General features: G+C 50.2%; 1 protein-coding gene and 1 long non-coding RNA gene across 13 annotated transcripts; one reads left to right on the top strand and one right to left on the bottom strand.

Moving 5' to 3' along the window:
* The first annotated feature begins 54,208 nt into the window (after positions 1 to 54,208).
* Positions 54,209 to 94,418, top strand: LOC308471843 (olfactory receptor 13H1-like). 12 transcript variants are annotated; one of them, XM_080996129.1, is made up of 3 exons: positions 54,209 to 54,387; positions 57,929 to 58,004; positions 92,503 to 94,418. In XM_080996129.1, the coding sequence occupies exons 1-3, from the start codon at positions 54,235 to 54,237 to the stop codon at positions 93,438 to 93,440; spliced, it is 1,167 nt and encodes a 388-aa protein (XP_080852255.1). In that variant the 5' UTR covers positions 54,209 to 54,234; the 3' UTR covers positions 93,441 to 94,418. The 12 variants fall into 12 exon arrangements, 3 of the variants coding, with proteins under 3 accessions (XP_080852255.1, XP_080852256.1, XP_080852257.1); XR_013983174.1 differs by lacking the exon at positions 92,503 to 94,418 and adding an exon at positions 79,313 to 79,557 and having other exon boundaries at positions 54,326 to 54,387; XR_013983175.1 differs by lacking the exon at positions 92,503 to 94,418 and adding an exon at positions 72,228 to 72,245 and having other exon boundaries at positions 54,327 to 54,387.
* A 2,974-nt stretch (positions 94,419 to 97,392) lies between these two features.
* Positions 97,393 to 98,164, bottom strand: LOC308469264. The gene is made up of 2 exons (XR_013982069.1): positions 97,822 to 98,164; positions 97,393 to 97,786 (listed from the first exon to the last, which is right to left on the bottom strand). It is a non-coding gene; the product is annotated as an uncharacterized lncRNA (long non-coding RNA).
* Positions 98,165 to 142,627: the final 44,463 nt, after the last annotated feature.

Below are 142,627 nucleotides of genomic sequence, written 5' to 3' on the forward strand. Positions count from 1 at the left end.
AGACCCACAGGGGGCTTGGAGGCCGGGAGCGTTTTACTCCAGGAAGCTCAGCAAGTCTGAACGGAACTACACCATCTGGGACAGGGAGTTGCTGGCCATTCATGCAGCATTCAAAGCGTGGAGGCACTTCCTGATCGGCGCCAAGCACACGGTGCAGGTCTGCACGGACCACAAGAATCTGGAGCACTGGCGCACGGCACAGTTCCTGAACCAGAGGCAGATACGTTGGGCTGAGTTCTTTGCGAACTTCGACTTCCGAATAGAGTATGTCCCGGGGGACACCAACATCATGGCGGATGCTCTCTCCCGTAAGCCACAGTATCTGGAGGAGGCAACGCCAGCGGCCGCCATGCACATCTTCGCACCGACAGTGTGGGCGTGCGCTGCGGCAACAGTTGACCTGGAGGCGGTGCGACGAGCGTTGCAGGATGACTCCTTCGCGCAAGCAAAGATGGCAGAGGTGCACAGGGGCACGGCAGCGACCGACGAGTTCCAGCTGCGAGATGGATTGCTCATCCGTAAAGGGGCCATCTACGTGCCGGGAGACGAACTTCGCGCCAAGGTACTGCAGCAGCTGCACGACGCGCCCACTGCCGGGCACTTTGGCAAGGGGAAGACGGTGGAATTAGTCGCCAGAGACTTCTGGTGGCCCGGAATGAGAGGGGAAGTCGCGGACTACGTGGCGAGGTGTGACACCTGCCAGAGGGCCAAACCAGTGCACAGACCGCCGGCCGGACTGCTGGAACCGCTGCAAACTCCGTTCGAGCCATGGGAGAGAGTGGCCCTGGACTTTGTCACGGATGTGCCCAGCTCGAGGGGCAAGACGGCTGTGCTGGTGGTGGTGGACTTGTTCTCCAAGATGGCACATTTCATTCCGTGTGCGAAGGTGGCCACGGCGGAACAAACCGCCAAACTGTTCATAGACCACGTGTTCAAGGTTCACGGTCTGCCGCGGTCTATTCTGTCCGACCGAGGGCGACAGTTCATCTCGAACTTCTGGCAGAAGCTGATGGGCTTCCTGAACGTCAAGATCAACCTGGCGTCGGCTAGACACCCGCAGACCAACGGGCAAGCGGAGCGAGTCAATGCCATCATGCAGCAGTACCTGAGATGTTATGCGAATCAACAGCCTGCGACGTGGGTGGATTACCTGCCTCTCGCCGAGTTCGCCTACAACAACACGAAGCACGTGTCCACGGGGGTCACGCCGTTCTTCGCCAACAACGGGAGGCACCCCAGAACCTTCCCGGGACTGGAAAGAATGGGGGAGGGGGAGCCGCAGACAGCAGATGCGTTCGCGTCGGAGTTGCAGGAGGTCCACGATCAGCTGCGGCGGCACCTGGAGCTGGCTAAACACGCATACAAGGTACAAGCGGACAAACACAGAAGGGTTGGCGAAGAGATCCATGTGGGAGACTGGGTCTGGTTAGCAGCCCACGCAGTGCCGGCCAGGTCGTTGGCGAAGAAGAAACTAGGGCATAAACAACTGGGGCCCTACCAAGTCGAAGAGCAGGTCAACACGGTGGCTTTCAGGCTGGCGCTTCCGGAGTGTTCCAGGATGCATCCGGTGTTCCACAGATCGGTGCTCACTCCCTACAAGGCACCTCACAGGTTTCAGGAACCAGGAACGGCACCGAGTCCGCTCCGAGAGAGAACCGGGCAAGGGGGAGTGGCACAGGAGGAGCGCATCAACGAAGTCACGGAGATTTTGGACTCCAGATGGGGGGAAGAGGGGGTAGAATACTTTCTCGCCAAGGAGGGCACCCCGGCCAGTGCCAACAGCTGGGTGCCGGGCTACGCTTTAGACGAACCTCTGCTCAAAGAAGAGTTTCATGCCCTCTTCCCACATAGGCCCATGCCAGCAGACTTTTTCGACGACTGGCTTTTCACGCCCACGCTTTCAGCCAGCACGTTCCGGGGGTTCGACTCGGACGAGGAACCGACACGAGACGACCGTTCCCCGGAGGGGTCACCCTCGGGATCTGCTTCAGAACCCTCGTATTGGTGGGATGATCGACCAGAGGAGCAGTTCCGCAGAAAGTGGCTGGAGGGTCCAGGACGAGCAACGTCTCCAGAAGGAAGCGAGGGAGAGACGGACATGGACGTTTTCGGGGACGACCCGGGTTTCGAGCACGGTGGCACAGAGATGGAAGCGGAGGTGACCGTCGTCGACGAGAGCAGGGAGGAAGAACCGGAAGACTTCAAATGGAGGCCCGCCACAGGGAGCGAACTGTATCCGACATTCGTCCCCCGGACACGGCAGCACCCAGCTCCCGCACCGGAAGGAGGGGAGGGGGGAAGAGGGGGCTTCGAGGGGGGGATGGATGTCAGGGGTTCAGGAGCAGAGGCAAGGGCAAGGGAGGAAACAGAGAGCGAGGGGGAGGAGGCAGAAGAAAAGATGAGTGATGACGACGACCCGAGATCTCCGAGTCTTTCCAGTGAATCAGAAGATTCACAGAAAGGAGCACCAGTGGCCAGGGCAAGGGGGGAGCCTAGGGGGACACCCCAGGAAGATAGAGCCAGAGGGGACTCAGAGGGGAGCAGTTGGAAATCAGGACCAGCGTCACCGCCAGAGAGCAGGGAAGAGGAAGGGCGCCAGGGATCAAGCGCTGGCAGCTCACAACAGGGGGGAGGGCACGAGTCAGGAGTGGCCACACCTCCATCGGGGAGCGAAGAAACGGTCAGACGGAAGGTGGAAGGTTGGGCGCGCGCGCCAAGTTCAAATGCACAGGAAGGTGGCGCAGTAGGCAGCCTGGAAAGGGAGCCAGGTCCTAAAGCCCGGCGCAAGGAGACAGGAGGGTCCGGGGGGTCGGCGTCAGAGGAATCCCGGAAGGAAGAGACCCCGGGGGGCAGAGGGACCCAGAGAAGAACAGTCAGGCGGAAAAGGTGGAGCAGGGCTAGGATATTAAGTTGGTGTACAAGGGGCGGAGACTCAGACGGAGCTTCGCCGATCTAACCATGAGACGTAGAGTTGCACGCAGCAGCTTGAGAATGGAAACTGTAACTCAATAAAGACTTTTATTTAATGATCGCTGGTGTCAGGGGTTCAGGAGCAGAGGCACAGGAAAGGGAGGAAATAGAGAGCGAGGGGGAGGAGTCCGAAGGAAATGTTAGCGATGACAGCGGTCCGAGGTCTCTGAGTCTTTCCAGCGAATCGGAAGATTCACAGAAAGGGGCTCCCATGGTCAGAGCAAGGGGGGTGCCAAGGGGGACACCCCAGGAAGAAGGGGCCAGAGGGGACTCAGAGAGCAGCAGTTGGAAATCAGGACCAGGGTCCACACCAGAGTGCATTAGGGGGGAGGAGTCCCAGGCATCGGGATCAGGCGGCGCACTTCCAGTGGGAGGACATGAGTCAGGATTGGCCACGCCTCCATCGGGGAGCGAGGAAACGGTCGAGAGGAAGGTTGAAGGCTGGGCGCGCGCGCGCCAAGTTCAAATGTACAGGAGGGCGGCGCAGTTGGCAGCCCGGATAGGGAGCCAGGTCCCAAAGCCCGCCGAAAAGAGGGGGAGGAGTCAGGGGGGTCAACGTCAGCGTCAGAAGAATCCAGGAAGGAAGGGACCCCGGGGGGTAGCAGGACCCAGAGGAGAAAGGAGAGACGGAAGAGGTGGAGTAAGGCTAGAATCTTAAACTGGTGTACAGGGGGCGGAGACTCAGATGGAGCTTCGCCGATCTAACCATGAGACGTAGAGTTGCACGCAGCAGCTTGAGAATGGGAACTGTAACTCAATAAAGGCTTTTGTTTAATGATCGCTGGCTAGCGTGATCCTCTGTGAGCTAGGATCTGGAAGCAGCTCTGACAACACCAATTTGAAATGAGCCCAATCAGAGCTTTATCTTCTTCTTTTTATGTAGCTGGAAGCCAAAAGACCTTTTTGCTTTGGTTGGGGGTGATTCTGGTGCACACCCAGAAAACCCCATGCGAATTGAAATAAGCACAATCAAAGCTTATTTGTCTTCTTTCTACGCGTATGGAAGCAAAAAGACAATGTTGTGTTATTTTGGTCTCATTACACATACTTTGAGATTTCTGGGTCAATGTGCATTAACACCAAAGAACATGACTTGAAATAAAGATTCTTCGTTCTATGTAGCTGGTACCCAAAAGAACCTACTTAGCTTTGTTTAGCCTTATTACAATTCGCTTTGCTATTTGTGAGTGAATGAACACCGAAAGAACAATCCAAGCTTATTCGTCCTCTATCTATTGAGATGGAACCAAAACACCTACGCTTGGTTTGGTCTGATAATAAACATGTCGCTCTGCGATTTTTGGGTGAATGTGCATTCTAACCCCAAAAACACCAATTTGAAATAAGCCCAATCAGAGCTTTATTATCTTCTTTTTATGTAGTTGGAAGCCAAAACACCTTTTGCTTTGGTTGGGGGTGATTCTGGTGCACACCCAAAAAACACCATTCGAATAGAAATAAGCACAATCAAAGCTTATTCGTCTACTTTCTACACGTATGGAAGTGAAAAGACGGTGTTGTGTTATTTTGGTCTCCTTACACACACCTTGCGATTTCTGGGTCAATGTGCATTAACACCAAAGAACACGAAATAAGCAAAATGCAAGATTCTTCTTTCTATGTTGCTGCAACCCAAAACAACCTGTTTGGCTTTGTTTAGGCTTATTACATTTGTGGGGGACTGAACACCGAAAGAACAATGCAAGCTTATTCGTCCTCTTTCTATTGAGATGGAACCAAAACACCTATGCTTGGTTTGGGCTGATAATAAACATGTCACTCTGCGATTTTTGGGTGAGTGTGCATTCTAACCCCAAAAACACCAATTTGAAATGAGCCCAATCAGAGCTTTATCTTCTTCTTTTTATGTAGCTGGAAGCCAAAAGACCTTTTTGCTTTGGTTGGGGGTGATTCTGGTGCACACCCAGAAAACCCCATGCGAATTGAAATAAGCACAATCAAAGCTTATTTGTCTTCTTTCTACGCGTATGGAAGCAAAAAGACAATGTTGTGTTATTTTGGTCTCATTACACACACTTTGAGATTTCTGGGTCAATGTGCATTAACACCAAAGAACACAACTTGAAATAAAGATTCTTCGTTCTATGTAGCTGGTACCCAAAATAACCTATTTAGCTTTGTTTAGCCTTATTACAATTCGCTTTGCTATTTGTGAGTGAATGAACACCGAAAGAACAATCCAAGCTTATTCGTCCTCTATCTATTGAGATGGAACCAAAACACCTACGCTTGGTTTGGTCTGATAATAAACATGTCGCTCTGCGATTTTTGGGTGAATGTGCATTCTAACCCCAAAAAGACCAATTTGAAATAAGTCCAATCAGAGCTTTATTATCTTCTTTTTATGTAGTTGGAAGCCAAAACACCTTTTGCTTTGGTTGGGGATGATTCTGGTGCACACCCAAGAAACACCATTCGAATAGAAATAAGCACAATCAAAGCTTTCTACACGTATGGAAACGAAAAGACGGTGTTGTGTTATTTTGGTCTCAATACACACACTTTGAGATTTCTGAGTCAATGTGCATTAACACCAAAGAACACGAAATAAGCAAAATCCAAGATTCTTCTTTCTATGTTGTTGCAACCCAAAACAACCTGTTTGGCTTTGTTTAGGCTTATTACACCTTGCTTTGCTATTTGTGGGGGACTGAACACCGAAAGAACAATGCAAGCTTATTCGTCCTCTTTCTATTGAGATGGAACCAAAACACCTATGCTTGGTTTGGGCTGATAATAAACATGTCACTGTGATTTTTGGGTGATTGTGCATTCTAACCCCAAAAAAACCTGTCAGGGCTGCCTCAAGTCTCAGCTCACAAAAGACCAGCGCCTTTCTTTTCTTATATACAAAAGTGTTTATTGCAGTTCATTGTTTGCTTCAGATCCGAGGCGCGCAGCCCTACGTCTGCTACGCTTAGACCGCTGCAGTCCCTTCTGAATCTGTCCCTGCCTTGCACCAGTTTAAGAGGCTTGCGCTGCTCCACCTCTTTCTCTCTTTCCTTTTCCGCAGGGTCTTTCTGCCCGCTGGGGTTTCGCCCCTCCTGGATTCCTCCGACGCGGAATCAGACTGCTCTTGCCCCCTCCTGCGGGCTTTGGGACCTGGCCCCTCCTCCGGGCTCCCTGTACTTCCGCGCGCCTCTACATTTGAACTTGGCGCGCGCCCCCAACCTCTAAATTTCCTTTTGACAGCTACGCTACTCCCTTCACTACTCCCCTCCCCTTCCGGGAGGGTGGCTTGCTCCGACCTCCCTCCTTTCTCTACTGCCGGAGCCGCCTCCCCTGATACACTGGAACCTCCACCCCCTTCGCTGCACTCTGGCGGGGAGACTGGTCCTGACGCCCAGCTGCCACTTTGGGATCCCCCGCTGGCCCCCTGCTCCTGACAAGTCCCCCCTGGGGCTCCCCTGGCCTTGACCACCGGCGCCCCCTTCTGGGAATCCTCTGATTCGCTGGAAAGACTCATGGAATCTCTTGAGTCATTGTCATCCTCTTCCTCGCTGTCCTGGGATTCATCCCCATCGCTCTCCATCTCCTGCCTACCCTGTGCCTCTGTCCCTGAACCCCTGACATCCATCCCCCCCTCGAAGCCCCCCCTTCCCCCCTCCCGATGCTCGGGCGCAGGTTCCGGGAGCTCCGTTGTAGCGGGGGTAGATGCTGGATACAGTTCGTCGACGTCGATCTCCTCTGCTTCCAGTTCAGTGTATGAGTGCTCGAAACCGGGGTCCTCCCCCAACACATCCAAACCCTTCCCTCCCCCTGTTACTTCAGGCGATGCTGCTTGCCAAGGCCCCCTTCGCCACCCCACTTCCGGTTGATCGTCCCACCAATAAGAGCGGTCCGTGTCCACCCCCGAGCACGATCCCCTTGGAGGGCTCGATTCCGGCGTGGTCTCCTCTGCGGAGGAGAACCCCCGGAAGGTGCTGCCTGAAAGTGTGGGCGTAAAAAGCCAGTCGTCAAAATACTCCGCTGGCATGGGCCTGTGTGGGAAGAGTGCAAGGAACTCGTCTTTAAGAAGAGGTTCCTCCAGAGCATACTATGGCACCCAACTGTTGGCGCTGGCCGGGGTACCTTCCCTGGCGAGGAGGTATTCCACTCCCTCCTCGCCCCATCTCGAGTCCAGAATTTCCGTGACCTCGTTGAGTGTCGGGGTCCTCGGTGACTTCCCCCCCCTGGTGACTTTCTACATGGGTCTGGTGCCGTCCCTGGCTCCTGAAATCTGTGTGGGGCCTTGTAGGGTGTAAGCACCGACCTATGAAAGACCGGGTGCATTCGGGAACCTTCTGGGAGGGTCAACCGAAAAGCTACGGGATTGATCCTGCCCTCAACTTGGTATGGCCCTAGCTGTTTGTGTCCTAGCTTCTTCTTAGCTAACGACTTGGCCGGCACCGCCTGGGCTGCTAACCATACCCAGTCCCCCACCTGGATGTCTTCTCCTGCCCTCCTGTGCCTGTCTGCCTGCACTTTGTAGGCGTGTTTAGCTAGTTCCAAGTGCCGTCGCAGCTCCTCGTGGACCTCCTGCAATTCTGCTGCTAAATGCTCAGCTCCCTGCGACTCCCCCTGCGTCGTTGTCTCCAACGCCGGGAAGGTTCTGGGATGTCGCCCATTGTTGGCGAAGAACGGTGTCACCCCCGTTGACGCGTGCTTCGTGTTGTTGTAGGCAAACTCGGCCATCGGCAAGTAGTCCACCCAAGTTGCAGGCTTTTGATTGGCGTAACATCGCAGGTACTGCTGCATGATGGCGTTGACCCTCTCCGCTTGGCCATTGGTTTGCGGGTGTCTCGCCGACGCTAAGTTGATTTTGACATTCAGGATGCCCAGAAGCTTCTGCCAGAAACTGGAAATGAATTGGCGACCCCGGTCGGACAGGATGGACCGCGGTAAGCCGTGCACCCGGAACACGTGGTCTATGAACAACTTGGCGGTCTGTTCCGCTGTTGCCACCTTCGCGCAAGGAATGAAGTGCGCCATCTTGGTGAACAGATCTACAACCACAAGCACCGCCGTCTTGCCCCGCGAACTGGGCAGATCAGTAACAAAGTCCAGCGCCACCCTTTCCCACGGCTGTAGTGGCGTCTCCAGCAGTTCCAGCAATCCCGCTGGGTTCTTGTGCACTGGCTTGGACCTCTGACAAGTGTCACACCTGGCGACGTAATCCGCGACCTCTCCCCGCATCTGGGACCACCAAAAGTCTCTGGCTACTAAGTCCGCCGTCTTTTCTTTGCCGAAGTGACCCGCGCTGGGTGCGTCGTGTAACTGCTGTAAAACCTTCGCGCGGAGATCGTCTCCCGGCACGTAGAGAGCACCTTTGCGGGTCAGCAGGCCGTCGCGTATCTGGAATTCGCCGTCCTTTGCTGTCCCTTTTCGCACCTCCTCCATCTTGGATTGTGCGAACGGATCCGTCTGTAGCGCGCGTCATACCGCGTCCAGGTCCACGGCGGCGGAAGCGCATGCCCACGCTTGCGGTGCTAAAATGTGCCTGGCTGCCACTGGTGCCGCTTCCTCGAGATACTGCGGTTTCCTGGAGAGCGCATCCGCTATGACGTTGTTGTCTCCCGGGATATACTCTATCCGGAAATCGAAATCCGCAAAGAACTCCGCCCATCTCATGTGCCTCTGGCTCTGGAGCTTCGCCGTGCGCCAATACTCTAGGTTCTTGTGGTCCGTGCGGACCTGCACGGTGTGCTTGGCTCCGATGAGGAAGTGCCGCCACGCCTTGAAAGCCGCGTGGATGGCCAACAACTCCCTGTCCCAGATGGTGTAGTTCTGTTCCGACTTGCTGAGCTTCCGGGAATAGAAAGCGCAGGGCCTCCAGTTCCCTTGCGGATCTTCCTGCAAGAGGACGGCCCCCACTGCTCTGTCAGATGCGTCAGTCTCAACCCGCATGGGCCTGCCGGGATTCACGTGTAGCAGCTGGTCTTCGGACGCGAAGAGACTCTTAAGTCTCCTGAAGGACTGCTCCGCCTGGTCCGTCCAGGTGAACTTTTTCTTCTTGGAACTGAGGGTGTCCGTGATAGCTGCCGTCTCTTTCGCGAAACCCCTGATGAACTTGCGGTAAAAGTTGGCGAAGCCGACGAACCTCTGGACCTCCTTTCGATTGCGCGGGCTATTCCAGTCCAACACCGCGCGGACTTTGGCGCTGTCCATGGCTAGTCCCTCGTCGGACAGCCGGTAGCCCAGGAAATCCACCTCCGTCACGTTGAACTGGCACTTCTCCAGCTTGGCGTAGAGTCTGTGCTCCCGTAGCCTCTGCAGGACCTCCTTTACGTCTCTCTCGCGAGTCTCCTGCGATTCTGAGAAGATCAGAATGTCGTCGAGGAAGCATACGCACTTCTTGTAGAGGAGTCCTGCTAGCACGTGGTGCATGAATGCTTGGAAACAGTGGGAGCCATTTTGGAGACCAAATGGCATAACTCTGTATTCATAGGTGCCCAGCGGCGTGAACATGGCCGTCTTCCACTCGTCACCTTCCCTCATGCGTATTAGATTGTATGCTCCGCGTAGATCCAACTTGGTGAAGATCCTCCCCTTCCTCACCGTCGCGAGCAGGTCGTCAATCTTGGGCATGGGGAAGGCCTTGGGCTTTGTCATCGAGTTGATGGCCCTATAGTCCACAATGAGCCTTTTTGGGGGCGTGTCCTTCTTCTTCACGAAAAACACAGGACTGCCCCCCACGGCCTTGGATTCTCGGATGAATCCCCGCTTCAAATTGTGATCTATGAACTCCCTGAGTTTCTGCATCTCATCTTCAGACATGGAATACAGCTTCGCAGTCGGTAGCGTCGCCCCTGGTAAGAGGTCAATTGCACAGTCGTAGGGCCGGTGGGGTGGTAATTGGTCAGCTTCCTTTTCGCAGAAGACCTCCAAAAACCCCTTGTACTTGTGGGGCACTGCCTGCACCATGCCTAGATGCAACTGTTGCCCTTCCTCCTGGCCCTCCTCCTCCTGGCCGGTCTGGATGCAATGTTGTGCGCAGTAGGACGAGCCAAAGGTGAGCTGCCGCTGGTACCACGCTAATGATGGGCTGTGTCTATCCAACCAACTCATGCCTAACACTATAGGCGTGTCTGACAGTTGGGTGACATTGAAACTGATGACCTCGCGATGATTCCCAATTTTCAGCAGCATGGATTAAACCACTTGCCCACCCAGCAACTTCCTGCCATCTACCGTGACGACGTTCAGAGGCAGCGTGGCTGGTAGTAGCGCTATGCGATGCTGCTTGATGAACTGCATCCCCACGAAGTCTGCGTTGCTCCCTGAGTCAATCGTAATGGGGACTTCCAGGGTGAGTCCATTAGGTAGCTGGAGAGTAGCAGTGAGCTGCACCACTGGCTTGGGTGGTAAGGGGTCTGTAGGCTGCAAAAGCGCTGGGGACTGCTTCACTGACTTGCCTGGTGGAGCCCCAGCATCTCTGCTTCCAGCCAGGCATTCTCGTTTCCCTGAAACTGTTCTCCTTGGAACGCTTCCCCTGTTACTGTTGCTAAGGCTGCAGTGTGCTTCTGAAGCCTCTGGGGACACTCTTTAGCCATGTGCTGTGCACTGTCACAGATGTAACACTTCCTGGTCCCTCTAGGAGGCTTCGCCTTGACTGCTCCGGACGCTGAGGCTCCGGCAGCTGGCTGAGCCTTTGCACCACCCAGCTCCATTGGTTCCTCCCCTCCCTTCAGCATAGGCGAGGGATTTGTACGTCCCAGGTCCCTGGGAAGAAAAGGAGGCGCTCTAGCTGGTGGGCGGACGTGACGCCCCTCCTCACTGTGCCAAGGGCGTTCTTCGTGGCGCACCCCTATCGTGAGTGCCCTCTGCACGACGTCTGCTAGGGTTTGAGGTCTGTCTCCCCTAGCCAGCTCATCTTTTACTGAGCCATGAAGCCCCTCCCAGAACAAGTCTCTCACTGCCAGGGAGCCCTTTTCCCAGCCCAGCACATTCAGCAATGCAAAAAAGCGAGAATGGTACTGACGCACTGTAGCCTTGCCCTGCCGCAATCCATGCATCTCCTGGCGCGCCACATCAACGTAGATTGGAAGCAACGGTAGATTGGAAGCAAGCGTCCATGGCTTTGATAAATTCGTCAGAGTCCCTGCGGGCAAGACCATCTTCGCGCCACAAATTGCGTAACCAGGTTCTAGCTTCCCCATGCAAATGGGACACAATAAAGCCTACTTTCTCCTCCTCATCTTTGAAGTCTTTTCTAAGCAAATGCAGCGCGTATACGACGTCTGCTCTGAAATTGGGATAATGCTTCAGGTTCCCATCGAAGTGGGCTACTAAATTGCCCCCCCTTCGTCCGAGTCCGATTCCCTCTGATCTGGACCCCGGGAACCCCTGTTTGCACGCCTGATCCCACCTGGCTTGCAGATCCTGGCATCGCGCTTCTGCCTCGGCAACTGTCTTCTGAGAGACCCGTACTGCAACGGAGAGTTCAGCGACTGCGTTTTGCAGGGTCGTTATCTGCTCCTCAGTAGTCATGTCTGCCAAACTTCGTGAGCTTTGCAAAAAAAAAATTTTTTTGCGGTTTTTGAGAGGGGACTTACTGTCAAGGCTGCCTCAAGTCTCAGCTCCCAAAAGACCAACGCCTATCTCTTCTTATATACAAAAGTGTTTATTGCAGTTCATTGTTTGCTTCACATCCGAGGCGCGCAGCCCTACGTCTGCTAGGCTTATACCGCTGAAGTCCCCTATGAATCCGTCCCTCCCCTGCACCAGTTTAAGAGGCTTGCGCTGCTCCACCTCTTTCTCTCTTTCCTTTTCCGCAGGGTCTTTCTGCCCGCTGGGGTTTCGCCCCTCCTGGATTCCTCTGACGCGGAATCAGACTGCTCTTGCCCCCTCCTGCGGGCTTTGGGACCTGGCCCCTCCTCCGGGCTCCCTGTACTTCCGCGCGCCTCTACATTTGAACTTGGCGCGCGCGCCCAACCTCTAACCTTCCTTTTGACAGCTACACTACTCCCTTCACTACTCCCCTCCCCTTCCGGGAGGGTGGCTTGCTCCGACCTCCCTCCTTTCTCTGCTGCCGGAGCCGCTTCCCCTGATACACTGAAACCTCCACCCCCTTCGCTGCACTCTGGCGGGGAGGCTGGTCCTGACGCCCAGCTGCCACTTTGGGATCCCCCGCTGGCCCCCTGCTCCTGACACGTCCCCCCTGGGGCTCCCCTGGCCTTGACCACCAGCGCCCCCTTCTGGGAATCCTCTGATTCGCTGGAAAGACTCATGGAATCTCTTGAGTCATTGTCATCCTCTTCCTCGCTGTCCTGGGATTCATCCCCATCGCTCTCCATCTCCTGCCTACCCTGTGCCTCTGTCCCTGAACCCCTGACAATGTCACTATGATTTTTGGGTGAATGTGCATTCTAACCCCAAAAACACCAATTTGAAATGAGCCCAATCAGAGCTTTATCTTCTTCTTTTTATGTAGCTGGAAGCCAAAAGACCTTTTTGCTTTGGTTGGGGGTGATTCTGGTGCACACCCATAAAACCCCATGCGAATTGAAATAAGCACAATCAAATGTTATTTGTCCTCTTTCTAGTCATAGGGAAGCGAAAAGACAATGTTGTGTTATTTTGGTCTCATTACACACACTTTGAGATTTCTGGGTCAATGTGCATTAACACCAAAGAACACGAAATAAGCAAAATGCAAGATTCTATGTTGCTGCAACCCAAAACAACCTGTTTGGCTTTGTTTTGGCTTAATACACTTTGCTTGGCTATTTGTGGGGGACTGAACACCGAAAGAACAATGCAAGCTTATTCGTCCTCTTTCTATTGAGATGGAACCAAAACACCTATGCTTGGTTTGGGCTGATAATAAACATGTCACTCTGCGATTTTTGGGTCAATGTGCATTCTAACCCCAAAAACACCACTATGAAATAAGCCCAATCAGAGCTTTATCATCTTCTTTTTATGTAGATGGAACCCAAAAGACCTTTTTGCTTTGGTTGGGGGTGATTCTGGTGCACACCCATAAAACCCCATGCGAATTGAAATAAGCACAATCAAAGCTTATTTGTCTTCTTTCTACGCATACGGAAGCGAAAAGAAAATGTTGTGTTATTTTGGTCTCCTTACAAACACTTTGCGATTTCTGGGTCAATGTGCATTAACACCAAAGAACACGAAATAAGCAAAATGCAAGATTCTTCTTTCTATGTTGCTGCAACCCAAAACAACCTGTTTGGCTTTGTTTTGGTTTATTACACTTTGCTTGGCTTTTGTGGGGGACTGAACACCGAAAGAGAAATGCAAGCTTATTCGTCCTCTTTCTATTGAGATGGAACAAAAACACCTATGCTTGGATTGGTCTGATATTAAACATGTCTGCGATTTTTGGGTGAATGTGCATTCTAACCCCCAAAACACCATTTTGAAATAAGCTTAATCAGAGCTTTATCAGCTTCTTTTTATGTAGTTGGAAGCCAAAACACCTTTATGCTTTGGTTGGGGGTGATTCTGGTGCACACCCATAAAACCCCATGCGAATTGAAATAAGCACAATCAAAGCTTATTTGTCCTCTTTCTAGGCATATGGAAGCGAAAAGACAGTGTTGTGTTATTTTGGTCTCATTACACACACTGCGATTTCTGGGTCAATGTGCATTAACACCAAAGAACATGAAATAAGCGAAATCAAAGATTCTTCGTTCTATGTAGCTGGTACCCAAAAGAACCTATTTAGCTTTGTTTAGGCTTATTACAATTCGCTTTGCTATTTGTGAGTGAATGAACACCGAAAGAACAATCCAAACTTATTCGTCCTCTTTCTATTGAGATGGAACCAAAACACCTATGCTTGGTTTGGTCTGATAATAAACATGTCGCTCTGCGATTTTTGGGTGATTGTGCATTCTAACCCCAAAAACACCTATTTGAAATAAGCCCAATCAGAGCTTTATCATCTTCTTTTTATGTAGCTGGAACCCAAAAGACCTTTTTGCTTTGGTTGGGGGTGATTCTGTTGCACACCCTTTAAAACCCCATGCGAATTGAAATAAGCACAATCAAAGCTTATTTGTCTTCTTTCTACGCATATGGAAGCGAAAAGACAATTGTCAGAGCTGCTTCCAGATCCTAGCTCACAGAGGATCACGCTAGCCAGCGATCATTAAATAAAAGTCTTTATTGAGTTACAGTTTCCATTCTCAAGCTGCTGCGTGCAACTCTACGTCTCATGGTTAGATCGGCGAAGCCCCATCTGAGTCTCCGCCCCTTGTACACCAACTTAATATCCTAGCCTTGCTCCACCTTTTCCGCCTGACTGTTCTTCTCTGGGTCCCTCTGCCCCCCGGGGTCTCTTCCTTCCGGGATTCCTCTGACGCTGACGCTGACGCTGACCCCCCTGACTCTTCTCCCTCCTTTCGGCGGGCTTTAGGACCTGGCTCCCTTTCCGGGCTGCCTACTGCGCCACCTTCCTGTGCATTTGAACTTGGCACGCGCGCCCAACCTTCCACCTTCCGTCTGACCGTTTCTTCGCTCCCCGATGGAGGTGTGGCCACTCCTGACTCGTGCCCTCCCCCCTGTTGTGAGCTGCCAGCGCTTGATCCCTGGCGCCCTTCCTCTTCCCTGCTCTCTGGCGGTGACGCTGGTCCTGATTTCCAACTGCTCCCCTCTGAGTCCCCTCTGGCTCTATCTTCCTGGGGTGTCCCCCTAGGCTCCCCCCTTGCCCTGGCCACTGGTGCTCCTTTCTGTGAATCTTCTGATTCACTGGAAAGACTCGGAGATCTCGGGTCGTCGTCATCACTCATCTTTTCTTCTGCCTCCTCTCCCTCGCTCTCTGTTTCCTCCCTTGCCCTTGCCTCTGCTCCTGAACCCCTGACAACAATGTTGTGTTATTTTGATCTCATTACACACACTTTGCGATTTCTGGGTCAATGTGCATTAACACCAAAGAACACGAAATAAGCAAAATCCAAGATTCTTCTTTCTATGTTCCTGCAACCCAAAACAACCTGTTTGGCTTTGTTTAGGCTTATTACACCTTGCTTTGCTATTTGTGGGGGACTGAACACCGAAAGAACAATGCAAGCTTATTCGTCCTCTTTCTATTGAGATGGAACCAAAACACCTATGCTTGGTTAGGTCTGATAATAAACATGTCTGTCAGGGGTTCAGGAGCAGAGGCAAGGGCAAGGGAGGAAACAGAGAGCGAGGGAGAGGAGGCAGAAGAAAAGATGAGTGATGACGACGACCCGAGATCTCCGAGTCTTTCCAGTGAATCAGAAGATTCACAGAAAGGAGCACCAGTGGCCAGGGCAAGGGGGGAGTCTAGGGGGACACCCCAGGAAGATAGAGCCAGAGGGGACTCAGAGGGGAGCAGTTGGAAATCAGGACCAGCGTCACCGCCAGAGAGCAGGGAAGAGGAAGGGCGCCAGGGATCAAGCGCTGGCAGCTCACAACAGGGGGGAGGGCACGAGTCAGGAGTGGCCACACCTCCATCGGGGAGCGAAGAAACGGTCAGACGGAAGGTGGAAGGTTGGGCGGGCGCGCCAAGTTCAAATGCACAGGAAGGTGGCGCAGTAGGCAGCCCGGAAAGGGAGCCAGGTCCTAAAGCCCGCCGAAAGGAGGGAGAAGAGTCAGGGGGGTCAGCGTCAGCGTCAGAGGAATCCCGGAAGGAAGAGACCCCGGGGGGCAGAGGGACCCAGAGAAGAACAGTCAGGCGGAAAAGGTGGAGCAAGGCTAGGATATTAAGTTGGTGTACAAGGGGCGGAGACTCAGATGGAGCTTCGCTGACCTAACCATTAGACGTAGGGTTGCACGCAGCAGCTTGAGAATGGAAACTGTAACTCAATAAAGACTTTTATTTAATGATCGCTGGCTAGCGTGATCCTCTGTGAGCTAGGATCTGGAAGCAACTCTGACAGTAAGCTCCATCTCAGAAATTGTGGGCATCTACAGCCTCGCGGAGAGGAGAGAAAGCGGGTGCCTACTAGCGAGCTCACGAACAGCAGACAACATGACGGCCGAACAGCAGATAGCGGAACTCAGAGAAGCAGTGTCGCGACTGAATGCCAAGGCTCTTGCATCCAGGAAGAGGGAGGAGGACGCAGCTGCCGCCTACAGGGATCTCCAGGTCAGGTTGGAAGTGCTTACGAAGCAAGGGCAACTGACACCCAAACCGGAGGGGATTGGGTTGGGGAGACGAACAGGCGGTCTGGTCTCTCACTTCGATGGGAATTTGCAACAGTACCCCAACTTTAGAGCAGATGTAATGTGTGCACTGCAACTGCTGAACAAAGACTTTAGAGATGAGCAAGAGAAGGTGGGATTCATCATGTCCCATTTGCATGGAGATGCTAAAGCATGGCTGCGCAATTTGTGGAGAGATAAGGATCCGGCGCTCCAAAATGCGGATGCCTTTATTAAAGCGATGGATGGGTGCTTTTTATCAAGCATTGACGTGGATCTTGCTCGGCAGCAGATACATGGACTGAAGCAAGGGAGGGCCAGCGTAAGGCAGTACCATGCCCGCTTTTTCGCTTTGGTCAGTGCTCTGGAATGGGACAGAGATTCGGCTCCTGTAAGAGACCTGTTTTGGGAGGGATTGCACGGCTCGGTTAAAGATGAAATTGCGAGGGGGGAGAGACCCCGGACCACGCAGGAGATCGTTCAGAGGGCGCTGGCGGTGGGGGTGCGGCTGGAAGGACGTCCGTGGAGCAGTGGCGAAGGGCGTGGAGGGCGCGAACCAGCCAGGGGCTCCTCCTTCCTTCCCAGAGAAGCAGCGCGTGCGCAATCCACGCCTCCGCCAGGAGGAGGAGCGGAACCTATGGAGGTTGGAGGTGCAAGGGCTCAGTCAGCAGCCAGAGCCCTAGCACCGGCAGCAGTGAAAGCGAAGCCTCCTAGAGGGAACAGGAAGTGTTACATCTGCGATGATCCACAGCATATGGCGAAAGAGTGTCCCCAGAGGCTCCACAAGCACACTGCAGCCTCAGCAATGGTAACTGCAGCAACGCAGCAAGGACAACCACAGCAGGGAAACGAAGGAGTCTGGTTGGAGGAAGAGGCACTGGGGCCCAGCCAGACGTGTCAGTGAAGCAGTCCCCAGAGATTTTACAGCCCATGGACCCCCTCCCGCCCAAACCGGTAGTGAGGCTCACCGCGTCGCTCCAGCTGCCCAATGGAATCACCATGGACGTGCCAATCACCATTGACTCCGGAAGCAATGCGGACTTTATAGGGCAGGACTTTGTCGACCGGCACGCTATACAGTTGCTGCCTGCCACGCTGCCCCTGCAGGTTGTCACGGTGGATGGCAGGGAGCTGCTAGGGGGGCAAGTGGTGAAGCAGACGCCACCAATGGTGATGCGACTTGGGAATCACAGGGAAATCATCAGCTTCAATGTCACTCAACTATCGGACACGCCCATTGTATTGGGCATGAGTTGGCTGGACAAGCACAGCCCGACGCTGGCTTGGTACCAGAGGCAGCTGACCTTCGGCTCTTCCTTTTGCGCTGAACACTGCATCGTGCCCAGGCAGGAAGGAGAGGAAGAGGAGTCACAGCGGCAGCTAGGCACGCTGCAAGCGGTTCCCCACAAGTACGCAGAATTTTTGGAGGTTTTCTGTGAGAAGGAGGCAGACAGGCTACCCCCCCACAGACCATATGACTGCAAAATTGACCTGCTGCCGGGGGCGGCGCTGCCCAAAGGGAAGCTGTATTCCATGTCTGAGGACGAACTGCAGGAACTCAAGGAGTTCATAGATCATAATTTGGAGCGCGGTTTCATCCGAGAGTCCAAGGCAGCGGGGGGCAGTCCGGTATTCTTTGTTAAGAAGCGGGACACGCCCCAAAAAAGACTTGTAGTGGACTTTCGCATCTTGAACAGTGTGACCAAGCCATCGGACTTCCCCATGCCCCGAATCGACGACCTCCTCGCAAAGGTACGCAAGGGCAGAGTGTTCACCAAGTTGGACCTGCGAGGGGCATACAACCTCATTCGCATGCGGGAAGGAGATGAGTGGAAGACAGCCATGTTCACGCCCCTAGGCACCTACGAATATAGAGTTATGCCTTTTGGATTGCAAAATGGCTCCCACGTTTTTCAAGCTTTCATGCATCACGTGTTGGCGGGGCTCCTCTACAAGACGTGCGTCTGTTTCTTGGATGACATCCTGATCTTTTCGGAATCGCAGCAGGAGCATGACAGACACGTCAAGGAAGTGCTGAGCAGGCTACAGCAACATAGGCTTTACGCCAAGCTGGAGAAGTGCCAATTCGACGTGACCGAGGTGGATTTCCTGGGCTACAAGTTGTCTGATAAAGGGCTCGCCATGGACAGCGCCAAGGTCCGAGCAGTGTTGGATTGGAAAAGCCCACGCAACCGGAAGGAGGTCCAACGGTTTGTCAGCTTCGCGAACTTCTATCGCAAGTTTATCAAAGGCTTTGCGATGCAGACAGCGGCCATCACGGACACGCTCAGCTCCAAGAAAAAGAAGTTCATCTGGACAGAGCAGGCGGAGCAGTCCTTTCAGGCACTCAAGCGTCTCTTCGCGTCGGAAGAGCAGCTGCTTCATGTCAACCCCAGCAGGCCGATGAGGGTGGAGACAGACGCTTCGGACAGAGCCGTGGGAGCAGTCCTGCTGCAGAAAGACCCGCAGGGGGTTTGGAGGCCGGGAGCGTTTTACTCAAGGAAGCTCAGCAAGTCCGAACAGAACTACACCATCTGGGACAGGGAGTTGCTGGCCATTCATGCAGCGTTCAAAGCGTGGAGGCACTTCCTGATCGGCGCCAAGCACACGGTGCAGGTCTGCACGGACCACAAGAATCTAGAGCACTGGCGCACGGCACAGTTCCTGAACCAGAGGCAGATACGTTGGGCTGAGTTCTTTGCGAATTTCGACTTCCGAATAGAGTATGTCCCGGGGGACACCAACATCATGGCGGATGCTCTCTCCCGTAAGCCACAGTATCTGGAGGAGGCAACGCCAGCGGCCGCCATGCACATCTTCGCACCGACAGTGTGGGCGTGCGCGGCGGCGACAGTTGACCTGGATGCGGTGCGACGAGCGTTGCAGGATGACTCCTTCGCGCAAGCAAAGATGGCAGAGGTGCACAGGGGCACGGCAGCGACCGACGAGTTCCAGCTGCGAGATGGTTTGCTCATCCGTAAAGAGGCCATCTACGTGCCGGGAGACGAACTTCGCGCCAAGGTACTGCAGCAGCTGCACGACGCGCCCACTGCCGGGCACTTTGGCAAGGAGAAGACGGTGGAATTAGTAGCCAGAGACTTCTGGTGGCCCGGAATGAGAGGGGAAGTCGCGGACTACGTGGCAAGGTGTGACACCTGCCAGAGGGCCAAACCAGTGCACAGACCGCCGGCCGGACTGCTGGAACCGCTGCAAACTCCGTTCGAACCATGGGAGAGAGTGGCCCTGGACTTTGTCACGGATCTGCCCAGCTCGAGGGGCAAGACGGCTGTGCTGGTGGTGGTGGACTTGTTCTCCAAGATGGCACATTTCATTCCGTGTGCGAAGGTGGCCACGGCGGAACAAACCGCCAAACTGTTCATAGACCACGTGTTCAAGGTTCACGGTCTGCCGCGGTCTATTCTGTCCGACCGAGGGCGACAGTTCATCTCAAACTTCTGGCAGAGGCTGATGGGCTTCCTGAACGTCAAGATCAACCTGGCGTCGGCTAGACACCCGCAGACCAACGGGCAAGCGGAGCGGGTCAATGCCATCATGCAGCAGTACCTGAGATGTTATGCGAATCAACAGCCTGCGACGTGGGTGGATTACCTGCCTCTCGCCGAGTTCGCCTACAACAACACGAAGCACGTGTCCACGGGGGTCATGCCGTTCTTCGCCAACAACGGGAGGCACCCCTGAACCTTCCCGGGACTGGAAAGAATGGGGGAGGGGGAGCCGCAGACAGCAGATGCGTTCGCGTCGGAGTTGCAGGAGGTCCACGATCAGCTGCGGCGGCACCTGGAGCTGGCTAAACACGCATACAAGGTACAAGCGGACAAACACAGAAGGGTTGGCGAAGAGATCCATGTGGGAGACTGGGTCTGGTTAGCAGCCCACGCAGTGCCGGCCAGGTCGTTGGCGAAGAAGAAACTAGGGCATAAACAACTGGGGCCCTACCAAGTCGAAGAACAGGTCAACCCGGTGGCTTTCAGGCTGGCTCTTCCGGAGGGTTCCAGAATGCATCCGGTGTTCCACAGATCGGTGCTCACTCCCTACGAGGCACCTCACAGGTTTCAGGAACCAGGAACGGCACCGGGTCCGCTCCGAGAGAGAACCGGGCAAGGGGGAGTGGCACAGGAGGAGCGCTTCAACGAAGTCACGGAGATTTTGGACTCCAGATGGGGGGAAGAGGGGGTAGAATACCTTCTCGCCAAGGAGGGCACCCCGGCCAGTGCCAACAGCTGGGTGCCGGGCTACGCTTTAGACGAACCTCTGCTCAAAGAAGAGTTTCATGCCCTCTTCCCACATAGGCCAATGCCAGCAGACTTTTTCGACGACTGGCTTTTCACGCCCACGCTTTCAGCCAGCACGTTCCGGGGGTTCGACTCGGACGAGGAACCGACACGAGACGCCCGTTCCCCGGAGGGGTCACCCTCGGGATCTGCTTCAGAACCCTCGTATTGGTGGGATGATCGACCAGAGGAGCAGTTCCGCAGAAGGTGGCTGGAGGGTCCAGGACGAGCAACGTCTCCAGAAGGCAACGAGGGAGAGACGGACATGGACGTTTTCGGGGACGACCCGGGTTTCGAGCACGGCGGCACAGAGATGGAAGCGGAGGTGACCGTCGTCAACGAGAGCAGGGAGGAAGAACCGGAAGACTTCGGATGGCGGCCCGCCACGGGAAGCGAACTGTATCCGACATTCGTCCCCCTGACACGGCAGCACCCAGATCCCGCACCGGAAGGAGGGGAGGGGGGAAGAGGGGGCTTCGAGGGGGGGATGGATGTCAGGGGTTCAGGAGCAGAGGCAAGGGCAAGGGAGGAAACAGAGAGCGAGGGAGAGGAGGCAGAAGAAAAGATGAGTGATGACGACGACCCGAGATCTCCGAGTCTTTCCAGTGAATCAGAAGATTCACAGAAAGGAGCACCAGTGGCCAGGGCAAGGGGGGAGCCTAGGGGGACACCCCAGGAAGATAGAGCCAGAGGGGACTCAGAGGGGAGCAGTTGGAAATCGGGACCAGCGTCACCGCCAGAGAGCAGGGAAGAGGAAGGGCGCCAGGGATCAAGCGCTGGCAGCTCACAACAGGGGGGAGGGCACGAGTCAGGAGTGGCCACACCTCCATCGGGGAGCGAAGAAACGGTCAGACGGAAGGTGGAAGGTTGGGCGCGCGCGCCAAGTTCAAATGCACAGGAAGGTGGCGCAGTAGGCAGCCCGGAAAGGGAGCCAGGTCCTAAAGCCCGCCGAAAGGAGGGAGAAGAGTCAGGGGGGTCAGCGTCAGCGTCAGAGGAATCCCGGAAGGAAGAGACCCCGGGGGGCAGAGGGACCCAGAGAAGAACAGTCAGGCGGAAAAGGTGGAGCAAGGCTAGGATATTAAGTTGGTGTACAAGGGGCGGAGACTCAGATGGAGCTTCGCCGACCTAACCATTAGACGTAGGGTTGCACGCAGCAGCTTGAGAATGGAAACTGTAACTCAATAAAGACTTTTATTTAATGATCGCTGGCTAGCGTGATCCTCTGTGAGCTAGGATCTGGAAGCAACTCTGACAATGTCACTCTGTGATTTTTGGGTGATTGTGCATTCTAACCCCAAAAAGCCGAATCAGAGCTTTATCTTCTTTTTATGTAGCTGGAAGCCAAAAGACCTTTTGGCTTTGGTTGGGGGTGATTCTGGTGCACACCCATAAAACCCCATGCGAATTGAAATAAGCACAATCAAAGGTTATTTGTCTTCTTTCTACGCGTATGGAAGCGAAAAGACAATGTTGTGTTATTTTGGTCTCATTACACACACTTTGCGATTTCTGGGTCAATGTGCATTAACACCAAAGAACACGAAATAAGCAAAATCCAAGATTCTTCTTTCTATGTTGCTGCAACCCAAAACAACCTGTTTGGCTTTGTTTAGGCTTATTACACCTTGCTTTGCTATTTGTGTGGGACTGAACACCGAAAGAACAATGCAAGCTTATTCGTCCTCTTTCTATTGAGATGGAACCAAAACACCTATGCTTGGTTTGGGCTGATAATAAACATGTCACTCTGCGATTTTTGGGTGAATGTGCATTCTAACCCCAAAAACACCTATTTGAAATAAGCCCAATCAGAGCTTTATCTTCTTTTTATGTAGCTGGAAGACAAAAGACCTTTTTGCTTTGGTTGGGGTGATTGTGGTGCACACCCATAAAACCCCATGTGAATTGAAATAAGCACAATCAAGGGTTATTTGTCTTCTTTCTACGCGTATGGAAGCGAAAAGACAATGTTGTGTTATTTTGGTCTCATTACACACACTTTGAGATTTCTGGGTCAATGTGCATTAACACCAAAGAACACGAAATAAGCGAAATCAAAGATTCTTCGTTCTATGTAGCTGGTACCCAAAAGAACCTATTTACCTTTGTTTAGGCTTATTACAATTCGCTTTGTTATTTGTGGGGGACTGAACACCGAAAGAACAATGCAAGCTTATTCGTCCTCTTTCTATTGAGATGGAACCAAAACACCTATGCTTGGTTTGGGCTGATAATAAACATGTCACTCTGCGATTTTTGGGTGATTGTGCATTCTAACCCCAAAAACACCAATTTGAAATAAGCCCAATCAGAGCTTTATCTTCTTCTTTTTATGTAGCTGGAAGCCAAAACACCTTTGTGCTTTGGTTGGGGGTGATTCTGGTGCACTCCCATAAAACGCCATGCGAATTGAAATTAGCAGAATCAAGATTTGTCTTCTTTCTACGCATATGGAAGCGAAAAGACAGTGTTGTGTTATTTTGGTCTCGTTACACACACTTTGAGATTTCTGGGTCAATGTGCATTAACACCAAAGAACACGAAATAAGCAAAATCCACGATTCTTCTTTCTATGTTGCTGCAACCCAAAACAACCTGTTCGGCTTTGTTTAGGCTTATTACACTTTGCTTTGCTATTTGTGGGGGACTGAACACAGAAAGAACAATGCAAGCTTATTCGTCCTCTTTCTATTGAGATGGAACCAAAACACCTATGCTTGGTTTGGTCTGATAATAAACATGTCACTCTGCGATTTTTGGGTGAATGTGCATTCTAACCCCAAAAACACCAATTTGAAATAAGCCCAATCAGAGCTTTATCATCTTCTTTTTATGTAGCTGGAACCCAAAAGACCTTTTTGCTTTGGTTGGGGGTGATTCTGGTGCACACCCATAAAACCCCATGCGAATTGAAATAAGCACAAAGCCACTTCCAGCCTGCCCAGGAGGTGGGGTTGCGGGCTTCACGCCCACCCCCCACGTGAGCGGGGGCTGGTTTCAGCCCCTGCGAGAGCAGGGGAATCCCGGCCGTGTCTGCCCTATTTAGGGCCGGCGCAGAGGGGGCTCACCCTCTTTTTGCCAGCTAGCCCCCACGTTTGTTTCCCGCATATCAGCTGTTCCTGTTTGTCGGAGATCTTTTCTGCGTTGCCTGGAGCTTTCCTGCCTTGCTTCTTTGTTGCCTTTGTTCTTGAGCTGCAGGGCACCTCGTGGAATTTGCTGTAGCTTCACAGAAAAAGCTCCCTTTCTTTTACAGAGAATTTCCAGCATTCGCTGCTGGTGTTGCTTGATTTCTAAACTGCTTGATGTTCAGGAGTTGTTATCTCTAGTTTTGAAGCTGAAACCAATTTGGGGCTTTTTTCCTTCTGGGGGTTTCCCCCCTTTGCGCTCCATTCCAGCTGCTGCAGTTTAACACCGGAGCTGTAATTGAGCTAAAATCACTGTTTGTGTGTTTGTGTGTGTCAGGGGTTCAGGAGCAGAGGCACAGGAAAGGGAGAAAATAGAGAGTGAGGGGGAGGAGTCCGAAGGAAATGTTAGCGATGACAGCGGTCCGAGGTCTCTGAGTCTTTCCAGCGAATCGGAAGATTCACAGAAAGGGGCTCCCATGGTCAGAGCAAGGGGGGTGCCGAGGGGGACACCCCAGGAAGAAGGGGCCAGAGGGGACTCAGAGAGCAGCAGTTGGAAATCAGGACCAGCGTCCACACCAGAGTGCAGTAGGGGGGAGGAGTCCCAGGCATCGGGATCAGGCGGCGCACTGCCAGTGGGAGGACATGAGTCAGGATTGGCCACGCCTCCATCGGGGAGCGAGGAAACGGTCGAGAGGAAGGTTGAAGGCTGGGCGCGCGCGCCAAGTTCAAATGTACAGGAGGGCGGCGCAGTTGGCAGCCCGGATAGGGAGCCAGGTCCCAAAGCCCGCCGAAAAGAGGGGGAGGAGTCAGGGGGGTCAACGTCAGCGTCAGAAGAATCCAGGAAGGAAGGGACCCTGGGGGGTAGCAGGACCCAGAGGAGAAAGGAGAGACGGAAGAGGTGGAGTAAGGCTAGAATCTTAAACTGGTGTACAGGGGGCGGAGACTCAGATGGAGCTTCGCCAATCTAACCCCTAGATGTAGAGCTGGGGCGCTGCGGCTTGAAAATGGAAACTGTACTTCAATAAAGACTTTTGTACATTACTGCCGGCTAGCGTTGGTCCTCTGTGAGCTGGGACCTGGAGCCAGCTCTGACAGTAAGCTCCATCTCCAAAAGTTTTGCACCAAAAACCTCGTAACGTGAGTGGACGCAGCGAGGGAAGAAGATTGGTGCTTCGCGAGCTCACAAAAGTCAGGCAAGATGACTACAGAACAGCAACTAGCAGCCCTGCAAGATGCAGTGACACAACTCAACGCGGAGGTACTCGCATCCAGGAAAAGGGAAGAGGAAGCGGCTGCCGCCTGCAGGGATCTCCAAGCCAGGTTGGAAGTGCTTGCTAAGCAGGGGCAACCGAGACCCAAATCAGAGGGGATTGGGCTGGGGAAAAGAGGAGGCAGCCTGGTATCTCATTTCGATGGGAATTTGCAGCAGTACCCTAACTTCCAAGCAGACGTGCTGTTTGCGCTGGAACTGCTGGATAAAGACTTTAGAGATGAGCAAGAGAAGGTGGGGTTTATCTTGTCCCATTTGCATGGGGAAGCTAAAGCGTGGCTGCGCAATCTGTGGAGAGATAAGGATCCGGCGCTCCAAAATGCGGATGCATTCATTAAAGCGATGGATTCGTGTTTTTTATCAAATATAGACATTGATATCGCCAGAAAAGACATACATGGGCTCAAACAAGGCAGAGCCAGTGTAAGGCAGTACCATTCCCGCTTTTTTGCATTAGTCCATGCGCTGGGATGGGAGAAGGATTCTGCCCCAGCCAGAGACCTTTTTTGGGAAGGCTTGAATGCAAATGTGAAAGATGAGATTGCAAGGGGGGAGAGACCAAAGAGCACTCAGGAGGTTGTCCGGCGGGCGCTGCAAATTGGGGTGCGTCTGGAAGAACGTCCATGGAACAGAGAAGAAGGACGTTGGGGACGTACGCCAGTGAGAGCACCTCCCCTCTTTCCCAAGGATGCAGCGCGTGCGCAATCCACACCTCCGCAGGGAGGGGGAGAGGAACCGATGGAAATTGGAGGCGCCAGGGCTCAGTCAGCAACCAGAGCCCTAACACCGGGAGCAGTCAAAGCGAAGCCTCCTAGAGGGAACAGGAAGTGCTACATCTGCGACAGTGCTCAGCACATGGCGAAAGAGTGTCCCCAGAGGCTCCACAAGCACACTGCAGCCTCAGCAACAGTAACAGACGCAACTCAGCAGAGAGAACCACAGCAGGGAAACGACAGAGTCTGGTTGGAGGAAGAGGCACTGGGGCCCAGCCAGACAAGTCAATGAAGCCGTCCCCAGAGATTTTGCAGCCCACAGACCCCCTCCCGCCCAAACCAGTGGTGCAGCTCACAGCATCGCTCCAACTACCCAATGGACTCACTATGGAAGTGCCGATTACCATTGACTCTGGTAGTAACGCAGACTTCATAGGACTGGATTTCATTCAAGAGCACAACATAGCACTCCTGCCAGCCACGCTGCCTCTGAAGGTTGTCACGGTGGATGGCAGGGAATTGCTGGGGGGGCAGGTGGTGCAGCAAACGCCTCCGATGGTGATGCAAATTGGGAATCACCGAGAAGTCATCAGCTTCAATGTCACCCAACTGTCGGACACGCCTATAGTTTTAGGCATGAGTTGGCTGCACAGGCACAGCCCAGCATTGGCGTGGTACCAGCGACAACTGACCTTCGGCTCCTCATACTGTGCGGAACATTGCATTCTGCCTAGCCCGGAAGGGGAAGAGGATGACCCGCAGCTACAATTAGGCACGCTGCAAGCAGTGCCACTCAAGTACGCAGCGTTTTTGGAGGTTTTCTGCGAGAAGGAAGCGGACAAGCTGCCTCCCCACAGGTCCTATGACTGCAAGATTGACCTCCTGCCAGGGGCGACGCTGCCAACCGGGAAACTGTATTCCATGTCTGAAGACGAGCTGCAGGAACTCAGGGAGTTCATAGACCTCAACTTGAAGCGCGGTTTCATCCAGGAGTCGAAGGCAGTGGGGGGCAGTCCTGTATTCTTTGTGAAGAAGAAGGACACGCCCCAAAAAAGGCTTGTCGTGGACTATAGAATTTTGAACTCGAAAACCAAGCCCACAGCCTTTCCCATGCCCAAGATAGATGACCTGCTCGCAACGGTGAGGAAAGGACGCGTTTTCACAAAGTTGGATCTGCGAGGGGCGTACAACCTGATTCGCATACGGGAGGGCGACGAATGGAAGACGGCCATGTTCACGCCCCTGGGCACCTATGAATACAGAGTTATGCCCTTTGGATTACAAAATGGCTCCCACTGTTTTCAAGCCTTCATGCATCACGTATTGGCGGGTCTCCTCTACAAGAAATGCGTCTGCTTCCTGGACGACATCCTGATATTTTCAGAATCAGAGGAGACCCACGAGGGAGACGTCAAGGAAGTTCTGCAGAGACTGCAGGAGCACAGGCTGTACGCCAAGCTGGAGAAGTGCCAGTTCGACATGAAGGAGGTAGATTTCCTGGGCTACAAGTTGTCGGACAAGGGGCTCGCCATGGACAGCGCCAAGGTTCGCTCAGTGTTGGACTGGAAGAGCCCGCGCAATCGGAAGGAGGTCCAGCGGTTTGTCGGTTTCGCCAACTTTTACCGCAAGTTCATCAAGGGGTTCGCGATGCAGACGGCGGCCATTACCGACACGCTCAGCTCCAAGAAGAAGAAGTTCATCTGGACGGAGCAAGCGGAGCAGTCCTTTCAGAAACTCAAGCGTCTCTTCTCGTCCGAAGAGCAGCTACTGCATGTGAATCCCAGCAGACCGATGAGGGTTGAAACGGACGCCTCAGACAGAGCCGTGGGAGCAGTACTGTTGCAGCAAGACCCGCATGGGGACTGGAGACCGTGTGCCTTCTACTCCAGGAAGCTCAGCAAGTCAGAGCAGAACTACGCCATCTGGGACAGGGAGTTGCTGGCCATTCATGCAGCATTCAAGGCGTGGCGGCACTTCCTCATTGGAGCCAAACACACAGTGCAGGTCCGCACGGACCATAAAAACCTGGAGTACTGGCGCACGGCAAGGTTCCTGAACCAGAGGCACATACGATGGGCGGAGTTCTTTGCGGATTTCGACTTCAGGATAGAGTACATCCCAGGCGACAACAACATCATGGCGGATGCACTGTCCAGAAAGCCGCAATACCTCAAGGAGGCGGCACCAGCAGCGGCCAAGCACATTTTCGCACCGAAAGCGTGGGCGTGCGCTTCAGCAACCGTGGACCTGGATGCTGTACGTCGAGCACTGCAGGAGGACCCCTTCGCACAAGCCAAGATGGAGGAGGTGCACAGGGGCACGGCGGAGGACGACGAGTTCCAGATACGCGACGGATTGCTCATCCGCAGAGGGGCCCTCTACGTACCGGGAGACGACCTCCGCGCGAAAGTACTGCAGCAGTTGCACGACGCACCCACCGCCGGGCACTTTGGCAAAGAGAAGACGGTAGAATTAGTAGCCAGAGATTTTTGGTGGCCCAAGATGCGGGGGGAAGTCGCGGATTACGTCTCGAGGTGCGACACCTGCCAAAGGGCCAAGTCAGTGCACAAACCGCCGGCGGGACTGCTCGAACCGCTGCAGACACCGCTCGAACCGTGGGAGAGGGTGGCCCTGGACTTTGTCACGGATCTACCCAGCTCGAGGGGCAAGACGGCAGTGCTAGTGGTGGTGGACATGTTCACCAAAATGGCCCACTTCATTCCGTGCGCGAAGGTGGCCACGGCGGAACAGACCGCCAAACTGTTCATAGACCACGTGTTCAGGGTTCACGGTCTGCCACGGTCAATCCTGTCCGACCGGGGGCGACAGTTCATCTCGAACTTCTGGCAGAAGCTGATGGGTTTCCTGAACGTCAAGATCAACCTAGCGTCGGCGAGACACCCGCAGACGAACGGACAAGCGGAGCGAGTCAACGCCATCATGCAGCAGTACCTGCGATGCTACGCAAATCAGCAGCCGGCAACATGGGTGGACTACCTGCCGCTCGCTGAGTTCGCCTACAACAACACGAAGCACGTGTCCACGGGGGTGACACCGTTCTTCGCCAACAACGGGAGGCATCCCAGAACCTTCCCGGGATTAGCGAGAGCGGGGGAGGGGGAGCCACAGGCAGCGGAAGCCTTAGCATCAGAGTTGCAGGAGGTTCACGAACAGCTTCGGAGGCAGTTAGAACTAGCAAAGCACGCATACAAACTGCAGGCCGACAAGCACAGAAGGGTTGGGGAAGACATACAGGTGGGAGACTGGGTTTGGTTAGCAGCCCAGGCAGTGCCGGCCAGATCGTTAGCGAAGAAGAAGCTAGGGCATAAGCAGCTAGGACCTTACCAAGTCGAGGCACAGGTCAATCCAGTGGCCTTCCGGTTGACACTGCCGGAGGGATCCAGAATGCACCCAGTTTTCCATAGATCAGTGCTCACGCCCTACAAAGCACCTCATAGATTTCAGGAGCCAGGCACGGCACCAGACCCGTTCAGGGAGACGCCCACAAGGGGGGGGTCGCCAAGGCGGGAACCCGTCAACGAGGTCACAGAGATTTTAGACTCGAGATGGGGGGAAGAGGGAGTAGAATATCTTCTCGCCAGAGAAGGTACCCCGGCCAGCGCCAACAGTTGGGTGCCAGACTATGCCTTGGACGAACCTCTTCTCAAGGACGAGTTTCATGCCCTTTTCCCACACAGGCCCATGCCAGCCGAGTATTTCGACGACTGGCTTTTCACACCCACATTTTCAGCCAGCACATTCCAGGGGTTCACCTCGGACGAGGAACCGGCACTAGAAACACGTTCCCCGGAGGGATCACCCTCGGGGTCTGCCTCAGACCGTTCCTATTGGTGGGACGATCGACCAGAGGAGCAGTGGCGCAGGAAGTGGCTGGGGGGTCCTTGGCAGGCATCGTCCCCGGAGGAGACCGGGGGAGAGACGGACATGGACGTGTTGGGGGAGGACCTTGGGTTCGAGCACGGCGGCAAAGAGATGGAAGCAGAGGAAATTGAGGTCGGCAAGAGCACGGAGGACGAGCCGGACTTATCCGGCTGGATGCACGCCACGGGGGACGAACTGTATCCAGCACTCACCCCCACAACGACGGAGCACCCAGTACCCACACCTGAAGGAGGGGAGGGGGGAAGGGGGGGCTTCGAGGGGGGATGGATGTCAGGGGTTCAGGAGCAGAGGCACAGGAAAGGGAGGAAATAGAGAGCGAGGGGGAGGAGTCCGAAGGAAATGTTAGCGATGACAGCGGTCCGAGGTCTCTGAGTCTTTCCAGCGAATCGGAAGATTCACAGAAAGGGGCTCCCATGGTCAGAGCAAGGGGGGTGCCTAGGGGGACACCCCAGGAAGAAGGGGCCAGAGGGGACTCAGAGAGCAGCAGTTGGAAATCAGGACCAGCGTCCACACCAGAGTGCAGTAGGGGGGAGGAGTCCCAGGCATCGGGATCAGGCGGCGCACTGCCAGTGGGAGGACATGAGTCAGGATTGGCCACGCCTCCATCGGGGAGCGAGGAAACGGTCGAGAGGAAGGTTGAAGGCTGGGCGCGCGCGCCAAGTTCAAACGTACAGGAGGGCGGCGCAGTTGGCAGCCCGGATAGGGAGTCAGGTCCCAAAGCCCGCCGAAAAGAGGGGGAGGAGTCAGGGGGGTCAACGTCAGCGTCAGAAGAATCCAGGAAGGAAGGGACCCCGGGGGGTAGCAGGACCCAGAGGAGAAAGGAGAGACGGAAGAGGTGGAGTAAGGCTAGAATCTTAAACTGGTGTACAGGGGGCGGAGACTCAGATGGAGCTTCGCCGATCTAACCCCTAGACGTAGAGCTGGGGCGCTGCGGCTTGAAAATGGAAACTGTACTTCAATAAAGACTTTTGTACATTACTGCCGGCTAGCGTTGGTCCTCTGTGAGCTGGGACCTGGAGCCAGCTCTGACAACACCAATTTGAAATAAGCCCAATCAGAGCTCTTTCATCTTCTTTTTATGTAGATGGAACCCAAAAGACCTTTTTGCCTTGGTTGGGGGTGATTCTGGTGCACACCCATAAAACCCCATGCGAATTGAAATAAGCACAATCAAAGCTTATTTGTCTTCTTTCTAGGCATAGGGAAGCGAAAAGACAATGTTGTGTTATTTTGGTCTCATTACACACACTTTGAGATTTCTGGGTCAATGTGCATTAACACCAAAGAACACGAAATAAGCAAAATCCAAGATTCTTCTTTCTATGTTGCTGCAACCCAAAACAACCTGTTTGGCTTTGTTTAGGCTTATTACACTTTGCTTTGCTATTTGTGGGGGACTGAACACCGAAAGAACAATGCAAGCTTATTCGTCCTCTTTCTATTGAGATGGAACCAAAACACCTATGCTTGGTTTGGCTTGATAATAAACATGTCACTCTGCGATTTTTGGGTGACTGTGCATTCTAACCCCAAAAACACCAATTTGAAATAAGCCCAATCAAAGCTTTATCATCTTCTTTATATGTAGCTGGAACCCAAAAGACCTTTTTGCTTTGGTTAGGGGTGATTCTGGTGCACACCCATAAAACCCCATGCGAATTGAAATAAGCACAATCAAAGCTTATTTGTCTTCTTTCTACGCATATGGAAGCGAAAAGACAATGTTGTGTTATTTTGGTCTTGTAGCAGGAACCCCCCACCCCAATCATTCAGTTTGTACAAACTTCACACACTCACACACTACATATGCCACACTTCTGTTATAAATTCATAGAAAAATCAACCATACATCGGATTTGCACTGTTCCATTTTTATTTTACTCCATATGACAAGGACTATCAAAGGGGGGTGGCTTGGTTCTGGTCAGCCATAATCCCTTCACCATCCCAGCACATCCACAGGAGCCCTGCCCAGTTGCTATGCCAACCCTGATGGTCCTAGACAGAAGACCATCAAGATCACAAAGAACTTGCATATGGGAGTGGATTCAGCATGGACTGAAACAAAGGACAATGATCAGATCTTCCCTCTGGGGGCAGGAAACTGCCAACTCCCCTTTGTCTCCTGGAAGTGACTCATGGGCAGGGGAAAGGAGGAACCAGCCAGGTGACAGGACACTCAGGTTACCACCACAACTCCTCCCTCAACCCCTCCTTTCTGTAATGTATGCATGATGTCAACAGTTCAATAAAGGCCAAGCCTACAGGCTGCTGTTTTGCTCCAAGTTATCCTGGTTGGTGTCTTTGTTTTTGTCCAAGGGAGCCCTCGGATTTTTCCGGTAACAGTTTGGCGACCATGCTCAGAGACACTTGGTTCTCCGCGAAGGTGAGGAGGGAGATAGAGAGGATCAGGCGCCACTGGGCAACCTTAGCCCAGGAATCCTTCTTCCTCTCCCTGCCTCTTTGCGGGCGGTAATCAATCGTCACCAAAAGCTCAACCAGGGGAAGCAAAGGCAAGGTCAAGCCGGCTAAGGGGAAAGGATCCCGGGATCCACGAGGGACATCTACGAACGTGAGTATGGTTTGAAGAAAATCCATTGGGAGGGGGGTGGAAAGCAACGTCCCCACGACAGCTGGACCTTTTCTTCCTTCTATCTCTGGCGTTACCTCTCGGAGTCGTCCAGGAACGTCCTAAACTTTCTCTTTCTCTCCCCCTATTTCGCTTTCGGAGCTGGGCCGGGGAAATTGTGGAACTTTTGCTGCTTTCCGACGTTACCTCTTGGAGTTGTCCAGGAACATCCTAAAATCTCTCCTTTTCTCCCCCGTTTTCCCTTTCGGAGCGTGGCCGGGGAAAACGCGGTACTTTGCCATTTCTCTGACGTCCTCCCTCGGAGTCGTCCGGAGGCATCCCTACAAATCTCCCTCTCTCCTTCTCTCCCCCGTTTTTCTCTTTCGGAGTGTGGCCGGGGAAAAACGCGGTACTTTGCATTTCTCTGACGTCCTCCCTCGGAGTCGTCCGGAGGCGTCCATACAAATCTTTCCTACTCTCTCTCTCTCTCTCCCCTGCTTACGCAAATGAAGCTGCCCCTCCTGCTCGGCGACCCTTGTTGGGGATGACCCGGGTACGTGAGAACGCAAGGTCATTTGCTTCCTTTCTAAACTTTGTTTTTCTCGGACCTCGATCTGGCACTGCATTGCACAGGCGTCCAGTAGGGAGCCCGAATTTAGTCTAAAGGATAGGCAGGAGGCTGTCGTGGAGAGCAGAGCGGGAGGGTCACAAATTGGGGCCCCACACTAGGGTTAGTCTTGTAAACAGCGCTGAAGCAAAGGAATTCCGGATCCGTGGTTTGAGTTTCGGGCGAGGAGACCCGTGGTTTGCGTTTCGGGCGAGGAGACCCGTGGTTTGAGTTTCGGGTGAGGAGACCCGTGGTTTGAGTTTCGGGCAGGGAGACCCGTGATTTTTGTTTTAGGTTCATGTCTGAGATTTTCCTGAAAGTAATTTGTGACTTACAGATAGGTAGAAATTGGGTTAGTCAAGGATACTTCGAGTACTGAAAGGATATTTTTTTCCTTTTTTCCCTGCCCCTCTTTTCCTTTTCCATTGCCCCTTCTTCCCTTGTGTGTGTGTGTCCACTTTTTCTGTCTTTAGCGTACTGCAAAAGAATGGGGGCCCATGCTTCCAAGCATTCAGGCTGGACTCCTCCAGGTGATAAGGCTTCCGTGGAGCCTTTCCGCCCGAGGGAGGACTCTGATACCCCTCTTCAATTTGTTCTCTTAAACTGGAAAGAGTTGAGAGGGAGGAAGGGACTCTCAAAGTCCAAACTGAGGGACCTTTGCAACATCTCGTGGGTCGCTTTTACCCACCACCTGGAACCCAGGGCACAGCGGCCACCTCAGGGATCCTTCAACAAAATCAGGGTGTGAACCCTTAGGGAGAGCTGAACACATCAAATTTGTGTTGTTAAACTATAACCTAAAGCTAGAACATGAAACCGTAAACTTAATGGTGCTCAGAAGGTAGTAGATATAATAACAGCCCAGCCTGAGAGCCCACGCATTAGAGATCTTAGTTTCTCTAAAAAATAAAAAATAAATTTTTTTAAAAAATGATAAGAGATGTACTCAAAGATTTAGAAATATTTCAAGGGTTTGTATTTACATTGGCCTCGGCATCCACAGACTGTTCTTAAATGCACATAGTTTTAAAATTGCAAGCTTGCTTCAAAAATTTTAAATCTAAGAAAGGCATGTTGGGCCTTATCAATCTTAAACAGGACAAAAAAAAAAGAAAAAAGGAAGAAGAATGAAGTGTGCAAATGTTTGTTATTTGAGAGAGGCTCCAAAGAGTCTTCCTCTGAGTAGCTTAAGTGAGGAGTATGATATTAAGTTGATGGTAGATGATGTTTTGCTGCAACTTTTGAGTTTGTGAGTTCCAGTCTTTTTTGTTCCAGTATTTTGAAATGTGCTGTGAAGAAACTAATGTTTCTGCTGCAAAAGCCTAGTTGAGCCAACTGCTCTCTCAAGCTAAAATGCAGTGTATGTATTTCATTAAGCCTATGCCTATGAAAGTATGGTGTTCTTTCTGAGAAAAATTGTTATTAAATGTAGAGGTTTCCATGGCCAGCAAAAATTGTCTATCTGAGTCCAGTCCTGATATCAGTCTCTATAAGACTTCCTGGCCTCTTTTCTTAGAAAATGCCCCCCCTTGTTTCATTCTGTATCTTTCAGGTTTTCCCCCCTTCTTACTTCTGTGCCAGGTAAATTTACTCCCGAGTAAGCTTCCTTTAAAGGAAACTGCAAAGAGGGGGGAGCAATCTTTCCTAAGGTACCCTGCATCTCACTTTCCTATGTGTAGTTATTAAAAAAAATAATAATCTAAATTAGGCTTACTATTCCTCTGCAAGTTCAGGGGGGAAAAAATTGTTCACTTTTGTATTCCCTTTAAATCAAATCTATGGCTGTTTTAACTATGCTTAATAAAAGATCCTCTCCCTATCTTAGAAAAACAAACAAACTGTTCACTTCAATCTTCCTTTAAATATCATTTCTATAGGAACTTGCATTCTTTAGTCTAAGGAAGCAAACTCACTCAAACTATCTCAAGATCTGCTAAAAGGGTTCTGTGTGAAGTTGGGTACTTTTATTTTCCTCTTCCTTAGTACATGATAGGAGCATAGATGTTTCCTTTCCCAGTTGTAAATCTGTACTTAAATGTGTATGTCTCTTCGGTAGTACAAATCTTTCTGGGAAATCTTGCTGTGAACCCTATATTTTGAAGGGTTGGACTAGATGACCCCAGGGTCCCTTTCAACTCTCCCAATTTGTGGCTGTGTGGAAGGACATGTGTCTGCAAGCATTGGAGGGTAATTCTTAAATTCTGGTGTGGTGATGGAGTTGAAATTCAGCCTAGCTTTGCTCTTTAGTTTTAAAAGGTGTGAGGTGAAGCCGTGATGTTTTTGAAGCACAACTGGTAATATCAAGCATTTGAGTGATTACAGTGTTTATCATTTTGTCTACTATTTAAAAATCAGACTTCAAAGTCAATTCAAAGTTTCAGCACATACAAATACATATGCGCCTTGACCAATCCTGTAAATAAAGGGCAGAAAAAATTTTTTTTGACTGCAAATGGTAAGGCTGAAATGACTGTGAATGTTAAAAAAATCCTATGAATTCTGACTCTCTGGCCATTTTTCCCATATATAAGGGCGTGGCATTGTTCCGCGAATGGCCAGAGGGATATTAGCCCTTTCCTGTACATAAAGGAAGCAGTCCCTTTGCTTGGGCTGCAATTGCTAGCTTTGGTGAATACTTGAATCGCTGAGTTTCTCTTTTTTTGTTTTAAAATCTAACCCTATTTTTTAAAATCTACTCCTTACCCTTCCGTTCCCTTATTCAAATGGTAATTTAGCCCAAAGATTCAACATTTTCAATAGTATAAAAGGTTTGCTGAGACATGAACTCTGCACATGCACAGAGGCTAGATCAGCTAAAAAAAGGGGGGGAGGAAAGAGAGAGAGAGAGAGAGAGAGAGAGAGAGAGGAAGGGGGGAACTGTAAGGGGGGAGAGGAGGTTTCGAGAGCTTGGGCTGCAGGGAGAAACTTATCCAAATTTCCTTATGTAAAACTTGGAACCATTGAGGGAAATCATCCTTAATGTGTCCTTTGCTCCAGGGGCTACGTAAGACAAAAGGGTTAAGTACTAGCCCATCAAAAGTCAAGAGGTTTCCAGGTTTCAAATCTTAACATGCCAAATTCTTTTCACAGGTAAATATCAAAGCGCTCCCACTGTGAGTTCCACTCTTGACTAGTTCTCCCACCCCCAATGGGATTTAACTTTTATAACAGGCTTTGTGTGCATTATAGGAACAGCATTCCTGACAGAGATTTTCAAAGGAAATAAAAAATGTCCCTTTAAAACAGGATACGTGAACTCGGACCCACATAAGCAAAATGTTTAATAACTTGCCAATTGTGTTCAAATTAACAAAGGTTTTGTCCCTCCGTTTCTTCCACAGCCAAACTAAGTGAAGGAAAGCAAACAAACTTGGCAGATAATAACAGTAATTATACGGAAATGTGATAATAATATTGGAAATGCTGGGATTCACATGCAGTAGCTGCTCTTCGGACGAGAAGAGACGCTTGAGTTTCTGAAAGGACTGCTCCGCTTGCTCCGTCCAGATGAACTTCTTCTTCTTGGAGCTGAGCGTGTCGGTAATGGCCGCCGTCTGCATCGCGAACCCCTTGATGAACTTGCGGTAAAAGTTGGCGAAACCGACAAACCGCTGGACCTCCTTCCGATTGCGCGGGCTCTTCCAGTCCAACACTGAGCGAACCTTGGCGCTGTCCATGGCGAGCCCCTTGTCCGACAACTTGTAGCCCAGGAAATCTACCTCCTTCATGTCGAACTGGCACTTCTCCAGCTTGGCGTACAGCCTGTGCTCCTGCAGTCTCTGCAGAACTTCCTTGACGTCTCCCTCGTGGGTCTCCTCTGATTCTGAAAATATCAGGATGTCGTCCAGGAAGCAGACGCATTTCTTGTAGAGGAGACCCGCCAATACGTGATGCATGAAGGCTTGAAAACAGTGGGAGCCATTTTGTAATCCAAAGGGCATAACTCTGTATTCATAGGTGCCCAGGGGCGTGAACATGGCCGTCTTCCATTCGTCGCCCTCCCGTATGCGAATCAGGTTGTACGCCCCTCGCAGATCCAACTTTGTGAAAACGCGTCCTTTCCTCACCGTTGCGAGCAGGTCATCTATCTTGGGCATGGGAAAGGCTGTGGGCTTGGTTTTCGAGTTCAAAATTCTATAGTCCACCACAAGCCTTTTTTGGGGCGTGTCCTTCTTCACAAAGAATACAGGACTGCCCCCCACTGCCTTCGACTCCTGGATGAAACCGCGCTTCAAGTTGAGGTCTATGAACTCCCTGAGTTCCTGCAGCTCGTCTTCAGACATGGAATACAGTTTCCCGGTTGGCAGCGTCGCCCCTGGCAGGAGGTCAATCTTGCAGTCATAGGACCTGTGGGGAGGCAGCTTGTCCGCTTCCTTCTCGCAGAAAACCTCCAAAAACGCTGCGTACTTGAGTGGCACTGCTTGCAGCGTGCCTAATTGTAGCTGCGGGTCATCCTCTTCCCCTTCCGGGCTAGGCAGAATGCAATGTTCCGCACAGTATGAGGAGCCGAAGGTCAGTTGTCGCTGGTACCACGCCAATGCTGGGCTGTGCCTGTGCAGCCAACTCATGCCTAAAACTATAGGCGTGTCCGACAGTTGGGTGACATTGAAGCTGATGACTTCTCGGTGATTCCCAATTTGCATCACCATCGGAGGCGTTTGCTGCACCACCTGCCCCCCCAGCAATTCCCTGCCATCCACCGTGACAACCTTCAGAGGCAGCGTGGCTGGCAGGAGTGCTATGTTGTGCTCTTGAATGAAATCCAGTCCTATGAAGTCTGCGTTACTACCAGAGTCAATGGTAATCGGCACTTCCATAGTGAGTCCATTGGGTAGTTGGAGCGATGCTGTGAGCTGCACCACTGGTTTGGGCGGGAGGGGGTCTGTGGGCTGCAAAATCTCTGGGGACGGCTTCATTGACTTGTCTGGCTGGGCCCCAGTGCCTCTTCCTCCAACCAGACTCTGTCGTTTCCCTGCTGTGGTTCTCTCTGCTGAGTTGCGTCTGTTACTGTTGCTGAGGCTGCAGTGTGCTTGTGGAGCCTCTGGGGACACTCTTTCGCCATGTGCTGAGCACTGTCGCAGATGTAGCACTTCCTGTTCCCTCTAGGAGGCTTCGCTTTGACTGCTCCCGGTGTTAGGGCTCTGGTTGCTGACTGAGCCCTGGCGCCTCCAATTTCCATCGGTTCCTCTCCCCCTCCCTGCGGAGGTGTGGATTGCGCACGCGCTGCATCCTTGGGAAAGAGGGGAGGTGCTCTCACTGGCGTACGTCCCCAACGTCCTTCTTCTCTGTTCCATGGACGTTCTTCCAGACGCACCCCAATTTGCAGCGCCCGCCGGACAACCTCCTGAGTGCTCTTTGGTCTCTCCCCCCTTGCAATCTCATCTTTCACATTTGCATTCAAGCCTTCCCAAAAAAGGTCTCTGGCTGGGGCAGAATCCTTCTCCCATCCCAGCGCATGGACTAATGCAAAAAAGCGGGAATGGTACTGCCTTACACTGGCTCTGCCTTGTTTGAGCCCATGTATGTCTTTTCTGGCGATATCAATGTCTATATTTGATAAAAAACACGAATCCATCGCTTTAATGAATGCATCCGCATTTTGGAGCGCCGGATCCTTATCTCTCCACAGATTGCGCAGCCACGCTTTAGCTTCCCCATGCAAATGGGACAAGATAAACCCCACCTTCTCTTGCTCATCTCTAAAGTCTTTATCCAGCAGTTCCAGCGCAAACAGCACGTCTGCTTGGAAGTTAGGGTACTGCTGCAAATTCCCATCGAAATGAGATACCAGGCTGCCTCCTCTTTTCCCCAGCCCAATCCCCTCTGATTTGGGTCTCGGTTGCCCCTGCTTAGCAAGCACTTCCAACCTGGCTTGGAGATCCCTGCAGGCGGCAGCCGCTTCCTCTTCCCTTTTCCTGGATGCGAGTACCTCCGCGTTGAGTTGTGTCACTGCATCTTGCAGGGCTGCTAGTTGCTGTTCTGTAGTCATCTTGCCTGACTTTTGTGAGCTCGCGAAGCACCAATCTTCTTCCCTCGCTGCGTCCACTCACGTTACGAGGTTTTTGGTGCAAAACTTTTGGAGATGGAGCTTACTGTCAGAGCTGGCTCCAGGTCCCAGCTCACAGAGGACCAACGCTAGCCGGCAGTAATGTACAAAAGTCTTTATTGAAGTACAGTTTCCATTTTCAAGCCGCAGCGCCCCAGCTCTACATCTAGGGGTTAGATTGGCGAAGCTCCATCTGAGTCTCCGCCCCCTGTACACCAGTTTAAGATTCTAGCCTTACTCCACCTCTTCCGTCTCTCCTTTCTCCTCTGGGTCCTGCTACCCCCCAGGGTCCCTTCCTTCCTGGATTCTTCTGACGCTGACGTTGACCCCCCTGACTCCTCCCCCTCTTTTCGGCGGGCTTTGGGACCTGGCTCCCTATCCGGGCTGCCAACTGCGCCGCCCTCCTGTACATTTGAACTTGGCGCGCGCGCCCAGCCTTCAACCTTCCTCTCGACCGTTTCCTCGCTCCCCGATGGAGGCGTGGCCAATCCTGACTCATGTCCTCCCACTGGCAGTGCGCCGCCTGATCCCGATGCCTGGGACTCCTCCCCCCTACTGCACTCTGGTGTGGACGCTGGTCCTGATTTCCAACTGCTGCTCTCTGAGTCCCCTCTGGCCCCTTCTTCCTGGGGTGTCCCCCTAGGCACCCCCCTTGCTCTGACCATGGGAGCCCCTTTCTGTGAATCTTCCGATTCGCTGGAAAGACTCAGAGACCTCGGACCGCTGTCAAGTTCGGTGCAAGTTCCCTGCCCTCAGGTGCTTGCCATGCCTACTGCTGCATGCCCCCTTCAGAGGAATTTATCCAGCTTTGTGGAGCTTTTTCTGCTGATCCGTTGCTTGCCCTTGGCTGCTGACTGCCTGTTTTGCAAGGAGCTCAAGGAAGAACGTTTGGCTCCTCTTCGTTATTTCCACGGAAGACGCAGCGCACCCATCCAATCAGGTTTTGCTGTTGGGGCTTCAGGTTTTAGCTAGGGGTTTGTGCAGGGGAGCGTGGTGCAATTAGTTGGAACGGCAGCTGTGGGAGGAGAGCGGGCTGCGTTTTGTGCCAGTTGTGTTTCATTTTCTTGCCAGGGTGAGGGGCAGAATTTATTGTTAAATAATCATTTCAGCAGCATTCTTGAGGGGGTGAGTGGCTTCCACAGAGCATCGCTTCCTCTACAGGCTGTTTTATTTTCGCTCGGAAGTTTAGACTTGGAAAGCCTCGGAAGCAGCTGCGCCGTTGCCGGGGAACCAGCGTGCCCCGGCCGCCATTTCATCCGCCCACGTGCCCTCCCGGGCGGCCACCATTTTACTATAGGCATTCCACGTGGGAAGTAACTTTACAAACCCTCCCTTTTAAGCTTAACCGGCGAGAAAACCAGGGGAATAATTAACGTTCATAAGGGGTACGTGGGGAATGCCTGCAGGTTTTGCTCTTGAGGCTGCGGAATTTTTTCAGTGTTAAAGGGCTAGCGTTAAGTGTTCATTGTCGCTAGGCAACGGGAACGCATTACGGCTGCCATTTTGATTGCCCACGTGGCCTTGCGGCGGCAGCCATTTTAGGAGAGGCAAAACCACGTGGGAGCTATCTCCTTTTCGAGTGCCCCTCACTTTCTCGTTGGTTTTAAATTCAAAAGCAATATAAACAAAGGAAATAAACATAAGCAATATAAACAAAGGATGATGGCGCAATTAAAAGAGCCTAGCTTAAATAAGAGCGCACAAGGGGCTGCAGGGAGCCCCTCCTCTTGGTGCATAAGCTTGTATAGAGCTGGCTACAGCGTCTCTGGCTAGGCTGATCTTAGAATTGATATCCTCTAATTAATTTGACTGCTTTTGTTTATACTTACACTCTTGAGAATTTCATTCTGGGAATTTACGAAACGCATTTAAATTAAATTGAAGCATTAGTGCACAGTATATTGGAATTCAAATTATTTCATTCAGCTTGCGGTGCTCTGAGGAGCTGTGTCATTTACTCTCTGCCTAGGCATTAAGTTTTATAATTTGGTATAGTCAATTCATAGTTATAAGGAAAAAGAGATCCGGGTTTTATATCTTTGCATACAGGTTTATAGGGAATCTAAAGTAAATAGCTCATGCCTCTTCTACGTTCATCTCTTTCTGGTATTTCATCTGTATAGCGCTACTACCAGCCACGCTGCCTCTGAACGTCGTCACGGTAGATGGCAGAAAGTTGCTGGGTGGGCAAGTGGTACAACAGACGCCACCCATGCTGCTGAAAATTGGGAATCATCGCGAGGTCATCAGTTTCAATGTCACCCAACTGTCAGACACGCCTATAGTGTTAGGCATGAGTTGGTTGGATAGACACAGCCCATCATTAGCGTGGTACCAGCGGCAGCTCACCTTTGGCTCGTCCTACTGCGCACAACATTGCATCCAGACCGGCCAGGAGGAGGAGGGCCAGGAGGAAGGGCAACAGTTGCATCTAGGCATGGTGCAGGCAGTGCCCCACAAGTACAAGGGGTTTTTGGAGGTCTTCTGCGAAAAGGAAGCTGACCAATTACCACCCCACCGGCCCTACGACTGTGCAATTGACCTCTTACCAGGGGCGACGCTACCGACTGCGAAGCTGTATTCCATGTCTGAAGATGAGATGCAGGAACTCCGGGAGTTCATAGATCACAATTTGAAGCGGGGATTCATCCGAGAATCCAAGGCAGTGGGGGGCAGTCCTGTGTTTTTCGTGAAGAAGAAGGACACGCCCCCAAAAAGGCTCATTGTGGACTGTAGGGCCATCAACTCGATGACAAAGCCCAAGGCCTTCCCCATGCCCAAGATTGACGACCTGCTCGCGACGGTGAGGAAGGGGAGGATCTTCACCAAGTTGGATCTACGCGGAGCATACAATCTAATACGCATGAGGGAAGGTGACGAGTGGAAGACGGCCATGTTCACGCCGCTGGGCACCTATGAATACAGAGTTATGCCGTTTGGTCTCCAAAATGGCTCCCACTGTTTCCAAGCATTCATGCACCACGTGCTAGCAGGACTCCTCTACAAGAAGTGCGTATGCTTCCTCGACGACATTCTGATCTTCTCAGAATCGCAGGAGACTCACGAGAGAGACGTAAAGGAGGTCCTGCAGAGGCTACGGGAGCACAGACTCTACGCCAAACTGGAGAAGTGCCAGTTCGACGTGACGGAGGTGGATTTCCTGGGCTACCGGCTGTCCGACGAAGGACTAGCCATGGACAGCGCCAAAGTCCGCGCGGTGTTGGACTGGAATAGCCCGCGCAATCGGAAGGAGGTCCAGAGGTTCGTCGGCTTCGCCAACTTTTACCGCAAGTTCATCAGGGGTTTCGCGAAAGAGACGGCAGCTATCACGGACACCCTCAGTTCCAAGAAGAAAAAGTTCACCTGGACGGACCAGGCGGAGCAGTCCTTCAGGAGACTTAAGAGTCTCTTCGTGTCCGAAGACCAGCTGCTACACGTGAATCCCGGCAGGCCCATGAGGGTTGAGACTGACGCATCTGACAGAGCAGTGGGGGCCGTCCTCTTGCAGGAAGATCCGCAAGGGAACTGGAGGCCCTGCGCTTTCTATTCCCGGAAGCTCAGCAAGTCGGAACAGAACTACACCATCTGGGACAGGGAGTTGTTGGCCATCCACGCGGCTTTCAAGGCGTGGCGGCACTTCCTCATCGGAGCCAAGCACACCGTGCAGGTCCGCACGGACCACAAGAACCTAGAGTATTGGCGCACGGCGAAGCTCCAGAGCCAGAGGCACATGAGATGGGCGGAGTTCTTTGCGGATTTCGATTTCCGGATAGAGTATATCCCGGGAGACAACAACGTCATAGCGGATGCGCTCTCCAGGAAACCGCAGTATCTCGAGGAAGCGGCACCAGTGGCAGCCAGGCACATTTTCGCACCGCAAGCGTGGGCGTGCGCTTGCGCCGCCGTGGACCTGGACGCGGTACGACGCGCGCTACAGACGGATCCGTTCACACAATCCAAGATGGAGGAGGTGCGAAGAGGGACAGCAAAGGACGGCGACTTCCAGATACGCGACGGCCTGCTGACCCGCAAAGGTGCTCTCTACGTGCCCGGAGACGATCTCCGCGCGAAGGTTTTACAGCAGTTCCACGACGCACCCAGCGCGGGTCACTTCGGCAAAGAAAAGACGGCGGACTTAGTAGCCAGGGACTTTTGGTGGCCCCAGATGCGGGGAGAGGTCGCGGATTACGTCGCCAGGTGTGACACTTGTCAGAGGTCCAAGCCAGTGCACAAGAAGCCAGCAGGATTGCTGGAACCGCTGGAGACGCCGCTACAGCCGTGGGAAAGGGTGGCGCTGGACTTTGTTACTGATCTGCCCAGTTCGCGGGGCAAGACGGCGGTGCTTGTGGTTGTAGATCTGTTCACCAAGATGGCGCACTTCATTCCTTGCGCGAAGGTGGCAACAGCGGAACAGACCGCCAAGCTGTTCATAGACCACGTGTTCCGGGTGCACGGCTTACCGCGGTCCATCCTGTCCGACCGGGGTCGCCAATTCATTTCCAGTTTCTGGCAGAAGCTCCTGGGCATCCTGAATGTCAAGATCAACTTAGCGTCGGCGAGACACCCGCAAACCAACGGCCAAGCGGAGAGGGTCAACGCCATCATGCAGCAGTACCTGCGATGTTACGCCAATCAAAAGCCTGCAACTTGGGTGGACTACTTACCGATGGCCGAGTTTGCCTACAACAACACGAAGCACGCGTCAACGGGGGTGACACCGTTCTTCGCCAACAATGGGCGACATCCCAGAACCTTCCCGGCGTTGGAGACAACGACGCTGGGGGAGTCGCAGGGAGCTGAGCATTTAGCAGCAGAATTGCAGGCGATCCACGAGGAGCTACGACGGCACTTGGAACTAGCTAAACACGCCTACAAAGTGCAGGCAGACAGGCACAGGAGGGCAGGAGAAGACATCCAGGTGGGGGACTGGGTATGGTTAGCAGCCCAGGCGGTGCCGGCCAAGTCGTTAGCTAAGAAGAAGCTAGGACACAAACAGCTAGGGCCATACCAAGTTGAGGGCAGGATCAATCCCGTAGCTTTTCGGTTGACCCTCCCAGAAGGTTCACCTCGGCCGAGGAACCGTGTCAGAGCTGCTTCCAGATCCTAGCTCACAGAGGATCACGCTAGCCAGCGATCATTAAATAAAAGTCTTTATTGAGTTACAGTTTCCATTCTCAAGCTGCTGCGTGCAACTCTACGTCTCATGGTTAGATCGGCGAAGCTCCATCTGAGTCTCCGCCCCTTGTACACCAACTTAATATCCTAGCCTTGCTCCACCTTTTCCGCCTGACTGTTCTTCTCTGGGTCCCTCTGCCCCCCGGGGTCTCTTCCTTCCGGGATTCCTCTGACGCTGACGCTGACCCCCCTGACTCTTCTCCCTCCTTTCGGCGGGCTTTAGGACCTGGCTCCCTTTCCGGGCTGCCTACTGCGCCACCTTCCTGTGCATTTGAACTTGGCTCGCGCGCCCAACCTTCCACCTTCCGTCTGACCGTTTCTTCGCTCCCCGATGGAGGTGTGGCCACTCCTGACTCGTGCCCTCCCCCCTGTTGTGAGCTGCCAGCGCTTGATCCCTGGCGCCCTTCCTTTTCCCTGCTCTCTGGCGGTGACGCTGGTCCCGATTTCCAACTGCTCCCCTCTGAGTCCCCTCTGGCTCTATCTTCCTGGGGTGTCCCCCTAGGCTCCCCCCTTGCCCTGGCCACTGGTGCTCCTTTCTGTGAATCTTCTGATTCACTGGAAAGACTCGGAGATCTCGGGTCGTCGTCATCACTCATCTTTTCTTCTGCCTCCTCCCCCTCGCTCTCTGTTTCCTCCCTTGCCCTTGCCTCTGCTCCTGAACCCCTGACAAACCGGCACTAGAAACACGTTCCCCGGAGGGATCACCCTCGGGGTCTGCCTCAGACCGTTCCTATTGGTGGGACGATCGACCAGAGGAGCAGTGGCGCAGGAAGTGGCTGGGGGGTCCTTGGCAGGCAACGTCCCCGGAGGAGACCGGGGGAGAGACGGACATGGACGTGTTGGGGGAGGACCTTGGGTTCGAGCACGGCGGCAAAGAGATGGAAGCAGAGGAAATTGAGGTCGGCAAGAGCACGGAGGACGAGCCGGACTTATCCGGCTGGATGCACGCCACGGGGGACGAACTGTATCCGGCACTCACCCCCACAACGACGGAGCACCCAGTACCCACACCTGAAGGAGGGGAGGGGGGAAGGGGGGGCTTCGAGGGGGGGATGGATGTCAGGGGTTCAGGAGCAGAGGCACAGGAAAGGGAGGAAATAGAGAGCGAGGGGGAGGAGTCCGAAGGAAATGTTAGCGATGACAGCGGTCCGAGGTCTCTGAGTCTTTCCAGCGAATCGGAAGATTCACAGAAAGGGGCTCCCATGGTCAGAGCAAGGGGGGTGCCTAGGGGGACACCCCAGGAAGAAGGGGCCAGAGGGGACTCAGAGAGCAGCAGTTGGAAATCAGGACCAGCGTCCACACCAGAGTGCAGTAGGGGGGAGGAGTCCCAGGCATCGGGATCAGGCGGCGCACTGCCAGTGGGAGGACATGAGTCAGGATTGGCCACGCCTCCATCGGGGAGCGAGGAAACGGTCGAGAGGAAGGTTGAAGGCTGGGCGCGCGCGCCAAGTTCAAACGTACAGGAGGGCGGCGCAGTTGGCAGCCCGGATAGGGAGCCAGGTCCCAAAGCCCGCCGAAAAGAGGGGGAGGAGTCAGGGGGGTCAACGTCAGCGTCAGAAGAATCCAGGAAGGAAGGGACCCCGGGGGGTAGCAGGACCCAGAGGAGAAAGGAGAGACGGAAGAGGTGGAGTAAGGCTAGAATCTTAAACTGGTGTACAGGGGGCGGAGACTCAGATGGAGCTTCGCCGATCTAACCCCTAGACGTAGAGCTGGGGCGCTGCGGCTTGAAAATGGAAACTGTACTTCAATAAAGACTTTTGTACATTACTGCCGGCTAGCGTTGGTCCTCTGTGAGCTGGGACCTGGAGCCAGCTCTGACAGGGTTCCAGCTACATTTTGGGTTCCAGCTACATAAAAAGAAGATGATAAAGCTCTGATTGGGCTTATTTCAAATTGGTGTTTTTGGGGTTAGAATGCACATTCACCCAAAAATCGCAGAGTGACAAGTTTATTATCAGACCAAACCAAGCATACGTGTTTTGGTTCTATCTCAATAGAAAGAGGACGAATAAGCTTGCATTGTTCTTTCGGTGTTCAGCCCCCCACAAATAGCAAAGCAAAGTGTAATAAGCCAAAACAAAGCCAAAGAGGTTGTTTTGGGTTCCAACAACATAGAAAGGATTTTGCTTATTTCGTGTTCTTTGGTGTTAACGCACATTGACCCAGAAATCGCAAAGTGTGTGTAATGAGACCAAAATAACACAACACTGTCTTTTCGCTTCCATATGCGTAGAAAGAAGACAAATAAGCTTTGATTGTCCTTATTTCAAATCGCATGGGGTTTTATGGGTGTGCACCAGAATCACCCCCAACCAAAGCAAAAAGGTCTTTTGGGTTCCATCTACATAAAAAGAAGATGATAAAGCTCTCATTGGGCTTATTTCAAATTGGTGTTTTGGGGGTTAGAATGCACATTCACCCAAAAATCGCAGACATGTTTATTATCAGACCAATCCAAGCATAGGTGTTTTTGTTCCATCTCAATACAAAGAGGACGAATAAGCTTGCATTGTTCTTTCGGTGTTCAGTCCGCCACAAATAGCAAAGCAAAGTGTAATAAGCCAAAACAAAGCGAAACAGGTTGTTTTGGGTTGCAGCAACATAGAAAGAAGAATCTTGCATTTTGCTTATTTCGTGTTCTTTGGTGTTAATGCACATTGACCCAGAAATCGCAAGGTGTGTGTAAGGAGACCAAAATAACACAACTGACTTTTCGCTTCCAAATAGCTAGAAAGAAGAGAAATAAGCTTTGATTGTGCTTATTTCAATTCGCATGTGGGTTTTTGGGTGTGCACCAGAATCACCCCCCAACCAAAGCACAGTTTTGCCTTCCAACTACATAAAAAGAAGATGATAAAGCTCTCATTGGGTTTATTTCAAATTGGTGTTTTTGGGGTTAGAATGCACATTCACCCAAAAATCGCAGAGTGACAAGTTTATTATCAGACCAATCCAAGCATAGGTGTTTTTGGTCCATCTCAATAGAAAAAGGACGAATAAGCTTGCATTGTTCTTTCGGTGTTCAGTCCCCCACAAATAACCAAGCAAAGTGTAATAAGGCAAAACAAAGCCAAACAGGTTTTTTGGGTTGCAGCAACATAGAAAGAAGAATCTTGCATTTTGCTTATTTCGTGTTCTTTTGTGTTAATGCACATTGACCCAGAAATCGCAAAGTGTGTGTAATGAGACCAAAATAACACATTGTCTTTTCGCTTCCATATGCGTAGAAAGAAGCTTACAAATAAGCTTTGTTTGTGCTTATATCAATTCGCATGGGTTTTATGGGAGTGCACCAGAATTACCCCCAACCAAAGCAAAAAGGTCTTTTGGGTTCCAGCTACATAAAAAGAAGATGATAATGCTCTCATTGGGCTTATTTCAAATTGGTGTTTTTTGGGTTAGAATGCACATTCACCCAAAAATCGCAGAGTGACATGTTTGTTATCAGCTCAAACCAAGCATAGGTGTTTTGGTTCCATCTCAATAGAAAGAGGACGAATATGCTTGGATTTTTCTTCCGGTGTTCATTCACTCACAAATAGCAAAGCGAATTGTAATAAGCCTAAACAAAGCTAAATAGGTTCTTTTGGGTTCCAGCTACATAGAACGAAGAATCTTTGATTTCGCTTATTTCGTCGTGTTCGTTGGTGTTAATGCACATTGACCCAGAAATCGCAAAGTGTGTGTAATGAGACCAAAATAACACATCATTGTCTTTTCGCTTCCGTTTGCGTAGAAAGAAGACAAATAAGCTTTGATTGTGCTTATTTCAATTCGCATGGGGTTTTATGGGTGTGCACCAGAATCACCCCCAACCAAAGCACAGTTTTGGCTTCCATCTACATAAAAAGAAGATGATAAAGCTCTGATTGGGCTTATTTCAAATTGGTGTTTTTGGGGTTAGAATGTACCCAAAAATCGCAGAGTGACATGTTTGTTATCAGCTCAAACCAAGCATAGGTGTTTTGGTTCCATCTCAATAGAAAGGGGACAAATAAGCTTGGATTTTTCTTTCGGTGTTCAGTCCCCCACAAATAAACAAATAAAGCTCTGATTGGGCTTATGTCAAATTGGTGTTTTTGGGGTTAGAATGCACATTCACCCAAAAATCGCAGAGTGACATGTTTATTATCAGACCAAACCAAGCATACGTGTTTTGGTTCTATCTCAATAGAAAGAGGACGAATAAGCTTGCATTGTTCTTTCGGTGTTCATTCACTCACAAATAGCGAAGCGAATTGTAATAAGCCCAAAGAAAGCCAAACAGGTTGTTTTGGGTTCCAGCAACATAGAAAGGATTTTGCTTATTTCTTGTTCTTTGGTGTTAACGCACATTGACCCAAAAATCGCAAAGTGTGTGTAATGAGACCAAAATAACACAACATTGTCTTTTCGCTTCCATATGCCTAGAAAGAAGACAAATAAGCTTTGATTGTGCTTATTTCAATTCGCATGGGGTTTTATGGGTGTGCACCAGAATCACCCCCAACCAAAGCAAAAAGGTCTCATGGGTTCCATCTACATCAAAAGAAGATGATAAAGCTCTGATTGAGCTCATTTCAAATTGGTGTTTTTGGGGTTAGAATGCACAATCACCCAAAAATCGCAGAGTGACATGTTGGTTATCAGCTCAAACCAAGCATAGGTATTTTGGTTCCATCTCAATAGAAAGAGGACGCTTAAGCTTGGATTGTTCTTTCTCTGTTCATTCACTCACAAATAGCAAAGCGAATTGTAATAAGCCTAAACAAAGCTAAATAGGTTCTTTTGGGTTCCAGCTACATAGAACGAAGAATCTTTGATTTGGCTTATTTCAAGTCGTGTACTTTGGTGTTAATGCACATTGACCCAGAAATCTCAAAGTGTGTGTAATGAGACCAAAATAACACAACATTGTCTTTTCGCTTCCATATGCCTAGAAAGAAGACAAATAAGCTTTGATTGTGCTTATTTCAATTCGCATGGGGTTTTATGGGTGTGCACCAGAATCACCCCCCAACCAAAGCACAGTTTTGGCTTCCATCTACATAAAAAGAAGCTGATAAAGCTCTGATTGGGCTTATTTCATAGTGGTGTTTTTGGGGTTAGAATGCACATTCACCCAAAAATCGCAGAGTGACAAGTTTATTATCAGCCCAAACCAAGCATAGGTGTTTTTGGTCCATCTCAATAGAAAGAGGACGAATAAGCTTGCATTGTTCTTTCGGTGTTCAGTCCCCCACAAATAACAAAGCGAATTGTAATAAGCCTAAACAAAGGTAAATAGGTTCTTTTGGGTACCAGCTACATAGAACGAAGAATCTTTGATTTCGCTTATTTCGTGTTCTTTGGTGTTAATGCACATTGACCCAGAAATCTCAAAGTGTGAGTAATGACCAAAATAACACAACATTGTCTTTTCGCTTCCATACGCGTAGAAAGAAGACAAATAACCCTTGATTGTGCTTATTTCAATTCGCATGGGGTTTTATGGGTGTGCACCACAATCACCCCAACCAAAGCAAAAAGGTCTTTTGTCTTCCAGCTACATAAAAAGAAGATAAAGCTCTGTTTGGGCTTATTTCAAATAGGTGTTTTTGGGGTTAGAATGCACAATCACCCAAAAATCGCAGAGCGACATGTTTATTATCAGACCAAACCAAGCATTGGTGTTTTGCTTCCATCTCAATAGAAAGAGGACGAATAAGTTTGGATTGTTCTTTCGGTGTTCATTCACTCACAAATAGCAAAGCGAATTGTAATAAGCCTAAACAAAGCTAAATAGGTTCTTTTGGTTACCAGCTACATAGAACGAAGAATCTTTGATTTCGCTTATTTCATGTTCTTTGGTGTTAATGCACATTGACCCAGAAATCGCAGTGTGTGTAATGAGACCAAAATAACACAACACTGTCTTTTCGCTTCCATATGCCTAGAAAGAGGACAAATAAGCTTTGATTGTGCTTATTTCAATTCGCATGGGGTTTTATGGGTGTGCACCAGAATCACCCCCAACCAAAGCATAAAGGTGTTTTGGCTTCCAACTACATAAAAAGAAGCTGATAAAGCTCTGATTAAGCTTATTTCAAAATGGTGTTTTGGGGGTTAGAATGCACATTCACCCAAAAATCGCAGACATGTTTAATATCAGCCCAAACCAAGCATAGGTGTTTTGGTTCCATCTCAATAGAAAAGGACGAATAAGCTTGCATTGTTCTTTCGGTGTTCATTCCCCCACAAATAGCCAAGCAAAGTGTAATAAGGCAAAACAAAGCCAAACAGGTTGTTTTGGGTTGCAGCAACATAGAAAGAAGAATCTTGCATTTTGCTTATTTCGTGTTCTTTGGTGTTAATGCACATTGACACAGAAATCGCAAAGTGTGTGTATTGAGACCAAAATAACACAACATTGTCTTTTCGCTTCCATATGCATAGAAAGAAGAGAAATAAGCTTTTTGTGCTTATTTCAATTCGCATGGGGTTTTATGGGTGTGCACCAGAATCACCCCCAACCAAAGCACAGTTTTGGCTTCCATCTACATAAAAAGAAGCTGATAAAGCTCTGATTGGGCTTATTTCATAGTGGTGTTTTTGGGGTTAGAATGCACATTCACCCAAAAATCGCAGAGTGACAAGTTTATTATCAGACCAATCCAAGCATAGGTGTTTTTGGTCCATCTCAATAGAAAGAGGACGAATAAGCTTGCATTGTTCTTTCGGTGTTCAGTCCCCCACAAATAACAAAGCGAATTGTAATAAGCCTAAACAAAGGTAAATAGGTTCTTTTGGGTACCAGCTACATAGAACGAAGAATCTTTGATTTCGCTTATTTCGTGTTCTTTGGTGTTAATGCACATTGACCCAGAAATCTCAAAGTGTGTGTAATGAGACCAAAATAACACAACACTGTCTTTTCGCTTCCATACGCGTAGAAAGAAGACAAATAACCCTTGATTGTGCTTATTTCAATTCGCATGGGGTTTTATGGGTGTGCACCACAATCACCCCAACCAAAGCAAAAAGGTCTTTTGTCTTCCAGCTACATAAAAAGAAGATAAAGCTCTGATTGGGCTTATTTCAAATAGGTGTTTTTGGGGTTAGAATGCACAATCACGCAAAAATCGCAGTGACATGTTTATTATCATCCCAAACCAAGCATAGGTGTCTTTGTTCCATCTCAATAGAAAGAGGACGAATAAGCTTCGATTGTTCTTTCGGTGTTCAGTCCCCCACAAATAGCAAAGCAAAGTGTAATAAGCCTAAAAACAGCCATGTTTTATGGGTGTGCACCAGAATCACCCCTACCTAAAGCAAAAAGGTCTTTTGGGTTCCATCTACCTAAAAAGAAGATGATAAAGCTCTGATTGGGCTTATTTCATAGTGGTGTTTTTGGGGTTAGAATGCACATTCACCCAAAAATCGCAGAGTGACATGTTTATTATCAGCCCAAACGAAGCATAGGTGTTTTGGTTCCATCTCAATAGAAAGAGGACGAATAAGCTTGCATTGTTCTTTCGGTGTTCAGTCCCCCACAAATAGCCAAGCAAATTGTAATAAGCCTAAACAAAGCCAAACAGGTTCTTTTGGGTTCCAGCTACATAGAACGAAGAATCTTTCATTTCGCGTATTTCAAGTCGTGTTCTTTGGTGTTAATGCACATTGACCCAGAAATCGCAAAGTGTGTGTAATGAGACCAAAATAACACAACATTGTCTTTTCGCTTTCATATGCGTAGAAAGAAAAATAAGCTTTGATTGTGCTTATTTCAATTTGCATGGGGTTCTATGGGTGTGCACCAGAATCACCCCCAACCAAAGCACAGTTTTGGCTTCCATCTACATAAAAAGAAGATGATAATGCTCTGATTGGGCTTATTTCAAATTGGTGTTTTTGGGGTTAGAATGCACAATCACCCAAAAATCGCAGAATGACATGTTTGTTATCAGCTCAAACCAAGCATGCGTGTTTTGCTTCCATCTCAATAGAAAGAGGACGAATAAGCTTGCATTGTTCTTTCGGTGTTCAGTCCCCCACAAATAGCCAAGCAAAGTGTAATAAGCCAAAACAAAGCCAAACAGGTTGTTTTGGGTTGCCGCAACATAGAAAGAAGAATCTTGCATTTTGCTTATTTCGTGTTCTTTGGTGTTAATGCACATTCACTCAGAAATCGCAAAGTGTCTGTAATGAGACCAAAATAACACAACACTGTCTTTTCGCTTCCATATGCGTAGAAAGAAGACAAATAAGCTTTGATTGTCCTTATTTCAAATCGCATGGGGTTTTATGGGTGTGCACCAGAATCACCCCCAACCAAAGCAAAAAGGTCTTTTGGGTACCATCTACATAAAAAGAAGATGAGAAAGCTCTGATTGGGCTTATTTCAAATTGGTGTTTTTGGGGTTAGAATGCACAATCACCCAAAAATTGCAGAGTGACATGTTTGTTATCAGCTCAAACCAAGCATACGTGTTTGGGTTCCATCTCAATATTTATTCATTTTGTGGACTGCAGGAGGCATCACCGTAGAACATACAGTATATCATATTATATATATCTTTTTTTACACCAGAGCTTTCCAAACAGCTTGTTGTGACACTCTATACATTGTATATAGAGCGCCCTTCACCCCAAGATGGTTGATCTATATAAATTATCTATCTGTCTATGGACACACACACACATATACATATCCATACATCCATTTTATTTATATACATATATCCATGCATATATGTAGATAGATACACATACATATATCCACATATCCATTTTATGTACACACACACACACACACACACACACAGAGTCAAACCTTGGTTGTCGAACATAATCAATTCCGGAAGCCTGTTCGGCTTCCAAAACATTAGACAACCAAAGCATGGCTTCCAATTGGCTGCAAGAGCTTCTTGCACTCAAGCAGAAGCTGCGTTGGATGTCTGACTTCCAAAAACTGGAGGTTTTCAGCATTCTGGAGCCGAAACATTCCAAAACGGAGCCGTCTGGGAACTGAGGTTTGACTGTATATGCATGCGCGTGTGCGTGCGCGCACACACACATGTATCAATTTTATAGATATATAATACACACACACACACACACACACACACACACACACACTGTAGGGGAAACACGGAAGACCATTGTAAATTCAAGGAGTTAGATGACATGTCTCTTTCGCTTTTACATCCGCGGTTTAAGGTTTGCTAAAACACGATAGTATAATTTGTTTTTCACACACCTGTGTCAGGAGTTTTCTGGGTCCCCTGTGTTCTAAGTGCTGATTGGCTAGTGGGGAGGATACCCAGTTGCAGTGAATTGGGTTGGAGACTCTCAGTTGCTCTGCATTAGTTGCACCTGGTGTCCCAGTGAGTGATGCCTGCTAACCAGGTGCAATCAATCAAATCAAAGTTGTCTATAAAAGCTGAAGGGGCTCAGTGAGTTTCTTCACAAATGGAGGTACCAGATGCTGTGAGACTGTCGGCCAAGGGGTCTCTCTCGCTGCTCTACCTGGAGCTCCGGGCAGCTGAAGGGGAGATTGTGTGCGACTCCTCTCTGGTATGCTATAATTTGTGTTTTGTATGCCTGTTAACTTTATGCAAATAAAGCATTGCTTATTCTTCATCCACTGGCGTGCTTATTGGCTCCAGATCCAGAAAAAACCCTGTCCTTGGCAGAACATATACAGCGCTTTTTTTCTGGGGGGGACGCAGGGGAATGGATACTCCTAAAACATTTTGTGAATGTACTTTTGTCCATTTACTGTATTTATTTTTCCCGGTTTGAACTATAAAATGGTGGTTTTCTTGAGTCAAAATGAGAGTATCCCCAGTCACTTTTTTTAGAAAAGAAGTACTGCATAGATACACACACACATATACATATATCCATTTTATTTTTATATATTTACAAACGGACACCTATATCTAGGTATGTATATTCTTGTATATAAACTTCCGCGGCCCACCCGCACCATCCTACCGCAAAGGGGCACGAGAGGAAGGCCACTGGGGCAGAAAGGCAGGTGAGGACGAGGCGGGGGGCAGGGCTGCACCCTGGGAGAGCGGGGTCGACAGAGAGAGTGGGTGGGAGAAAGAGAGAGGGCCAGCCTCGCTCGGCACGTCTCTGCTGGCCCAACGTCGCAGCGCCTCTTCGCCCATTTCCCTCCCCTTCCTGTGCTCATGCCTCTCCTCCGGTGGCACGTCCTTCCGGTACCCCTGCCCTCGCGCAACATGGCGGCAGCACAGCCTCTTCCGCCCATTTCCCTCCCCTACCCTTCCTGTCCTCTCGCCTCTCCTCCGGTGGCACGTCCTTCCGGTACCCCTGCCCTCGCCCAACATGGCGGCAGCACAGCCTCTTCCGCCCATTTCCCTCCCCTCCCCTTCCTGTCCTCTTGCCTCTCCTCCGGTGGCACCTCCTTCCGGTACCCCCTGCCCTCGCCCAACATGGCGGCAGCACAGCCTCTTCCGCCCTTCCCCCACCCCTTCCTGTCCTCTCGCCTCTCCTCCGGTGGCACCTCCTTCCGGTACCTCTGCCCTCGCGCAACATGGCGGCAGCACAGCCTCTTCCGCCCTTCCGAGCTAGGAGTGCAGAAAAAGGTGAAACTGCCATGAAAAGGAGAGGAGGAGTGTGTGTGTGAGTGAGTGAGTGAGAGTGAGACAGGGAGCATCCTAGTAGAGATGGAAGGGGAACCCAAGGGTCATCTAGTCCAACCCTCTGCAAAGAAGCTCAGAGCTACAATTCCCAGGTCTTCTTTGGGAATTCTATGGGAAGTAAGAGTTTCCATATTCATGAGCATTCACTTAGAGTGCGCTCATGTTTTTACCTTTTATTGAAAGCGGTCACAAGTGACTTGGGTGGAGTATAAATAATAAAATTATATTGCTCCTGCCGCTGTTCTCTTAGCCTAACTCAAATCCAACCCAATACCAAACCTTAATCCTAATTCTCTTAGCCTAACTCAAACCTAATCCTCACTCTAACCCTAACCTTAACCCAAACCTAAGCCTCAGTCTAAACCTAAACCTAATTTAACCCTAACCCTAAGTAATAAAATTATATTTCTTCTGCTGCTGTTCTTCTCTTACCGTAACTCAACCCCAACTCCTAATCCTAATCCAACTCAAACTCAACTCTCACTGTAACCCTAACCTTTACCCAAACCTAATCCTAAACGCTTTGATTCTTTTTGTGGTGTTTTGTGTTATTGCTTCATTTTGTAGGTTATGAGGCTTTCTTTGTTTCTTGTGGTGTTGCTTCATTTAGCAGTTTTTTAATTGGCTTTTGTGTTTCTTTTGGTATTGCATCATCTTCATAGGTTGTTTGGATTTCTGATTAATTTGCTTTGGATTTCTGGTAGCTCTGCTTCTTTATGATTTGTTTCTGTGTTTCTGGTGTTTTGGCTTGGTTATGTCATAAAATTGAAGAAATACCACCAGAAGCACAAAAACCAAGAAATATTCCCAAAATGAGGCAAAACCAGGAGACATGAAAACCAAGCCAAATCAATGGAAAAGAAACAATCTCACCCAAAACCGCAGAACCATTCAAAGTAAAAGAAGCAAAACAATTAAATGCAAAAAAACAAGCAAAACCACCCCAAATTAAACAAATCAGCAGAAAACAAAAAAGAAGCAGTAAAGCCACCAATTACAAAGCAATGCCACAAGAAACTGGAAACCAGTTTTTAAAAAGCAAAACCAGAAACTCAACAAGCATGCAATTTATGGGAGTCCAAAAGCACTTCAAGCAACAGAAATTAACCAACATAGCATACTAGTTTTCACATAGTCTTGGGTTTCTGGTGAATGTGCTTCGTTTGCAGCTGGCTTCATTTCTTTTCCATTGGTTTAGCTTGTTTTTTGGACTTTTGCCTTATTGCTTCTTTTGAGAAGTTTTCTTGTTTTTGCATTCTGGTGGTAATACTTTTGAATGCTTTGGGGGTTTCTGGTGAATCTGCTTTGTTTGGGATTGGTTGGCTTCTTTGTCAGTTTCCATTGATGTTGCTTTTACATGGTTCTTCTGCTTCTTTTCAGTAGGTTTTTGTGTTTTTAGTGGTTGACTTCATTGTTGGAATGGTCATTAGACATTTCTGGTGGTTTTGCTTCATTTCTGGTGGTTTTCCTTTTTTTCTTGGGATTATCAGATCTCATACAAATTAATATTCTCAAAGGTGCAAAACCCAAAAAACCTAGAAATGAAGCAAACTCACCATAAATCCAGCACCCAATCTGTTATGTACTAACCTTGGACCCTAGAATGCAACAACTGATTGGTCTTTTCCTGCAGGCCAATCAGGCTCCAAGAGGGAAGCAGAGTTAGCCAGTCATCGTGTAAATAATGTATATAAAAGCCTGAGGTTGGGGGGGGGGGGCAATAAAGAGCATGAAATACATACAAGACTCTGAGTATATTTCACAATCGTAATTTATATAAAAGAATCTATGAAACGAAAACCACAGAAAAAATTCAACATAATCCCCAAAACAAACCAGAAACAACAGAAACAAACCACATCCACCAAAGATGAGAAAACCAATTGAATAGAACCACAAGAAACCCACGCAGTAAACATCTCAGGGAAAGGCGAAATCACCCCCACACCATGCAAAACTAAGGTTTAACTGGCTTTGGGGTTTCTGCGCAATTTACCTTTTCCCTCTTGTTGGGGGTTTCTGGTGGTATTTCTTCTGCTTCTCACATTTCTGCTTCTTTTCAATTGGTTTTGGGATTCTGGTGAATTTGGATATGATTTGATTGAAGTCTCTGTCTGGCAATTTTCCTTTTTCATGAATTCCTTCCTTGTTGGGTTTCTGGTATCTCACTTTTGGTTTTCACATTTCTCTTAGTTTTGCTACATTTCAGGTAGTTTGCTTATTTTTTGGAATTATCCAGTCTCATAAAAATGAAGCAATATCATTAGAAGCTTAAAAAGCATGAAAAAAACCCCAGGCACTAACCCTAACCCTGAACATCCACCTATCCCCTGCCCTAACCCTGTTATTCTGGTCATCCATCTTGGGGATAACAATCTGGTGAGGTAAATTCAGTTGAGATCACTAAATATCTCCATCAGCTGTGCTTCCTCATCCCTGAGCTTATCATAGTTTGGTTTGGAATGTTGTAGAGGTGCTTATGGAGTGGGGGCAGCCTTCCTAAGAAGGTGGATGGGCAAGACATAAAGCTAATCATTCTACAACGACGTTTGTGTTTGAAAATGTGGCTGCTTATATCCCTCATGGCAGAATTATGTTCTGTGCCCCACAGTTGTATAGACCTGGTGGTATGCATCTTTCTGATTTGGGTTGTGACATGATTCTTAAGGATCTGCAAAGAGCTCTGTTTGAGCACTTGTGTGTTTGTGGGTGGAGGTGAACAAGCACACCTGCCCAGACTTAATTTGATTTGGTTACATTGGTCGAATCTGACTAGTTTTGCCGATCCTCAAGTTGTTATATTTAATAAATACAACCTATTTATCCACTTTTGGTTGTCTTGACTCTTCCTCCTGATGTGCTAGGAACCACTCCGTTTGGGGGGCACTGCAAAACATGCGGTTTTTACTGCAAACATTTTGCCAGACTTTGGCCTTGATTTGGAGTGAATCAGACGATGTTGGGTTTTGGGGTGACCTTATGACCCCTGTCAGTTACTTGGTTTGTCGGGCAAAATGCTACAAAAATGCTACAATGTCTGGCAAAATGCTACAAAACTTTAGCCAGACTTTGGCACCAGTTTGGAGTGAATCGGACAATGTTGGGTTTTGAATATTAATTATGAACCCCGGTTTGATGTATCAATTACTGTGTTTATGGGGTGTTACAAAACGTGGGGGTTTTGCTGCAAAACTTTTGCCAAACATCAGTTTTGATGGGATCCCAGATTTGGGGGTTTGTAGTTAAATGAAGCATTCTTTCAGTGCTTCTCGGGAAATGTGCAGTTTCTGTCAGATCAAACTAATACTACTGGATAAAATTATATGGTTGTTGATTATCAGACAGTTCTCCCATTTATCAAGGAAAACGTCTGTTATGGGTGGCTTTTGCTTGGTGTGTGTGACTGTTGACAGACAGATTTGAAAAGGAACACAGCTTCCTCTGTATGTCTCACAGTAACTTACTGGCCTTTTTGATTATGCAGTCGGCTCACCCAACACTTCCAGCTGGATTCCAAGGACAGGAAATGATTCTGCTAAAGGCTTTCTGTGAATATACCGGTAATTCCAGTTGATTTGTTTTAATGGTCACATAAAGGCACTTTCTTTGGTTATAAAATGATGTTGTGAGTCTTATATCTGAGCAGTCAATAAACTCCCTCCCCCACAGAAACGCTTGTCTTACTTCTTCTTCTTCTTGGCATCCATACTTACATGTTTGTTTAAAGAAAGACTAACCCCACCCCGAACCCCACCTCCAGCTTTCATCTTATTATTCTAGTGACTAGTCAGTGTTCATAGCAACAGTTGCTTTTGTTACTAGACAAACTGCCCTGAAAGACAGTTACTATGAACTACATGTGTCTTCTTGATAGATAAAGTTGTTGCTAGTTTCTGCAAAACACTTCTTTCAACAATCTTTCAACAAGAAATAAATGAATAGGAGGCTGCTCTAAGGAAGAAGTGTGATTACATCTGGAATATCAGACTCTCTGTATTTTTGTTTATTTACTTGATTTAGGGGTGGCTGCTTCACCCCCTGGCTATGCCCATGTCCCCAACTAACTGAGCTTCTTGGGATCATCCTGTCATGCTGTGAGCTACTACATTATCCTGCACTTTACAGAACCTTCCTTAGAGAATAAAAAACTGAGGCAAATTTCCAGTCTAAACAGGCTACACAAAAAGAAACAGCAGCGATGTATGACTTGTGCTTGAGCGCCTGATATCTCAGAAAATCAACATCAGTGTTGGGGTGGGTGGGTCAGGGCATTTCCAAAATGTTATGATAGATGGAACCATGGGTGTAGCCAAGGGGGGGCCAAATAAATAAAAATAAATAAAAATTCATAGCTAACTCACGTTCTGCACCCCCTAACAAAAGGCCTGCCCCCACTAACAAAAATCCTGGCTATGCCCATGGATGGAGCCAACTACAGTAATTCTGGTTTTGTCCCCACCCAGAAGTGTAGCATGTGTGGGCTGTTGGGGGCACAAATGTGGCCCCGTGGGCCCTGGGCACAATTGTGTCAGGGGGCACAAACAGGTAACCCCACAGCAGGCTCCCTCATTGGTGCCTGGCTCCATGTGAGAAGGAGCTGACCTAAGCTGCTGTGCTTCTGCTGGTCACAATTTCACCCAAAATCTGACGTTCTGCATTTCACTCAAAAATGCTGCCAAACTGTTGCAAATGCTCCCCTGAAAGGTTTTTCGGTGGAAACAACAGGGTTTTTATCATCGGAAAAACCCTCGACGTCTTAACTTGCGGAAATTTTTTTTTTAAATAATCCCTAACCCCAACCGCAACCCCTAAACCCTAACCCTAACCCTAATCCTAACCCAATCAAAGCTTATTCATCTTCTTTCTATGCATATGGCAGCAAAAACAACCGTTTTTCCAGTGTTTCGGATTATTTCACTTCACTTTGTGATTTTTGGGTGCACAAAGAACCTGAAACCTGGTGAAAATATCCAATAAAAGCTGACAAGCTACCTCCTCATCGGCCCTACGACTGCACGATTGACCTCCTACCGGGAGCAAAGCTACCAACGGGGAAGCTGTATTCCATGTCTGAGGACGAAATGCAAGAACTCAAGGAGTTCATAGAGCTCAATTTGAAGCGGGGATTCATCCAAGAATCCAAATCAGTAGGGGGCAGTCCCGTGTTCTTCGTGAAGAAAAAAGACACGCCCCAACGGAGACTTGTAGTGGATTTCAGAATTTTAAACTCGAGGACAAAGCCCACTGCATTCCCCATGCCCAAGATAGACGATCTGCTAACAACGGTGAGGAAGGGGAGAATCTTCACCAAGCTGGATCTGCGAGGCGCATACAATCTGATACGCATGCGAGAGGGCGATGAGTGGAAGACGGCCATGTTTACACCCTTAGGCACCTATGAATTTAAGTTATGCCTTTCGGATTACAAAATGGCTCTCACACTTTCCAAAAATTTATGCACCACGTGTTGGTGGGGCTACTCTACAAGAAGTGCGTCTGCTTCCTAGACGACATCCTGATCTTCTCGGAATCGCAGGCAGCTCACGAGGAGGACGTCAGGGAGGTCCTGCAGAGACTAAGGGAGCACAAGCTCTACGCCAAGCTGGAAAAGTGCCAGTTCGACGTGACGGAAGTGGATTTCCTGGGATACAAGCTGTCGGACAAGGGACTCGCCATGGACAGCGCCAAAGTCCGCTCGGTGCTGGACTGGAAGAGCCCACGCAACAGGAAGGAAGTCCAGAAGTTCGTCGGCTTCGCCAATTTCTACCGCAAATTCATCAAGGGGTTTGTGAAGGAGACGGCGGCTATCACGGACACCCTCAGCTCCAAGAAGAAGAAGTTCATCTGGACGGAACAGGCGGAGCAGTCTTTTCAGAGGCTCAAGCGTCTTTTCGCTTCCGAGGAACAGCTGCTGCACGTCAACCCCGGCGACCCGCTGAGGATTGAGACTGACGCATCAGACAGAGCGGTGGGGGCGGTCCTGTTGCAGCAAGATCCGCAAGGGAACTGGAGGCCCTGCGCATTTTACTCCAGGAAGCTCAGCAAGTCGGAGCAGAACTACACAATCTGGGACAGGGAGTTGCTGGCCATTCATGCAGCCTTCAAAGCGTGGCGGCATTTCCTCGTAGGAGCCCGACACACCATGCAAGTTCGCACAGACCATAAAAACCTGGAGTACTGGCGCACGGCGAGGTTCCTGAACCAGAGACACATCCGCTGGGCGGAGTTCTTTGCGGATTTCGATTTCAGGATAGAGTACATCCCGGGAGACAACAACGTCATGGCGGATGCACTTTCCAGGAAACCGCAGTATCTGGAGGAAGCGGCGCCGACGGCAGCTAAACACATTTTCACACCGGCAGTGTGGACGTGCTCTGCAGCCACCGTCGACCTGGACGCGGTACGTCGAGCGCTACAGACGGATCCATTCGCGCAATCCAAGATGGAGGAGGTGCGACGGGGCACAGCGAAGGACGGCGAGTTCCAGATACGTGACGGACTGCTCACCCGCAAAGGGGCGCTCTACGTGCCGGGAGATGACCTGCGCGCGAAAGTCCTGCAGCAGTTGCACGACGCGCCCAGTGCTGGACACTTTGGCAAGGACAAGACGACGGAATTGGTGGCCAGAGACTTTTGGTGGCCCCAGATGCGAGGGGAGGTCGCAGATTACGTCGCCAGGTGTGACACGTGCCAAAGAGCCAAACCAGTGCACAGGAAACCGGCGGGACTGCTGGAACCGCTACAGACGCCGTTCGAACCATGGGAGCAGGTGGCCCTGGACTTTGTCACGGATCTGCCCAGCTCGCGAGGCAAGACAGCGGTTCTTGTGGTCGTAGACCTGTTCACCAAGATGGCGCACTTCATCCCATGCGCGAAGGTAGCCACGGCGGAACAAACTGCCAAGCTGTTCATAGACCACGTGTTCAGGGTTCACGGCTTGCCACGGTCCATCCTGTCTGACAGGGGGCGCCAGTTCATCTCGAGTTTCTGGCAGAAGCTCCTGGGCATCCTGAACGTCAAGATCAACTTAGCGACGGCGCGACACCCGCAGACCAACGGGCAGGCGGAGAGGGTCAACGCCATCATGCAGCAGTATCTACGATGCTACGCGAATCAACAGCCCTCGACCTGGGTGGGCTACCTGCCACTGGCCGAGTTTGCCTACAACAACATGAAGCACGGGTCCACAGGGGTGACACCGTTCTTCGCCAACAATGGGCGGCATCCCAGAACCTTCCCGGGGTTTGAGAAGAAGGGGGAGGGGGAGTCACGAGGGGGAGCTGAGCACTTGGCAGCAGAGTTACAGGAGGTCCATGAGCAGCTCAGGAGGCACTTGGAACTAGCCAAACACGCCTACAAAGTGCAGGCAGACAAGCACAGGAGGGTAGGGGAAGACATCCAGGTGGGGGACTGGGTATGGCTAGCGGCCCAGGCAGTGCCGGCCAAATCATTAGCCAAGCAGAAGCTAGGACACAAGCAGTTGGGGCCTTACCAAGTGGAGACACAAATCAATCCAGTAGCCTTCAGGTTGGCGCTTCTGGAGGGTTCCAGGATGCACCCGGTCTTTCATAGGTCGGTGCTCACACCCTACAAGGCACCACACAGGTTTCAGGCACAAGGGTCAGCACCAGCCCCAAGCAGAAAATCACCTGCAGGGGGGGAGTCACAGAGGGTGACGCCAATCAACGAGGTCACGGAGATTTTGGACTCGAGATGGGGGGAAGAGGGAGTAGAATATTTCCTCGCCAGGGAGGGTACCCCGGCTAGCGCCAACAGATGGGTACCGGACTATGCCCTGGAAGAGCGCTATCTCAAGGACGAGTTTCATGCACTCTTCCCCCAAAAACCCATGCCAGCAGATTTTTTCGACGACTGGCTTTTCACACCCACACTTTCGGCCAGCACGTTCCAGGGGTTCTCATCAGACGAGGAGGCGGAGCCGGGATGGAGCACACCAAGGGGATCTTGTTCGGGGGTCGACACAGACCGCTCCTATTGGTGGGACGATCAACCGGAGGAGCAATGGAGGCGGAAATGGTTGAGGGGACCTTGGCACGCAGAGTCACCCGAGGTATCGGAGGGTGGGACAAACATGGACGAGTGGGGTGAGGCACAGGGGTTTGAGCACGAATGCAAAGAGATGGAAGCGGAGGAGATAGACGTCGATGAACACAGTACGGACTGGCTGGAGCCAGCGGGAGGGCTGCACGACAGGGGCACCGAACAGTATCCAGCTCTCGCCCCCGAAGCACTGGAGCGCCCGGAACCCACGCCCGGAGAGGGGGAGGGGGGAAGGGGGGGCTTCGAGGGGGGGATGGATGTCATGGGCTCAGGGGCTGAGCCACAGGGGAAGGAGGAGATGGAGAGCGAAGGGGAACAATCTGAGGGGAGCTCAGGAGGGTATGCCAGTGATCAGAGAGATTCCATGAGTCTCTCCAGCGAATCAGAGGATTCCCAGAAGGGGGCCCCCAGAGGCAGGGCAAGGGGGGCCAGTGGGGAGTCTCCAAGCGGCAGCTGGAAATCAGGGGTAGCTTCCCCACCCGAGCGTAGCGGGGGGGAAGAATCCCAAGGATTAAAACAAGAGCCTCCTGCAGGAGGAGAGAGTGAGGCTGGACTGACCACGCCTCCGTCAGAGAGTGGAGGGGCGGAGGGAAGAGCAGGTCCGGCCAGCCTCCCTGAAGGAGAAAGCAGTGAGGGGAGCAGTGTAGCCGTTAGGAGGAAAGTAGGCGGCTGAGCGCGCGCGCCAAGTTCAAATGTGGAGGCGCGCGGGCCAGCAGAAAACCCGGATTGGGAGCCAGGTCCTAAAGCCCGCCGGAAGGGTGGGGAGGAGTCAGAAGAATCCGCCTCCGAAGAAAGTAGGAAGGAGGTAACCCCAGAGGACAGGAGGACCCGGAGGAGAAAGGAGCAGAAGCAGGAGAGGAAGAGGTGGAGCAAAGCTCGGGTCTTGAACTGGTGTAGGGGAGGGGAGGAGTCAGACGGAGCTTCGCCGGTCTAAGGACTCAGACGTAGCGCTGCGCGCCATGGATGTCAAACCAACAATGAACCACAATAAAGACTTTTGTTTATAAAGAGCAACTGGCGTTGGTCCTCTGTGAGCTACTTGCACTTTTATCTACTTGCACTTTGATGTGCTTTCGAACTGCTACGTTGGCAGGAGCTGGGACCATGCAACCGGAGCTCACCCCATCGTTGGAATTCGAACCCCCCAACCTTCTGATCGGCAAGCCCTAGGCTCTGTGGTTTAACCCACAGCGCCTCCCGCGTCCCCTTTCTTTTTTTAAAAATTACTTTTTTATTCAAAATTAAAACAAAACGTATTATCCAGAAACATATCATCCTTATTTCCCCCTTTTTTCCTCCCTCCCTCCCTCCCCCCCTCCCCCCACAGGACCCACCCACCCCCACCCTTCGACTCCCCTCAGTTCCAGTCTTTGATTTCTCTAAAAATGTTGTTTTTTGCATGTTACACAGTTGTATTTATCCTCAAACTGTTTAAGTAATAATTATCAATAAGAAGTTTGTGAATGTTTATTCAACCAGCCAAGGAGTCCAGTTCGCTTTGTTGTGTCTTCAAATACTTTGTAAAGGGTTTCCATTCATCTTTAAAGTCACAGTTATCCTTGTGCTGTAGCTTGTATGTCAGTTTTGCCAGTTCTGCATAGTCCATCAATTTTTTTGCCATGATTCTTTAGTTGGGGTTTCTTCAGTCTTCCATCCTTGTGCTATTAAAACTCTCACGGCCGTTGTCGCATACATGAAGATGTTTTTCAGCTTTTTTGGCAGATCTTTCCCTACAATCCCTAATAAAAATGCTTCAGGTTTTTAAACAAATGTTAAATGGAACATTTTCTTCAATTCGTTATTGTCAGCGCTGCCTCAGGTCCTAGCTCACAGAGGACCAACGCCAGTTGCTCTTTATAAACAAAAGTCTTTATTGTGGTTCATTGTTGGTTTGACATCCATGGCGCGCAGCGCTACGTCTGAGTCCTTAGACCGGCGAAGCTCCGTCTGACTCCTCCCCTCCCCTACACCAGTTCAAGACCCGAGCTTTGCTCCACCTCTTCCTCTCCTGCTTCTGCTCCTTTCTCCTCCGGGTCCTCCTGTCCTCTGGGGTTACCTCCTTCCTACTTTCTTCGGAGGCGGATTCTTCTGACTCCTCCCCACCCTTCCGGCAGGCTTTAGGACCTGGCTCCCAATCCGGGTTTTCTGCTGGCCCGCGCGCCTCCACATTTGAACTTGGCGCGCGCGCCCAGCCGCCTACTTTCCTCCTAACGGCTACACTGCTCCCCTCACTGCTTTCTCCTTCAGGGAGGCTGGCCGGACCTGCTCTTCCCTCCGCCCCTCCACTCTCTGACGGAGGCGTGGTCAGTCCAGCCTCACTCTCTCCTCCTGCAGGAGGCTCTTGTTTTAATCCTTGGGATTCTTCCCCCCCGCTACGCTCGGGTGGGGAAGCTACCCCTGATTTCCAGCTGCCGCTTGGAGACTCCCCACTGGCCCCCCTTGCCCTGCCTCTGGGGGCCCCCTTCTGGGAATCCTCTGATTCGCTGGAGAGACTCATGGAATCTCTCTGATCACTGGCATACCTTCCTGAGCTCCCCTCAGATTGTTCCCCTTCGCTCTCCATCTCCTCCTTCCCCTGTGGCTCAGCCCCTGAGCCCATGACATCCATCCCCCCCTCGAAGCCCCCCCTTCCCCCCTCCCCCTCTCCGGGCGTGGGTTCCGGGCGCTCCAGTGCTTCGGGAGCGAGAGCTGGATACTGTTCGGTGCCCCTGTCGTGCAGCCCTCCCGCTGGCTCCAGCCAGTCCGTACTGTGTTCATCGACGTCTATCTCCTCCGCTTCCATCTCTTTGCATTCGTGCTCAAACCCCTGTGCCTCACCCCACTCGTCCATGTTTGTCCCACCCTCCGATACCTCGGGTGACTCTGCGTGCCAAGGTCCCCTCAACCATTTCCGCCTCCATTGCTCCTCCGGTTGATCGTCCCACCAATAGGAGCGGTCTGTGTCGACCCCCGAACAAGATCCCCTTGGTGTGCTCCATCCCGGCTCCGCCTCCTCGTCTGATGAGAACCCCTGGAACGTGCTGGCCGAAAGTGTGGGTGTGAAAAGCCAGTCGTCGAAAAAATCTGCTGGCATGGGTTTTTGGGGGAAGAGTGCATGAAACTCGTCCTTGAGATAGCGCTCTTCCAGGGCATAGTCCGGTACCCATCTGTTGGCGCTAGCCGGGGTACCCTCCCTGGCGAGGAAATATTCTACTCCCTCTTCCCCCCATCTTGAGTCCAAAATCTCCGTGACCTCGTTGATTGGTGTCACCCTCTGTGACTCCCCCCCTGCAGGTGATTTTCTGCTTGGGGCTGGTGCTGACCCTTGTGCCTGAAACCTGTGTGGTGCCTTGTAGGGTGTGAGCACCGACCTATGAAAGACCGGGTGCATCCTGGAACCCTCCGGAAGCGCCAACCTGAAGGCTACTGGATTGATTTGTGTCTCCACTTGGTAAGGCCCCAACTGCTTGTGTCCTAGCTTCTGCTTGGCTAACGATCTGGCCGGCACTGCCTGGGCCGCTAGCCATACCCAGTCCCCCACCTGGATGTCTTCCCCTACCCTCCTGTGCTTGTCTGCCTGCACTTTGTAGGCGTGTTTGGCTAGTTCCAAGTGCCTCCTGAGCTGCTCATGGACCTCCTGTAACTCTGCTGCCAAGTGCTCAGCTCCCCCTCGTGACTCCCCCTCCCCCTTCTTCTCAAACCCCGGGAAGGTTCTGGGATGCCGCCCATTGTTGGCGAAGAACGGTGTCACCCCTGTGGACCCGTGCTTCGTGTTGTTGTAGGCAAACTCGGCCAGCGGCAGGTAGTCCACCCAGGTCGAGGGCTGTTGATTCGCGTAGCATCGTAGATACTGCTGCATGATGGCGTTGACCCTCTCCGCCTGCCCGTTGGTCTGCGGGTGTCGCGCCGACGCTAAGTTGATCTTGACGTTCAGGATGCCCAGGAGCTTCTGCCAGAAACTCGAGATGAACTGGCGCCCCCTGTCAGACAGGATGGACCGTGGCAAGCCGTGAACCCTGAACACGTGGTCTATGAACAGCTTGGCAGTTTGTTCCGCCGTGGCTACCTTCGCGCATGGGATGAAGTGCGCCATCTTGGTGAACAGGTCTACGACCACAAGAACCGCTGTCTTGCCTCGCGAGCTGGGCAGATCCGTGACAAAGTCCAGGGCCACCTGCTCCCATGGTTCGAACGGCGTCTGTAGCGGTTCCAGCAGTCCCGCCGGTTTCCTGTGCACTGGTTTGGCTCTTTGGCACGTGTCACACCTGGCGACGTAATCTGCGACCTCCCCTCGCATCTGGGGCCACCAAAAGTCTCTGGCCACCAATTCCGCCGTCTTGTCCTTGCCAAAGTGTCCAGCACTGGGCGCGTCGTGCAACTGCTGCAGGACTTTCGCGCGCAGGTCATCTCCCGGCACGTAGAGCGCCCCTTTGCGGGTGAGCAGTCCGTCACGTATCTGGAACTCGCCGTCCTTCGCTGTGCCCCGTCGCACCTCCTCCATCTTGGATTGCGCGAATGGATCCGTCTGTAGCGCTCGACGTACCGCGTCCAGGTCGATGGTGGCTGCAGAGCACGTCCACACTGCCGGTGTGAAAATGTGTTTAGCTGCCGCCGGCGCCGCTTCCTCCAGATACTGCGGTTTCCTGGAAAGTGCATCCGCCATGACGTTGTTGTCTCCCGGGATGTACTCTATCCTGAAGTCGAAATCCGCAAAGAACTCCGCCCAGCGGATGTGTCTCTGGTTCAGGAACCTCGCCGTGCGCCAGTACTCCAGGTTTTTATGGTCTGTGCGAACTTGCATGGTGTGTCGGGCTCCTACGAGGAAATGCCGCCACGCTTTGAAGGCTGCATGAATGGCCAGCAACTCCCTGTCCCAGATTGTGTAGTTCTGCTCCGACTTGCTGAGCTTCCTGGAGTAAAATGCGCAGGGCCTCCAGTTCCCTTGCGGATCTTGCTGCAACAGGACCGCCCCCACCGCTCTGTCTGATGCGTCAGTCTCAATCCTCAGCGGGTCGCCGGGGTTGACGTGCAGCAGCTGTTCCTCGGACGCGAAAAGACGCTTGAGCCTCTGAAAAGACTGCTCCGCCTGTTCCGTCCAGATGAACTTCTTCTTCTTGGAGCTGAGGGTGTCCGTGATAGCCGCCGTCTCCTTCGCAAACCCCTTGATGAATTTGCGGTAGAAATTGGCGAAGCCGACGAACTTCTGGACTTCCTTCTTGCTGCGTGGGCTCTTCCAGTCCAGCACCGAGCGGACTTTGGCGCTGTCCATGGCGAGTCCCTTGTCTGACAGCTTGTATCCCAGGGAATCCACTTCCGTCACGTTGAACTGGCACTTTTCCAGCTTGGCGTAGAGCTTGTGCTCCCTTAGTCTCTGCAGGACCTCCCTGACGTCCTCCTCGTGAGCTGCCTGCGATTCCGAGAAGATCAGGATGTCGTCTAGGAAGCAGACGCACTTCTTGTAGAGTAGCCCCACCAACACGTGGTGCATAAATTTTTGGAAAGTGTGAGAGCCATTTTGTAATCCGAAAGGCATAACTTTGTATTCATAGGTGCCTAAGGGTGTAAACATGGCCGTCTTCCACTCATCGCCCTCTCACATGCGTATCAGATTGTATGCGCCTCGCAGATCCAGCTTGGTGAAGATTCTCCCCTTCCTCACCGTTGTTAGCAGATCGTCTATCTTGGGCATGGGGAATGCAGTGGGCTTTGTCCTCGAGTTTAAAATTCTGAAATCCACTACAAGTCTCCGTTGGGGCGTGTCTTTTTTCTTCACGAAGAACATGGGACTGCCCCCTACTGATTTGGATTCTTGGATGAATCCCCGCTTCAAATTGAGCTCTATGAACTCCTTGAGTTCTTGCATTTCGTCCTCAGACATGGAATACAGCTTCCCCGTTGGTAGCTTCGCTCCCGGTAGGAGGTCAATCGTGCAGTCGTAGGGCCGATGAGGAGGTAGCTTGTCAGCTTCTTTCTCGCAGAAAACATCCAAAAACTCCTTGTACTTGTTGGGTACCGCCTGCACCATGCCGAGATGTAGCTGTTGTGCATCCTCCTTTCCCTCCTCTTCCTGACTGGTCTGGATGCAATGTTCCGCGCAGTAAGAGGAGCAGAAGGTCAGTTGCCTCTGGTACCAGGCTAGCGCTGGGCTGTGCCTATCCAGCCAACTCATGCCCAACACTATGGGCGTTTCGGATAGGTGGGTGACATTGAAACTGATAACTTCGCGGTGATTCCCAATTTGCATCACCATAGGTGGTGTCTGCTGTACCACTTGCCCCCCCAGCAGCTTCCTGCCATCGACTGTGACGACGTTCAGGGGCATCGTGGCAGGTAGGAGTGCTATGCTGTGCTGCTTGACAAATTCCACCCCCACAAAGTCTGCATTGCTGCCAGAATCGATGGTAATAGGAACCTCCAAGATGAATCCATTGGGCAGTTGAAGTGATGCAGTGAGCTGCACCACTGGTTTGGGCGGGAGGGGGTCTTTGGGCTTCAGAATCTCTGGGGACTGCTTCAAAACCTTGCCTGGCTGGGCCCCAGTGCCTCTGCTTCCAACCAGGCTTGGTCGTTTCCCTGCTGTTCCCCCTCCTGCTGAATTCCCCCTTTAATAATTGCGGAGGCTGCAGTGTGCTTCTGGATCCTCTGGGGACACTCTTTGACCATGTGTTGTGCACTGTCGCATAAGAAACACTTCCTGTTCCCTCTAGGATTTTTCGGCTTGACTGCTCCTGGCGTTAGGGCTCTGGCCGCTGTCTGAGCCTTAGCAACACCCAACTCCATTGGTTCTACTCCCTCCCCCAAAGGAGGCGTGGAGTGGGCGCGTCCACTCTCCCTGGGCATGAAAGGAGGTGCTTTGGCCGGTGTGCGTGCTAAGCGACCCTCATCTCTGTTCCATGGGCGTTCCTCCATTCTCACTCCTATTGTGAGTGCTCTCTGGACCACTTCTGCAGTGGTGCTAGGTCTATCGCCCCTGGCCAGCTCATCTTTCACGGAAGCGTTTAGCCCCTCCCAGAAGAGATCTCTTACAACCACAGAGTCCTTTTCCCAGCGCAGCGTATTTACCAACGCAAAAAACCGGGCATGGTATTGTCTTACTGTTGCCTTCCCCTGCCGCAAACCGTGCATCTCCTTTCTAGCCACGTCCACATCAGTGGTTGATTGGAAACAAGCGTCCATAGCCTTTATAAAGGCGTCCGCATTCTGGAGGGCTGGATCATTGTCGTGCCATAAATTGCGCAGCCAGGATCTTGCTTCTCCATGCAAGTGCGTTATGATAAATCCTGCTTTCTCCTCCTCATCTCTAAAGTCTTTCCGAAGCAGCCTGAGCGCAAAAACTACATCTGCTCTGAAGTTAGGATACTGCTGCAGGTCTCCGTCAAAGTGGGCTACTAGGCTGCCCCCCCTCTTTCCGAGGCCAATTCCCTCTGTTGATCTGGGTCCCGGCAGCCCCTCCTTGCCCAATCTTTCCCACCTGGTCTGCAGATCCTCGCAGAACTTCGCTGCTTCCTCCTCTCTCTTCCTGGAAACTGCCAGTTCTGCGTAAAGCGCCTCAACTGCTTTTTCCAGCTGTTCCATCTTCCCTTCTGAAGTCATCTTTGTCTCTCTTCGTGAGCTCGCAAAACACCAAGTTTTGCCCCTCGCTGCGCCAACTCGCGCTGCGAGGGTTAACTTTTAGCTGGGACGGAGCTTACTGTCAGCGCTGCCTCAGGTCCTAGCTCACAGAGGACCAACGCCAGTTGCTCTTTATAAACAAAAGTCTTTATTGTGGTTCATTGTTGGTTTGACATCCATGGCGCGCAGCGCTACGTCTGAGTCCTTAGACCGGCGAAGCTCCGTCTGACTCCTCCCCTCCCCTACACCAGTTCAAGACCCGAGCTTTGCTCCACCTCTTCCTCTCCTGCTTCTGCTCCTTTCTCCTCCGGGTCCTCCTGTCCTCTGGGGTTACCTCCTTCCTACTTTCTTCGGAGGTGGATTCTTCTGACTCCTCCCCACCCTTCCGGCGGGCTTTAGGACCTGGCTCCCAATCCGGGTTTTCTGCTGGCCCGCGCGCCTCCACATTTGAACTTGGCGCGCGCGCCCAGCCGCCTACTTTCCTCCTAACGGCTACACTGCTCCCCTCACTGCTTTCTCCTTCAGGGAGGCTGGCCGGACCTGCTCTTCCCTCCGCCCCTCTACTCTCTGACGGAGGCGTGGTCAGTCCAGCCTCACTCTCTCCTCCTGCAGGAGGCTCTTGTTTTAATCCTTGGGATTCTTCCCCCCCGCTACGCTCGGGTGGGGAAGCTACCCCTGATTTCCAGCTGCCGCTTGGAGACTCCCCACTGGCCCCCCTTGCCCTGCCTCTGGGGGCCCCCTTCTGGGAATCCTCTGATTCGCTGGAGAGACTCATGGAATCTCTCTGATCACTGGCATACCCTCCTGAGCTCCCCTCAGATTGTTCCCCTTCGCTCTCCATCTCCTCCTTCCCCTGTGGCTCAGCCCCTGAGCCCATGACAGTTATATATCATTTCCCAAATTTTTTAAATTACCTTACAATCCCACCACATATGATAAAATGTCCTCTCCTTTTCTTTACACTTCCAATGTAGATTTGAACTAGTTTTGTACATTTCCCCTAACTGCACTGGTGTTATATACCATCTGTACATCATCTTCATGTAATTCTCCTTCAGTAGGGAACAATCTGTAAATTTTAAATCAGTTTTCCATAATTTTTCCCAGTCTTCCATCATAATGTTGTGACCTACATCTTGGGCCCATTTAATCATAACTGATTTTACCTCTTCATCTTTCGTCTCCCATTCTAATAGTATGCTGTATACGGCCTTCAGTAATTTCACTTTCCCTTCAATCACTTCCGTTTGAAACCTAGATCTTGTATAACTAAATCCTTTCTTGCTGTCTTCTTTATGTGTTTCATATAGTTGTCGATAATGCAACCAACTCTGAAAGTGGTCTTTGATCTCATCATAATCTCTTAATTTCCATTTTCCATCATGTTCCTTTAATAAATCAACATATGTGAGTCATTTTCCTTTCTTTCCAAGTGGTTTGAGCAGTAATGCTTCATGTGGTGAAAGTCTTTTGTTTCAATAAGTCTTTGTATCTCTCCCATACTCTCATTAGTGATTTCCTGATTATATGGTTGTAAAAACTTCTATGAACCTTCCCTTTCCCGTACCATAAGTATGTGTGCCAGCCGAATCTGTTGTCATGTCCTTCCAGTTCTAATGCCTCTTGCTTAATCCAATCTCATCCAGTCCCTGATCCATACCAAACAAACAGATTCATAATACAATTTAAGGTCTGGGAGGGCAAACCTGCCTCTTTTATGTCTGTAAGTGTTTTATGTTTTATCCTTGGCCTTTTGCCCCCCCCAGATAGATTTTGAAATCTCCTTCTGCCATTTTTTAAAACATTCATCTTTTGGGATGACTGGTATGGGTTGAAAAAGAAATAGCATTTTTGGGGGGGCCGCTAGGGGCACTTTGGAAGATGGCCGGCAATACCATCTCTCTGGCTCACATGAGGTAATTAAGAGGCTAATGATGGGAGTAAATTAGCCTCCCCATTTTCCCAGGGGATGGGAAAACGCTGCCTCGTCCGCAGTTGCCAATAAATCACCCCCGAGTTCGAAAGACTTTTGGATCAGCGTGAAAATCCACACAGGACTATAACAATGTTTGCTTCAACTTGCTTGTGGAGATAACTCAGAGGTTATTAAGAAGAAAAATAATAACAACAAGAAGATTGGAAGACGGAGACTTCCGGGCTGGTGCCTCGGGTAATGGCGGAATTCCTCTGATCGGGAGGAATTTGCCCCGTGGGAATCTGGGTCTGGCCGCCACGGCGAAGGCGGAGACCCACAAAAAATCACAGGCGGGAGAAGCCTGTGAGCGTGGGATTCGGCGGGCACCCTTTGCGCCTCCCCTACTCGCGGGGAAACCCAGCTTCGGGGGCGACGTGGGGTGAGCGGTGCGGTGCTTTGAATCATCTGCTTCTTCCACGGAGCGAAGCCGCATAGCTGTTGCCAGAGAGCGCTGACTTTTTCCTGTGGACAATTTGACTTTAAAGTAATTACCTGCGAGTAGAGCTGAAGCAGGAGAATTGGATTTTTAAAAGTTTAATTTGGTATTGTAACGGGGAGGCTCAATACAGGAAGTCCGCCTTCCCCTTTTGTAAATAGACTGAAGCAATGAGGCTGCAAGCTGAAGCCTTGGAAAGCCTTTTGTAAAAGACTAAATTTCCATTGGTAAAGAACATTAAACCCCCCCTTGGAGGCAGGAGAAGAGGGGGGGAGTTGTGGACTGAGTATGCCTGCAGGAGAGAGCGAAGAGAGCTAAAATACCGCTGCTCTGACCCTGGAAACGGGCTGCTAGCAGGACTGACGTCTTTTGGAATGTTCATTGACAGCGTTTAGAACGTTCATTGACAGCTAGCTAAATAAGAGAAATACATTGTTTCTACTGTCTCTGGCTGCTTCTAAAAAGGAGTAAAAGTAACTGAAAAACTGAAACTAACTTTGGATTGTTTGAACTGTGTTTAAAAGAGGACATTACTGACTAATATAAATAGAAACTGTTTCCCCCTAGTGGAAGCCTTTGAAACTGGTTGGTTTACAAGAGCTGGGTTGGGGGAATTTCCAGCTGCAAGATAAACTGTGAGACTCTGGGACTGACCTTGAATCCTTTAAGTGTTATGGCAAATGGGAAGGAAAAAACAGACCAGTCAGCTGCTGAAAAAACATTAAGGTCTGGGAGGACTTGGCACCAACCCAGGAGAGGCTCAACATCAGGCCCCCCTGCTTCTTCTTCTGCTGCTTCTGTACCAGTATATTTGAAACCAAGAGGAATGTCGACAGAAGAGGCCTTAGCGGTTGCATTAAATAAGATAAATGATTCACTGGAACAGCTTAACAAGAAAGCAGATGCGACAAATGTGAAAGTGGATGTTGCAACCATTAAAATCGACCTAAATACAGAAAGTATAAATAATCTGGGACAAAAGGTGAATACCAATACAGAAACCATCCAGAAATTGATACAGGAATCTACTTTGATATGGCAGACTGCGGAGGAAGCCAGGGAGAAAGCCGTTGCTGCTGAATGTAAAGTAACACAACTGGAGAGAGCGAGAGTCCCAGCCCTACAGAGGGAACTTGATGAACATAAGCTGACGCTTGCTATGATTGAACTTAAAGAAAAACAGACGAATCTGAGGATCAGAGCCCTACCTGAATTGGAGAAGGAAAGTTTGACAGACTTTCTCACACAGGAATTTGCAGACTTTTGGGACTTGGACTTGGGTCAAGAAGAGTTTAGAATTGTGAGGGCCTTCAGACTTGGAAGAGGAGGGAAAAAAGAGAAGAATAGAATAAGAGACTGCTTGATCACCCTTTGAACTAAAGAAGAGAGAGATAGAATCTTGGGTTGGCATTACCAGAAGAACCTAGAAGTACAACAGTCAAGAGTGGAAATTTTTAAAGACGTCCCGAAATATCTTTTGGATCTTAGGCCTAACTACGGAGATATTGTTGCCCTGCTGAGAAGGAACAAAATCATCTTTAGGTGGGAATTCCCCCAAGGTCTATCCTTCAGTTTCAAAGGAAGGAAAATAAAAATAAGATCAGTAGAGGATAAAGTTTTTGCATAAATACGAAGAAGATCTGCAGAAGGGACTTGGAAAAGAGCCAGGAGCATCGGACAGAAGATCATCAGATAGAGGACTAGAGCAAAAAGCATCGAAGATCACCAAACAGGGGAATATTGGATATATCAGCATTATCCTTTGGATTGGATCTCCCAGTGAACGTGTCACCACTACCACCAACAGAAGAAGAGCAAGCATTGGGTGCAGTTGGAGGAATATCAGTGTAATTACATGATGGCGTTGCAGGTTTTGAGCTGGAATGTGAATGGATTAAATTCCCCAGAAAAAAGGCGGAGAGTCTTTCATTTATTGAAAAAAGAACATTTGGACTTGATTTGTTTACAAGAAACACATGTGATAAGGCTACACAGGAAGATATTGAGTAATAAAAGACTGGGCCAAGAATTTATCTCATCAGATAAAGTTAAAAAAAGAGGAGTGGTCCTTTATGCAAAGGAGAGCCTATCACCGAAATTCATATTCAAAGATGACCAAGGAAGATTTGTTACAATTGAAATTCAATCACAAGGAGAGAAATTTCTGATTGTAGGTATTTATGCACCAAATGAAGGAAAATCGGAGTTCTTTTAAGAAGCTACACGAGACTCTGATGGATTATATGGACTATAATATGATCTTGATGGGAGATATGAATGGAGTGATGTCTACAAATATGGACAAGGCACAGAGACAGGTAGTCACCAAAGATGGTAGACTACCAAAAACCTTTTTTGACATGACTGAAAATATGGACTTAGTTGACATTTGGAGAATGAAGAACCCTCTGGGAAGAGAGGGAACCTTCTTCTCTGAGGCTAAAATGACATGGACAAGAATTGACCAAATCTGGGTAACTAGGAGATTGGCTCTGAAGATCAGTAAAGTGGAGATTTGCCCCAAAACTTGTTCCGACCATAATGCTGTGAAGATGGAAATGAAATTGACGCCAATTGGTTCCTTTAGATGGAGGATGAACGACACTTTGTTCAGGAACGAAGCGGTGACCAAGAAGGCCCAAAAAACTCTAAGAGATTATTTCGAGATAAACATGAATACTACAGTGGAAAAAAGAGTAATTTGGGTTATGAGAGGATTCCTAATACAACAGAATGCAATTTGGGTTATGAGAGGATTCCTAATACAACAGAATGCAATTAAGAAGAGAACTCAGAATGAAAAAAAGGATAAAATCCTGGGGAAAATAAAGGAAGGAGAGAAGAAATTGAGAGCAAAACCAAAGTCACAGGAGATCCTGAAAGAGATAAAGTTATACCAAGTACAATATACGAAGCTGATGAATCAGGAAATAGAATGGAAAATTAAACAGATGAGGCAAAAGACATTTGAATCGGCAAATAAGTGTGGAAAATTGTTGGCCTGGCAAATGAAAAAAAGACAAAAACTCAATACTATTACGAATTTGGAAGTGGAAGGAAAGAATATACAGAATCCAGTGGAGATCAGGAAGTGTTTTCAGAGGTATTTCAAACAACTTTATACACAGGAGAAGCAGAAAGAAACGGACATTGATCGATTTTTGAAAATAAATGGACTACACAAAATCTCTCAGGAAAAGCAGCTAATGTTGAATTACAAATAACGGATCAGGAGGTGGAAGGGGCCATCCAGAATATGCAATTAGGTAAATCTCCAGGACCAGTTGGTTTGACTTCAAGATATTACAGATCTTTGAATGAATGGTTAATACAACCATTGAAGGAAGTCTGCAATGAAATATTGGAAGGGAGAAAGGCACCAGAGTCGTGGAAGGAAGCTTACATTACACTTATACCGAAAACAGAGACTGAAAAGACACAGCTCAAGAACTACCGCCCTATATCGCTGCTTAATGTGGATTACAAAATTTTTGCAGATATTTTGGCTAAAAGATTAAAAAAGGTATTAGTAGAAGAAATTCATAAAGACCAAGCGGGCTTCCTCCCGGGCAGACATTTGTCTGACAACATGAGAAATATAATTAATATTCTAGAAAAATTACAAGTGAATATTAATACTAAGGCAGTCTTGATATTTGTGGATGCAGAGAAAGCCTTTGACAACATTTCTTGGAGTTTTATGAAGAAGAATCGACAGGGAATGGGGGTAGGTCAAGGTTTTGAAAATGGTATAGGTGCAATTTATTCAGAACAAAAGGCAAAATTAATTGTGAACAATGTAGTGACAGAAGAGTTTAAGATTGAGAAAGGGACACGACAAGGTTGCCCAATTTCTCCATTGCTTTTTATATCGGTCCTTGAGGTTTTGTTAAATATGATTAGAAAGGACCAAGAGGTTAAAGGTATACAAGTGGGAGCTAAACAGTGCAAATTGAAAGCATTTGCTGATGACTTAGTATTGACTTTACAGGAGCCAGAATCTAGTACCAAAAGGGTATTGGAACTGATTCAAGAATTCGGACAGGTAGCAGGTTTTAAGTTGAACAAGATGAAAACTAAGGTTTTAGAGAAAAACTTAACTGTGAATGAGAGAGAGAAGTTTCAGGAGGAGACAGGACTAACATTGGTTAAGAAAATGAAATATTTAGGGGTTAACATGACTGTCAAAAATGTGAATTTATTTAAGGATAATTATGAAAAATGTTGGATTGAAGTGAAAAAGGATTTAGAAATATGGACAAATTTGAAGTTATCATTGTTAGGCCGAATTGCTGTGATAAAAATGAATGTGTTGCCAAGGATGTTGTTTTTGTTTCAAACATTGCAAATTTTGGATAAGATGGCTTGTTTCAAGATGTGGCAGAAAGATATTTCCAGATTTGTTTGGCAGGGCAAGAAGCCTCGAATAAAATTTAAGATATTAACTGATGCCAAAGAAAGAGGTGGATTTGCCCTGCCAGATCTTAAACTTTATTATGAATCAGCTGCTTTTTGCTGGCTGAGAGAATGGCTGCTTCTTGAAAATACTGACGTGTTGGATTTAGAAGGTTTCAATAATGTATTTGGCTGGCATGCATATTTGTGGTACAATAAGGTAAAAGCACATAAAGCGTTTAAAAATCATATTGTTAGAAAAGCATTGTTTAATGTTTGGATAAGATATAAGGATATGTTAGAAAAGAAAACCCCAAGATGGTTGTCACCAATGGAAGCGAAGGCACAGAAAAAACTCAATATGGAGGCCAAATGGCCGAAATATTGGGAAATTCTGGATCAAGATGGAGACAGAATAAAATTGCAGAGCTTTGAAAAATAGAAAAATAAAGTGCGAGATTGGCTCCATTATTACCAAATAATGGAGGCATACAATTTGGACAAAAAAGTTGGTTTCCAGGTGGAAAAATCAAAATTGGAAACAGAATTGTTAGATCCAAAAATTAAGAATTTGTCAAGAATGTATAACTTGCTGTTGAAATGGAACACTCAGGATGAAATGGTGAATCAGCTATGATTAAATGGGCACAAGATGTTGGACATAACATAATGATGGCCGACTGGGAACAGTTATGGACCACAGGTATGAAATTCACGGCATGTAATGCCCTAAGAGAAAATTTAATGAAAATGATTTATAGGTGGTACATGACACCAGTCAAGCTTGCAAAAATTTACCATTTGCCCGACAATAAATGTTGGAAATGTAATGAGACTGAAGGTACATTCTTTCACCTTTGGTGGACATGCCCAAGGATTAAGACATTCTGGGAGATGATTTATAACAAAATGAAAAAGGTATTCAAATATACCTTCCTGAAGAAAGCAGAGGCCTTTCTCCTGGGCATGGTCGGCCAATTGGTGCCAAAGAAGGATAGAACTTTTTTTATGTATGCAACAAGAGCAGCAAGAATACTCATCGCGAAGTATTGGAAGACACAAGATTTACCCACCCGGGAAGAATGGCAGATGAAGTTGATGGACTATATGGAACTGGCGGAAATGACTGGCAGAATCCGAGACCAGGGAGAAGAGTCGGTGGAAGAAGACTGGAAAAAGTTTAAAGACTATTTACAGAAATACTGTAAAATTAATGAATGTTAGAAAAATGTTGGAATGAAGTTATATGGCTTTAGTAGAAATGTTATAAGGAATTAAGTATAAATAAATAGAGAATTAAAGGGAAAAATAAGGTTAGAATGTGTTAAGATAATTATAGGATAGAAAACAGAGGAAGATGGAAAGGAATTGCTGAAACAATTAACAGAAGTGGAATACAAAAAGGGAGGTGTGAGGAGGTTGTGGAAATAAGTGAATGAAAGATAAGATATTGAAATTGTTTGATGTGTGTCAGCGCTGCCTCAGGTCCTAGCTCACAGAGGACCAACGCCAGTTGCTCTTTATAAACAAAAGTCTTTATTGTGGTTCATTGTTGGTTTGACATCCGTGGCGCGCAGCGCTACGTCTGAGTCCTTAGACCGGCGAAGCTCCGTCTGACTCCTCCCCTCCCCTACACCAGTTCAAGACCCGAGCTTTGCTCCACCTCTTCCTCTCCTGCTTCTGCTCCTTTCTCCTCCGGGTCCTCCTGTCCTCTGGGGTTACCTCCTTCCTACTTTCTTCGGAGGCGGATTCTTCTGACTCCTCCCCACCCTTCCGGCGGGCTTTAGGACCTGGCTCCCAATCCGGGTTTTCTGCTGGCCCGCGCGCCTCCACATTTGAACTTGGCGCGCGCGCCCAGCCGCCTACTTTCCTCCTAACGGCTACACTGCTCCCCTCACTGCTTTCTCCTTCAGGGAGGCTGGCCGGACCTGCTCTTCCCTCCGCCCCCCCACTCTCTGACGGAGGCGTGGTCAGTCCAGCCTCACTCTCTCCTCCTGCAGGAGGCTCTTGTTTTAATCCTTGGGATTCTTCCCTCCCGCTACGCTCGGGTGGGGAAGCTACCCCTGATTTCCAGCTGCCGCTTGGAGACTCCCCACTGGCCCCCCTTGCCCTGCCTCTGGGGGCCCCCTTCTGGGAATCCTCTGATTCGCTGGAGAGACTCATGGAATCTCTCTGATCACTGGCATACCCTCCTGAGCTCCCCTCAGATTGTTCCCCTTCGCTCTCCATCTCCTCCTTCCCCTGTGGCTCAGCCCCTGAGCCCATGACAATGTGTTTAACTGTTTTTGTTTTGTTTTGTTTTGTTAGTTTAATGTGTTAGTGTTATGTAGTGTTTTTGTATTGTATTGTATTGTTTTTGTAGTGTTTAAATTGTTGGAAAAGTAATAATTTTTTTTTTTTTTTTAAAGAAGATTGGAAGACGGGATTTGTAAAGGATAACAGCAAAGAGACAGAAAGATGGGACATGTGAACATCAAAGCAGCAGAAATATGAGATGATTGGACCCTTTCCTAACTCGAAGCATGGATACCCCCAACAAAAATTTAAAATTCAGCTAAATATTTGGAGTTTATTATGTATTGGTATAATTTGGAATTAATGTAATTTGGAATTAATGTGATTGGTTTATTAATTGGAAATTTAATAAAAATTATTAAAAAAAAAGAAAGAAAAAGAAATAGCATTTTTGGCAACACATTCATTTTAATTGCCGATATTTTTCCTAACATTGAGAGATTCATTCTGCTCCATATTTCTAAATCTCTTTTTACCTCAAACCAAATTTTTTCATAGTTATTTTTAAATAGGTTTCTTAACCAAATCCCTAAATATTTAACCTTTTTATGGACTTCAATCTCAATGTTTTGTTCTAATTCGGTTCTTCCTTCTTCCTTCATGTTTTAAACTAATAATTTAGTTTTATTCCTATTTAGCTTAAATCCTGCCACTTCCCCAAATTTCTGAATTTTTTCTATTACTTTTGGGAGTAAAGTTTTAGGTTCTTCCACTGTTATCACTAAGTCATCTGCATACGCTTTTAACTTGAATTCACTTTTCCCAGTTTTTTACACCTATATCTACTCTTATGTTTTTGGCAAGTACTTCCAAGACCAAAATAAACAACAATGGTGATAATGGGCATCCTTGTCTTGTTCCTTTTTGGATCTTACATTCATCTGTTATCACCTGATTTATTAGTTTGGCTTTTTGTTCTGAAGAGATTGCTGCTATTCTTTTTAAAAACTTAGAACTTCCTTCACTCTCTCTCTCTTTCTCCCCCTAATTTCCTCTCTCTCCTCTCTCTTTCTCCACCTCCCTCCCTCCTTCCCCCCTCCCCCTCTCTCTGTCTCTCTTTTTCTTTGTCTCCCTCTCCGTCCCTTATCTCACTCTTTTCGCTTTCTTTCTCCCTCTCCCCCATCTCTCTGTCTCCCTTCCTTCTCTCTCTCTCTTCTCCTTCCCTTCCTTCTCTCTCTCTTTCTCTCCCTTCATTTTCTCTCTCTCTTTTCCCTCTCTCTCTCTCCCTCCCTCCCTTCTCTCTCTTTCTGTCTTTCTCCCCCTTCCTTCTCACTCACTCTCTTTCCCGCTCTCTCCTAATTTCCTCTCTCTCTCTCTCCTCTCTCTCTCTCCCTCTCCCTCCCTTCTCTCTCCCTTTCTCTCTTCATTCTCTCTCTCTCTCTCTATTTGTCTCTATTTCTCGCTCTCTCCTAATTTCCTCTTTCTCTCTCTCCTCTATCTTTCTCCAGCCCCATCCCTTCTCTCTCTCTCTGCCGTTTGTCACTTTCTCTCTATCTCTCCCTTCCTACTCTCTCTCACTCCTTCTTCTCTCTCCCCGCTTCCTTCTTTCTCTGTCTCTGTCTCCCTTCCGTCGCTCTCCTCTCTCTCCCTTCTCTCTCCTTCCCTCCCTCTATCCCTCCTTTTCTATCTCTATCTCCTTTTCTATCTCTATCTCTATCTTTTCTATCTCTATCTCTTTCTCCCTCCTCATTATCTTTCTCCCTCTCTCTTTCTCCCTTCCTTCTCTCGCTCCATTCCTTCTCTCTCTTTTTCTCTCCCTCCCCTCCCTTAGAATCATAGAGTTGGAAGAGACCACAAGGGCCATCGAGTCCAACCCCCTGCCAAGCAGGAAACACCATCAGAGCACCCCTGACATATGGTTGTCAAGCCTCTGCTTAAAGACCTCCAAAGAAGGAGACTCCGCCACACTCCTTGGCAGCAAATTCCACTGTCGAACAGCTCTTACTGTCAGGAAGTTCTTCCTAATGTCTCTCTCCCCTTCTCTCTCTCTCTTTCTCTTTCTCCCTCTCCCTTCCTTCTCTCTCTCTCTCCCTCTCCCTCTCTCTCTCCCTCTCCCTTCCTTCTCTCATTATCTCTCTCTCTTTTCTTCTCTCGCTCTTTATCTCCTTTCATTTTCTCTCTCTCTCCCTCTCCCTCTCCCTCCCTTCTCTCTCTCTCTCTCTCTCTCTCTCTCTCTCCCCCTCTCTCTCTCCCTTCCTTCTCCCTCTCCCTTCCTTCTCTCCCTCTCTCTTTCTCTCTCCCCCCAAATTTCCTCTTTCTCTCTCTCTTTCTCTCTCTTCCTCTCCCGCCCTCTCTCTCTCTCTCCCTTCTCTCCTCTCTCTCCTTCCTTTCTCTTGCTCTCTCTCCGCTTCCTTCTTTCTTTCTCTCTCTGTCTCCCTTCCTTCTCTCTCTTCTTTCCTTCTCTGTCCCTGCCTCTTTCCCTTCCTTCTCTCTCTCTCCTTCTCTCTCTGTCTCTCCTTCCTTCTCTCTCTCCATTCCTTCTCCCTCTTTCTCGTCTCTCTCTCTCCCCTCCCTTCTCTCGTCACTCTCTACCCCTTCCTTCTCTCTCCTTCTCTCTCTCTTTTGTCCTTCTCCCTCTCTCTCTCTTTCTCCCTTCCTCCTCTCTCTTCATTCCTTCTCTCTCTCTCCCTTATCTATCTCTCTCTACCTCTCTCCCTTCATTTTCTCTCTCTTTCCTCTCTCCCTCCCTCCCTTCTCTCTCTCTTTCTCTTCCTTCCTTCTCACTCACTCTCTTTCTCGCTCTCCCCTCATTTCCTCTATCTCTCTCTCTCCTCTCTCTTTCTCCCTCTCCCTCCCTTCTCTCTCCCCCTCTCTCCCTCTCCCTCCCTCTCTTCTCTCTCTCTCTCTCTCTCTCTCTCTCTCTCTCTCTCTCTCTCTCTCTTTCTCTCCCTCACTGTCCCTTCTCTCTCTCTGCAGTCCTTCACTCTCTCTATCTCTCCCTTCCTTATCTCTCTGTCATCCTTCATTCTCTCGATCTCTCCCTTCCTACTCTCTCTCTCCTTCTTCTCTCTGTCTCTCTCCGCTTCCTTCTCTCTCTCTCTCTGTCTGTCTTTCTCCCTTCCTTCTCTCCATTCCTTCTCTTTCTCTCTCTCCCTCTCTTCCTTCTCTCTCTCCCCCTTCTCTTTCTCTTTCTCTCCTTCTATCTCTCTCTCTCTCATCCTTCTTTCTCTCTCTCTTTCTCCCTTCTTTCTCTCTCTCCTTCCTTCTCTCTCTCCCGCTCTTCCTTCAGTCTCTCTCTCCCTTTCATATGTCTCTTTCTCTCTTTCTCCCTCTCCCTCCCTTCTCTCTCTCCCTCGCTCCTTTTCTTCTCTCTCTCTGCCGTCCTTCACGCTCTCTCTGTCTCTCCCTTCCTACTCTCTATCTCTCTCCTTCTCTCTCTCATTCTCCATCTCTCTTTCTCTCTTCCTTCGCTTTCTCTCTCCCTTCCTTTCTTCTCTCTTTCCCTTCCTTCTGAGCTCTCCCCTTCTCTCTCTTTCCCTTTATTCTCCCTCTCTCTCTCTCCTTCTCTCTCTCTGTCTTTCTCCTTCCTTCTCTGTCTCTCTCCCCCTTCTCTCTCTCTCTCCTCCTTCTCTCTCTCCCTTCTCTTTCCTTCTCTCCCTCCCTCCCTTTTCTCTCCCTCTCTCTCTTCCTTCCTTCGCTTTCTCCTTCCCTCCCTCGCTTACTTCTATCTTTTTATCTCTCTCACTCATATTCGTCTTCTTTCTATGCAAGCACACCCACAATGGGCTGCACATGATTGGCTAATTCCGGAATTCTACTGTAACCCAATCAGGTTGTGGATTCGCTTCTATCTGGAGAATGATTGGGTGGTTCCTGCCAACCAATCATACTGCTGCATTATTCTAGGACCAATCCAGACTGCTGCATTCTGAATCCTATTGTTCTAGGACCAATCAGACTGCTGCAGTTTGTTTGTTTTTCATAAGATATTTATTAAGGTTTTCAAGATTTTACAAAACGCATAAAAAAAGAAAAAATACAAAGTAAAAATATTTAAAAACAATTCATTCCTTTCATTGCTTGACCTTCATTTGCTTATTTCTAGGACCTCCTCACACCTTCCTTTTTTGTATTCCAGTTCAGTTATTTCGTTCAGCAAATCCCTCCCCTCTTTATGTATCCTAGTCATTAATCACAAAAATATTGTAATTTTAGATTTTTACATATTAATAAACCCTTTTTTCATATTCCCTTGTAACCTTTCAGGTAAAGACCACTTAGTTTCTATCCAACATCATTCTAGCATTCATTAATTTTACAATATTTCTGTAGATAATCTTTGAACTTTTTCCAATCTTCCTCCATCGACTCTTCTCCCTGGTCTCGGATTCTGCCAGTCATTTCCGCCAATTCCATATAGTCCATCACCTTCATCTGCCATTCTTCCAAGGTGGGTAGGTCTTGTGTCTTCCAATACTTTGCAATAAGTATTCTTGCTGCTGTTGTGGCATACATAAAGAAAGTTCTGTCCCTCTTTGGCACCAATTGGCCGACTATGCCCAGGAGAAAGGCCTCTGGTTTCTTCAAGAAGGTATATTTAAATACCTTTTTCAATTCATTATATATCATTTCCCAGAAAGCCTTAATCTTTGGGCACGTCCACCAAAGGTGAAAGAAAGTACCTTCATTTTCTTTACATTTCCAACATTTGTTATCGGGCGCATGGTAAATTTTTGCAAGCTTGACTGGTGTCATGTACCACCTGTATATCATTTTCATAATATTCTCTCTTAGGGCATTACATACCTGTGGTCCACAACTGTTCCCAGTCAGCAAACATAATATTATATCCTAGATCTTGTGCCCATTTAATCATAGCAGATTTCATGGTTTCATCCTGAGTATTCCATTTCAACAACAAGTTATACATTCTTGACAAAATCTTAGTATTGGATTCTAACAATTCTATTTCCAATTTTGATTTTTCCACCTGGAAGCCAATTTTCTTATCCAAATTATATGCCTCCATTATCTGATAATAATGAAGCCAGTCCCGCACTTTATCTTTTAATTTTTCAAAGCTCTGCAATTTCAATTTGTCTCCTTCTTGTTCCAAAATTTCCCAATATTTCGGCCATTTGGCCTCCATATTGAGCCTTTTCTGAGCCTTTGCTTCCATCAGTGACAACCACCTAGGGGTTTTATTTTCCAGTAAGTCCTTGTATCTTATTCAGACATTTAACAATGCTTTTCTGACAATATGGTTTTTAAATGCTTTATGTGCTTTAACCTTGTCATACCACAAATATGCATGCCACCCAAAAACATTGTTGAATCCTTCTAAATCCAAAATGTCTGTGTTCTCAAGAAGCAGCCATTCTTTCAACCAGCAGAATGCTGCTGATTCATAATAAAGTTTAAGGTCTGGCAGGGCAAATCCACCTCTATCCTTTGCATCGGTTAATATTTTAAATTTTATTCTAGGCTTTTTGCCCTGCCAGACGAATTTAGAAATGTCTCTCTGCCACTTCTTGAAACAGTCCATTTTGTCCACAATTTGCAATGATTGAAACAGAAATAACATTCTTGGCAATACATTCATCTTTATAACAGCAATTCGACCTAGCAAGGAAAGCTTCAAGTTTGACCATATCTCTAAATCCTTTTTCACTTCTGACCAACATTTCTCATAATTGTCTTTAAATAAGTTTAAGTTCTTAGCAGTCATGTTAACCCCCAAGTATTTTACTTTCTTAACCAATGTTAAACCTGTCTCCTTCTGAAACCTCTCTTTCTCAATTGATGTTAAATTTTTCTCAAGCACCTTGGTTTTCAACTTGTTCAACTTAAATCCTGCCACATGACCAAATTCCTGAATCAATTCTAAGACTCTTAGTACTAGATTCTGGCTCCTGTAGTGTCAATACTAAATCGTCTGCAAAAGCTTTCAATTTGTACTGTTTGGCTCCGACCTGTATACCTTTAATCAAACGGTCCCTTCTAATCATATTTAGCAAAACCTCCAGGACCGAAATGAAAAGCAATGGGGAAATTGGGCAGCCTTGTCGTGTCCCTTTCTCTATCTTAAATTCCTCTGTTACCACATTATTAACTATTAGCTCAGCTTTTTGTTCTGAATATATTGCACTTATACCATTTTCAAACCCTTGGCCAACTCCCATCCCCTGAAGATTTTTCTTCATGAAACTCCAAGAAATATTATCAAAGGCTTTCTCCACATCAACAAAAATTAAAACTGCTTTGGTATTGATATTCACTTGCAACATCTCCAAAATGTCAATTATATTCCTCGTGTTGTCAGACAAGTGTCTACCTGGGAGAAAGCCGGCTTGGTCTTTATGGATCTCTTCTACTAATACCTTTTTTAACCTTTTAGCCAAAATATCTGCAAAAATTTTGTAATCCACATTGAGCAGGGATATGGGGCGGTAGTTCTTAAGTTGCGTCTTTTCAGCCTCATTTTTCGGTATTAGTGTAATATAAGCTTCTTTCCATGACTCTAGCGCTTTTTCCCCCTCCAAGATTTCATTACAAACCTCCTTTAGTGGTTGAATTATCCAGTCCTACAAAGATCTATAGTATTTGGAGGTTAAACCATCTGGCCCTGGAGATTTGCCCAACTGCATGTTCTGGATGGCACCTTCCACCTCCTGTTCTGTTATTTTATAGTTCAACATTAGCTTATTTTCTTGAGAGATTTTTTGAAGCCCATTTGTTTTTAAAAATTTGTCTAAATCGCACTCTTTCTGTGGCCCTTGTGTGTATAGCTGTTTGAAGTACCTCTGGAAACATTTTCTAATTTCCCCTGGATTCTGGATGTTCTTTCCTTCCACTTCCAAGTTGGTAATAGTGTTAAGTTTTTGTTTTTTTTTCATTTGCCAAGCTAACAGTTTTCCACATTTGTTAGCCGATTCAAATGTCCTTTGTTTCATCTGTTTAATTTTCCATTCTATTTCCTGATTCATCATCTTCATATATTGAACTTGGTATAACTTTATTTCTCTCAGAATCTCTTGTGATTTTGGTTTCGCTCTCAGTTTCTTCTCCCCCTCTTTTATTTTTTCCAAAATTTTGTCTTTTTTCTCATTTTGGGTTCTCTTCTTTATTGCATTTTGTTGAATTAGAAACCCTCTCATAACTGCCTTGCTTGCGTCCCAGATTACTCTTTTTTCCATGGTAGTGTTCATATTTATCTCAAAATAGTCTCTCAAGGTTTTTTGGGCCTTCTTGGTAACTTCTTGATCTCTAAACAGGGTGTCATTCATCCTCCATCTGAAGGAACCGGTAGGTGTTAATTTCATCTCCATTTTCACAGCATTATGGTCGGAGCAGGTTTTAGGGCAAATTTCCACTTTTCGAGTTTTAGGTGCCAGTCCTCTAGTAATCCAAATTTGGTCTATTCTTGTCCATGTCATTTTGGCTTCAGAGAAGAAGGTTCCCTCCCTAGCCAGGGGGTTCTTTATTCTCCAAATGTCAATCAAGTCCATATTGTCAGTCATCTCAAAAAAGGTTTTTGGTAGTCTGCCATCTTTGGTAACTACCTGTCTCTGCAACTTGTCCATGTTTGTGGATACCACTCCATTCATGTCTCCCATCATTATAATGTTGTAATCCATATAGTCCAACAATGTCTCATGCAACTTCTTAAAAAATTCAGATTTCCCCTCATTTGGAGTGTATACTCCTACTATCAGAAATTTTTCTCCTTGTGTTTGAATTTCAATTGCCACATATCTTCCTTGATCATCTTTAAAAATAAATTTAGGCGATAGGCTCTCTTTCGCATAAATCACAACTCCTCTCTTTTTGACTTTGTCCGATGAAATAAACTCCTGGCCCAATCTTTTATTAATCAGTACTTTCCTATGGAGCCTTATCACATGTGTTTCCTGCAAACAAATCAAGTCCAATTGTTCCTTTTTCAATAAATGAAAGACTTTTTTCCTTTTCTCCGGGGAATTAAATCCATGAATATTCCAACTTAATAGTTGCAGGGACATGGTGTATTTATTTTACTTTTCCTCCAACTGCACCAAGTAAATGCTCTTGTTCTGTTGGTGGTATCACCTTCTCTAGCTTGTCCAATCCCAAAGGTAGTGATACTATGTCCTGTATTCCTGATTTTAAAGCTCTTGGCTCTTTTCCAGTTTCTTTTTGTAAGTCTTCTTCGTAATCTTTCAGAAATGTTTCTTTATGTTCCACTGATCTTATTTTGAACTTTTTCCCTTTAAAGGTAAAAGATAGGCCTTGAGGGAATTCCCACCTAAAGATGATTCTATTTGCTCTTAGCAGGGCCACCAAGTCTCCGTAGTTAGACCTGAGATCCAAGAGATGTTTAGGGATGTCCTTAAATATCTCCACTTTTGATCCCTTTATTTCCAAGGTCTTCTGAAAGTGCAAGCTCAATATTCTGTCTCTCTCCTCTCTTGATTGGAGGGTAATCAAACAGTCTCTCACCCTGTTCTTTCTCCCCCCTCTTCCAAGTCTAAAGGCACTTAGTATCTTGAAGTCTGGCTTGTCTGGTTCTAGGTCCCAAAAGTCAGTAAATTCCTGCGTAAGAAAGTCACTCAGGTTGTCTTTCTCAAGTTCAGGTACAGCCCTGACCCTTAGATTTGTCTGTTTTTCTTTCAATTCGATCATAGACAGCGATGACTTATGATCCTCCAGCTGCTTACATATCGGTGGAATCTTTTCCTCTATCTTTTCCTCTACAGCCAATGCTTTCTGCTTGGCCTCTTCAGCTGTTTTTCGATTCAAAGTAGATTCCTGCAGCAGTTTCTCAATAGATTCTGTATTTGAATTCACCTTCTGCCCCAAGTTGTTAATGCTTGTTGTATTTTGATCAATTTTAGTTGTCGCTTCAGCCACTTGTTTACTCTACTTTTCCAAAGATTCAAAAAATTTATCTAAGGCTGAAGATAAACCCCCTTCAGCTGCCATTCCTTTGGATGCCACCTGGGCTGAACCTTCCCCTGGTGGGGCAGGAAGGCTGGGTGCTGACGGTCTACGCTGCTGCTGTCTAATTTTACCAGATCTTGTTGTTTTTTCCTGAGTCGAGTCTGCCATAACACTTTAACTAAGAGTCAAGGTCGGTCCCACGCTTGCTTATTTGTGGTGGAAAATTCCCCTTTAGTATAGCCAATTTAAAGTGGAAAATTCCCTGGCCAGTTGTAGTAATTTCAAAGTTCCTCTAGGGGGACACAGCAGCAGTTCCAAATTGTAAAAATAAAATAGCTATTCCAGCTTTCAAAGATCCCCCCTTAGCCGCAAAGGGCAACAGTTTCAAGTCCAGTGGAGCTTTTCAAAATCAAAGTATCCCTCTCGCAGAGCTAACTGTCAGAAAGTTGCATTGTCTTTTGACAGCGTGTTTCCCAATACGGCAATATCAATGTCCCTTGACAGTCCATTCCCAGGCATTAAGTGATGGTCTTAGTTCACTTTCTCTCTTCTTTTGTGGGCAAAACTTACTTCCCCTTCTCCCTCCCCTCTCCCGCACCACAGGGAGGGAGTTCTCTTTTTATTGATGTAGGATTTAAGTCTTTTTCAACGCAGTTTCAAGCTCTTTGCTTTTGACAGTCTTTGCTTTGATCTATTTACATAAAAGGAAGGCGGACTTCCTGTTTACACCTTCCCGCTTCGGTGCCAAATTAGCCCTTTTTTCCTTAAGTCCCCCAATCTTCGGTCTTAACCTACTCACGGGTAGTTGTTTCTTAGCCGAATTGTCACAGGAAAAAGGTCGGCGCTCTCCGGCAACAGCTGCGCGGCTTCACTCCACGGAAGAAGCAGTTGACTCTCAGCATCGCGCCAAACTCCCCGCTCCGTTCCTGAACTCTTTCCAGGGTTCCCTCGCGAGTTGGGGGGGCGCTAAGGGTACCCGCTGAGTCCCACGGTCACAGCTACACCCGCCTGTGATTTTCGAAGGGGTCCCCGCTTCGCCGTAGCGGCACGACCCGATTTCCGCGGAGCTATTCCCTCGAGACTAGAGGGAATCCGCCATTGCCGATGGCGCCGCCTCCGGAAGTCCAGACTGCTGCAGTTTGGATCCTATTCAACTCAGTACATAACACAATTGAAAGAAGCCCAAAGCTTATTTGTCTTCTTTCTATGCACATGGAAGCAAAAACAACCTGTTTTATTTTGTTCAGGCTTCTTTCATTTCGCTTTGAGATTTTTGGATGCACAGCGAAAGAACCTGAAACCAAGTGCAAGTGAAAGATGCCCAAGCAAAGCTTATTCGTCTTCTTTTTATGCATATTGAACCAAAAAGAATCTGTTTTCCTTTGTTCGGGATTCTTTCACTTCGCTTTGCGATTTTTGGGTGCACAGCCATAGAACCTGAAACCTGGTTGATATCCAATCAATTGATATCCAATCAAAGCTTATTCGTCTTCTTTTTGTGCATATTGAACCAAAAGGAATCTGTTTTGACATAACGAGTTAGAAGGAGGGGAGGGAGAGAAAGAGAGAGAGAAAAGGAAGGAGAGAGATAGAGAGAGGGATGGGAGAGAGAGAAGAAAGGGAGAGAGAGAGAGAGAGAAAGGTGGAGAAAGAAAGAGAGAAGAGGAGAGGGAGAGTGAGAAAGATAGAAGAAAGGAAGAGAGAGAGAGATGGAGAAAGAAAAAGAGAAGAGGGAGGGAGAGAAGAAAGGGAGAGAGAGAGACGAAAGAGAGAGAAAGAGAGAGAGAGAAAAGGAAGGAGAGAGATAGAGGTACAGAGAGGGAAGGGAAAGGGAGAGGTAGAGAGAGAGAGAAGGAAGGGGAGAGAGAGAGAGAGGAAAGGGAGAGAGAGAGAGAGATAAGAAATGGAGAGAACGAGAGAAAGATCAGGGAGAGAGGAAGAGAGATAGAGAGAAGGAAGTAAGCAGAGAGAGAGAGAAGGAAGGGAAGAGAGAGAAAGAGTGAAAGTGAAGGTGAACGATTTAGTTGAATACTGCTACTACACAGATACTGTGATACTACACAGATCCCTTGAAACTTTCAGTAGTTTTATCAAATTTGGTTGCTGTTTTGGGGGCGTGTCCCATGGAATTTCTCAGATGTTTCCTTGGAGAAGAACCTTCAATATCACTTTGCATTTATCTTGAGCTGAAACTAATGGCATCCTCAATCCTACCAACAGAAAATGTCCTGGTGTAACACCAACTGAGTCTGCCCATAGTTCAGGAACCTGAGTGAATTTATCTGATAGTGTAGAAGCCCAGAGTACCTCAATATTACTGTTGTGTACAATTATGTTCTAATGGATTATTGAATATTACTTCATTTGATATGTTGCTTATTTTAAAGTTATTATTTTATTATGACCTTGTTGTATTGGATCAGATTATAAGGTGTGTGATCTTTGTTGTATATTTCGTTGTTGTAAACTGCCTTGTGTAATACAGAAAGGAAATATACAAATTAAAAGTGAACTGAAATGAAAAAATAGAGGAAAGTCACATCAGGCCAGCTTCAACTAACCTGATGTGCCAGCAAAAGCCCATGCAAGGACTTCCGCTAGCCCAAAGTCAGGTTTCCCCATTCACCCCACAAGTACCTCTGCACCTCCATCATATCCATTCTGGAAGGTCAGGAGAACCCCCAGAACAGCATGGGGGGGAGATTGTTCCAACTGACAAAGTGCGATGCTTACACTGATGGAAAGATCATAATAATACAACACTGAAATATTTCCTCCCATTCTTTCAGTCTGTCATTGATATTTTAGTGCTGTAAATTTAAGAAGCTATTGAGCCAAATGTTTGGTACTTTTTTCATCAGAAAAAAATCTGATATAGCAATTACCAAATTCAAGGGTTCAGGAGTTCAGAACTTGAGTGAATTTCTGCAACACAATGTGCACTTTTAAGAAGCCTAGATAAAAGTCATATTATCCTTTTCAGTTTATGTTTGATATTTTGGTGTTGCAAATTCTTAGAAGTTGCTTCTAGCTTCTGCTCTTCTTCATTAATTATCCTCATGGGATGTGGTCCCTCTGGGATCTCATAAACAGTTCTGAATTTCCAACATAAGATCATGGATTTAAAAATGTTTGGAGATAATATAAATACTTTGGCAATACCATAAAAATGTAAATCTTAATTGGTTCCGACAAAACTATGTTTTGTTCTTAGCCAGATGAAGATTCTACAACACTAGTGAGTCATCTAAAGATTTAAATTTCAATAAGTAGGACTAAGTTAAAACGGATGTTTGCTGAATGTTCAAGCGCATTCACAGTGGAGTGATTTTTTTGAGAGGTAAGTGTGATAAAAAGTTTTGAAGATGTGTTTGACGCTTTTTCTAGTAAACAGTTGTATATGGTCTTTCAATATAGAAGGAGACCCTTATGGTAGACAGATATTCCATAAAATATAAGAGTGACGAAGAGTATCTTTTTGAGTTGAAAATCTACATGCACTAATTCAGGACCTAAAGAATACACTTAGAGATATTTTATATGGTTGCTTCATCTCCCCAAATACACTGTGATGCAAACATGTTGTTAGAGCCTTGTTTCAGATTATTATTATTATTATTATTATTATTATTATTATTATTGTTATTTACTGCACTTTCTATCTCTTGTTTTTGTGAAACACCTTCAGTGTGTCAAAGTCAAAGAGCAGGAGAAAAATCTCCTAAGGAAATACTACAAACAAACAAACAAACAAACAAATGTTTTAGTTTGCTCCTTGTGAGTAAAGCTAGCAAGTGTGAAAGGAGTGGGGGAGGTTTGGTTTGAATGCAAATGAAGAAAGGGAAAATGAAGAAAGGGAAAATGCAAATGAAGAAAGGGAAAATACCCTCTATGCTTTCCTAATTACACAGAGCCAATTGAATTTTTTAATCTGCTATCAAATGTTAGTCAGTTTGCAGTACAACCTGGTGAATGTTAATGTATCACCTAAATTAGATTATATGCCTGTTGTCTTTGTCCATGGAGTTTTCTTGGCAGGTATACTGGAGTGGCTTGCGGTTCCTGCTCCAGGTGGATCACGTTTGGTCAAAACTCTCCACTATGACCTGTCCATCTTGGGTGGCCCTGCACGGCATAGCTCATAGCTTCTCTGAGTTATTCAAGCCCCTTCGCCACGACAAGGCAGTGATCCATGAAGGGGATCTGATCTGGTCCATGGGGTCACGAAGAGTCGGACACGACTAAACGACCAAACAACAACAAAATTAGATTAATCAACAAAAGCTTTACATTTTGCCTTTCATTAGTGGCTGGGACTTAGTCATGATCTCTACACATGAACTTTTAATTTGTTTTCCATTTATAACATTTCACAACTGAGGAAATAAACAGAAGGGCTGGAATGTCGTACATGAGGTCCAATGATATTTGATATCACTTTTTACAGGTAACATGGAAGAATGGGGCAACACAACTGCAGTGACTGAATTTGTTCTAATAGGCCTCTCCAGAAACCCCAAAGCACGTGCTGTTTTGTTTATTCTCTTCTTGCTGATGTACGTGGTTGCTGTAGCTGGGAATGGACTTATTGTGGTGCTCATTGTGATGGATTCGCACCTCCATACACCCATGTATTTCTTCCTCAGCAACCTCTCCCTCATTGATGTTTGCTATGTCACCACCTCTGTCCCACAGATGCTGGCCCACTGCTTCACAGACAGGCCCACAATCCCCAAGGGCAGATGTTTTGCACAAATGAGCATTGCTCTGTTTTTGGCAGTGGCCAAGTGCCTTTTGCTAGCAATGATGGCGTATGACCGTCTTGTGGCAATATGCTACCCTCTACGTTACAGCTTAATCATGAGCCAAAAGTTGTGCATCTCTCTGGCAGTCAGCCTGTGGTCTAGCTCTTTCCTCCTGACCATTGTTCCCTTTTTCAGTATGCAGGCACGCTTGTGTGGGCCCAATGTGGTGAATCATTTCAAATGTGAGCTCCAGGCAGTGTTGAAATTGGCCTGCTCTAATACCCAAGCCAGTGGAGTCAGCATGATGGTAACCAGTGTCTTCACTCTGGTGTTCCCCTTCTCCTTTGTTTTGGTGACCTATGGTCGCATTGGTGTCGCTGTTCTGCGTATCCGCTCATCACAAGGCCGTAGTAAGGCCTTGTCAACCTGTGGTTCTCATCTGGCTGTGGTGGGAATTTTCTATGGCACAACCTTGGCCATGTACCTCAGGCCTCAAGCCAAAGTCACTGACAAGGAAAAAGTAATGGCTGTGTTTTATGGGGTCGTCACTCCCATGCTCAATCCCATGATCTACAGCCTGAGGAACAGGGATGTGAAAGGAGCCCTGTGGAGAGCAATTGGAAGGAAAGTGGAGGAATAAAGCACTTCAGAAATTAAATTCTATATTGATAGATAGATATCAGCAGGAATACGTAAAGTGTTTTGTTATTCTGCAAATGGGTGGAGTTCAAAGTAGTGCTAAGGAGATCATTCCATCAGTGTAAGAATTTCTGCTTGTCTGAAGGGAAGGATTTCCACTTCAATGTGCTTCTCTGGAGCAGAATGGGGGGGCCTGCCCATTTGCACTAGCATGAGTCATGCTGACTCCCACTAGCACAACTTATTTAATTGAATCTAGTCCAATATTTTTATTGCTGCTGGTGGTTATGGTGGCAATATAGCTTCTCATAGTGAGGAAAGGAAAATATTTAACTGTACCCCAAGCAGTTTACAAATCTAACTATAGGCATGGGCTGGGGGAACCTGTGGTCCTCCAGCTGTTTTTGGACTCCAACTATCATCAGTCCCAGCTAGCATTGCCAGTGTGATCAGGGAAGATGGGAGCTGTATTCCAGCAACATCAGGAGGCCCCCAGGTTCTCCATCTTTGCTTGAGTAAAAGAGTAAAAGGCAAGGAAAGGCAAGGATATTTACAGTTTCTTCTCTGCAGATTTCTTGACATCCTCTTTCCAAAAATTGTATGATCTCAGAAGCAGTTTTATTTTTTCAATCACAACTAGTAAGAGATTGGTTTTTGGTTTTTGGTTTGCTTTTCCTTCCTTCTTTCTCTTGGGGAGCATTGTTTCCTAGCTTGTCTTCAGAAATTCTCCATTAAAACACACTTTTTAGGCCAGCTAACCAAATGTTAAAAATTTAAATCACCATTTAAATCACCATGTTGTAGTATCATTTAAACTTGAGTGGTACATGATGTGCATAAAATGTTTTTTGTAAGATTAAACCATATTAAACATCTTTCACAGTAAGCAAAGTCCAACTCTTCTAGTTACCATGTGAAAGATCTATCACACAACCCTCAGAAGTACCATTTTCGGCCATCAAATAAATTATTTACATATTCAGAGTACAAACAATTTGTATTAAATTGTCTATGTATTAAATAAATTTATTATATATAAATATCTTCCTCTCCAAGTCCTTAGAATTATTTCCCTCTTATTTTACCTTTAGCTATGAATTCCTTGCTTCAGTTTCTGTTATTCTACCAATATGGCTGTGGGGCTAAAAGAGTATCAGTTGATTATATAGAATAGGTATGTCCAACTTCAAGTAGGCTGTGACCCAGTATCAAAAACTGGCAGTGATCTACCACACTCTTCCATTGTCATTCTTCAACTTAAACATATTATATTTGGCTGAGCTTATATTTGGCTTCCCCAAGGCCTTAGCGGAGGACCATGTCCAGCCCTGCAAAATGCAATATTGCTTCCCACTGCAGGAAGATGAGCTCCCTTTCCTGGGTTTAGGAAGCTGCCTTATACCAAGACAGACAGACCTGACAGATTGGCAGCTTCTCTCCAGAACTTCAGGCAGGAGAATCTTCCCAGCCCTGCCGGGGCCTCAAACCCAAGTTTGCATCCTTCCTCACACAAGCACAAACCGCTCCATGATCATGCTGCTCCCCTGCCCCATGAAAAGTTCCTCAAGGCAAGGTGGCGTGTCACAACCCCCACACCAGCTCCCTCCCAGGGCCCTTGGCACACATGGGAAGCCAACATGCCCCCCCCCAAGTTCAATTTCTCCTTTTACCAGACAATGAGTTCCAACAAAAAACAAAAACAGAACAGTTATACTAAAATTAATCTCCAACCAGATATCCATCCCACCCACCCCCAACAAAGCAAAAAAGGAGAAAAAGAAAGAAAAATTTAAAATGCCACCGACTGCTTAAGGACATTTTAAAACACATTAACCACTTGGAACAGGGAACAATAGCAGAACAACTTCCCACACTTCCCAAAAAGGTTGTTCCAAATGAGGGCCTGGGCCATGCCCCCTGGGCCATTTGGAAAGGCCTTGAAAGGGAGCAGGCCCTGCAGTCCTCACCACAGCCAATGGTCCAAGGTCTCACTGCCACAGGAGTTGTCAAGGCTGCCTCAGGTCTCAGCTCACAAAAGACCAACGCCAATCTCTTCTTATATACAAAAGTGTTTATTGCAGTTCATTGTTTGCTTCATATCCGAGGCGCCCAGCCCTACGTCTGTACGCTTAGACCGTTGAAGTCCCCTCTGAGTCAGTCCCTCCCCTGCACCAGTTTAAGAGCCTTGCGCTGCTCCACCTCTTTCTCTCTTTCCTTTTCCTCAGGGTCTTCCTGCCCGCTGGGGTTTCGCCCCTCCTGGATTCCTCTGACGCGCTATCCCCCGACTGCTCTTCCCCCCTCCTGCGGGCTTTAGGACCTGGCCCTTCCTCCGGGCTCCCTGTACTTCCGCGCGCCTCTACATTTGAACTTGGCGCGCGCGCCCAACCTCTAACTTTCCTTTTGACAGTTACACTACTCCCTTCACTACTCCCCTCCCCTTCCGGGAGGGTGGCTTGCTCCGACCTCCCTCCCTTCTCTGCTGCCGGAGCTGCTTCCCCTGATACACTGGAACCTCCACCCCCTTCGCTGCACTCTGGCGGGGAGGCTGGTCCTGACGCCCAGCTGCCACTTTGGGATCCCCCGCTGGCCCCCTGTTCCTGACACGTCCCCCCTGGGGCTCCCCTGGCCTTGACCACTGGCGCCCCCTTCTGGGAATCCTCTGATTCGCTGGAAAGACTCATGGAATCTCTAGAGTCATTGTCATCCTCTTCCTCGCTGTCCTGGGATTCATCCCCATCGCTCTCCATCTCCTCCCTACCCTGTGCCTCTGTCCCTGAACAGGAGTCCTTTTGTAGCTGGGAGAGTGAGGGCCTGGGCCAGTTGGAAAAGCATTGGCATTAAGAATGGCATTAAGAACCATCATCACTGTCATTAAATGAAGAGAGACTTTAAGGTTTGAGTACTCTTCTAGTCTTCTGTGAACCCCAAGAACTCCCGCTGCTACAAACCTTGAGGGGAAACAGCAGGCTGCTGGCAGAGCAGCATCCCCCACCCCCATTCAGCAGCATGGACGCACAGCCCTCCCGCTGCTTCAAAGATTCCCGGCGCTGCAGGGGGAAGCCGAGCCTGCTGGCAGAGAAGCGCAGCTCTCCCCACCGCCCCCAATCAGCAGCCCAGGAGCGCGGGGCATGGGCACACAGCCCTCCCGCTGCTTCAAAGCTTCAAAGCTTCCCGAGGTTGAGGGGGAAGCTGAGGCTGCCAGCAGAGGAGCGCGGCTCCCCCCCACCAAAGAGCAGCCCAAGAGCGTGCCACACTCCGGCAATTTGGCTCCAGGGACCACACATTCGCTCCATAAGACGCACAGACATTTCCCCTTACTTTTTAAGAGTAAAAAAGTGTGTCTTATGGAGCGAAAAATACGGTATCAACAAATCATGTTGATAATGGAGGCTCGCCCATAGGCAGAGGCACACTCCCAGGTCACTCCCACTCTGCCTTTCGAGATTGTGTGACACTGCAGTGAACTCCCCATACCCCACAGAGGAGCATTGAGAGGATTTATGCCTCATTTCCTCTCCTTCCTCTGCCTGAACTTCCTCACAACCCACAGAGGGCTACAAAGAACAACCACCGTTGACTCATTGATGTAGCCGGAAACCCCAAAAACAGTACTTCTGTCTTGTCAGGATTCAACCTCAATCCATTAGTCATCATCCATCCTTCAATCACCTCCAGACACAGGACATTCATTGCCAATAATTGGTTCTGATTTAAAAGAGAGGTAGAGCTGGGTATCATCTGCATACTGGTGAACACCCAGGCCAAACCCCCTGGTGATCTCTCTCAGCATCTCCATATAAATGTTGAAAAGCATGGGGGAGAGGACGGAGCCCTGAGGCACCCCACAAGTGAGAGCCCAGGGGTCTGAACACTCATCCTCCAACATCACTTTCTAGACATGACCCAGTTTGTGTTTGAAACAAAAAAGAAAATGATGACAACTGAAGCAAATATACTTTGTATACCTCACAATACACATGACACTACAATTTATTAAAAAAAGAAAAAGAAAGAAAGAAAAGAAAGAAGAAAAAATAGTTGAGGTTGCCGTCAGTCAAGCAAAGCGGGAGCCGCTTGCAGGGCTTTGCGCGGCTCTAGCTTTGCTTGCTTTACAGCCAGGAGGAGGGACTCTCTGAAAGTAAGCAAAGTGAGAGCCGCTTACGGAGGAGCCAGGGAGGGGGACGTCCGCGCGCTCTCTAAATGGAGCAATGAGGCTGCAGAGGGACGGCAGGGCACAGGAGGGCTTGGATCGGGAAAGATAAAATTTAAGCAACCAGCAGCAAAAAAAAACCCAACCTCAAGCTCTGAGCCACGAGCGCAGTGAAAACCAGGAAGTAAAAAACAAGGCTGGGGAGGGCACGGGATGAGGGAGAGGGGAAAACTATGCAAATCCGTCTCAGCTGTTTTCAGGCAGGATAGATTTGAGCATTGTCTGGGTCCTAGTGCCCCTACCACTTTTTTGTGCTCCATTCTATTGCTGCTGGTGGCTGCTTATCACTCAAACTGAACCTGATACCAGTAGCCACGTGTACAAACAAAGTAGAAGGCTGCAAGGAGGAGCGCTTTTACACAGCTAATAGCAAATCCCCTGCAATCCAAGTCCTCCTCACTTGCTCAAATCTATTCTGCTTCAAAACAAGGAGCGGAAGGAACAGGCTGCAAACTGTTAAATGGAAAAAACCCCAGGCACAGGGCAAATACCTTAAGTATACCTTTAAAGCAACAGTGCTCTTTCCCTCCCTCCTCCCCACTCAGCTCCCCAAAAAGCTCCTTCAGTGTGGTGTAGTGGTTAAGAGCGGTAGTCTCGTAATCTGGGTAACCGGGTTCGCGTCTCCGCTCCTCCACATGCAGCTGCTGGGTGACCTTGGGCCAGTCACACTTCTCTGAAGTCTCTCAACCCCACTCACCTCACAGAGTGTTTGTTGTGGGGGAGGAAGGGAAAGGAGAATGTTAGCCGCTTTGAGACTCCTGAAGGGGAGTGAAAGGCGGGATTTCAAATCCAATCTCCTCCTCTTCTTCTTCTTCTTCTTCTTCTTCTTCTTCTTCTTCTTCTTCTCCTCCTCCTCCTCCTCCTCCTTCTCCACACACCCCACGCGTGCTCCTTGTCCCTTGAGTGCTTTTCCTTCCCTCCCCACTTAAAACGTGGTTACAAAGCACCACATGGATCCTCAGGATTTTTGCACTGGGTCACCCCAAATTCACCATCAGATCACATAGCATGTCCATGGCTACAGCCTGCACCAAAACACACACATGCACCCACTGTTTCATGGGGCCGCAATGGCGCAAAAACGTGGTTACAAAGCATGGATCCACATGGATCCTCAGGATTTTTGCATTGGGCTACCCCAAACTCACCGTCAGATCACATGTCTGTGGCCACAGCATGAACCACAAAAATCATGCATCCACTGTTTCGTTTAGAATGTTTTTTTCTTGTTTTCCTCCTCTAAAAACTACGTGCGTGTTGTGGTCAGGTGCGTGTTATAGAGTGAAAAATACGGCACTTAAAAGAAATATTTCTGGTCTTTTTAAAAATGTTATTTTAAATATTTTTTTAAATTCTTGTATACATTATTCAAAAATTCTCAAATTTCTACACAGTTCCACCACATGTGTAAATAAGACCCATTTTCCTTATTGCATCTCCAACATAGGGGTGACCTGTTTTTATACATTTTGGCAAGTTGTACGGATGTTTGATGCCACCTGTACATCGCCTTCATAGTATTTTCCCTAAGATTATAACAGGCCGTAAACTTAATGTCTTCTTGCCATACTTTTTCCCATTGTTCCATAAGAATGTTGTAACCTAGGTCTTGCACCCATCTTACCATCACGGTCTTTACCTGTTCTTCTTTTAATTCCCATTCTAATAATAGGTCATAGACTCGTGAGATATATTTTCCTTTACTTTGTATTAGTTCTTTTTCAAATTTCGATGTTTCTTTTGCAATACCTATTTTCCTGTCAATAATTAATCTTTGATTTACTTGAAAATATTGCAGCCTGTCTTGTCAGATATTCCTAAATTTCTTCATACTTTTTTAGGGTTGTCTCTTCCTGTTTTTCTTCTAACATTACTCGGTATGTGGCCCATACCCCCTCCATGTTCTTTTTCTTAACTGCCATTGCTTCTGTTGGCAACGTCCACAGAGGTATTTTTGGTTCCAATATTCCAATATATTTTATCCAGATCTTATATAATGATTTCCTTATTAGATGATTCAGGAAACCCCTATCGACCTTCACCCTCTCATAAATTTGATAGGCATACCACCTGTCAGCGCTGCCTCAGGTCCTAGCTCACAGAGGACCAACGCCAGTTGCTCTTTATAAACAAAAGTCTTTATTGTGGTTCATTGTTGGTTTGACATCCATGGCGCGCAGCGCTACGTCTGCGTCCTTAGACCGGCGAAGCTCCGTCTGACTCCTCCCCTCCCCTACACCAGTTCAAGACCCGAGCTTTGCTCCACCTCTTCCTCTCCTGCTTCTGCTCCTTTCTCCTCCGGGTCCTCCTGTCCTCTGGGGTTACCTCCTTCCTACTTTCTTCGGAGGCGGATTCTTCTGACTCCTCCCCACCCTTCCGGCGGGCTTTAGGACCTGGCTCCCAATCCGGGTTTTCTGCTGGCCCGCGCGCCTCCACATTTGAACTTGGCGCGCGCGCCCAGCCGCCTACTTTCCTCCTAACGGCTACACTGCTCCCCTCACTGCTTTCTCCTTCAGGGAGGCTGGCCGGACCTGCTCTTCCCTCCGCCCCTCCACTCTCTGACGGAGGCGTGGTCAGTCCAGCCTCACTCTCTCCTCCTGCAGGAGGCTCTTGTTTTAATCCTTGGGATTCTTCCCCCCCCGCTACGCTCTGGTGGGGAAGCTACCCCTGATTTCCAGCTGCCGCTTGGAGACTCCCCACTGGTCCCCCTTGCCCTGCCTCTGGGGGCCCCCTTCTGGGAATCCTCTGATTCGCTGGAGAGACTCATGGAATCTCTCTGATCACTGGCATACCCTCCTGAGCTCCCCTCAGATTGTTCCCCTTCGCTCTCCATCTCCTCCTTCCCCTGTGGCTCAGCCCCTGAGCCCATGACACCACCCATTTTGATTATTATATCCCTCCAAATCCAACGCATCTGAATCCAAAGACTGGATGTTGAGCCATAGAAGACCTGTGGCTGCATGGTATTGTTCTAAATCTGGAAGTGCAAAGCCTCCTCTCTCTTTTTTATCTGTTAATAATTGGTATTTTATTCTCGGTTCTCTCTCCCCCCCCTTTCCATATGAATCTTGCCATATCTCTTTTCAATACCTGAAAACACTTCATCCCTCCCAGTATCAGAATTGTTTGAAATAAAAAGATCATTTTGGGAAATATATTCATCTTAACTACTGAGATTCTGCCCCATAGAGAGAGTTGTAATCTTGCCCAGTTTTCCATATTTTCCTTAACCTCTTTCCATACTTTGGTGTAGTTATCTTCATAAAGTTTAATACCCTTTGTTGATATACAGATTCCTAGATATTTTACCTTGCCTTTAATCTCTGTAAGCTGTTGTATTTCTTTTCGCCCCCCTCCGTATTTAGATTTTTAGTTAATGTCTTAGTTTTTTGGTAGTTTACCTTCAGGCCCACCACTTTTCCATATGCTTTACTTCCAGCGCTGCTGAGATACTTTCTTTTGGTTCTTGTGTTGTTATTATCAAGTCATCTGCAAATGCTCTAACTCTATATGGTTCCCCCCCCCCCAATTGTAATTCTTTTTATCTTTTCAAACAGGGGGCAAGAATTGAAAATTCTTCAGTCAGGTTTCCATTTATAATTAACCTTGCTTTTTGTTGTTGGTATATCGCTTCTATTGCCTTTCCCACTTGCCCTTCTACTCCCAATATTTCTAGTTTTTTTTTCATAAAATGCCAGGAGACATTATCAAATGCTTTTTCTGCATCCAGCAGCAAAAGTGCTGCTTTTTTATCAGTTTTAAATTCTAAATATTCCAAAATATCTACAATATTTCTGGTGATACTCGAAATTTGTCGACCTGGTAAGAAACCCACTTGATTGGGGTGTATTAATTCTTTTAATATCTCTTTTAATCCAGCAAAAAGTTTATAGTCACAATTTAGTAAAGATATTGGTCTGTAGTTGGGCATTAGTTCAAGATCTTTGTCTGCTTTGGGTATTAATGTAACATACGCTTCAGTCCAGGATCTTGGTATTTTCCCATTTTCAAAAGTTTGGTTCATTATTTCCTGTAGCGGGGCTAGTAATATGTAATGGCTTGGCTCTCCCACAGAAGCGAGACACCGGCAGTAATTATCTCAGGTTTATTGCTCAAACACATAAATCACTCCAGAGCTCCTTCACTCAGTGTCTGACTCCAAGTTAGCACTTGCCGAGTCTAAACTCCGCCCCTTCCTCTTCTTCCAACAGTGGAAAAAACCCTTTCACTTCGGGGGGCCCACTGGGGGGGCGCATCAGAAGATGGCTGACAATAACATCTCTCCGACCCACACGAGGTAATTTGGAGGCTATGATGGGAGTAATTAGCCTCCCTACCCCCCCCAGGATGGTGGGGGGGACTGCCCTTGCCTGCTGTGTCCCATACCACCCCCAAATTTGTGGGGATGGGGGCACTAGGCCCAAAGCCCTCCTGTGGGATTTCGGCGCTCCTGGACGCCGCCTCTGATTCGCGCCACTAGCTGCAAGAACTTCAAAAGAAACAATTTGGATGAAGGAATGCACATATTTCGAGGAAGGAGGGGGAGCAAAGACTGCTAACAGAAGAGATCTCTGATAAATTAAGACGAGTCAGAGGAACAAGCATAGATTATGAGAAGATACGCCTAGACTCGGTATGGCAAAGGGGCTGATGGGGGAGGGGAAAAAAACTTTCCTTTCTTTCTTTTATGTGATTAAACAAGAATCCCCCCCCCTCACAAGTCAGGAATGTCGATTTAAGGACTTAAGCTGTGGATTTAAGGCTGTGTGGAGATAAACTTTCAAACCAAAGCATGTTTTAAGAAGAGCGTGGACTGTATAAGGGCTTTGGAATGACGCAGTTAAAAATATCGTCGCCATATTGGGAAGTTCTGTCGGAGGACTTAAGTCTGAGAGGAGAAATAGAGAAATAGAGCTGTTTTTATATTGTGGATGAAACTCCTCAGAGGGACTTAAGATCGACAGTTCTGTAATTAATGATGGAAAGAGCGATGTTATTTATGAAGGCGATGTTATATGGAAACCATCTCGATTTGAGGATTGGAAAAACGGAAAAATTCACACAGGATTATTATTGGTGTTTATCGGCTTAAGGAGACTATCAGAAGAGATCATAAAGAAAAAAGAGAAAATATATGAACAAGATGTGATGTGGAAACAGGAAGATAAGACTGGATAGAATTATGAACTCTGTTTGGACTGATTTGGACTGATTTGGACATTAACGCAGTAGCAAGAAGATGATCAGAATCCCCCTTTGGATCTTGAAATATGGGTCCCCTCAACAAAAATTTGAAATTCGGCTTTGTAATTCGGAATTTATGTGATGTGATTTAATTTGATTTGATTGGCCGGTTAATAAAAATTAATTTTTTTTAAAAAAAACCTTTCACTTCCGCTCTTTCCCCCTCCTCTCACTGACCTTTTCGCACCTTCGAGTTTTTGGGCTAGCTATTCCCCTTCTGTCTCTGAGCTATCTGCTCCTTGCTCTCTGATGTTTTCTGAAGCTATGCCACTCGGCTTCCCCTCCTCCCTCTCACATTCCAGTTCACATTCCAGTGTCCTTATTTCCCTTGGCTTGCTTAGATTCCCAGCCTCTGTCAGCCCCGGAACGAAGCTGACATAATATTTCTTCTAACTTTTTTGTAATATTCTATTGGCAGTTCATCAGGACCAGGTGTTTTACTTGGTTTTGTTTTTTTCATTACATTTCTGATTTCTTGTACGGTTATTGGGGTATTTAACTTTTTATTTTTTATTTTATATTGGCCACTATTTGATGTCTTTTTAGATATTGTATAACTCTTCATAATATTTCACAAATTTCTGCGTTATTGTCTTTGGATCGTCTATAATTTTTTCTCCTATTTTTAGCCTATTTATTCATTTTTCATTTTCTTTAATTTCCAAGCCAATTATTTGCCGGGTTTATTAGCAAATTCAAAATTATTTTGCATCCAAATTCCTAGTTCCCATTCTGGTTTTAATTGAAGTAAAATCGGATTGTGGTCCCAAATTGTCTTTGTTAGGATCTGTGTCTCATGTATTCTCCCCAATAAATCTGTAGATTGCCATATGGCATCAATCCTACTTGCCTTTTTTTTTTAATTCTGAGAAATAGGTGTATTCTCTTTTTAATTCATGTTTGAACCTTCGGGAGTCTTTCAGATCTAAACTTTCCACCAGTTTAAAAAAGTTACTGGGTAATTTCCCTTGTTTTCCCCTGTTTCCTGATCTGTCCAGTTGCGGATTCACAACCCCATTCAAATCTCCAATTAATATCATTTTTCTTCTGTATATTCCAGCATCTTAGTTTCAATTTTTTAATCCCCCCCCATTGGGTGCATAGATTCCTATTATGTAGATTGTTTCCCCTTGATATTTTATTTTGAGTATTACTGGTCTCCCATCTGGGTCTGTAAATAATTATTCTGGTTCGAGGTGGGGCTTAACGTAAACCACCTGTCAGAGCTGCTTCCAGATCCTAGCTCACAGAGGATCACGCTAGCCAGCGATCATTAAATAAAAGTCTTTATTGAGTTACAGTTTCCATTCTCAAGCTGCTGCGTGCAACTCTACGTCTCATGGTTAGATCGGCGAAGCTCCATCTGAGTCTCCGCCCCTTGTGCACCAACTTAATATCCTAGCCTTGCTCCACCTTTTCCGCCTGACTGTTCTTCTCTGGGTCCCTCTGCCCCCCGGGGTCTCTTCCTTCCGGGATTCCTCTGACACTGACGCTGACCCCCCTGACTCTTCTCCCTCCTTTCGGCGGGCTTTAGGACCTGGCTCCCTTTCCGGGCTGCCTACTGCGCCACTTTCCTGTGCATTTGAACTTGGCACGCGCGCCCAACCTTCCACCTTCCGTCTGACCGTTTCTTCGCTCCCCGATGGAGGTGTGGCCACTCCTGACTCGTGCCCTCCCCCCTGTTGTGAGCTGCCAGCGCTTGATCCCTGGCGCCCTTCCTCTTCCCTGCTCTCTGGCGGTGACGCTGGTCCTGATTTCCAACTGCTCCCCTCTGAGTCCCCTCTGGCTCTATCTTCCTGGGGTGTCCCCCTAGGCTCCCCCCTTGCCCTGGCCACTGGTGCTCCTTTCTGTGAATCTTCTGATTCACTGGAAAGACTCGGAGATCTCGGGTCGTCGTCATCACTCATCTTTTCTTCTGCCTCCTCTCCCTCGCTCTCTGTTTCCTCCCTTGCCCTTGCCTCTGCTCCTGAACCCCTGACATCCATCCCCCCCTCGAAGCCCCCTCTTCCCCCCTCCCCTCCTTCCGGTGCGGGATCTGGGTGCTGCCGTGTCAGGGGGACGAATGTCGGATACAGTTCGCTTCCCGTGGCGGGCCGCCATCCGAAGTCTTCCGGTTCTTCCTCCCTGCTCTCGTTGACGACGGTCACCTCCGCTTCCATCTCTGTGCCGCCGTGCTCGAAACCCGGGTCGTCCCCGAAAACGTCCATGTCCGTCTCTCCCTCGTTGCCTTCTGGAGACGTTGCTCGTCCTGGACCCTCCAGCCACCTTCTGCGGAACTGCTCCTCTGGTCGATCATCCCACCAATACGAGGGTTCTGAAGCAGATCCCGAGGGTGACCCCTCCGGGGAACGGGCGTCTCGTGTCGGTTCCTCGTCCGAGTCGAACCCCCGGAACGTGCTGGCTGAAAGCGTGGGCGTGAAAAGCCAGTCGTCGAAAAAGTCTGCTGGCATTGGCCTATGTGGGAAGAGGGCATGAAACTCTTCTTTGAGCAGAGGTTCGTCTAAAGCGTAGCCCGGCACCCAGCTGTTGGCACTGGCCGGGGTGCCCTCCTTGGCGAGAAGGTATTCTACCCCCTCTTCCCCCCATCTGGAGTCCAAAATCTCCGTGACTTCGTTGATGCGCTCCTCCTGTGCCACTCCCCCTTGCCCGGTTCTCTCTCGGAGCGGACCCGGTGCCGTTCCTGGTTCCTGAAACTTGTGAGGTGCCTTGTAGGGAGTGAGCACCGATCTGTGGAACACCGGATGCATTCTGGAACCCTCCGGAAGAGCCAGCCTGAAAGCCACCGGGTTGACCTGTTCTTCGACTTGGTAGGGCCCCAGTTGTTTATGCCCTAGTTTCTTCTTCGCCAACGACCTGGCCGGCACTGCGTGGGCTGCTAACCAGACCCAGTCTCCCACATGGATCTCTTCGCCAACCCTTCTGTGTTTGTCCGCTTGTACCTTGTATGCGTGTTTAGCCAGCTCCAGGTGCCGCCGCAGCTGATCGTGGACCTCCTGCAACTCCGACGCGAACGCATCTGCTGTCTGCGGCTCCCCCTCCCCCATTCTTTCCAGTCCCGGGAAGGTTCTAGGGTGCCTCCCGTTGTTGGCGAAGAACGGCGTGACCCCCGTGGACACGTGCTTCGTGTTGTTGTAGGCGAACTCGGCGAGAGGCAGGTAATCCACCCACGTCGCAGGCTGTTGATTCGCATAACATCTCAGGTACTGCTGCATGATGGCATTGACCCGCTCCGCTTGCCCGTTGGTCTGCGGGTGTCTAGCCGACGCCAGGTTGATCTTGACGTTCAGGAAGCCCATCAGCCTCTGCCAGAAGTTTGAGATGAACTGTCGCCCTCGGTCGGACAGAATAGACCGCGGCAGACCGTGAACCTTGAACACGTGGTCTATGAACAGTTTGGCGGTTTGTTCCGCCGTGGCCACCTTCGCACACGGAATGAAATGTGCCATCTTGGAGAACAAATCCACCACCACCAGCACAGCCGTCTTGCCCCTCGAGCTGGGCAGATCCGTGACAAAGTCCAGGGCCACTCTCTCCCATGGCTCGAACGGAGTTTGCAGCGGTTCCAGCAGTCCGGCCGGCGGTCTGTGCACTGGTTTGGACCTCTGGCAGGTGTCACACCTCGCCACGTAGTCCGCGACTTCCCCTCTCATTCCGGGCCACCAGAAGTCTCTGGCTACTAATTCCACCGTCTTCTCCTTGCCAAAGTGCCCGGCAGTGGGCGCGTCGTGCAGCTGCTGCAGTACCTTGGCGCGAAGTTCGTCTCCCGGCACGTAGATGGCCCCTTTACGGATGAGCAAACCATCTCGCAGCTGGAACTCGTCGGTCGCTGCCGTGCCCCTGTGCACCTCTGCCATCTTTGCTTGCGCGAAGGAGTCATCCTGCAACGCTCGTCGCACCGCATCCAGGTCAACTGTTGCCGCCGCGCACGCCCACACTGTCGGTGCGAAGATGTGCATGGCGGCCGCTGGCGTTGCCTCCTCCAGATACTGTGGCTTACGGGAGAGAGCATCCGCCATGATGTTGGTGTCCCCCGGGACATACTCTATTCGGAAGTCGAAATTCGCAAAGAACTCAGCCCAACGTATCTGCCTCTGGTTCAGGAACTGTGCCGTGCGCCAGTGCTCTAGATTCTTGTGGTCCGTGCAGACCTGCACCGTGTGCTTGGCGCCGATCAGGAAGTGCCTCCACGCTTTGAACGCTGCATGAATGGCCAGCAACTCCCTGTCCCAGATGGTGTAGTTCTGTTCGGACTTGCTGAGCTTCCTTGAGTAAAACGCTCCCGGCCTCCAAACCCCCTGCGGGTCTTTCTGCAGCAGGACTGCTCCCACGGCTCTGTCCGAAGCGTCTGTCTCCACCCTCATCGGCCTGCTGGGGTTGACATGAAGCAGCTGCTCTTCCGACGCGAAGAGACGCTTGAGTGCCTGAAAGGACTGCTCCGCCTGCTCTGTCCAGATGAACTTCTTTTTCTTGGAGCTGAGCGTGTCCGTGATGGCCGCTGTCTGCATCGCAAAGCCTTTGATAAACTTGCGATAGAAGTTCGCGAAGCCGACAAACCGTTGGACCTCCTTCCGGTTGCGTGGGCTTTTCCAATCCAACACTGCTCGGACCTTGGCGCTGTCCATGGCGAGCCCTTTATCAGACAACTTGTAGCCCAGGAAATCCACCTCCGTCACGTCGAATTGGCACTTCTCCAGCTTGGCGTAAAGCCTATGTTGCTGTAGCCTGCTCAGCACTTCCTTGACGTGTCTGTCATGCTCCTGCTGCGATTCCGAAAAGATCAGGATGTCATCCAAGAAACAGACGCACGTCTTGTAGAGGAGCCCCGCCAACACGTGATGCATGAAAGCTTGAAAAACGTGGGAGCCATTTTGCAATCCAAAAGGCATAACTCTATATTCGTAGGTGCCCAGGGGCGTGAACATGGCTGTCTTCCACTCATCTCCCTCCCGCATGCGAATGAGGTTGTATGCCCCTCGCAGGTCCAACTTGGTGAACACTCTGCCCTTCCGTACCTTTGCGAGGAGGTCGTCGATTCGGGGCATGGGGAAGTCCGATGGCTTGGTCACACTGTTCAAGATGCGAAAGTCCACTACAAGTCTTTTTTGGGGCGTGTCCCGCTTCTTAACAAAGAATACCGGACTGCCCCCCGCTGCCTTGGACTCTCGGATGAAACCGCGCTCCAAATTATGATCTATGAACTCTTTGAGTTCCTGCAGTTCGTCCTCAGACATGGAATACAGCTTCCCTTTGGGCAGCGCCGCCCCCGGCAGCAGGTCAATTTTGCAGTCATATGGTCTGTGGGGGGGTAGCCTGTCTGCCTCTTTCTCGCAGAAAACCTCCAAAAATTCTGCGTACTTGTGGGGAACCGCTTGCAGCGTGCCTAGCTGCAGCTGTGACTCCTCTTCCCCTCCTTCCTGCCTGGGCACGATGCAGTGTTCAGCGCAAAAGGAAGAGCCGAAGGTCAGCTGCCTCTGGTACCAAGCCAGCGTCGGGCTGTGCTTGTCCAGCCAACTCATGCCCAATACAATGGGCGTGTCCGATAGTTGAGTGACATTGAAGCTGATGATTTCCCTGTGATTCCCAAGTCGCATCACCATTGGTGGCGTCTGCTTCACCACTTGCCCCCCTAGCAGCTCCCTGCCATCCACCGTGACAACCTGCAGGGGCAGCGTGGCAGGCAGCAACTGTATAGCGTGCCGGTCGACAAAGTCCTGCCCTATAAAGTCCGCATTGCTTCCGGAGTCAATGGTGATTGGCACGTCCATGGTGATTCCATTGGGCAGCTGGAGCGACGCGGTGAGCTTCACTACCGGTTTGGGCGGGAGGGGGTCCATGGGCTGTAAAATCTCTGGGGACTGCTTCACTGACACGTCTGGCTGGGCCCCAGTGCCTCTTCCTCCAACCAGACTCCTTCGTTTCCCTGCTGTGGTTGTCCTTGCTGCGTTGCTGCAGTTACCATTGCTGAGGCTGCAGTGTGCTTGTGGAGCCTCTGGGGACACTCTTTCGCCATATGCTGTGGATCATCGCAGATGTAACACTTCCTGTTCCCTCTAGGAGGCTTCGCTTTCACTGCTGCCGGTGCTAGGGCTCTGGCTGCTGACTGAGCCCTTGCACCTCCAACCTCCATAGGTTCCGCTCCTCCTCCTGGCGGAGGCGTGGATTGCGCACGCGCTGCTTCTCTGGGAAGGAAGGAGGAGCCCCTGGCTGGTTCGCGCCCTCCACGCCCTTCGTCCCTGCTCCACGGACGTCCTTCCAGCCGCACCCCCACCGCCAGCGCCCTCTGAACGATCTCCTGCGTGGTCCGGGGTCTCTCCCCCCTCGCAATTTCATCTTTAACCGAGCCGTGCAATCCCTCCCAAAACAGGTCTCTTACAGGAGCCGAATCTCTGTCCCATTCCAGGGCACTGACCAAAGCGAAAAAGCGGGCATGGTACTGCCTTACGCTGGCCCTCCCTTGCTTCAGTCCATGTATCTCCTGCCGAGCAAGATCCACGTCAATGCTTGATAAAAAGCACCCATCCATCGCTTTAATAAAGGCATCCGCATTTTGGAGCGCCGGATCCTTATCTCTCCACAAATTGCGCAGCCATGCTTTAGCATCTCCATGCAAATGGGACATGATGAATCCCACCTTCTCTTGCTCATCTCTAAAGTCTTTGTTCAGCAGTTGCAGTGCACACATTACATCTGCTCTAAAGTTGGGGTACTGTTGCAAATTCCCATCGAAGTGAGAGACCAGACCGCCTGTTCGTCTCCCCAACCCAATCCCCTCCGGTTTGGGTGTCAGTTGCCCTTGCTTCGTAAGCACTTCCAACCTGACCTGGAGATCCCTGTAGGCGGCAGCTGCGTCCTCCTCTCTCTTCCTGGATGCAAGAGCCTCGGCATTCAGTCGTGTCACTGCTTCTCTGAGTTCCACTATCTGCTGTTCGGCCGTCATGTTGTCTGCTGTTCGTGAGCTCGCTAGTAGGCACCCGCTTTCTCTCCTCTCCGCGAGGACGTAGATGCCCACAATCTAGGGATGGAGCTTACTGTCAGAGCTGCTTCCAGATCCTAGCTCACAGAGGATCACGCTAGCCAGCGATCATTAAATAAAAGTCTTTATTGAGTTACAGTTCCCATTCTCAAGCTGCTGCGTGCAACTCTACGTCTCATGGTTAGATCGGCGAAGCTCCATCTGAGTCTCCGCCCCTTGTACACCAACTTAATATCCTAGCCTTGCTCCACCTTTTCCGCCTGACTGTTCTTCTCTGGGTCCCTCTGCCCCCCGGGGTCTCTTCCTTCCGGGATTCCTCTGACGCTGACGCTGACCCCCCTGACTCTTCTCCCTCCTTTCGGCGGGCTTTAGGACCTGGCTCCCTTTCCGGGCTGCCTACTGCGCCACCTTCCTGTGCATTTGAACTTGGCACGCACGCCCAACCTTCCACCTTCCGTCTGACCGTTTCTTCGCTCCCCGATGGAGGTGTGGCCACTCCTGACTCGTGCCCTCCCCCCTGTTGTGAGCTGCCAGCGCTTGATCCCTGGCGCCCTTCCTCTTCCCTGCTCTCTGGCGGTGACGCTGGTCCTGATTTCCAACTGCTCCCCTCTGAGTCCCCTCTGGCTCTATCTTCCTGGGGTGTCCCCCTAGGCTCCCCCCTTGCCCTGGCCACTGGTGCTCCTTTCTGTGAATCTTCTGATTCACTGGAAAGACTCGGAGATCTCGGGTCGTCGTCATCACTCATCTTTTCTTCTGCCTCCTCTCCCTCGCTCTCTGTTTCCTCCCTTGCCCTTGCCTCTGCTCCTGAACCCCTGACACCACCACTCCTCTTTTTTTTAACTTTGTCAGCTGCTGTCAGAGCTGCTTCCAGATCCTAGCTCACAGAGGATCACGCTAGCCAGCGATCATTAAATAAAAGTCTTTATTGAGTTACAGTTTCCATTCTCAAGCTGCTGCGTGCAACTCTACGTCTCATGGTTAGATCGGCGAAGCTCCATCTGAGTCTCCGCCCCTTGTACACCAACTTAATATCCTAGCCTTGCTCCACCTTTTCCGCCTGACTGTTCTTCTCTGGGTCCCTCTGCCCCCCGGGGTCTCTTCCTTCCGGGATTCCTCTGACGCTGACGCTGACCCCCCTGACTCTTCTCCCTCCTTTCGGCGGGCTTTAGGACCTGGCTCCCTTTCCGGGCTGCCTACTGCGCCACCTTCCTGTGCATTTGAACTTGGCACGCACGCCCAACCTTCCACCTTCCGTCTGACCGTTTCTTCGCTCCCCGATGGAGGTGTGGCCACTCCTGACTCGTGCCCTCCCCCCTGTTGTGAGCTGCCAGCGCTTGATCCCTGGCGCCCTTCCTCTTCCCTGCTCTCTGGCGGTGACGCTGGTCCTGATTTCCAACTGCTCCCCTCTGAGTCCCCTCTGGCTCTATCTTCCTGGGGTGTCCCCCTAGGCTCCCCCCTTGCCCTGGCCACTGGTGCTCCTTTCTGTGAATCTTCTGATTCACTGGAAAGACTCGGAGATCTCGGGTCGTCGTCATCACTCATCTTTTCTTCTGCCTCCTCTCCCTCGCTCTCTGTTTCCTCCCTTGCCCTTGCCTCTGCTCCTGAACCCCTGACATCCATCCCCCCCTCGAAGCCCCCTCTTCCCCCCTCCCCTCCTTCCGGTGCGGGATCTGGGTGCTGCCGTGTCAGGGGGACGAATGTCGGATACAGTTCGCTTCCCGTGGCGGGCCGCCATCCGAAGTCTTCCGGTTCTTCCTCCCTGCTCTCGTTGACGACGGTCACCTCTGCTTCCATCTCTGTGCCGCCGTGCTCGAAACCCGGGTCGTCCCCGAAAACGTCCATGTCCGTCTCTCCCTCGTTGCCTTCTGGAGACGTTGCTCGTCCTGGACCCTCCAGCCACCTTCTGCGGAACTGCTCCTCTGGTCGATCCTCCCACCAATACGAGAGTTCTGAAGCAGATCCCGAGGGTGACCCCTCTGGGGAACGGGCGTCTCGTGTCGGTTCCTCGTCCGAGTCGAACCCCCGGAACGTGCTGGCTGAAAGCGTGGGCGTGAAAAGCCAGTCGTCGAAAAAGTCTGCTGGCATTGGCCTATGTGGGAAGAGGGCATGAAACTCTTCTTTGAGCAGAGGTTCGTCTAAAGCGTAGCCTGGCACCCAGCTGTTGGCACTGGCCGGGGTGCCCTCCTTGGCGAGAAGGTATTCTACCCCCTCTTCCCCCCATCTGGAGTCCAAAATCTCCATTACTTCGTTGATGCGCTCCTCCTGTGCCACTCCCCCTTGCCCGGTTCTCTCTCGGAGCGGACCCGGTGCCGTTCCTGGTTCCTGAAACCTGTGAGGTGCCTTGTAGGGAGTGAGCACCGATCTGTGGAACACCGGATGCATTCTGGAACCCTCCGGAAGAGCCAGCCTGAAAGCCACCGGGTTGACCTGTTCGTCGACTTGGTAGGGCCCCAGTTGTTTATGCCCTAGTTTCTTCTTCGCCAACGACCTGGCCGGCACTGCGTGGGCTGCTAACCAGACCCAGTCTCCCACATGGATCTCTTCGCCAACCCTTCTGTGTTTGTCCGCTTGTACCTTGTATGCGTGTTTAGCCAGCTCCAGGTGCCGCCGCAGCTGATCGTGGACCTCCTGCAACTCCGACGCGAACGCATCTGCTGTCTGCGGCTCCCCCTCCCCCATTCTTTCCAGTCCCGGGAAGGTTCTAGGGTGCCTCCCGTTGTTGGCGAAGAACGGCGTGACCCCCGTGGACACGTGCTTCGTGTTGTTGTAGGCGAACTCGGCGAGAGGCAGGTAATCCACCCACGTCGCAGGCTGTTGATTCGCATAACATCTCAGGTACTGCTGCATGATGGCATTGACCCGCTCCGCTTGCCCGTTGGTCTGCGGGTGTCTAGCCGACGCCAGGTTGATCTTGACGTTCAGGAAGCCCATCAGCCTCTGCCAGAAGTTTGAGATGAACTGTCGCCCTCGGTCGGACAGAATAGACCGAGGCAGACCGTGAACCTTGAACACGTGGTCTATGAACAGTTTGGCGGTTTGTTCCGCCGTGGCCACCTTCGCACACGGAATGAAATGTGCCATCTTGGAGAACAAATCCACCACCACCAGCACAGCCGTCTTGCCCCTCGAGCTGGGCAGATCCGTGACAAAGTCCAGGGCCACTCTCTCCCATGGCTCGAACGGAGTTTGCAGCGGTTCAAGCAGTCCGGCCGGCGGTCTGTGCACTGGTTTGGCCCTCTGGCAGGTGTCACACCTCGCCACGTAGTCCGCGACTTCCCCTCTCATTCCGGGCCACCAGAAGTCTCTGGCTACTAATTCCACCGTCTTCTCCTTGCCAAAGTGCCCGGCAGTGGGCGCGTCGTGCAGCTGCTGCAGTACCTTGGCGCGAAGTTCGTCTCCCGGCACGTAGATGGCCCCTTTACGGATGAGCAAACCATCTCGCAGCTGGAACTCGTCGGTCGCTGCCGTGCCCCTGTGCACCTCTGCCATCTTTGCTTGCGCGAAGGAGTCATCCTGCAACGCTCGTCGCACCGCATCCAGGTCAACTGTCGCCGCCGCGCACGCCCACACTGTCGGTGCGAAGATGTGCATGGCGGCCGCTGGCGTTGCCTCCTCCAGATACTGTGGCTTACGGGAGAGAGCATCCGCCATGATGTTGGTGTCCCCCGGGACATACTCTATTCGGAAGTCGAAATTCGCAAAGAACTCAGCCCAACGTATCTGCCTCTGGTTCAGGAACTGTGCCGTGCGCCAGTGCTCTAGATTCTTGTGGTCCGTGCAGACCTGCACCGTGTGCTTGGCGCCGATCAGGAAGTGCCTCCACGCTTTGAACGCTGCATGAATGGCCAGCAACTCCCTGTCCCAGATGGTGTAGTTCTGTTCGGACTTGCTGAGCTTCCTTGAGTAAAACGCTCCCGGCCTCCAAACCCCCTGCGGGTCTTTCTGCAGCAGGACTGCTCCCACGGCTCTGTCCGAAGCGTCTGTCTCCACCCTCATCGGCCTGCTGGGGTTGACATGAAGCAGCTGCTCTTCCGACGCGAAGAGACGCTTGAGTGCCTGAAAGGACTGCTCCGCCTGCTCTGTCCAGATGAACTTCTTTTTCTTGGAGCTGAGCGTGTCCGTGATGGCCGCTGTCTGCATCGCAAAGCCTTTGATAAACTTGCGATAGAAGTTCGCGAAGCCGACAAACCGTTGGACCTCCTTCCGGTTGCGTGGGCTTTTCCAATCCAACACTGCTCGGACCTTGGCGCTGTCCATGGCGAGCCCTTTATCAGACAACTTGTAGCCCAGGAAATCCACCTCGGTCACGTCGAATTGGCACTTCTCCAGCTTGGCGTAAAGCCTATGTTGCTGTAGCCTGCTCAGCACTTCCTTGACGTGTCTGTCATGCTCCTGCTGCGATTCCGAAAAGATCAGGATGTCATCCAAGAAACAGACGCACGTCTTGTAGAGGAGCCCCGCCAACACGTGATGCATGAAAGCTTGAAAAACGTGGGAGCCATTTTGCAATCCAAAAGGCATAACTCTATATTCGTAGGTGCCCAGGGGCGTGAACATGGCTGTCTTCCACTCATCTCCCTCCCGCATGCGAATGAGGTTGTATGCCCCTCGCAGGTCCAACTTGGTGAACACTCTGCCCTTCCGTACCTTTGCGAGGAGGTCGTCGATTCGGGGCATGGGGAAGTCCGATGGCTTGGTCACACTGTTCAAGATGCGAAAGTCCACTACAAGTCTTTTTTGGGGCGTGTCCCGCTTCTTAACAAAGAATACCGGACTGCCCCCCGCTGCCTTGGACTCTCGGATGAAACCGCGCTCCAAATTATGATCTATGAACTCTTTGAGTTCCTGCAGTTCGTCCTCAGACATGGAATACAGCTTCCCTTTGGGCAGCGCCGCCCCCGGCAGCAGGTCAATTTTGCAGTCATATGGTCTGTGGGGGGGTAGCCTGTCTGCCTCTTTCTCGCAGAAAACCTCCAAAAATTCTGCGTACTTGTGGGGAACCGCTTGCAGCGTGCCTAGCTGCAGCTGTGACTCCTCTTCCCCTCCTTCCTGCCTGGGCACGATGCAGTGTTCAGCGCAAAAGGAAGAGCCGAAGGTCAGCTGCCTCTGGTACCAAGCCAGCGTCGGGCTGTGCTTGTCCAGCCAACTCATGCCCAATACAATGGGCGTGTCCGATAGTTGAGTGACATTGAAGCTGATGATTTCCCTGTGATTCCCAAGTCGCATCACCATTGGTGGCGTCTGCTTCACCACTTGCCCCCCTAGCAGCTCCCTGCCATCCACCGTGACAACCTGCAGGGGCAGCGTGGCAGGCAGCAACTGTATAGCGTGCCGGTCGACAAAGTCCTGCCCTATAAAGTCCGCATTGCTTCCGGAGTCAATGGTGATTGGCACGTCCATGGTGATTCCATTGGGCAGCTGGAGCGACGCGGTGAGCTTCACTACCGGTTTGGGCGGGAGGGGGTCCATGGGCTGTAAAATCTCTGGGGACTGCTTCACTGACACGTCTGGCTGGGCCCCAGTGCCTCTTCCTCCAACCAGACTCCTTCGTTTCCCTGCTGTGGTTGTCCTTGCTGCGTTGCTGCAGTTACCATTGCTGAGGCTGCAGTGTGCTTGTGGAGCCTCTGGGGACACTCTTTCGCCATATGCTGTGGATCATCGCAGATGTAACACTTCCTGTTCCCTCTAGGAGGCTTCGCTTTCACTGCTGCCGGTGCTAGGGCTCTGGCTGCTGACTGAGCCCTTGCACCTCCAACCTCCATAGGTTCCGCTCCTCCTCCTGGCGGAGGCGTGGATTGCGCACGCGCTGCTTCTCTGGGAAGGAAGGAGGAGCCCCTGGCTGGTTCGCGCCCTCCACGCCCTTCGTCCCTGCTCCACGGACGTCCTTCCAGCCGCACCCCCACCGCCAGCGCCCTCTGAACGATCTCCTGCGTGGTCCGGGGTCTCTCCCCCCTCGCAATTTCATCTTTAACCGAGCCGTGCAATCCCTCCCAAAACAGGTCTCTTACAGGAGCCGAATCTCTGTCCCATTCCAGGGCACTGACCAAAGCGAAAAAGCGGGCATGGTACTGCCTTACGCTGGCCCTCCCTTGCTTTAGTCCATGTATCTCCTGCCGAGCAAGATCCACGTCAATGCTTGATAAAAAGCACCCATCCATCGCTTTAATAAAGGCATCCGCATTTTGGAGCGCCGGATCCTTATCTCTCCACAAATTGCGCAGCCATGCTTTAGCATCTCCATGCAAATGGGACATGATGAATCCCACCTTCTCTTGCTCATCTCTAAAGTCTTTGTTCAGCAGTTGCAGTGCACACATTACATCTGCTCTAAAGTTGGGGTACTGTTGCAAATTCCCATCGAAGTGAGAGACCAGACCGCCTGTTCGTCTCCCCAACCCAATCCCCTCCGGTTTGGGTGTCAGTTGCCCTTGCTTCGTAAGCACTTCCAACCTGACCTGGAGATCCCTGTAGGCGGCAGCTGCGTCCTCCTCTCTCTTCCTGGATGCAAGAGCCTCGGCATTCAGTCGTGTCACTGCTTCTCTGAGTTCCACTATCTGCTGTTCGGCCGTCATGTTGTCTGCCGTTCGTGAGCTCGCTAGTAGGCACCCGCTTTCTCTCCTCTCCGCGAGGACGTAGATGCCCACAATCTAGTGATGGAGCTTACTGTCAGAGCTGCTTCCAGATCCTAGCTCACAGAGGATCACGCTAGCCAGCGATCATTAAATAAAAGTCTTTATTGAGTTACAGTTTCCATTCTCAAGCTGCTGCGTGCAACTCTACGTCTCATGGTTAGATCGGCGAAGCTCCATCTGAGTCTCCGCCCCTTGTACACCAACTTAATATCCTAGCCTTGCTCCACCTTTTCCGCCTGACTGTTCTTCTCTGGGTCCCTCTGCCCCCCGGGGTCTCTTCCTTCCGGGATTCCTCTGACGCTGACGCTGACCCCCCTGACTCTTCTCCCTCCTTTCGGCGGGCTTTAGGACCTGGCTCCCTTTCCGGGCTGCCTACTGCGCCACCTTCCTGTGCATTTGAACTTGGCACGCGCGCCCAACCTTCCACCTTCCGTCTGACCGTTTCTTCGCTCCCCGATGGAGGTGTGGCCACTCCTGACTCGTGCCCTCCCCCCTGTTGTGAGCTGCCAGCGCTTGATCCCTGGCGCCCTTCCTCTTCCCTGCTCTCTGGCGGTGACGCTGGTCCTGATTTCCAACTGCTCCCCTCTGAGTCCCCTCTGGCTCTATCTTCCTGGGGTGTCCCCCTAGGCTCCCCCCTTGCCCTGGCCACTGGTGCTCCTTTCTGTGAATCTTCTGATTCACTGGAAAGACTCGGAGATCTCGGGTCGTCGTCATCACTCATCTTTTCTTCTGCCTCCTCTCCCTCGCTCTCTGTTTCCTCCCTTGCCCTTGCCTCTGCTCCTGAACCCCTGACAGCTGCAATGAATTCTACTCCTTATTTTGGGTTTATCAATACTCTTGATGTTCTTTCGTGATCTGTGTTTCCTGTTGTCAGGGCTGCCTCAAGTCTCAGCTCACAAAAGACCAACGCCTTTCTTTTCTTATATACAAAAGTGTTTATTGCAGTTCATTGTTTGCTTCAGATCCGAGGCGCGCAGCCCTACGTCTGCTAGGCTTAGACCGCTGAAGTCCCTTCCGAATCTGTCCCTGCCCTGCACCAGTTTAAGAGGCTTGCGCTGCTCCACCTCTTTCTCTCTTTCCTTTTCCGCAGGGTCTTTCTGCCCGCTGGGGTTTCGCCCCTCCTGGATTCCTCCGACGTGGAATCAGACTGCTCTTGCCCCCTCCTGCGGGCTTTGGGACCTGGCCCCTCCTCCGGGCTCCCTGTACTTCTGCGCGCCTCTACATTTGAACTTGGCGCGCGCCCCCAACCTCTAACTTTCCTTTTGACAGCTACGCTACTCCCTTCACTACTCCCCTCCCCTTCCGGGAGGGTGGCTTGCTCCGACCTCCCTCCTTTCTCTACTGCCGGAGCCGCCTCCCCTGATACACTGGAATCTCCACCCCCTTCGCTGCACTCTGGCGGGGAGGCTGGTCCTGACGCCCAGCTGCCACTTTGGGATCCCCCGCTGGCCCCCTGCTCCTGACAAGTCCCCCCTGGGGCTCCCCTGGCCTTGACCACCGGCGCCCCCTTCTGGGAATCCTCTGATTCACTGGAAAGACTCATGGAATCTCTAGAGTCATTGTCATCCTCTTCCTCGCTGTCCTGGGATTCATCCCCATCGCTCTCCATCTCCTGCCTACCCTGTGCCTCTGTCCCTGAACCCCTGACATCCATCCCCCCTCGAAGCCCCCCCTTCCCCCCTCCCGCTGCTCGGGCGCAGGTTCCGGGAGCTCCGTTGTAGCGGGGGTAGACGCTGGATACAGTTCATCGACGTCGATCTCCTCTGCTTCCAGTTCAGTGTATGCGTGCTCGAAACCGGGGTCCTCCCCCAACACATCCAAACCCTTCCCTCCCCCTGTTACTTCAGGCGATGCTGCTTGCCAAGGCCCCCTTCGCCACCCCACTTCTGGTTGATCGTCCCACCAATAAGAGCGGTCCGTGTCCACCCCCGAGCACGATCCCCTTGGAGGGCTCGATTCCGGCGTGGTCTCCTCTGCGGAGGAGAACCCCCGGAAGGTGCTGCCTGAAAGTGTGGGCGTAAAAAGCCAGTCGTCAAAATACTCCTCTGGCATGGGCCTGTGTGGGAAGAGTGCATGGAACTCGTCTTTAAGAAGAGGTTCCTCCAGAGCATAATCTGGCACCCAACTGTTGGCGCTGGCCGGGGTACCTTCCCTGGCGAGGAGGTATTCCACTCCCTCCTCCCCCCATCTCGAGTCCAGAATTTCTGTGACCTCGTTGAGTGTCGGGGTCCTCGGTGACTCCCCCCCCCCGGTGATTCTCTACGTGGGTCTGGTGCCGTCCCTGGCTCCTGAAATCTGTGTGGGGCCTTGTAGGGTGTAAGCACCGACCTATGAAAGACCGGGTGCATTCGGGAACCTTCTGGGAGGGTCAACCGAAAAGCTACGGGATTGATCCTGCCCTCAACTTGGTATGGCCCTAGCTGTTTGTGTCCTAGCTTCTTCTTAGCTAACGACTTGGCCGGCACCGCCTGGGCTGCTAACCATACCCAGTCCCCCACCTGGATGTCTTCTCCTGCCCTCCTGTGCCTGTCTGCCTGCACTTTGTAGGCGTGTTTAGCTAGTTCCAAGTGCCGTCGTAGCTCCTCGTGGACCTCCTGCAATTCTGCTGCTAAATGCTCAGCTCCCTGCGACTCCCCCTGCGTCGTTGTCTCCAACGCCGGGAAGGTTCTGGGATGTCGCCCATTGTTGGCGAAGAACGGTGTCACCCCCGTTGACGCGTGCTTCGTGTTGTTGTAGGCAAACTCGGCCATCGGCAAGTAGTCCACCCAAGTTGCAGGCTTTTGATTGGCGTAACATCGCAGGTACTGCTGCATGATGGCGTTGACCCTCTCCGCTTGGCCGTTGGTTTGCGGGTGTCTCGCCGACGCTAAGTTGATCTTGACATTCAGGATGCCCAGGAGCTTCTGCCAGAAACTGGAAATGAATTGGCGACCCCGGTTGGACAGGATGGACCGCGGTAAGCCGTGCAACCGGAACACGTGGTCTATGAACAGCTTGGCGGTCTGTTCCGCTGTTGCCACCTTCGCGCAAGGAATGAAGTGCGCCATCTTGGTGAACAGGTCTACAACCACAAGCACCGCCGTCTTGCCCCGCGAACTGGGCAGATCAGTAACAAAGTCCAGCGCCACCCGTTCCCACGGCTGTAGTGGCGTCTCCAGCGGTTCCAGCAATCCCGCTGGCTTCTTGTGCACTGGCTTGGACCTCTGACAAGTGTCACACCTGGCGACGTAATCCGCGACCTCTCCCCGCATCTGGGGCCACCAAAAGTCTCTGGCTACTAAGTCCGCCGTCTTTTCTTTGCCGAAGTGACCCGCGCTGGGTGCGTCGTGTAACTGCTGTAAAACCTTCGCGCGGAGATCGTCTCCGGGCACGTAGAGAGCACCTTTGCGGGTCAGCAGACCGTCGCGTATCTGGAATTCGCCGTCCTTTGCTGTCCCTCTTCGCACCTCCTCCATCTTGGATTGTGCGAACGGATCCGTCTGTAGCGCGCGTCGTACCGCGTCCAGGTCCACGGCGGCGGAAGCGCACGCCCACGCTTGCGGTGCGAAAATGTGCCTGGCTGCCACTGGTGCCGCTTCCTCGAGATACTGCGGTTTCCTGGAGAGCGCATCCGCTATGACGTTGTTGTCTCCCGGGATATACTCTATCCGGAAATCGAAATCCGCAAAGAACTCCGCCCATCTCATGTGCCTCTGGCTCTGGAGCTTCGCCGTGCGCCAATACTCTAGGTTCTTGTGGTCCGTGCGGACCTGCACGGTGTGCTTGGCTCCGATAAGGAAGTGCCGCCACGCCTTGAAAGCCGCGTGGATGGCCAACAACTCCCTGTCCCAGATGGTGTAGTTCTGTTCCGACTTGCTGAGCTTCCGGGAATAGAAAGCGCAGGGCCTCCAGTTCCCTTGCGGATCTTCCTGCAAGAGGACGGCCCCCACTGCTCTGTCAGATGCGTCAGTCTCAACCCGCATGGGCCTGCCGGGATTCACGTGTAGCAGCTGGTCTTCGGACGCGAAGAGACTCTTAAGTCTCCTGAAGGACTGCTCCGCCTGGTCCGTCCAGGTGAACTTTTTCTTCTTGGAACTGAGGGTGTCCGTGATAGCTGCCGTCTCTTTCGCGAAACCCCTGATGAACTTGCGGTAAAAGTTGGCGAAACCGACGAACCTCTGGACCTCCTTCCGATTGCGCGGACTATTCCAGTCCAACACCGCGCGGACTTTGGTGCTGTCCATGGCTAGTCCCTTGTCGGACAGCCGGTAGCCCAGGAAATCCACCTCCGTCACGTCGAACTGGCACTTCTCCAGTTTGGCGTAGAGTCTGTGCTCCCGTAGCCTCTGCAGGACCTCCTTTACGTCTCTCTCGTGAGTCTCCTGCGATTCTGAGAAGATCAGAATGTCGTCGAGGAAGCATACGCACTTCTTGTAGAGGAGTCCTGCTAGCACGTGGTGCATGAATGCTTGGAAACAGTGGGAGCCATTTTGGAGACCAAACGGCATAACTCTGTATTCATAGGTGCCCAGCGGCGTGAACATGGCCGTCTTCCACTCGTCACCTTCCCTCATGCGTATTAGATTGTATGCTCCGCGTAGATCCAACTTGGTGAAGATCCTCCCCTTCCTCACCGTCGCGAGCAGGTCGTCAATCTTGGGCATGGGGAAGGCCTTGGGCTTTGTCATCGAGTTGATGGCCCTATAGTCCACAATGAGCCTTTTTTGGGGCGTGTCCTTCTTCTTCACGAAAAACACAGGACTGCCCCCCACGGCCTTGGATTCTCGGATGAATCCCCGCTTCAAATTGTGATCTATGAACTCCCGGAGTTCCTGCATTTCATCTTCAGACATGGAATACAGCTTCGCAGTCGGCAGCGTCGCCCCTGGTAAGAAGTCAATTGCACAGTCGTAGGGCCGGTGGGGTGGTAATTGGTCAGCTTCCTTTTCACAGAAGACCTCCAAAAACCCCTTGTACTTGTGGGGCACTGCCTGCACCATGCCTAGATGCAACTGCTGCCCTTCCTCCTGGCCCTCCTCCTCCTGGCCTGTCTGGATGCAATGTTGTGCGCAGTAGGACGAGCCAAAGGTGAGCTGCCGCTGGTACCACGCTAATGATGGGCTGTGTCTATCCAGCCAACTCATGCCTAACACTATAGGCGTGTCTGACAGTTGGGTGACATTGAAACTGATGACCTCGCGATGATTCCCAATTTTCAGCAGCATGGGTGGCGTCTGTTGTACCACTTGCCCACCCAGCAACTTTCTGCCATCTACCGTGACGACGTTCAGAGGCAGCGTGGCTGGTAGTAGCGCTATGCGATGCTGCTTGATGAACTGCATCCCCACGAAGTCTGCGTTGCTCCCTGAGTCAATCGTAATGGGGACTTCCAGGGTGAGTCCATTAGGTAGCTGGAGAGTAGCAGTGAGCTGCACCACTGGCTTGGGTGGTAAGGGGTCTGTAGGCTGCAAAAGCGCTGGGGACTGCTTCACTGACTTGCCTGGCGGAGCCCCAGCATCTCTGCTTCCATCCAGGCATTCTCGTTTCCCTGAAACTGTTCTCCTTGGAACTCTTCCCCTGTTACTGTTGCTAAGGCTGCAGTGTGCTTCTGGAGCCTCTGGGGACACTCTTTAGCCATGTGCTGTGGGCTGTCACAGATGTAACACTTCCTGGTCCCTCTAGGAGGCTTCGCCTTGACTGCTCCGGACGCTGAGGCTCCGGCAGCTGGCTGAGCCTTTGCACCACCCAGCTCCATTGGTTCCTCCCCTCCCTTCAGCATAGGCGAGGGATTCGTACGTCCCAGGTCCCTGGGAAGAAAAGGAGGCGCTCTAGCTGGTGGGCGGACGTGACGCCCCTCCTCACTGTGCCAAGGGCGTTCTTCGTGGCGCACCCCTATCGTGAGTGCCCTCTGCACGACGTCTGCTAGGGTTTGAGGTCTGTCTCCCCTAGCCAGCTCATCTTTTACTGAGCCATGAAGCCCCTCCCAGAACAAGTCTCTCACTGCCAGGGAGTCCTTTTCCCAGCCCAGCACATTCAGCAATGCAAAAAAGCGAGAATGGTACTGACGCACTGTAGCCTTGCCCTGCCGCAATCCATGCATCTCCTGGCGCGCCACATCAACGTCAACGGTAGATTGGAAGCAAGCGTCCATGGCTTTGATAAATTCGTCAGAGTCCCTGCGGGCAAGACCATCTTCGCGCCACAAATTGCGTAACCAGGTTCTAGCTTCCCCATGCAAATGGGACACAATAAAGCCTACTTTCTCCTCCTCATCTTTGAAGTCTTTTCGAAGCAAATGCAGCGCGTATAGGACGTCTGCTCTGAAATTGGGATAATGCTTCAGGTTCCCATCGAAGTGGGCTACTAAATTGCCCCCCCTCCGTCCGAGAGCGATTCCCTCTGATCTGGACCCCGGGAACCCCTGTTTGCACGCCTGATCCCACCTGGCTTGCAGATCCTGGCATCGCGCTTCTGCTTCGGCAACTGTCTTCTGAGAGACCCGTACTGCAACGGAGAGTTCAGCGACTGCGTTTTGCAGGGTCGTTATCTGCTCCTCAGTAGTCATGTCTGCCAAACTTCGTGAGCTTTGCAAAAAAAATTTTTTGCAGTTTTTTGGAGAAGGGACTTACTGTCAGGGCTGCCTCAAGTCTCAGCTCACAAAAGACCAACGCCTTTCTTTTCTTATATACAAAAGTGTTTATTGCAGTTCATTGTTTGCTTCAGATCCGAGGCGCGCAGCCCTACGTCTGCTAGGCTTAGACCGCTGAAGTCCCTTCTGAATCTGTCCCTGCCCTGCACCAGTTTAAGAGGCTTGCGCTGCTCCACCTCTTTCTCTCTTTCCTTTTCCGCAGGGTCTTTCTGCCCGCTGGGGTTTCGCCCCTCCTGGATTCCTCCGACGCGGAATCAGACTGCTCTTGCCCCCTCCTGCGGGCTTTGGGACCTGGCCCCTCCTCCGGGCTCCCTGTACTTCCGCGCGCCTCTACATTTGAACTTGGCGCGCGCCCCCAACCTCTAACTTTCCTTTTGACAGCTACGCTACTCCCTTCACTACTCCCCTCCCCTTCCGGGAGGGTGGCTTGCTCCGACCTCCCTCCTTTCTCTACTGCCGGAGCCGCCTCCCCTGATACACTGGAACCTCCACCCCCTTCGCTGCACTCTGGCGGGGAGGCTGGTCCTGACGCCCAGCTGCCACTTTGGGATCCCCCGCTGGCCCCCTGCTCCTGACAAGTCCCCCCTGGGGCTCCCCTGGCATTGACCACCGGCGCCCCCTTCTGGGAATCCTCTGATTCGCTGGAAAGACTCATGGAATCTCTAGAGTCATTGTCATCCTCTTCCTCGCTGTCCTGGGATTCATCCCCATCGCTCTCCATCTCCTGCCTACCCTGTGCCTCTGTCCCTGAACCCCTGACACCTGTAAACAAATCATGTTGAACTGTTTTAGCAGAATATGTTTTAGCAGAATAGGTTGTGTTTTATTTCTTTTCTTTAATTGTTTGATCCATTTATATTCCAAGTAAGTATTCTAAGATTCGTTTTATTATTTAAAAAGAAAACCTTCAGGTGTGGTGACTCTATTTACTCTCTGGATTGTGATCTTAATGTGAGGTTTTTGGACTGAGATTTCTGTCTGTTTGTTGTTTCTTGACTCCTAGTTTGTTCCTTTATGTTCTAGCGAAAATTTCTGCCTCTTCTACTGTTTTGAATTTCCTTCTTTTCCCTTTAAAATTAAAGGACAGTCCTTCAGGAAATCCTTATTTATAAAATATTGATTTTGCTTTTAGGGCTCTAGGCAGAAAGTGGTATTTGTCTCTTTTTCTTAGTGAACATGGTGGGACTTTTTTCATTATTATGATCTCTTCTCTTTCAATTCTGAATTTCTTTTTCCTTCTTGTTTGTAGGATCTTGTTTCTTAATTTATTTGTAATGAATGTGATCAGGCAATCCCCTGGCCAATTATTCTCTTTTGCTTTTTTTGAATTTACTTTGAACACAGATTCTATATTTTCCAAAATTTCTTCTTCATTTATTTATAGCCATGTGGCTAGTTCTTTCAAGATAATTTTTTGTAAATTTCCTTCCAGAATCTCCGGAATTCCTCTTAATCTGAGAGTTTTATCTCTAGATTGCATCTGCAAAATTGACATGGCGTCCCATGTGGCTTCCTGTGTTATTTTGAAACCCTCTCTTTTTTAGCCTCCTCACATCCCCAAGAGTCATCCAGTCCAACCTCCTGCAATGCAGGAATCTCAACTAGATCATACATGACAGATGACCATTCAACCTCTACTTAAAAACCTCCAAGGAAGGAGAGTCGATCACCTCTCATGGGAGTCAGTCAAACAGCTCTTACTGTCAGAAAGTTCTTCCTGATGTTGAATCAAAATCTCCTTTCTTGTAACTTGAAGACATTGCTTTCAGTCCTACTCTTCAGAGCAGAAGAAAACAAGCTTGCTGTATCTTCCATGGGACAGCCTTTGAGATATTGGAAGATGGCTCTCATATCTCCTCTCAGTCTTCTCCAAGCTAAACATATCCAGCTCCCTCAATTGTTCCTCATAAGGTTTGGTTCCTAGACCCTTGATGATTCTGGTCACCCTCCTCTGCACATGTTCCAGCTTGTCAAGGTACTTCTTAATTTGTGGTGCCTAGAAGTGGACACGGTACTCCAGGTGTGGTCTGACCAAGGCAGAATAGAGTGGGACTATGATTTCCCTTGATCAGGAACAACAACAACAACCCACAGCTTCTGCTGATGTAGCCTAGAATAGCATTAGCTTTTTTTGCTACTGCATCACACTGTTGGCTCATGTTCAGCTTGTGGTCAACTAAAATCCCTAAATCCTTTTCACATGTACTACTGGCAAGTCATGTGTCCCACATCTTGTATTTATTTAGCTGGTTCTTCCTGCCTAAATGTAGAACCTTATATTTGCCCCATTGAGATTCATTTTGTTAGTTTGGGCCCAGTTCTCCAATCTGTTAAGGTCATCTTGAATCCCAATTCTGTTTTCTGTGGCATTGACTACCCCTTCTAGTTTGGTGTCATCTGCAAATTTAATGAGCATCCCCTTAATATATTCATGCAAGCTTGATGTCATGTGTTATTGCTGCAAAGTGTGAGGCTCTTATGAATTACAATTGTGAATTACAATTGTTCTCAGGACGCTTGCTGCCCTTAGAAAGGCAAGGAGTAATGCTCAGCCGATTGCCAGACGATGTGCCAGTGACCACTGGCTAAAGCTATGTCAGAGCATCCAACTTGCTACTGACACTGGCAACACTCACAAAATATACGAAGGCATGAAGAAAGCCTTTGGACCAACAGTCAGGCAAACAGCACCACTGAAAACCATTTTGGGAGAGATCATCGCAGACTGCAGTAAGCAGATGAAGCAAGCAATGGGCAGAGTGCTATCAAGAACTGTACTTATGAGAAAACTGTCAGCATCGCCCTTGAGCCAGTGCCACCAACTGGACTCATCCACTTCAGCCCCGACTGGGCTAGGTGAGCTGGGTAGCACTTCCAGAGACCACCTTCTGCACAGGAACAGGTCAAAGTGCTGTGGACTCACAGCTTAGAGATGTGAGCACCGGATTCACTTCCACAAGAAGACAGTCATCGCACAGCAGAGTACAGCAGTCTAGCAGAGTATATAAACAACTCGGAGAGCAGCTCTGTAGAATATCTTCTTTATTCTATCTACAACTATTATACAACTATATACAGAGCTAAATAGGTCTAAGCATAAATGAATGCTGCACTGCACTGAGTGTCTGCAGCTGCTCTTAGCAGCAACCTTATCTCTACACACGATCTCTAACACTCAGTCTCTCTCTCTCTCTCCCCCCCCCCGACACTGACTGACTGACTCTGGTGCTGGAGCAGAATAAGTAGAGAGCAGAACACGCCTCCTCCTCTCTGGAGAATCAGCAGACTCCTCAGGAGATTCTTGGATATGGGAGGGGTGAAATCTCCTCATCCTCCCCCATTTCATCCGACCATTTCAAGAATCTTTAACATAACTGCAATTTACACACACACTCCAAAAGTTGTTCTCTGCTTACAACCTTGGTTAACACATTTGCAGGTATCTCTCTCCCCCTTTATCTAAGACACTTTAACACATCATTAAACAGTTACTACAATCACTCTGTGTCTATCAGGAAAGAGTTAAATCATAAACCTCAATCTGTAGTACACACAAAATGCACATTGTGAATACTCAAATGAATAAGCAGCTTCTAGAAAAATCTTCATACACGTTTCACTCTCTCAGATGCAAATTTACATTACATTACTAAATTAGGCAGATTTAAACAAAACACATTCAGTACTCAAACACACGATTGCTCCTTCAATCCTAATCCTTTAAACATATTATACATGAACCACTTTAGGTCAGGTAAGGAAATAAATAAAGCTTTTTGTACTATTACTCTCAGCACACTTCATGCCTGGTTTAAAAACCCCACCAGAGTTGCATGTGACCGCAGCCTTTGCAAACTCTTCAGAAAATCTTTTCAGTGGTACACCCTTGGTTGTTCTCTCGGATCTGCGCAAAACTCTCTGAGCCTCTTGTTCTGGTGCTTCCTCCTCTTTGGGAGAGTGGGGAGCTAAAGTATATGAAGCTGCTAAGTCTGAATCAGCATCAGACTCTCCTGAGGCTTTTGGGCTCTGATAATCTGTGCCACCATCCGAATTTACATCGGCATCAGGATTATCAATCACATCAGAACTTGCCTCCCTCTTAAATGTCTTTGCCCCTTTTGCACCATCATCACAAATGGGATGGCACTGAAAAACGCCAACTCTGTCCCATTGTGGATTGTCGTCAATACTCCTGGTCAGCCTTATGGTTTTGGTGTCTGTGATCAGGACACGATAAGACCCTTTCTCATATCCTAGGAAAACACCATGTTCTCCACACTTGCTCAGTTTGTCACCCTGCGAGGTGTGCACCCAAACCTCTGACCCAAAAATTTTAAAATGCTTTACACATGGCTTCCTTCCGTGAAGCCTCTCATATGGGGTGCTGTCAGGGGTTCAGGGACAGAGGCACAGGGTAGGCAGGAGATGGAGAGCGATGGGGATGAATCCCAGGACAGCGAGGAAGAGGATGACAATGACTCAAGAGATTCCATGAGTCTTTCCAGCGAATCAGAGGATTCCCAGAAGGGGGCGCCGGTGGTCAAGGCCAGGGGAGCCCCAGGGGGGACGTGTCAGGAGCAGGGGGCCAGCGGGGGATCCCAAAGTGGCAGCTGGGCGTCAGGACCAGCCTCCCCGCCAGAGTGCAGCGAAGGGGGTGGAGGTTTCAGTGTATCAGGGGAAGCGGCTCCGGCAGCAGAGAAAGGAGGTCGGTCGGAGCAAGCCACCCTCCCGGAAGGGGAGGGGAGTAGTGAAGGGAGTAGTGTAGCTGTTAAAAGGAAGGTTAGAGGTTGGGCGCGCGCGCCAAGTTCAAATGTAGAGGCGCGCGGAAGTACAGGGAGCCCGGAGGAGGGGCCAGGTCCCAAAGCCCGCAGGAGGGGGCAAGAGCAGTCTGATTCCGCGTCAGAGGAATCCAGGAGGGGCGAAACCCCAGCGGGCAGAAAGACCCTGCGGAAAAGGAAAGAGAGAAAGAGGTGGAGCAGCGCAAGCCTCTTAAACTGGTGCAGGGGAGGGACGGATTCAGAGGGGACTTCAGCGGTCTAAGCTTAGCAGACGTGGGGCTGCGCGCCTCGGATGTGAAGCAAACAATGAACTGCAATAAACACTTTTGTATATAAGAAGAGATAGGCGTTGGTCTTTTGTGAGCTGAGACTTGAGGCAGCCTTGACAGTAAGTCCCCTCTGCAAACCGCAAAATATTTTTTTTGCAAAGCTCACGAAGTTTGGCAGACATGACTACTGAGGAGCAGATAACGACCCTGCAAAACGCAGTCGCTGAACTCTCCGTTGCAGTACGGGTCTCTCAGAAGACAGTTGCCGAAGCAGAAGCGCGATGCCAGGATCTGCAAGCCAGGTGGGATCAGGCGTGCAAAGAGGCGTTCCCGGGGTCCAGATCAGAGGGAATCGGACTCGGACGGAGGGGGGGCAATTTAGTAGCCCACTTCGATGGGAACCTGAAGCATTATCCCAATTTCAGAGCAGACGTCGTATACGCGCTGCATTTGCTTCGAAAAGACTTCAAAGATGAGGAGGAGAAAGTAGGCTTTATTGTGTCCCATTTGCATGGGGAAGCTAGAACCTGGTTACGCAATTTGTGGCGCGAAGATGGTCTTGCCCGCAGGGACTCTGACGAATTTATCAAAGCCATGGACGCTTGCTTCCAATCTACCGTTGACGTTGATGTGGCGCGCCAGGAGATGCATGGATTGCGGCAGGGCAAGGCTACAGTGCGTCAGTACCATTCTCGCTTTTTTGCATTGCTGAATGTGCTGGGCTGGGAAAAGGACTCCCTGGCAGTGAGAGACTTGTTCTGGGAGGGGCTTCATGGCTCAGTAAAAGATGAGCTGGCTAGGGGAGACAGACCTCAAACCCTAGCAGACGTCGTGCAGAGGGCACTCACGATAGGGGTGCGCCACGAAGAACGCCCTTGGCACAGTGAGGAGGGGCGTCACGTCCGCCCACCAGCTAGAGCGCCTCCTTTTCTTCCCAGGGACCTGGGACGTACAAATCCCTCGCCTATGCTGAAGGGAGGGGAGGAACCAATGGAGCTGGGTGGTGCAAAGGCTCAGCCAGCTGCCGGAGCCTCAGCGTCCGGAGCAGTCAAGGCGAAGCCTCCTAGAGGGACCAGGAAGTGTTACATCTGTGACAGTGCACAGCACATGGCTAAAGAGTGTCCCCAGAGGCTCCAGAAGCACACTGCAGCCTTAGCAACAGTAACAGGGGAAGCGTTCCAAGGAGAACAGTTTCAGGGAAACGAGAATGCCTGGATGGAAGCAGAGATGCTGGGGCTCCGCCAGGCAAGTCAGTGAAGCAGTCCCCAGCGCTTTTGCAGCCTACAGACCCCTTACCACCCAAGCCAGTGGTGCAGCTCACTGCTACTCTCCAGCTACCTAATGGACTCACCCTGGAAGTCCCCATTACCATTGACTCAGGGAGCAACGCAGACTTCGTGGGGATGCAGTTCATCAAGCAGCATCGCATAGCGCTACTACCAGCCACGCTGCCTCTGAACGTCGTCACGGTAGATGGCAGAAAGTTGCTGGGTGGGCAAGTGGTACAACAGACGCCACCCATGCTGCTGAAAATTGGGAATCATCGCGAGGTCATCAGTTTCAATGTCACCCAACTGTCAGACACGCCTATAGTGTTAGGCATGAGTTGGCTGGATAGACACAGCCCATCATTAGCGTGGTACCAGCGGCAGCTCACCTTTGGCTCGTCCTACTGCGCACAACATTGCATCCAGACCGGCCAGGAGGAGGAGGGCCAGGAGGAAGGGCAACAGTTGCATCTAGGCATGGTGCAGGCAGTGCCCCACAAGTACAAGGGGTTTTTGGAGGTCTTCTGTGAAAAGGAAGCTGACCAATTACCACCCCACCGGCCCTACAACTGTGCAATTGACCTCTTACCAGGGGCGACGCTACCGACTGCGAAGCTGTATTCCATGTCTGAAGATGAGATGCAGGAACTCCGGGAGTTCATAGATCACAATTTGAAGCGGGGAAGGTGACGAGTGGAAGACGGCCATGTTCACGCCGCTGGGCACCTATGAATACAGAGTTATGCCGTTTGGTCTCCAAAATGGCTCCCACTGTTTCCAAGCATTCATGCACCACGTGCTAGCAGGACTCCTCTACAAGAAGTGTGTATGCTTCCTCGACGACATTCTGATCTTCTCAGAATCGCAGGAGACTCACGAGAGAGACGTAAAGGAGGTCCTGCAGAGGCTACGGGAGCACAGACTCTACGCCAAACTGGAGAAGTGCCAGTTCGACGTGACGGAGGTGGATTTCCTGGGCTACCGGCTGTCCGACAAGGGACTAGCCATGGACAGCGCCGAAGTCCGCACGGTGTTGGACTGGAATAGCCCGCGCAATCGGAAGGAGGTCCAGAGGTTCGTCGGTTTCGCCAACTTTTACCGCAAGTTCATCAGGGGTTTCGCGAAAGAGACGGCAGCTATCACGGACACCCTCAGTTCCAAGAAGAAAAAGTTCACCTGGACGGACCAGGCGGAGCAGTCCTTCAGGAGACTTAAGAGTCTCTTCGCGTCCGAAGACCAGCTGCTACACGTGAATCCCGGCAGGCCCATGCGGGTTGAGACTGACGCATCTGACAGAGCAGTGGGGGCCATCCTCTTGCAGGAAGATCCGCAAGGGAACTGGAGGCCCTGCGCTTTCTATTCCCGGAAGCTCAGCAAGTCGGAACAGAACTACACCATCTGGGACAGGGAGTTGTTGGCCATCCACGCGGCTTTCAAGGCGTGGCGGCACTTCCTCATCGGAGCCAAGCACACCGTGCAGGTCCGCACGGACCACAAGAACCTAGAGTATTGGCGCACGGCGAAGCTCCAGAGCCAGAGGCACATGAGATGGGCGGAGTTCTTTGCGGATTTCGATTTCCGGATAGAGTATATCCCGGGAGACAACAACGTCATAGCGGATGCGCTCTCCAGGAAACCGCAGTATCTCGAGGAAGCGGCACCAGTGGCAGCCAGGCACATTTTCGCACCGCAAGCGTGGGCGTGCGCTTCCGCCGCCGTGGACCTGGACGCGGTACGACGCGCGCTACAGACGGATCCGTTCGCACAATCCAAGATGGAGGAGGTGCGAAGAGGGACAGCAAAGGACGGCGAATTCCAGATACGCGACGGCCTGCTGACCCGCAAAGGTGCTCTCTACGTGCCGGGAGACGATCTCCGCGCGAAGGTTTTACAGCAGTTACACGACGCACCCAGCGCGGGTCACTTCGGCAAAGAAAAGACGGCGGACTTAGTAGCCAGAGACTTTTGGTGGCCCCAGATGCGGGGAGAGGTCGCGGATTACGTCGCCAGGTGTGACACTTGTCAGAGGTCCAAGCCAGTGCACAAGAAGCCAGCGGGATTGCTGGAACCGCTGGAGACGCCACTACAGCCGTGGGAAAGGGTGGCGCTGGACTTTGTTACTGATCTGCCCAGTTCGCGGGGCAAGACGGCGGTGCTTGTGGTTGTAGATCTGTTCACCAAGATGGCGCACTTCATTCCTTGCGCGAAGGTGGCAACAGCGGAACAGACCGCCAAGCTGTTCATAGACCACGTGTTCCGGGTGCACGGCTTACCGCGGTCCATCCTGTCCGACCGGGGTCGCCAATTCATTTCCAGTTTCTGGCAGAAGCTCCTGGGCATCCTGAATGTCAAGATCAACTTAGCGTCGGCGAGACACCCGCAAACCAACAGCCAAGCGGAGAGGGTCAACGCCATCATGCAGCAGTACCTGCGATGTTACGCCAATCAAAAGCCTGCAACTTGGGTGGACTACTTACCGATGGCCGAGTGTGCCTACAACAACACGAAGCACGCGTCAACGGGGGTGACACCGTTCTTCGCCAACAATGGGCGACATCCCAGAACCTTCCCGGCGTTGGAGACAACGACGCAGGGGGAGTCGCAGGGAGCTGAGCATTTAGCAGCAGAATTGCAGGAGGTCCACGAGGAGCTACGACGGCACTTGGAACTAGCTAAACACGCCTACAAAGTGCAGGCAGACAGGCACAGGAGGGCAGGAGAAGACATCCAGGTGGGGGACTGGGTATGGTTAGCAGCCCAGGCGGTGCCGGCCAAGTCGTTAGCTAAGAAGAAGCTAGGACACAAACAGCTAGGGCCATACCAAGTTGAGGGCAGGATCAATTCCGTAGCTTTTCGGTTGACCCTCCCAGAAGATTCCCGAATGCACCCGGTCTTTCATAGGTCGGTGCTTACACCCTACAAGGCCCCACACAGATTTCAGGAGCCAGGGACGGCACCAGACCCACGTAGAAAGTCACCGGGGGGGGAAGTCACCGAGGACCCCGACACTCAACGAGGTCACGGAAATTCTGGACTCGAGATGGGGGGAGGAGGGAGTGGAATACCTCCTCGCCAGGGAAGGTACCCCGGCCAGCGCCAACAGTTGGGTGCCAGATTATGCTCTGGAGGAACCTCTTCTTAAAGACGAGTTCCATGCACTCTTCCCACACAGGCCCATGCCAGCGGAGTATTTTGACGACTGGCTTTTTACGCCCACACTTTCAGGCAGCACCTTCCGGGGGTTCTCCTCCGCAGAGGAGACCACGCCGGAATCGAGCCCTCCAAGGGGATCGTGCTCGGGGGTGGACACGGACCGCTCTTATTGGTGGGACGATCAACCAGAAGTGGGGTGGCGAAGGGGGCCTTGGCAAGCAGCATCGCCTGAAGTAACAGGGGGAGGGAAGGGTTTGGATGTGTTGGGGGAGGACCCCGGTTTCGAGCACTCATACACTGAACTGGAAGCAGAGGAGATCGACGTCGACGAACTGTATCCAGCATCTACCCCCGCTACAACGGAGCTCCCGGAACCTGCGCCCGAGCAGCGGGAGGGGGGAAGGGGGGGTTTCGAGGGGGGGGTGGATGTCAGGGGTTCAGGGACAGAGGCACAGGGTAGGCAGGAGATGGAGAGCGATGGGGATGAATCCCAGGACAGCGAGGAAGAGGATGACAATGACTCAAGAGATTCCATGAGTCTTTCCAGCGAATCAGAGGATTCCCAGAAGGGGGCGCCGGTGGTCAAGGCCAGGGGAGCCCCAGGGGGGACGTGTCAGGAGCAGGGGGCCAGCGGGGGATCCCAAAGTGGCAGCTGGGCGTCAGGACCAGCCTCCCCACCAGAGTGCAGCTAAGGGGGTGGAGGTTTCAGTGTATCAGGGGAAGCAGCTCCGGCAGCAGAGAAGGGAGGGAGGTCGGAGCAAGCCACCCTCCCGGAAGGGGAGGGGAGTAGTGAAGGGAGTAGCGTAGCTGTCAAAAGGAAAGTTAGAGGTTGGGGGCGCGCGCCAAGTTTAAATGTAGAGGCGCGCGGAAGTACAGGGAGCCCGGAGGAGGCGCCAGGTCCCAAAGCCCGCAGGAGGGGGCAAGAGCAGTCTGATTCCGCGTCAGAGGAATCCAGGAGGGGCGAAACCCCAGCGGGCAGAAAGACCCTGCGGAAAAGGAAAGAGAGAAAGAGGTGGAGCAGCGCAAGCCTCTTAAACTGGTGCAGGGGAGGGACGGATTCAGAGGGGACTTCAGCGGTCTAAGCTTAGCAGACGTGGGGCTGCGCGCCTCGGATGTGAAGCAAACAATGAACTGCAATAAACACTTTTGTATATAAGAAGAGATAGGCGTTGGTCTTTTGTGAGCTGAGACTTGAGGCAGCCTTGACAGGTGCAATTTACAGCGGACTGGTACCTCCTGTTGTACACGTGACAGAAAAACGAAAGAGCTTCGGCCCAAAAGGGATTGGGCAGTCCCGAATCATGTAACAGTGTTCTGATTCCTTGCTGCAGGGTCTGGTTTATTCTCTCACATAAACCATTCTGCCAGGGTGATCTGGGCGTGGCTGTCCTATGCTCAATGCCCTGTTCAGAAAGAAAAGCCTCAAACTCCTCTGAACAAAACTCACTTCCCCTGTCAGTGAAAAGACAACGTACGTTCTCATTATGTACATAGTTTCTGAGCCATTTACAAAACTGGTGAAACTTGGTAAAGGCTTCAGACTTTTTCTGCAACATATAGACCCAAACATATCTTGAATAGGCATCTATCAAAACCATGAAAAACCTTGAATTGCCTCTAGAGAGCGCTAGAGGCCCCACTAAGTCTGCATGAATGACTTCGTATGGTTTCTTGGCCTCTCTCCCAGACTCTGTACCTTTGGGAGCTTGCTTTGCCGTAAGAAGAAGAAACACATTTCATGTGGTAGGGACATTCTTTCAACTTCATACCCTGAACCATATCAGGCATTTTTGCCACAGCCTGGAAATTCAAATGACCATAAACACGGTGGTAATAATGAATACATTGGTCATGCAACTTCTCATTCTTATCAATAGATAAATTGCAACACTCTCTCTCAGTTGCTTCTGCAGTACCTGTACCTGAAACAAAAGGCAATTGGTACAAACCATTTACACATTTTGCATACAGAATGAGCTTGCCATCTTGACGAATTTCACAACGAGATTTAGCAAACACCACCTTAAACCCTTGACGATCAAGCTGGGAAACACTCAACAAATTGTCCTGAATATCAGGCGCATACAGGACATTCTTAACAGTTGCATTCAGGCTCTTTAAAAACACAGTTCCCTGAGCCAAACTCGTGAGGACAGTCCCATCTGCTTGATGAATTTCTTTCTCTTGCTTCTCAAGATGAACAAAGAGATCCTTATCTTTGGCCACGTGGTTTGAACAGCCAGAGTCGACCACGAAGAAACTCCACCCACGTTGATTGGAGCAGCGAGAGATCAAAGCCTTTGAAGTAGCAGGTGCTTGGGGATTTCGTCCTCCTCCCCCTCTGCCTCTGAAGTTTCCCTTCTTCTTTGAAGATTTCTTGCAGTGGAAACTCAAATGGCCTTGTGCTTCACACGAAAAGCACCGCTTCAACTTTAGTGCTTTAACAGCCACAGTTTCACTTTCACTTTCCCCTGCTGGAGACTTAGGCACATTTAAAAGCACATTTTTAACAGCACCATTTTCCCGGCTTTCTCTAACAGCCTGTCTGCGATCCCACTCATTCAGGAGCACGCTAGACACATAATCTTCCATTAGCCGGTCAGAAGGCATTGTAGAAATCTGGGCAGCTACTCCATTGTAAGAATCATCTAGGCTATTTATCATCAGCATTGCAAACACAGCCTTTGAAATAGCCAGGTCTCGCTGAACAAGGTACTGTCTGAGACGCTTTAACTGAGATAGATGGCTAGGCAAATCACCACCTGTCAGGGGTTCAGGGACAGAGGCACAGGGTAGGCAGGAGATGGAGAGCGATGGGGATGAATCCCAGGACAGCGAGGAAGAGGATGACAATGACTCTAGAGATTCCATGAGTCTTTCCAGCGAATCAGAGGATTCCCAGAAGGGGGCGCCGGTGGTCAAGGCCAGGGGAGCCCCAGGGGGGATTTGTCAGGAGCAGGGGGCCAGCGGGGGATCCCAAAGTGGCAGCTGGGCGTCAGGACCAGCCTCCCCGCCAGAGTGCAGCGAAGGGGGTGGAGGTTCCAGTGTATCAGGGGAGGCGGCTCCGGCAGTAGAGAAAGGAGGGAGGTCGGAGCAAGCCACCCTCCCGGAAGGGGAGGGGAGTAGTGAAGGGAGTAGCGTAGCTGTCAAAAGGAAAGTTAGAGGTTGGGGGCGCGCGCCAAGTTCAAATGTAGAGGCGCGCGGAAGTACAGGGAGCCCGGAGGAGGGGCCAGGTCCCAAAGCCCGCAGGAGGGGGCAAGAGTAGTCTGATTCCGCGTCGGAGGAATCCAGGAGGGGCGAAACCCCAGCGGGCAGAAAGACCCTGCGGAAAAGGAAAGAGAGAAAGAGGTGGAGCAGCGCAAGCCTCTTAAACTGGTGCAGGGCGGGGACAGATTCAGAAGGGACTTCAGCGGTCTAAGCCTAGCAGACGTAGGGCTGCGCGCCTCGGATCTGAAGCAAACAATGAACTGCAATAAACACGTTTGTATATAAGAAAAGAAAGGCGTTGGTCTTTTGTGAGCTGAGACTTGAGGCAGCCCTGACACCACCTTTCTCCAACTGCAGCCTGCACAGCTTCTTGAAGAAAATCACACTGGAACCAGCATTCTGCCTCAAATGCATATCTCTCAACTTATGCCAAACAGCTCGTGCAGTCTCTTGACCCTCTAAGTTCACCAACAAGTGGTCTGAAACACTCAAAACAATTTTCCCATGGAACAATTGTCCCTTGGAGGGCTCGATTCCGGCGTGGTCTCCTCTGCGGAGGAGAACCCCCGGAAGGTGCTGCCTGAAAGTGTGGGCGTAAAAAGCCAGTCGTCAAAATACTCCTCTGGCATGGGCCTGTGTGGGAAGAGTGCATGGAACTCGTCTTTAAGAAGAGGTTCCTCCAGAGCATAATCTGGCACCCAACTGTTGGCGCTGGCCGGGGTACCTTCCCTGGCGAGGTGGTATTCCACTCCCTCCTCCCCCCATCTCGAGTCCAGAATTTCCGTGACCTCGTTGAGTGTCGGGGTCCTCGGTGACTCCCCCCCCCCCTGGTGATTCTCTACGTGGGTCTGGTGCCGTCCCTGGCTCCTGAAATCTGTGTGGGGCCTTGTAGGGTGTAAGCACCGACCTATGAAAGACCGGGTGCATTCGGGAACCTTCTGGGAGGGTCAACCGAAAAGCTACGGGATTGATCCTGCCCTCAACTTGGTATGGCCCTAGCTGTTTGTGTCCTAGCTTCTTCTTAGCTAACGACTTGGCCGGCACCGCCTGGGCTGCTAACCATACCCAGTCCCCCACCTGGATGTCTTCTCCTGCCCTCCTGTGCCTGTCTGCCTGCACTTTGTAGGCGTGTTTAGCTAGTTCCAAGTGCCGTCGTAGCTCCTCGTGGACCTCCTGCAATTCTGCTGCTAAATGCTCAGCTCCCTGCGACTCCCCCTGTGTCATTGTCTCCAACGCCGGGAAGGTTCTGGGATGTCGCCCATTGTTGGCGAAGAACGGTGTCACCCCCGTTGACGCGTGCTTCGTGTTGTTGTAGGCAAACTCGGCCATCGGCAAGTAGTCCACCCAAGTTGCAGGCTTTTGATTGGCGTAACATCGCAGGTACTGCTGCATGATGGCGTTGACCCTCTCCGCTTGGCCGTTGGTTTGCGGGTGTCTCGCCGACGCTAAGTTGATCTTGACATTCAGGATGCCCAGGAGCTTCTGCCAGAAACTGGAAATGAATTGGCGACCCCGGTCAGACAGGATGGACCGCGGTAAGCCGTCCACCCTGAACACGTGGTCTATGAACAGCTTGGCGGTCTGTTCCGCTGTTGCCACCTTCGCGCAAGGAATGAAGTGCGCCATCTTGGTGAACAGGTCTACAACCACAAGCACCGCCATCTTGCCCCGCGAACTGGGCAGATCAGTAACAAAGTCCAGCGCCACCCGTTCCCACGGCTGTAGTGGCGTCTCCAGCGGTTCCAGCAATCCCGCTGGCTTCTTGTGCACTGGCTTGGACCTCTGACAAATGTCACACCTGGCGACGTAATCCGCGACCTCTCCCCGCATCTGGGGCCACCAAAAGTCTCTGGCTACTAAGTCCGCCGTCTTTTCTCTGCCGAAGTGACCCGCGCTGGGTGCGTCGTGTAACTGCTGTAAAACCTTCGCGCGGAGATCGTCTCCGGGCACGTAGAGAGCACCTTTGCGGGTCAGCAGACCGTCGCGTATCTGGAATTCGCCGTCCTTTGCTGTCCCTCTTCGCACCTCCTCCATCTTGGATTGTGCGAACGGATCCGTCTGTAGCGCGCGTCGTACCGCGTCCAGGTCCACGGCGGCGGAAGCGCACGCCCACGCTTGCGGTGCGAAAATGTGCCTGGCTGCCACTGGTGCCGCTTCCTCGAGATACTGCGGTTTCCTGGAGAGCGCATCCGCTATGACGTTGTTGTCTCCCGGGATATACTCTATCCGGAAATCGAAATCCGCAAAGAACTCCGCCCATCTCATGTGCCTCTGGCTCTGGAGCTTCGCCGTGCGCCAATACTCTAGGTTCTTGTGGTCCGTGCGGACCTGCACGGTGTGCTTGGCTCCGATAAGGAAGTGCCGCCACGCCTTGAAAGCCGCGTGGATGGCCAACAACTCCCTGTCCCAGATGGTGTAGTTCTGCTCCGACTTGCTGAGCTTCCGAGAATAGAAAGCGCAGGGCCTCCAGTTCCCTTGCGGATCTTCCTGCAAGAGGACGGCCCCCACTGCTCTGTCAGATGCGTCAGTCTCAACCCGCATGGGCCTGCCGGGATTCACATGTAGCAGCTGGTCTTCGGACGCGAAGAGACTCTTAAGTCTCCTGAAGGACTGCTCCGCCTGGTCCGTCCAGGTGAACTTTTTCTTCTTGGAACTGAGGGTGTCCGTGATAGCTGCCGTCTCTTTCGCGAAACTCCTGATGAACTTGCGGTAAAAGTTGGCGAAACCGACGAACCTCTGGACCTCCTTCCGATTGCGCGGACTATTCCAGTCCAACACCGCGCGGACTTTGGCGCTGTCCATGGCTAGTCCCTTGTCGGACAGCCGGTAGCCCAGGAAATCCACCTCCGTCACGTCGAACTGGCACTTCTCCAGTTTGGCGTAGAGCCTGTGCTCCCGTAGCCTCTGCAGGACCTCCTTTACGTCTCTCTCGTGAGTCTCCTGCGATTCTGAGAAGATCAGAATGTCGTCGAGGAAGCATACGCACTTCTTGTAGAGGAGTCCTGCTAGCACGTGGTGCATGAATGCTTGGAAACAGTGGGAGCCATTTTGGAGACCAAACGGCATAACTCTGTATTCATAGGTGCCCAGCGGCGTGAACATGGCCGTCTTCCACTCGTCACCTTCCCCGCTTCAAATTGTGATCTATGAACTCCCGGAGTTCCTGCATTTCATCTTCAGACATGGAATACAGCTTCGCAGTCGGCAGCGTCGCCCCTGGTAAGAGGTCAATTGCACAGTCGTAGGGCCGGTGGGGTGGTAATTGGTCAGCTTCCTTTTCACAGAAGACCTCCAAAAACCCCTTGTACTTGTGGGGCACTGCCTGCACCATGCCTAGATGCAACTGCTGCCCTTCCTCCTGGCCCTCCTCCTCCTGGCCTGTCTGGATGCAATGTTGTGCGCAGTAGGACGAGCCAAAGGTGAGCTGCCGCTGGTACCACACTAATGATGGGCTGTGTCTATCCAGCCAACTCATGCCTAACACTATAGGCGTGTGACAGTTGGGTGACATTGAAACTGATGACCTCGCGATGATTCCCAATTTTCAGCAGCATGGGTGGCGTCTGTTGTACCACTTGCCCACCCAGCAACTTTCTGCCATCTACCGTGACGACGTTCAGAGGCAGCGTGGCTGGTAGTAGCGCTATGCGATGCTGCTTGATGAACTGCATCCCCACGAAGTCTGCGTTGCTCCCTGAGTCAATCGTAATGGGGACTTCCAGGGTGAGTCCATTAGGTAGCTGGAGAGTAGCAGTGAGCTGCACCACTGGCTTGGGTGGTAAGGGGTCTGTAGGCTGCAAAAGCGCTGGGGACTGCTTCACTGACTTGCCTGGTGGAGCCCCAGCATCTCTGCTTCCATCCAGGCATTCTCGTTTCCCTGAAACTGTTCTCCTTGGAACTCTTCCCCTGTTACTGTTGCTAAGGCTGCAGTGTGCTTCTGGAGCCTCTGGGGACACTCTTTAGCCATGTGCTGTGGGCTGTCACAGATGTAACACTTCCTGGTCCCTCTAGGAGGCTTCGCCTTGACTGCTCCGGACGCTGAGGCTCCGGCAGCTGACTGAGCCTTTGCACGACCCAGCTCCATTGGCTCCTCCCCTCCCTTCAGCATAGGCGAGGGATTTGTACGTCCCAGGTCCCTGGGAAGAAGAAAAGGAGGCGCTCTAGCTGGTGGGCGGACGTGACGCCCCTCCTCACTGTGCCAAGGGCGTTCTTCGTGGCGCACCCCTATCGTGAGTGCCCTCTGGACGACGTCTGCTAGGGTTTGAGGTCTGTCTCCCCTAGCCAGCTCATCTTTTACTGAGCCATGAAGCCCCTCCCAAAACAAGTCTCTCACTGCCAGGGAGTCTTTTTCCCAGCTCAGCACATTCAGCAATGCAAAAAAGCGAGAATGGTACTGACGCACTGTAGCCTTGCCCTGCCGCAATCCATGCATCTCCTGGCGCGCCACATCAACGTCAACGGTAGATTGGAAGCAAGCGTCCATGGCTTTGATAAATTCGTCAGAGTCCCTGCGGGCAAGACCATCTTCGCGCCACAAATTGCGTAACCAGGTTCTAGCTTCCCCATGCAAATGGGACACAATAAAGCCTACTTTCTCCTCCTCATCTTTGAAGTCTTTTCGAAGCAAATGCAGCGCATATAGGACGTCTGCTCTGAAATTGGGATAATGCTTCAGGTTCCCATCGAAGTGGGCTACTAAATTGCCCCCCCTCCGTCCGAGAGCGATTCCCTCTGATCTGGACCCCGGGAACCCCTGTTTGCACGCCTGATCCCACCTGGCTTGCAGATCCTGGCATCGCGCTTCTGCTTCGGCAACTGTCTTCTGAGAGACCCGTACTGCAACGGAGAGTTCAGCGACTGCGTTTTGCAGGGTCGTTATCTGCTCCTCAGTAGTCATGTCTGCCAAACTTCGTGAGCTTTGCAAAAAAATTTTTTTTGCAGTTTTCTTGAGAAGGGACTTACTGTCAGGGCTGCCTCAAGTCTCAGCTCACAAAAGACCAACGCCTTTCTTTTCTTATATACAAAAGTGTTTATTGCAGTTCATTGTTTGCTTCAGATCCGAGGCGCGCAGCCCTATGTCTGCTAGGCTTAGACCGCTGAAGTCCCTTCTGAATCTGTCCCTGCCCTGCACCAGTTTAAGAGGCTTGCGCTGCTCCACCTCTTTCTCTCTTTCCTTTTCCGCAGGGTCTTTCTGCCCGCTGGGGTTTCGCCCCTCCTGGATTCCTCCGACGCGGAATCAGACTGCTCTTGCCCCCTCCTGCGGGCTTTGGGACCTGGCCCCTCCTCCGGGCTCCCTGTACTTCCGCGCGCCTCTACATTTGAACTTGGCGCGCGCCCCCAACCTCTAACTTTCCTTTTGACAGCTACGCTACTCCCTTCACTACTCCCCTCCCCTTCCGGGAGGGTGGCTTGCTCCGACCTCCCTCCTTTCTCTACTGCCGGAGCCGCCTCCCCTGGTACACTGGAACCTCCACCCCCTTCGCTGCACTCTGGCGGGGAGGCTGGTCCTGACGCCCAGCTGCCACTTTGGGATCCCCCGCTGGCCCCCTGCTCCTGACAAGTCCCCCCTGGGGCTCCCCTGGCCTTGACCACCGGCGCCCCCTTCTGGGAATCCTCTGATTCACTGGAAAGACTCATGGAATCTCTAGAGTCATTGTCATCCTCTTCCTCGCTGTCCTGGGATTCATCCCCATCGCTCTCCATCTCCTGCCTACCCTGTGCCTCTGTCCCTGAACCCCTGACACATGGCCTCTCATATCTGCAGCATGCCACTCAGGCCATTCATCATCATCCTTATCGGGAGGGTCATCTTCTATAGTGTGAAATAGCTTTTCCCTCTGTAAAAGCGCTTTCATCTTGACCTGCCAAACTGCATAGGTCTCAGGCGTGAGGAGAGGAAAGGACAGAGCCATCTGGCCAGAATGTGCACAGGCCATGTCTGCTATTTCTTAGAGCAAGACACTTCCCTCGTGCAACACAGATAAAGCCTTGACTCCTTCAGCCACTCTCTCTTCCACTCAGAGCGCAATTAACAGGCAAACAGGGATGCTATCTTCTTTCTTTGGCAGTCAGCAACATACCTCCATAAATCAAGCAGCAGCAACAGCGGCAGCTTGAACACTCTGCTCTAAAACAGCTCTGCTTCTGGGCACCGCAAATCAGTCCAGCATGCAGCGTCCGTTCCGCCGTCCGGCAATCAGCAACAGAAACCTCTGGCGACTGGGACGACTGGTACAACTGGAACAACGACTGGTCAGACGACTGGAACAACGACTGGGCCCATAACCGATGTCAGCATCGCCCTTGAGCCAGTGCCACCAACTGGACTCATCCACTTCAGCCCCGACTGGGCTAGGCGAGCTGGGTTAGCCTTCCAGAGACCACCTTCTGCACAGGAACAGTTCAAAGTGCTGTGGACTCACAGCTTAGAGTTGTGAGCACCGGATTCACTCCAACAAGAAGACAGTCGTCGCACAGCAGAGTACAGCAGAGTCTAGCAGAGTACATAAACAACTCGGAGAGCAGCTCTGTAGAATATCTTCTTTATTCTATCTACAACTATTATACAACTATATACAGAGCTAAATAGGTCTAAGCATAAATGAATGCTGCACTGCACTGAGTGTCTGCAGCTGCTCTTAGCAGCAACCTTATCTCTACACACGATCTCTAACACTCAGTCTCTCTCTCTCTCTCCCCCCCCCCCCCGACACTGACTGACTGACTCTGGTGCTGGAGCAGAATAAGTAGAGAGCAGAACACGCCTCCTCCTCTCTGGAGAATCAGCAGGCTTCTCAGGAGATTCTTGGATATGGGAGGGGTGAAA

This window comes from Podarcis pityusensis (assembly GCF_964106645.2).
Source record: "Podarcis pityusensis genome assembly, chromosome: 2".
Taxonomy (NCBI): domain Eukaryota; kingdom Metazoa; phylum Chordata; class Lepidosauria; order Squamata; family Lacertidae; genus Podarcis; species Podarcis pityusensis.

Bases quoted from the DNA above. Each gene is read 5' to 3' on its own strand.
- LOC308471843 (XM_080996129.1), top strand. From the start codon at position 54,235: ATGGCGGCAGCACAGCCTCTTCCGCCCTTCCCCCACCCCTTCCTGTCC. The intron at 54,388-57,928 runs GTGAAACTGCCA...TTGATTATGCAG, and splicing joins AGCTAGGAGTGCAGAAAAAG to TCGGCTCACCCAACACTTCC. The intron at 58,005-92,502 runs GTAATTCCAGTT...CACTTTTTACAG, and splicing joins GGCTTTCTGTGAATATACCG to GTAACATGGAAGAATGGGGC.